Source organism: Furipterus horrens, unplaced genomic scaffold, assembly GCF_987537825.1.
Source record: "Furipterus horrens unplaced genomic scaffold, mFurHor1.1.pri manual_scaffold_17, whole genome shotgun sequence".
Taxonomy (NCBI): Eukaryota; Metazoa; Chordata; class Mammalia; order Chiroptera; family Furipteridae; genus Furipterus; species Furipterus horrens.
In genome coordinates, this window is record NW_028327187.1 from 106,925,468 (window position 1) to 107,069,646 (window position 144,179).

At 39.0% G+C, this 144,179-nt stretch overlaps 2 protein-coding genes and 2 pseudogenes across 2 annotated transcripts; 1 reads left to right on the forward strand and 3 right to left on the reverse strand.

Annotated features, from left to right (window-relative positions):
* The first annotated feature begins 17,404 nt into the window (after positions 1-17,404).
* LOC149991776 (large ribosomal subunit protein eL31 pseudogene) lies at positions 17,405-17,783 on the forward strand (annotated as a pseudogene).
* A 35,433-nt stretch (positions 17,784-53,216) lies between these two features.
* Positions 53,217-106,988, reverse strand: MBTPS2 (membrane bound transcription factor peptidase, site 2). The gene is made up of 11 exons (XM_090263984.1): positions 106,813-106,988; positions 97,999-98,147; positions 95,750-95,978; positions 88,812-88,915; positions 76,218-76,345; positions 68,089-68,207; positions 66,995-67,175; positions 60,601-60,695; positions 60,045-60,240; positions 57,339-57,414; positions 53,217-56,072 (listed from the first exon to the last, which is right to left on the reverse strand). Exons 1-11 carry the CDS (start codon positions 106,885-106,887, stop codon positions 55,850-55,852), a joined length of 1,575 nt encoding a protein of 524 aa, XP_090120110.1. The 5' UTR covers positions 106,888-106,988; the 3' UTR covers positions 53,217-55,849.
* LOC149991778 (thioredoxin domain-containing protein 5-like) lies at positions 65,182-66,464 on the reverse strand (annotated as a pseudogene).
* Positions 72,447-74,262, reverse strand: YY2 (YY2 transcription factor). The gene has a single exon (XM_090265192.1). It carries the CDS (start codon positions 74,260-74,262, stop codon positions 72,472-72,474), a length of 1,791 nt encoding a protein of 596 aa, XP_090121318.1. The 3' UTR covers positions 72,447-72,471.
* Positions 106,989-144,179: the final 37,191 nt, after the last annotated feature.

Sequence of the window (144,179 nt, forward strand, 5' to 3'; positions counted from 1 at the left end):
CCTATGTATCATTGGCAAATATGTTCTCCCATACAGTCGGTTCCCTTGAAGAGAGTATGGAGTTTCCTCAAAAAATTTAAAATGGAACTGCCTTTCAACGCAGTGATTCCACTGCTGGGATTGTATCCTGAGGATCCCGAAACACCAATTCAAAAGAACTTATGCACCCCTATGTTCATAAAACTGTGGTACATTGACACAATGGAATACTATGCAGCAGAAAGGAAGAAGGAACTCCTACCTTTCACAACAGCATGGATGGAACTAGAGAGTATTATGCTCAGTGAAATAAGCCAGGTGGCAAAAGACAAATACCATATGATCTCACCTATAAGAGGAACCTAATGAACAAAACAAACTAATGAACAAAATAGAACCAGAGGCAAGGAAACAAGGAACAGACTGACAGTGACCAGAGGGGAGGGGGAAGGGCAAAAGGATGGGAAGAAGGGGAAGGGACTAGTCAAGGAACATGTATGAATGACCCACGGACAGGGACAATGTGTGAGGATTGACTGTGGGAGCCGGGTGTGGGATGGGCAGAGGAGGGCAAAGGGGGAAAATTGAGACAACTGTAATGGAATAAACAACAACAACAACAACAACAATAAAGCAACCTCCCCTTTCCAAGTCATTGTTTGTCTTTAAGCCCAAGCTCCCTGAGGGAATTTGGCTGAGTTGAGAGATGCCAGCATCATAGACTCCATCAATGGTTTTTTTTTTGTTTGTTTGTTTGTTTTGAACGCATTCATTTCAGATAAAAGATTCCTCACTTTTAAAATAAAGAGATTGAATTAACCCAGGGATTCTCAATATGGGGTTTAGGAGATCAGTGAACTTGAAAATATTTCCTCTTCATTTTCACTGATTCTCTAACAGAAGTGTTTCCTTCAACTGTGAATATAAGTATCAAACCATGGTCATGTTAGCTGGACCTGTGCTTGTCACTGATAGAAATCACAAATATTTTCATATCACATGACAGTTGTAGATATCTTGAAATGTCATTTACACTCATTGCTGCAAGATCTTGTTCCTTAATAGATTAAATAAAAAGTACATATATCATACATTTATAGTGTTTGATACCTTGAGAACCATACATTTAATATCATTCATTTCCTTTGTATTCCTATATCTGATGTTTTATGCATTCAAAAACATTATTTTGAAAAGCCAAACCGGAAGGTCCCCTGGGCCCTTAAAATTTTTTTTCTCGAACCCTTGGACTGAACAGTGTCGGGTTTTCAATGTGTACACATTGGTGTGTACACAGGATTTCTTTCCATCCCTCTGGGAAAATAGCTCACAATTTAGATAATAATCTCTGCCACAAGGTTACACTGACATTTTGATCATTCCCCATCGGCCTCGAAGTGCTGCCATCTAGTCTACAAGCTAAAACGGCCAAACCTTTAAACTCAACCTTTCAAACAAACCTTTCTCTATAAATTATTCTTTAATACTTTCACAGAAAAATATAGGAAAAAGCACCAGAAATTGAACCAGAAAACCCATGTCTTACTCCAGTTTTCCTGTCTAATCCTGGGAAAGTCATTTAACTTCTCTGAACCTCATCTATGAACACATTTAGATGATTATTAAAATCTGTAAGTTCCCTCTCTAGTTGGAAAATTCTATACTTCTTAAATTATCTGCTCTTTTTCTGGGTGTATTCTTTGGGATTCAGTTCTTAGTACTTTAATTCATTCATTCATTCATTCATCAGATATTGAAGTGGGAATAACTAAGCAACTAAGCTAGAAGGTTTTGGGATAAATTTTCCAATGAGTCATATTGGAAAGGTTTTGAAGGCTGAGTAGAAGTTCATTAAGTGAGGGAGGACTAGGACATTCCAGGCAGAGAGGACACTGCCAAGGCCCCATGTGCTCAGAGCTCACAGCACACTGAGGGGCTGGATACAGGTTCAAAGAGGCCAGATTTACTGAGTCCGGGCTCCTGGGCTTATAGGAAATGGGAGGAAGTGTATAAAGAGGTGAAGTGACATAGTCAAGTTTGTGTTTTAGAAAAAACAACCCTGGGAGAAAACTGAAATCAGAGAGATCCCTTAGAAAGTAAGATACTGCAACATTCGAGGTAAGAGATAGCGGAGACAGGAATCAAGGCACTGGCAATGGGAATAGAGAAATGAATGGAAAGAATGGCAGGAGACAATCTTTATGAGAAATGGGGTGTGGTGAAGAAGGAGAAATCAATGGGGACCCTAGTTTCCAGTGAGGACAACTGGGTGAAGAGTGATACTGAAGAGTGTACAGTCATTAATCAGAACAGAAATGCACGGAAAAGAAAAGGCTCTCTGGGGAATAAAACTAAGTTTTTAAATGTTGAATATGACGAGACTGTTTGCCCTCCAGAGAGAAATCCTGGCCAGCCCTTGGAACTATGGGCATGGAATTGTGGAGAAACATAATTCCTGGAGATACAGAACTATAAACATCACACGAGGTAACTGAAGCCATTTCATCAGCTTCCTCATCACCACCAATGGCACCGCCATCCACCCCCTGGTCCCCTGCACTGCTGCACCTTACCAAGCACCTCAAATCCTGACTCCTGACCTTGCTATTAAGGCTTGCAACAACTGCTTTCTCCTCACTCCCACCTTTCCGACGGACCGTTATATTACTCCATAACACATCTATGCATTAGTAAGGGTACAGGCAAAATTGTTGTTGCAAAGGAACCCCAAGGTATGATAGCTTATATATGATAGGATCTCTTTCTTTCTTACAAAATAGTCTAGGGCCTACAACGCAGCTCTGTTCCATGAGGACATACAGGAACCTTGGCTGATGGCATCTCTGCCATCCTCAGCATCCCTATTAGCATCCAAGGAATTGTTTCAATTATTGCCATTTCCCATTTAGTGGGGGTGGGGATCAGGGCAAGCAGCTTCATCTTTAGGGAGATAAATACACATCGATTCTATTTACTGAGGTAGGCGGGCCAGGGGAAAGCAGTGGGGGAAAGATGAGACAACTGTAATAGAATAACAAAAAAAAAAAAAAAAGGAAAAAAAGAAAACCTACTCAAGCCATTCCAGATTCCGGTATTCAAAAAAATTCAGCCTGCCTGCTAAAGTCTCTGCAAATAGCTGGCTAATCTGCATTCCACACTGTCAGGAACATGATTAATTATCTATTTGGATTAGCCAACAGAATCTATGTTCCCATGTTTCTATGACACAGTTACTTAAATTTCTTAGCTTTGGTCATGCTTTTGAGTTACCACACTTTCCCAAATGTTTGTGTTTGCCTTCTTGCAGGAAAAGGAAAAAAAAAAAAAAGTAGCCAAGCAGTCTGTGAGCAACACGTTTAGATTTCTAATTCTGCATCAATGTGCAGTGTCTTAGATTTCCTCAACTTATAAAAGGAAAAGATTTGTGTGAGTTCTGGTGTTTTCCACAGCTGAATAGCCTTAATATGGAAACATGCTCATGTTACACAGCATAGACTTCAATAGAAAGGTTCAGAAAATTGGAGCTTTTTAATCAGATGATCTTACTTTCTACACAGAAAATGAAATTCCATGGGGAAACTACTCATCAGAGCAAGCTTCGTTCCTTTATAATATTAGTTTTCTTTTATTTCTCTTCAACCAAGAGGATACTTCAAAAACCACCTGAATAGGGAGGATGGTATTACAAATGAGCTGTTATGAGATTTTTAAAAAATAGATCTTTTTGGGAAACTACTATCAGTTGGAGAGTGGTTTACATGTAAACTGTGCCAAATACCTTAAACTTAAGCCAACTCTGAATATGCCTTATCGATGAAATAATGTTTGTCACTTCAGTAACCTAACAGGCTAGTATGCGTTTCACGGGCTATGGTAACCTACATAAGCTATGACGATTGAAAAATAATTATTGCATGATTCTATGGTTTCATTTAACGAGATTAATTTGCTTTAGTAATAGAACCATTTAGGCCTAATTAAATCTGCCTAGATTATGATTCTAAGGAACGGATAATTTGTGAGTAATAAAATATGCCTAAAATCTGTAGGTTTGCAACAACATCTCAATTTTAGGTTTTAATGATACCTATTCTAAGGCAGAAACCTGGGCTTGCTTAACCCCACCCCCACTCTTTTATTTCCTTAGGTTCTTGGTTTTATGCTTGTTAAGGTAGGAAGGATACATGCAATGTTTGACTATGTTAAGAAAAATTACCTAACGCTTGAAAACAAGGCAAAAGGATAACTACTTGTCCTTTCAATGTTGGGCTAAGCTTTATTTAAAGGCCTTTATCTAACAGGCCCACCCCAAGGATTATTCAGTTCTTTAGGGGAATGCCCTGTTGTTTAATTAAGGCTCAGACATGTTGACTTGTAGATTTTTGTCCAGTGAAGATGCAAAAGAATTCTGTGCAAGGGACGTGATAACCCCAAGGGTTATGGGTTTGTTTGTGTTTTGTCTTTTTTCCCCTGTTTTGCTTCTAATTTAACAAACTCATTTCAGCATGTTTTCCCTTTTTGAGCATAAATTTCTGACTTGAATTCTCCTTTGTACTATCTTGCTGCTACCCTCACTAATCCATAAAACCTGTGACGTGTTTTCACTCTGTATTTTCATTAGGGTCGTCTTTTAAAAATTACACTGTATCTCTTTGAAGAAAAAAATGGATCTCACACGATACCAAAGGAAATGAATCTCATTACTTTAGTTCATCCAACTTCACCTCTCTGGGGAACACATTTTATAAGAATTAAGCCAATGCATTTTGATTCTACCCTTTAAATCCTATTTCCTGGTAGCCTTTTGACAGAGACATCAAGCTTATTGTCCCAGAAAAGAAAGGGCAAGCAGGTGCTAACCAGAGCAGAAGGGCCATTCATCAGTCAAAGTTGATTTTCTTGACCTCTTTTTAGTAAGCCAATGTACATAAAATTCAGGCTTTTTTGGAGAACGGGATTTCTAAATAAGAAAGCTTTCTTTTTAGTACATAGGCCCTGTGTGCAGAACAGAAGGAGGCCCCCCAGGCTGTAAGGAGAGGGGAAAATGCTCCCCCCCACTTCTGGACTCAGCTGTAGGGAAAATAATAGGGGAATGGAGTCTGCGAGGGAGGTATCAAGACACAATTATCCTGATCTCCTCCTTCCAGGTCAAAGTACTAGGGTAGGAAATATGTGAACTATGTTAGCCATGTTCTGGGAAAGCAGGTCTGGATCCTGCAGTTCTTTGCGGGGGATTAACATCTGCCCTTTGTTGCTATGAGGTCTTTAATCCACGCCCCTCCCTCAAACACCCAGGTGCCATCTTGGAGAGGAGCAGAGGGAGGGGCAGAACTCTTACCCGTTGAGCACTTAACTGAGTCATATAAGTAGAAACTGTTTAACTACAAAGATATTTTAAATTATGGGATTAAATTGAGGTTAATAAATTGGACTTGATCTTGTCCCCTTCCCCCACTTCTACCTAGAAGATAGGAGTTTGCAAGGCAAATCAGAGCAGTTTAAGAGAAATAAGAAAGATACATTTTTAGCCCAGCTGAGAATACTGTGAATAAATTTGAAAGGGTGCCGCCTATGGATGCATTGCATGCTCCTCTATCCTCTTTTTGCCATACACAATCAACAAATGCATTTTTACTTTTTGATTTCACAGAGAGCATTGTCCTATATCCTGTGATTTCTGGTCTCCGAGACCTGACACGTTCCTGTGCTTTCTTCAATGCTTGTATTTTACAAGATCAAGTAGTTGGCTACAGATTCCAGTAGCAGGTACCAGAAGTACAACCACTTGGATGCCTCCTCAGAGTTCTTTCGGTATTTGCTTACTATATTTTAGATGCCATTCACTAAATATAATCTGTTCTACATATTTCCTGGCCCCTTTGCATTAGATCAGGACCATGTGACTATTTGTGGAACATTTTGCTTCTAATGTTCAACTTTCCAGAGCTCTTTTTCCCTCTGATGTGGCAACTGGCAAAGCTTGAAATGGAGGCTTCTGAGTCACTATGAGGAGGGGAACTCCCAGAGGACTTGTGATGGACATGTAGCATGAATGGGAAATATATTGTGTTCTTTGGGATTGTTTGTTACAACAGAACTTTGCCTGTCCTGTATGACAGAGGTGTTTTAGTGAAGGGAAATGACTCACCCAAGATATTTCTTCTAAAGATGACACTGCATGGTGTTTTTTTCTAATGGCTCTTGTCCTTATATGTGGATGTTTTTTCATAGCAAAAAAAAAAAAAAAAAAAAAAAAGTAAAGGCAATTAGGTGTTAACCTAAAAATAAAAATGTCAAGGTGAGAGGCAACAATTGTTTATTTGAGGTTTAAAAAAAAAAACTATCCTGGAAGCACTGATCTAGACAAAAACCCAAATACTGTTCCAATGAGGAAGAAAGGTGAGGGATATTTATGAGAAAGTGAAGGGGAATAGAAGGAAGGGATTTCTATGGGTGTTAACTGAAGGAAGGAATTTCTACTGGTCCAGATAAACTAATGAGGAGGAAAAATAATTTTTATTCCTCCTGCCTTCTAAGTTCTTCTGGCTGGATTAATAATCCATTTATATTTTTAAAAATCCACACACAAATGAAATTCACACACAAATTTCAATATAAATGCAGGAACATAAAGTACATTCTCCACTTATGCGGCATGCTAGCTGGATGTCTTCTAGCATAACTGTTACATGTTGGCATGGATAACACACGGCTGGTGTCTTCAACAGGGCCAACCAGATGGGCCTCACTTGCCCCTGCAAAGGACCAATAGCTGCGCTCTGGAAGCTCAGATCTGTTTTGATGTCCTGAGCAATTTCTTGCACCAGATACTGGGAGGGAAGTTCATGAATCAGAAGTTCAGTGGCCTTCTGATAATGGCTAATTTCACCGGGTGACACAGTACCAGGCCTGTAACAAAGAGGATTCTTCACCCCTCCAGAAGAGGGTGCACACTTGTGAGTGGTAAAACTGCAGAGAAAGCAGCTGGCTACAAAAGCCCCTCACAAGAGTGTAGCATAATTAATTTTACTAATCCCCTATATTTGAGTTGTTGGACATTTGAGTTGTTTCCACTTTTTTACTAAAAATTATTAAGGCTGTTCCTACTTTTCTGCATGGTGATTAATTTCCTTCTAGTCAACTACCTCTCAAGGATTATTTCTTAGAAGTGAAATTTCTGGGTCAACAGCTTTGATTAAACCAATTTATAGGATTTTGCTTGATTTCTTATACTATTATAATCATGCAGTGAACAAAATTTCATAGTCTGTTTTATTTTTTAACAAAAACTGTTTCCATGTTATCATGTGCTCTGTAACAACTATTTTTAATATCTGTAAGTGGACATAAAGCTGAGTCGAGTTAGTCAGATTAATCTATCTACTCCATTATTTTGTTTGTTGGACAGTAAGGTAGTTTACAGTTATTCCATGGGGTAATACACTTTTAGGAACACCTCTTCTTAGAAAGCCTAGTATATATTTAGGACGATTTCTTTAAGATAAATTCCCAGAAATCAAATTACTGCTTCAAAGACCATGGCCATTTTTGAGGTTAATTGGTAAATACTGCTAAACTACCTTTCAAACTAGTTATATCGATCTGCATTGTAATGTGTCATATCTAATCATGACAAATTTTAGGCTATATTAGAACAGCCTCATGGACTGCAGAATAATCTTCCTTAGAGATCTTTAAATTTCCTTCTCTGTGTTCCAAGTCAGATTTTCAAAGACATAAAAAAGGTTTGTCAACTCTCAACAAATAGAAGACATTTAAATTGCAAATAACAGGTTAACATAAACATGGTGTTATTTACCTTCTATCTTAAATTTGGTTGGTGACTTTCTTTCCAAGTGAAATGTTTTGACATTATCTCTATAAGCAAGGTAAGTGCCTGTTCTATAAACAAGAAAATATTGAGGCACAAAAATGTTTTTCAAGTGACTTTCCTAGAGCCATATAATTTATACCAAACTCACATCTATAGTCCACACCTTGGGGAGAACTCTTTGCAATGTTAGTAAAGTTCAGATTCACCACTGGGGTAGGAACAAATTTTCTTCTACCCTTCTAGGTTCTTTCGGCTGGTCTAAAAATCAAATAGACATGAAACAGATTAGCAAGAGAAAATTACCAAATTTAATTACATACGTACATACAGGGAATCCCACATACATGAGAGACTCAAAAACAGAAAGGGAAAATGAGGTATATATGACATTCTGAGCTAAGGATGAGGTGAGGTGCTTGCGTGCTTCAAAGAGGAGAAAGGTTGTTATCAGTACAATAAAACTAGATGTTCAGTAATTAAAAGTTTGCCCTGTTCTATATATAGGTTATAAAAAAGTTATTTCTGATGACAATTCTTATTATGGGTAAAGCCCCAATTTAAAATCCTTTTAAAAAAGATTTTATTTATTTGTTTTTAGAGAAAGCGGAAGGGAAAAAGAGAGGCAGAGAAACATCCATCAGTTCCTCCGCCAGGGACCAAACCTGCAACCCAGTCATGTGCCCTGAGTGACTGGTGACCTTTTGCTTTGCGGGACAACCCTCAACCAACTGAGCTACATGGGTCAGGGCCAAATTTAAATTCTTTAAGGGACAGGTAAAAGTTTCTCTTGAGCCCACAGGGTCTCAAGTTCCTTTAGATCACTCTAATTTACATGTCACAGTGGTACATGTTGGGGATGCATGTTCTGAACCCCTTCCCCTCCAGACAGACCAGATAAACAACCATTTTTTTAAAAAAAAGAGGGAGTTCCAGTAAGGAAGGCTCCATTAAGTTCTATCTTTGCATGAAAGAAAATATTACCATATTAAATGAAGGAATTTCTAATACAAAACAAATACATACAACCTAGACTTCAACCTAATGTTTTGCAGTTTATAAGAATCGATGCTTTCCCTGAGAAACTGTTCAGATGACTTTAAAATGATAATGATTTATTATTTCCTTCCCATGAATTCTAATGAACAAAGAACCAGTTTGTGCTATATTTTAAACATTAAAGTGCTTGGAAGAGACCAGTTTCTCAACTCTGGCACTATCAACACTTTCCATGGGATCATTCTTTGTTTTGGGGTGGGGGACTGTCCTGGGCATTCTAGGATGATTAGTAACATTCTTGGTCTCTACTTATTAGATGCCAGTGGCAACCCACCTTGTCCCCTGTTGTGACAGTCAGAAGTGCCTCCAGACATTGCCAGATGTTCCCTGGGGGACACAGTCATACCAATTGAGAACCACTGGTGGTGTACATACGGTATGCTTAATTCTGTTTAATAAGCTCTGGTTATGCCCAAATGAACAACAGATGGAAAATATGGAGCACTTGGACACTAACATCCTTTAACAGACACTTTCATATTAATGTCATTTTTCAATAAATTTGTAACATTTTGAGAAAAGTGTCCTAGCAAATAAATGGGAAAGTAAAAGGGACAACTGCTAACTGTAGTGTTCCAAATCTCTAAATCAGATGTGTGAGTAAATTACAGTAAATCTAAATTTTTAATGAAGATTTCTTTTTAGCAAAATGGATTTGGTCATTACGGAGTTACCTGTGAATGACTGTATTTTATTGCCGAATGGACTTTCCTGTTTTATTACGTAAAATACAAGGTTAGATATCTAGGTTTTTTAAGGAATTACAGGAAACAATTCAAAGCTGCATTGATTATCAATTTTACTTTCATGTGGCTTTTCAAATAGGACATTAAAAAAACCCTCATTAAAATCAGAATAAATGCCACATTGGAGTAAGAATCCTTAGGGAAAACTTTGACTAATAAAGATCAAGATCGGCATTCTTATCTTTACCCTTAAAATTTAAGCCAATTATTTTTGGATTGTATTCTAATAATTGTGTCAATAAATTTGGCCAATTAATTTTTTTTCCCGATATCCATCTTCACTATTGTAGCGTGTCTTTCTTCATACATGATGACTAACTCTTTCAAACACTGTAATACCGGAGACATTGCTAGGGCAACCCTGGGGGCTCTATCCTGGGAGCCTCCAATTATTCCAATGTTATAAGGATTTTTCCATATGCTTATGCTGAGTAACATGCCCTCCCAATATCTGAGGGAAAATTAGTAAATATTTGGCATAAAATGGTTTTCTTTTGGACTGTATTTAAGATCTTCTTAGGCCAGTTAAAACGCTTCCAGCTGTGAATAACAATATCCAACTAAAAATGGAATTATATGATCTTACCTAACAAAGAAGTTGAGAGGCAGATAGATGGTCATCCCAGTCTAACCATTGTTATCAGTGAGCCGGGCTCTTTCCATCCTTCCATGTTGCCAGCCTCAGCACATTCACTTTTGTCTACTGTTTAATGGCTGCAATAAGGCCTCCACAGAGCCTATGGAATGATAGGAAGGAAGAGATGGGAAACTTCTTGAATAGCTTGCTTTCATCAGGATGGAAAATCTTTCTAGAAGAAACCTCTAGGATTGCTGCTGAAAGGCTCATTGACCAGACCTGGGCACATGGCCAGCCTCACCTGCAAAGGAGGGTGGGAGAGAGAACATCTGGCATTTTTAGCCTCTGTTATGGGGAGCAGATCCTGCCAGAAGGGAAGAGAGAGGAATGGCTTTTGCGTAAGCAGCCAAAGGTGTATGCCAACTCACATTTTAGGATAATGCTTCTCAGTCTAAAAACCTGTGATATTACCAACTCTCTAGGAGCATTCTAAATATTTCCTGGTTTGATTTGAAAATTTAAAATAAGCTTCAAGAAACCCAATTCAGTATAAGAAGTATTTTATACTACATAGAACAACCACAAGCAGGTTAAGGTTATAAGTAGGATGCTAAAATCTGGCTTGATTTCCCTTTAGTAAGGGTAATCTTTTGAAATCCCATGTGTTGCTTAACCTCCACAGAGGTTGCAATGTTCAAAAAGATGTCCGAACGGTATTTTTTTGGCAGACAAACTAAGAGAGATCATTTTGTATGTGCAACATTTCTTTTTAGGCTGCATCCAGTTATTTCATACCATCACTCTGCAAAGTGTGTTAGAGGTCCTGGCTCAAACACTTGGCTGAATCCCTCAATAGTATCTCTTCTGGGGACTGTTGCTTGAAGACAACTTAGGCCAATTGAAGCATATCCTTTCTTCCTGGGAGAGGTGACCTCCACTTTCCATGCATTCATAGAATGTTCTGCTTCAGGAATGGGACGCATGGCATGTGGTGCAGCAGCTCTTGCCACACAAAGAGAAGAAGACCTTTGAGTTTCCTGGGGCTGCTTCTGACTTGGCCACATTCTCTACTGGCCTCCAAAGCCAGGTTTGCACTTGAAGCTCTGCTGCTTCATAGAAGTGGAAGGCCTGGGCATGCTAGTGCGAGTGACTAAGAAGGTCAAAGTGGGCAGTAGAGCTAAAATCTGGTCCCAAAATATTTCTTGTTCAATTTCTCCTCTTTTTATCCTTTAATGTTTACATGAAGTCTGTAATAATCAATTTAGCATGACAAGGCACATGCATTTCCAGCACACTCAGGTGACAACAAAGACTGATGACCAATCAATCATCTGAAAAGTTCATTCTTACCATGATGTGATGTCACTTTTTTTTTTCCAGAGGAGAAAAATCACCAAACCCTCACTAAGACCTTTTGCTCTCTTTAAAAAAAATACAGCATATTCATTTTTTACAGTGAGTGGGGAGCTAATTCTACATGCCTAAAACTCATGTGCCTGCCATGCTGGCAACCTGCGGAAACTTATGTCTGGCTTCCATTACAATAGTACAAAGAACAATTGTGTTCATCCATCTCCTGGTCTCCAATAGCTGAGAACAGGAGTGAAATTGGAATGTACAAATATAAGAAGGGATCATTTTTTTTACTTTAGAATGGCCCATGTCAATCCACAAGAGCTCATTGAGTACTGTTAGGAACCAGACATTTTTGAGGGTGGCCACACCAAGAGTAAGCAAAGGGTTGTGGCCTTCAAAGAGCTTATAAATCAGCAAAGGAAATAGGACACAGTAGGTCATAGGTGAATGTCATAAGCACAATTAAAAAAAAAAAAAAACTTGATCAGGGCACATATTACAACAAGGATAAACCTTGGGAACATTGTGCTAAATAAACAGAACAAAAGGACAAAAACCGTTATGCTTCTACTTACATGAGGGACCTAGAGTAGTCGAACTCAGAGACAGAAAGTAGAATGATGGTTGCCAGAAGCTGGGGATGTAGAAGAAAGGGGAGTTAGTGTTTAATGGGCATAGGATTTCAGTTCTGCAAGATAAAAAATTCTGGAGATGAATGGTAGTGACGGTAGTGCAACACTGTGAATGTGCTTAACACCACTAAACTGCACACTTAAAATAGCTAAAATGGTAAATTTTGGTATGGATAGTTTACTACAATAAAAAAAAAAACTTGAGGAAAAACATCAAATTATGGTGTAACATAAGGAACACAAGACTTGGGCTAAAAGAACCTTAGTTCTCATTCTTGCAATTCTACTGTGATCTGAGCCAAGTCATTTTACTTCATTAAATGTCCTAACCTACAAGGCAGAGAAAATGATTAATATTTAAGGTTATTGAGAGAATTCAGAGGTAATGTAGGAAAAAGCCACTTAGCTAAATGTATGGTGCGATGCAAAATAAGTTATCATGGGAGTGATGAGGGAAGCTTTCATCGTAAAATAAACAGTTAATACTGTTATCGGAGAAACGTTGGTTCTTTTCACTGACACAGTAAAGAATTACAGATCAGCAAGCCTGTTCACGTACATGAAAAATTTATTAATGAATGGGAGAGTTAAAAGTAAGGGTGGCCAAAAGCTGGGGTGGTAAACTTGCCCTAGTGTGGACAACGGCCCAGTGGCCAGAGCCCCCCCACCCCCAATGTGGCAAAAGGGCCAAGGGCACGAAGACCCAAGAGAGTGAGTCCTTTGTTCTGAGGACTATCTAGTTGGAGGGATGGGGGTGAAGTAGTTACATTTTGATTGACAGAGAAAGGTGGTGCTAGCTTTCTTGGCCTGGGGTGTGAATACCCAATGTTAATGGGCTTCTTTCTTTAGGCCCTGTAGGCTTTCCTTCCCAAATAGTGTAAACAATGCACAGAACTCCAAATACTTTTCTCCCCTTGTGCTAACATAGTGCTTCTTGTGATATTGGAACACCTGGCAATATTATTAGACCAGGCCCAGGACTGCTGAGTTAGCGTGTGAGACATGTCTTCCTCTGCTTCTGGCCTCCTCTGTTAAGTTGTCAGATTGCAATGGTGAGTGTCCTGCCTTTATTTCCCTTTTGCTACTCATTCGACTAACAATATCACATTAGGGAGTGACATTTATTGAGTGCCTGTTACCGAGCAAAAGTAAGGCTCATTCATGTGGCACCTTGGTGTACGACCCAAAAACTAAGTGTTGAGGAAAACAGGTCTTTATTTACAATATTGCAACCTGGTGGGGCTGGGAGCACTTCAGCTCAGAGCCCTGCTCTCCCATGAGACCCAGCACTTCCCTTGCTCCCCAAAAGGCTGTAAAGCAAAACCAGGCCCAATAGTTGCCTATCTCTTATCTGTCAGCTCTTTCCTTCAGGACCTGGGGTATGTTGTCCTCAGCCTCTGTGTAACAGTCCAGGAAAGCATGTGCCGTGTTACACTGGATCCTGGTGACGTCCAGGAAAGGCACACGTCCTAAGAGAGTATCCTCTCCACATGTCCTGAGTTCCAAGAGTCCAGGTCTGCAAGACAGAGTCCTTGGTGGCTTCAGAGTCAGCTAGAGCATTCAAAGCAGCAGCGGGCCTGCTTTTTTTACTAGCCCAGGCTGCACGGCCCAATCCTGACTACAAACTGCGTAACTACTTCTTCCCACAGGGCTGCTACAACCTCTGCTCCATCATGCTCCTTCCATCGCGCTTCTTCTCAAGGCGGACGGCGGGGCCCTTCTTCCTTCTTTCAAACAGCATGGTCCCCCTTTCACCTCAGACTTCATGGTGGATGGTGAGGCCCGCTTTCATCCTTCCAAACAGCATGGTCCTCTACATCCTTTCAAAAGGAAATCCCCCTTCTACTTTGTTTCAAACTGCAATCTCCCTTCCTCATGGCTCTCCCTTATTTTATGCTGACCTGGAGCACCACACCTCATAGTTATGAAAAGTATCTTAAGTTGTAACATCTGCCCTTCTACTCAGGTGGCTGCATGCTTCCATTCAGGAAAGGCTCAGCTACCTCCTTGTAATTGATATGCCTTGAGTCTTAAACTGTATCATCTGCCCTTTTATTGGCACTGATGTTTCATTCCCTCTCTTTCTCCTTCCCTTTCCCTCTTTCAAAAAATAAACAAAACTTTTAAGAAAAAGAAAAAAGAAACTCCTCATTAAAAAAATGAAACTGGAGAAATTTATGTTAATAATGTATACATTATTTTACCCAGTATATTCAAAGTATTATCCTTGACTATGTAAAAAAACATTAATGACATATTTTAGATTTTTTTCTTAACCTAAGTCATTGAAATCCAGTATGTGTTTTACCTTTACAGAACATCTTTGGATGCTACATTTTGAAGAAAAGTACTTAATCTGTATTTAGATTTCATAAAATTAACAGTTGAAAAAAGATAAGTTTACATAGCCAAGTTGTTTTAGCATACTTAAATTTTTCCCATAACTGAACTGAGTACCAAAAATCATTTTTATTTAATATTTACATCCACACTGATAAAACTAGTTTAGTTTTTAGAAGAATTGATTTGACTCTGAAGCAAAATGTGCGATTTTCAAAACCACATCTGTACAAGTTAAGTAAATTCACTAATCTGTGTCAACTCAGTATTCTTCATGTTCAAATCAAAGGGGTATTGTGTTACTTAAGAAGCAATTTTAGATTTATCAATATAAACAAAGCATTTTTCAAAGTTTCCTTATAATTTTACAGCCAATTTACCTAATGCTGTCTATTACAATTAACATCTTCTGATACCATTTCATGTTAGAAAAGGGTATAAAATCATTATTATTTATTTAAATCCTGTAACGTTCCTATTTCAGCATAAACTCTTATATCTGCCTAGCTAAATCACAAATAAGTTTTCCTTTCTGTGGAGCATCAAACTTATTTTATTCTGTGTAGTGTGATATCCATGAGAAAACATGCAAATCACATTACCATTTTTCTGATTAATGAGTATTTGGCAAGCATCCCTTTTGCTCCAAGAAAATCTTGAATTGTAGTTTACATCACAGTAAAACTTAGTAAAACTCTTTGTGGCTCAACCAACGAGCATTGGCAACAAACACAAGATCATTAAATTCATCGTCTACTTCTTTCAACGGTTCCATAAACTGGTGATGAGTCATAGAATTTGCACATATATGCTCAACAATTTTAACAACCATTTCCATGACACTTTTCAGAGAATCTGTTTCAGAAAACTGAGCACAAATATTTTCAGCATGTATCATAAGTGACATGAAGTCACCAGAAAACATTAGTGTCTTGTTTTAAAATTCCAACAAATCCAGAATCTTGACCTAACAGCTGGAGCACCATCTGTTATATATATTTTTTATATCTAACTAAAGTTCTTCTTTGACAGATGTAAGAGATTTTAAAGTATCTATACCATAGATTTTTAGGCTGTGACTTGTCATTTCTTTGCAAGTATGGCAGTCCTTTGAAACAAAACATACCCAAAATATTAATTAGACAAGTGTGCTGTATTACATGAATCATCCAAAGCTAAAGCAAAGGACTTGTAATTTTTTCAATTTTGAATCAGTCTTAGATACTGTTAGAAAGGCCTGGTATTCTACAAGTATTTTGTGGTTTAATTGAAGATCTTTCTTTTTCATAAAATATCTTTTCTAGTCTTTTCCTTACAATTAAAAAAGAAAGTCCATAACTAAAATAATAATTTCTTTTACTATTGCCATCTAAAACTAGTTTTCTTTTACGTGCAGGAATTCGAGTCATTTGAAAGCTGGCCAAAGTCACAAGTTCAGAGCTTGCTATCATTTTTCACTTTTCACTGGACATTCAATTTTGAATGCAGGCAACTAATTTTATTGATTTTTTTTTACTCTTATCGTCAGATTCACTCTGTATTCACTGAAAAGTGTTCCTTATTATTGTTCACTTTATTACCTTTAAATGATTTTACAAAATAGCTTTTTTGTTTTGGTCTGCTGTAGGAAGTGATATGAAATTTACAACATATTTCTCCTAATGTATTTGCTTGCTTGTTTTTTTCTCTTCTGGTTTAGTACTAATATCCGCATCTCCATTCAATTCTGCCTCAGTACTATGCCTTCTATTTAAATTTTAAAATTAGTCCATACTTATTTTTTAATTTATTGTTTAAAATTAATTTGTGTTTTAAACCTCACCCAAGGACATTTTTTCATTGTTTTCAGAGAGAGGAAGAGAGAGTGGGAGAGAGAGGGAGAGGGAAGGAGGGAGAGAGAGAGAGGGAGGGAGAGAGAGAGAGAGAGAGAGAGAGAGAGAGAGAGAGAGAGAGAGAGAGAGAAATCCATTGGTTGCCTTTTGTACGTGCCCTAACTGGGGATCAAACCCAAAACCTAGCCATGTGCCCTGACCAGGAATCAAACCTGTGACCCACCCAGTCTAGGGGACAATGCTCCAACCAACTGAGCCTCACTGGTTTAATTATATTATAATTTAAATTATCAGAAGTATTTCAACTTAGTTACCAATTGTGATTTACATAGGTATGACAGTAGACGGTGCTGTCTGTATAAAGTGTACGAATAAACACATTTCAATGTTAAATTAGTGTGTAGTAAACATTTGAATTGACTCAATCCATTGACATTAACTAGAGAGGTAATGGGTTTCTGTATAGTACTAAAGACAGTGCAGTACAGTATAGCAATATCTATGAGATGCAACAGTTAAAGTATAAATGTTCTAGAAAAATAGGAAGGAGATAAAGATGTTTACCATTACTTATGGGCAAACTTATGCATTATTTTAAAATAATTTTCTTTCTTGACTATCTGTATTTTTCAAATTACAGTTTGTACTAAGAAAACTCTCATAAAAAGTATCTTATAATTTTAACTCAGGTTAACTTCATGAGGCTTTTTCTCACTTCCCTTTTCTCTGTTCCTACAAAACCCCGTGCACTACTCTGAAACAGTTTAGCAACACGGGTAGTCCCAGGTTCTTGCCACCTAATTCAAGTAGTACCTTTAAAAAATGATGCGGATGGTGATGATATTGATAAATATGTATACAAGACTGAATCCCTCCTCCTGAAATAGTCATTTCTTTTCGATAACCTGAAATAATCATGTCTTTTCTATAATTATGCTTACCTAGATGCTGTGCGCTTCTTTTTTTGCAGTTTCCTGTAAATAATATTTTGATGTGCCTAAATTGTGAATAAACTGACAGTGCCTTTCTCTTTCCAACTTGGCCTTGGTAGAATGGCTCCCACAAAAAAGGGTGGTGAGAAGAAAAAGGTCCGTTCTGTCATCAACAAGGTAGTGACCAGAGGATACACCATTAACATTCATAAGTGCGTCCATGGAGAGGGGGTTCAAGAAGCGTGTCCCTCGGGCACTCACAGAGATCCAGGGATTTATCATGAAGGAGAAGAGAACTCTAGATGTGTGCATTGACACCAGGCTCCACGAAGCTGTCTGGGCCAAAGGAATAAGGAATGTCGCATACCATGTCCAGGTGCGGTTGTCCAGAAAACGTAATGACGATGAAGATTTACAAAACAAGCTCTGTGTGTTGGCTGCCTATGTACCTGTCATCACTTTAAAAAATCTACAAACAGTTAATGTGGATGAGAACTAACTGCTGATTGTTGAATAAAGTTATAAGACTGCAAAAAAACAAACAAACAAACAAAAAACAGGAAAACCCACAGACAAACAAACCTGACAATGCCTTATAAATACAACGACAAGGGAAAAAACCAACCCAGCATGTATTTCTATCGGTGTCTGCCCTGCATCCTGAGTTACAGAATTAACTGTTTATCCTTCTCTCTTTTCCCCCTAGAATGTGAGCCCTTGAAGCAGGGGCTGTTCTTTTAACCTCTGTGGCTCAATGCGTAGGATAAGTCCCGGCATGTGACAGGAGAGAGGGCATGCTATAAATCTGTGAGCAATGAATGAAAGAATTGGAATCCCATGTATTCATTTTTTTTCATGCATGTACACACTCAGCCCCTACTATGTGGTATCCATCCTAGAACATCTGTAAGTTTGGGATATAAGAGGATGATGATTCATTTATTTGAATATGATGAAATAATATATTTAAAAGCAGAAATTAAAAGACATGGCACAAGGAAGACAACAAAGACCTGACTAGTTTTATACAGTGGGACATTCATCCTAACTACAAAACAATTGCATTACTATGAAAGTGAGAAGCAGTGCCTTATAGGCTTATTTCTCAGTGTGCACCCAATCCTAACTTCCTATGTAAGGCTTCAAATAAAAAGACTGCTCTTTGCTATTTACTTTCCCCAAATCTTGTGATCTGGAGATCAGAATCACAAGTTGGCAAACCTACCCAGAGTTTGTAGCATTCTGAGGTAAGCACAGATGCTGTTAAACTACAAATAGAATCAAGTATTTTCATCACAGCTGGATTTCCGCCTTCTCTGCCATCTGTGGAGCCCACCTGCCAGGCAATCAGTCAATAGGTGCTCACCTTCTCTCTGCATTCCTGTGGCATTAAGGCAGTTACTTCCATGGAGAAAATGTAACTCTGAAGCAGAGTCCCTCCATTGTTGTTGCTATGGTGGGCTTAAGTTCATGCTAGAGTTACTAAAGAAAGAAGATGAGACACCCCACAGGAGCGATCTGGTAGACAAGATCTTAATCAAATGATCCAACTTTTCATCACTGATAACAGGACAAACTGACATCAAGTGCCTTATGATGTAATGTCAGGGTGGCTGAGTTATCCGTTGCTGCATGATAAACCACCACAGGATTTAGTGACTTAAATAACCATTGAGGAGACCTTAAAATTGAATACAAACAACTAAATGAACTGAAAGGTTTTTTTAAATACATGGGGGAGGCGGCATTAATCCACGTATTTCGATACCCAGAATTTGTACCACATGCCTTTAAGCTAAAGAGAAAAAGAACTCCAATAATAAACACATATTGAACTCCAGTAAGAAAGCTTGTTTTGCATAAGCATGAGTTCACAATTTCAAAACTACTTTCTCTGCATTCTAGGATTAAGCAAATAAGTAAATATATTGTGAATAATGGATGGGATCCATGTTTTTCACTGGTGGAGAAAGTAGTTACAGCCATGAAAAGGGGCCAGAATAGATAGAAGACTTCTGTATTGGATTGGAACTGGAGGTATCAGTTTTAATAGAGATAGATAAATAGGTAGATAGGTAGACAGATGGATAGATACAGAAATAGACATACATATGTGTGTATATGTATTTAGTGTTTGTGTGCATGTACGTATATATGCACAGATATGTATGTGTACATTTAGATATCTATTTCCCAGCTCTGTCTCCTGAGAGAGTCTAGAAATAATGACACCCCAGTAATGATGAACATACCCAGCACCCAGATTGTGGTTTCTAGATAATATTCTTCACTAAAAGGAACCAGGATCCTTGGAGAAATGACTGCTTTTAGGAGTGGAACAAGGAAAATACAAGATGAGTTGGACCATCTTGTTCTAGAAAGTAAGGGAGCACTCAAGATTATAGGGACATGTTGAAAGGTCACAGAAGCCAACTTGAAGAACTCCCACTGGCTCACTGTAGAATAATTTGAGCATAAAAGTAAAAATACTAACATGGAGGGTTATAATTGATTGAATAAAGTAAGAATCCATGAATCCACACTTAAATGAATGAACAAACAAGTCAATAAATAAGAAGAAAAAGATCTTCCTTACAGTGAAAGCCAAATAATAAATGCAGAAGAAATCATGAAAATGCAAAAATCACCCTTTGGTCACTGTCATAATAATAATGATGATTCAGACAAGTATCATCAATGTGTGCTAAAACGAGTAGGTGAAAGTTTGGGTAGTAACAATATTTACTAAGTACCAAAGTATCTCTCCAGAAGACATCTATTAATTGCAAAGAGGAAGGCAGTAACTTTACAGTTACTGACAGATAACAGCTTAACCAAATGATCAAAGTTAAGATCAATAATGAAGCTAATTGACAGGATGTGCCTTCTAGTGTGATGCACTGAGAAAAATTCAGCATCATTTCTGTAGTATTCCTTCCCAAAGTGCATGATCAAAGTCTCATCATGAGGAATACTAAAGTTAAGGACACTTTACAAAATAACTGGCCTGCAGTCTTCAAAAAATATCAAGTGTCATGAAATATGAAGAAAGTATTTCAGATTAAAGAAGCCTTCTTAAAGAGACATGATAATTGAAGGCAACACATACCTTGGATTTTCTGTTCTGTTTTTTGCTACAAAAGAAAATCATTGAGACCATTGGTGAAATCTTAATTAGGTATACAGATCTGGCTCTAGTATTGTACTGATGTCAATCGACTGTTCTTATAACTGTATATGGTTACATAAGAGAATTTCTTACAAACATTTAAGGGTAAAGGAGCATCATACTACTATTTACTCAAACAGGCCGGAAAAAAACAAACAAACAAGGGAGATACAGAGAGAGACAGATGATGACAGAGACTGAAAGCAGAATAAAGGACATATAATAAAGTACTGTATTAACATTTGTTGACTCTGGATATCTGCAACTTTTCTATAAGTCTGAAATTATGTCAATCTCTCTATATAAATACCTGTTGTTGTTTTGGGCTCAGATGAGTCTTTCTTGTTTTGAGTCTCACGTGGAAAGTCATTGCATGATCCTTGATTAGATTCCAGGTTGGAGGAAAATATAAAGGACATCTGGGGGCCAACTGGGGAAATGTGAATGCTATCTGTACACTAGATAATATTGTTTCGTTAATGTTAAATTTCTTGGATACGATAAGGTGACTTTGGAGGAGAATATCCCTATTCTCAAGAGATACAAGGTGAAGTATTTTAGTTCAAGAGAGAGTATCATAACATCTGTAATTTGTTTTCAAATGGTTCAGGAAATATACTAAGAATAAACTTAAATACGTGTATGTGTACGTGTGTGTTTATGTTTGGAGAGAGAGAAGCAATTGTGGTAAAGTAATTGTCAATCTCAGTGAATGGCACCGAGCTATTCTTTCAACTTTTCTGTAGTTTTGAAATTTTTCAAAATAAAAGAGTTGGAAATAAAAATAAAAGAAGAGCATTTCTTGAAACGATTTTCGCTTTCAAATACTGTAGTTATTTATATGGTGCCCACATATATCACAGAATCTTAGAATCTGAGAGTCCTCAAGAGTTCGTCCAGCCCAGTGTTTATCAAACTATGGATTGTAACTCAGTGCTTGGTCATATATAGCAGGTATCTGGTCAGCATTTGTTCGAATGGAATGGAATGGCATAGAAGAAAACAGTATCAGTGGGTCCCATCACTTACTAAGAGAAGTTTGTTCGGGAGGACTTTTCAGGCACCAACAGAGACTGCTCTCCCCTTGAGGGCCTGCTCTTCTGCCGCGGGGTCTTCCGCCGCAAGGTCCTCCACTTCCTGTCGGTGGCCACCATCTTGACGGGTTGACAGGACAGCCTCGTCGCTGCTCGGTTGAGGTCCTGCCTGGCGCCATGTCTGACACTGGTGATGAAAACCCTGCCCTGGGGGGTCAGGGGGAACCCTTGGCCGAGGCAGAAGCCAGGGTGAGGGAGGAGGAAGGTCAGGACGTGGTAATGCACGGCTCCGAGCCCCATGGGGATGACGAAGCCGGGCCGGTGGGAGTGGCCGGCGCCGTGGGCGGTCTGGGTGAGGAGGCCATGGAAACCGGAGGCCCGGGGGGAAGTACCAGTGAGGAGGCTTCTGGCACCGGGCCGGGGGAGGAGATGATGGAGCAGGCCCCAGGCCAGCAGCGCGGGGTGCGCAGACCAGTGGCGCGGGGTGCCCGCTTTCTCTCTCGGCCGGCGCTTCACTACCTGTACCGGGATGTGGTGTTCTCATCACTGAACCGCCTGTACCGGAATCACCACAATCTCATCCCTCCCCATGGCCGTGTAATAGCTCGGCCCCATTCTCGGATGCCCCTGCCCTCGGGCTATGTTCGCGTGGTCTTGGTGGCCGGAAGTCCCAGAATGCTGGTTCCAGTCATGGTGCCCCCCGGTCTCCGGAGAGGGGGCGGCAGCCGTTCTGCCCTCGGTCTCCGGAGAGGGGGCGGCAGCCGTTCTGCCCTCGGGCTCCCGAGAGGGGCGGCAGCCATTTTGTCCCCAGGTTCCGGAGAAGGTGCTGCAGCCATGGTGCCCCAGGGTTCCGGAGAGGGGGCCACCGCCATAGCGCCCGAGGACCAGGCCGAGGCCGAGGTCGAGGTCAACGAGGAGCCCAAGCAGACGGCTGAAACTCCGGAGGAAACAACTGAGTACCAGCATGAAAACTCCGAGGAAGAGGCCCAAGATGCTGAGACTAAGGAAGAAAAGAAACCAGAAGGACCGGAAGAGGATGAGGATCCAGCGGAGAGCGAGCCCGGAGAATAGAAAAAAGATGGAGAAAGAAGAAAGACCCTGTTGTTAACTCTTTCTATGCTTTTCCTTGTAAGAAGTCCATGGGGGGTTTATTAAACTGATACCATTCCAAAGTTCATCACCCGAAAAGTGTTACCCAATGCTATATCTAGCTTCTCTTTATAGGTATGTTTGACAGCATTTGTTTTAGTTAAAAATAAGTTTGTTTTCATTAATAAACTGAAATGCAGGCAGATATTATTTAGACAAATAATCCTGACTCAAATCTTTACCTCTTTGTTTTGAAAAATATCATTTTCCACCATTTGGTAAGCCTGTTTTAAGTTATTTTATGGCAGCCCAAAATAAGTTAAAATGTCAATGTCAATACGATTTTTGTAAAGATACAGATGGATGTTAAGCATTTAGAGCTGCACTGTCCCCTGTTAGTCACTAGCCACTTGAAATACAGTCTGATTTGAGATGTGCTGTCATTATAAAAAATGTTACCTGTCTCACTAATAAAGTGTATACTGATTGCCTGCTTAGATGATAATATACTGAGTTAAAATATACTATTAAAATTTAAAAAAGAAGAGAAGTCTGTTCGGGGAAACTTCTGTTTGAATAACATCTATATATGCATGCATGTGGTGAGTTCCAATGAAAAAATCTGTTTCCTGTGGGTCGTGTTCAAAATTGTTGAAAGGATTCAACTTCTCAGGATCTCCAGACAATTTAAGTTCAATTCAAGACTAGACATTCTGTTCTTCAACAGGGCATTTTTGGATACTATATGTATATGCATATATTATAAACATTATTTTATTATTCCAATGGCCCAAATTTCAGAGACATAATTAAATGAGTCTCAGTAGAGTCCATGAGTGGACAGGCACAAGAACTAAAGAATTATATACTCAAGAAGTACACCCTAGTATATTTAATAATCTAATACATGACAAAGGAGGCATCATAAATTAACGGTAGAGACAAGAATTCAGTAAATTGTTTTACCATACTTAGTCAATGATTTGGTTTAATAAATATTTTTGAGTCTGACACCACACCCTACTAAATGTACATTTAAAAAAAAGATTTTATTTATTTTCAGAGAGAGAGGAGGGGAGGGAGAAAGAGAACGACAGAAACATTGATACACTACTGGTTGCCTCTCTCATGACCCCAACCACGGACCTGGCTCTCAATCTAAGCATGTGCCCTGACTGGGAATAGAACCAGCAACCTTTCAGTTTGCAGGACGATGCCCAATGCACTGAGCCACACCAGTCAGGGAAAAATGTACATTTTTTAAAAAGTCAAATTAAAAATAGCCAGAATACAATTCTGGTGAATTTGTATAGCAAACCAATAGTCAACATTATTCTTTTTTAATTGAGATATAATTGACATATAACATTGTATTAGTTGCAGATTTCAACAATGATATTTGTATATATTTCAGGGATACTTCCTATTTTTAGCACTTATCAAAAATTAATCATGTCATCTTTCTTCTTGTTCTCAGTATGGTGCAGGGTAATTTATTGAAAAACTAACTTGCAGTTTATTCTCATACAGAATCTCCACTCCCAGGGGCCTCTTCACCAAGCAGGACTTAAGAGACCAGGGATACTGCTCAGAAATAGAAGTGGTTTAAAAGCAACCCCCAGAACAATATAATCAATAAAAAACATTAAAAAAAAATAAAAAATAAATAAAAAAAGAAATTGAAAAAAATAAAAAAATAAAAATAATAAAAGCAACCCCCAGTCTGCATTCCCACCAACAAACAGTGCACTAGAGTTCCCTTTTCCCCATGCCCTCACCAGCACTTGTTTGTTGATTTGTTAATGATGGCCATTCTGACTGGTGTAAAGTGGTATCTCATTGTGGTTTTAATTTGCATCTCTCTGATGGCTAGGGAGGTTGAGCGTCCTTTCACATGCCTATGGAACCCTCTGTATGTCCTCCTTGGAGAAGTGTTTGTTCAGGTCCTTTGTCCATTTTTAAACTGGATTGTTTATTTTCCTGACATTGAGCATATGTCCTATGTATCATTGGCAAATATGTTCTCCCATACAGTCGGTTCCCTTGAAGAGAGTATGGAGTTTCCTCAAAAAATTTAAAATGGAACTGCCTTTCAACGCAGTGATTCCACTGCTGGGATTGTATCCTGAGGATCCCGAAACACCAATTCAAAAGAACTTATGCACCCCTATGTTCATAAAACTGTGGTACATTGACACAATGGAATACTATGCAGCAGAAAGGAAGAAGGAACTCCTACCTTTCACAACAGCATGGATGGAACTAGAGAGTATTATGCTCAGTGCAATAAGCCAGGTGGCAAAAGACAAATACCATATGATCTCACCTATAAGAGGAACCTAATGAACAAAACAAACTAATGAACAAAATAGAACCAGAGGCAAGGAAACAAGGAACAGACTGACAGTGACCAGAGGGGAGGGGGAAGGGCAAAAGGATGGGAAGAAGGGGAAGGGACTAGTCAAGGAACATGTATGAATGACCCACGGACAGGGACAATGTGTGAGGATTGACTGTGGGAGCCGGGTGTGGGATGGGCAGAGGAGGGCAAAGGGGGAAAATTGAGACAACTGTAATGGAATAAACAACAACAACAACAACAACAATAAAGCAACCTCCCCTTTCCAAGTCATTGTTTGTTTTTAAGCCCAAGCTCCCTGAGGGAATTTGGCTGAGTTGAGAGATGCCAGCATCATAGACTCCATCAATGGTTTTTTTTTTTTGTTTGTTTGTTTGTTTTGAACGCATTCATTTCAGATAAAAGATTCCTCACTTTTAAAATAAAGAGATTGGACTTAAATGTAAGCCGTGACACCATAAAAGTCCTAGAGGAAAACATAGGCAAGAAAATATCAGATATCTCACGTAACAATCTCTTCACGGATACATCTCCTAAAGCAAGAGAAATAAAGGAAAAAATAAATGGGATTACATCAAACTGAAGAGTTTCTGCTCAGCAAAAGAAAACATCAGCAAGATGAAAAGGAAACCAACCATATGGGAAAACATATTTGCCAATGACATCACAGACAGGGGACTGATTTCCAAAATATATAAAGAGCTGATACGACTCAACATCAAGAAAACAAACAACCCAATTAAAAAATGGGCAAAGGACCTGAACAAACACTTCTCCGAAGAGGACATCCAGAAGGTCCATAGACACATGAAAAAATGCTCAACATCATTAGCCATCAGGGAGATGCAAATAAAAACCACAAGGAGATACCATTTTACACCAGTCAGAATGGCCATCATCAACAAATCAACAAGCAACAAGTGCTGGCGAGGATGTGGAGAAACGGGAACCCTACTGCACTGTTGGTGGGAATGCAGACTGGTGCAGCCACTATGGAGAACAGTATGGAATTACCTCAAAAGATTAAAAATGGAACTGCCTTTTGAACCAGCGACTCCACTACTAGGATTATACCCGAAGAATCTTGAAACACCAATTCAAAAGAACTTATGCACTCCTATGTTCACTGCAGCACTGTTTACAATAGCTAAGTGCTGGAAACAACCTAAGTGCCCATCTGTAGATGAGTGGATCAAAAAACTGTGGTACATTTACACAATGGAATACTATGTAGCAGAAAGAAAGAAGGAACTCCTGCCATTTGCAACAACATGGATGGAACTAGAGAGAATTATGCTTAGTGAAATGAGCCAGGCAAAGAAAGAAAAATACCATATGATATCACCTAATACAGGAAACTGAAGAACAACACAAACAAAGGAACTAAATAGAACAAAGAGCAGAATAGCAGTCAATAGGGGGGAGGGGGGAGGGAGAGAAGGGGGATAAGTAAGGGAAGGGTTTAATTAAAGAGCCTGTATAAAAGACTCATGGACATGGACAACGGGGAGGGATATGATTGCGGGAGAGGGGGTGGGTTGGGTGGGGGAGAGAAATTAGGGGAAAAGGGGACAACTGTAATTGAAAAACCAAAATTAAAAAAAAATGAATGAATAAAGGAGTAATATGCAGAAATAAAAAAAATAATAATGAAGCTAATTGACAGGATGTGCCTTCTAGTGTGATGCACTGAGAAAAATTCAGCATCATTTCTGTAGTATTCCTTCCCAAAGTGCATGATCAAAGTCTCATCATGAGGAATACTAAAGTTAAGGACACTTTACAAAATAACTGGCCTGCAGTCTTCAAAAAATATCAAGTGTCATGAAATATGAAGAAAGTATTTCAGATTAAAGAAGCCTTCTTAAAGAGACATGATAATTGAAGGCAACACATATCTTGATTTTCTGTTCTGTTTTTTGCTACAAAAGAAAATCATTGAGACCATTGGTGAAATCTTAATTAGGTATACAGATCTGGCTCTAGTATTGTACTGATGTCAATCGACTGTTCTTATAACTGTATATGGTTACATAAGAGAATTTCTTACAAACATTTAAGGGTAAAGGAGCATCATACTACTATTTACTCAAACAGGCCAGAAAAAAACAAACAAACAAGGGAGATACAGAGAGAGACAGATGATGACAGAGACTGAAAGCAGAATAAAGGACATATAATAAAGTACTGTATTAACATTTGTTGACTCTGGATATCTGCAACTTTTCTATAAGTCTGAAATTATGTCAATCTCTCTATATAAATACCTGTTGTTGTTTTGGGCTCAGATGAGTCTTTCTTGTTTTGAGTCTCACATGGAAAGTCATTGCATGATCCTTGATTAGATTCCAGGTTGGAGGAAAATATAAAGGACATCTGGGGGCCAACTGGGGAAATGTGAATGTTATCTGTACACTAGATAATATTGTTTCGTTAATGTTAAATTTCTTGGATACGATAAGGTGACTTTGGAGGAGAATATCCCTATTCTCAAGAGATACAAGGTGAAGTATTTTAGTTCAAGAGAGAGTATCATAACATCTGTAATTTGTTTTCAAATGCTTCAGGAAATATACTAAGAATAAACTTAAATACGTGTATGTGTACGTGTGTGTTTATGTTTGGAGAGAGAGAAGCAATTGTGGTAAAGTAATTGTCAATCTCAGTGAATGGCACCGAGCTATTCTTTCAACTTTTCTGTAGTTTTGAAATTTTTCAAAATAAAAGAGTTGGAAATAAAAATAAAAGAGGAGCATTTCTTGAAACGATTTTCGCTTTCAAATACTGTAGTTATTTATATGGTGCCCACATATATCACAGAATCTTAGAATCTGAGAGTCCTCAAGAGTTCACCCAGCCCAGTGTTTATCAAACTATGGATTGTAACTCAGTGCTTGGTCATATATAGCAGGTATCTGGTCAGCATTTGTTCGAATGGAATGGAATGGCATAGAAGAAAACAGTATCAGTGGGTCCCATCACTTACTAAGAGAAGTTTGTTCGGGAGGACTTTTCAGGCACCAACAGAGACTGCTCTCCCCTTGAGGGCCTGCTCTTCCGCCACGGGGTTTCCGCCGCAAGGTCCTCCACTTCCTGTCGGTGGCCACCATCTTGACGGGTTGACAGGACAGCCTCGTCGCTGCTCGGTTGAGGTCCTGCCTGGCGCCATGTCTGACACTGGTGATGAAAACCCTGCCCTGGGGGGTCAGGGGGAACCCTTGGCCGAGGCAGAAGCCAGGGTGAGGGAGGAGGAAGGTCAGGACGTGGTAATGCACGGCTCCGAGCCCCATGGGGATGACGAAGCCGGGCCGGTGGGAGTGGCCGGCGCCGTGGGCGGTCTGGGTGAGGAGGCCATGGAAACCGGAGGCCCGGGGGGAAGTACCAGTGAGGAGGCTTCTGGCACCGGGCCGGGGCAGGAGATGATGGAGCAGGCCCCAGGCCAGCAGCGCGGGGTGCGCAGACCAGTGGCGCGGGGTGCCCGCTTTCTCTCTCGGCCGGCGCTTCGCTACCGGTACCGGGATATGGTGCGCTCATCACTGCACACCCTGTACCGGAATCACCACAATCTCATCCCTCCCCATGGCCGTGTAATAGCTCGGCCCCATTCTCGGATGCCCCTGCCCTCGGGCTATGTTCGCGTGGTCTTGGTGGCCGGAAGTCCCAGAATGCTGGTTCCAGTCATGGTGCCCCGCGGTCTCCGGAGAGGGGGCGGCAGCCGTTCTGCCCTCGGGCTCCCGAGAGGGGCGGCAGCCATTTTGTCCCCAGGTTCCGGAGAAGGTGCTGCAGCCATGGTGCCCCACCGTTCCGGAGAGGTGGCCACCGCCATAGCGCCCGAGTACCAGGCCGAGGCCGAGGTCGAGGTCAACGAGGAGCCCAAGCAGACGGCTGATACTCCGGAGGAAACAACTGAGTACCAGCATGAAAACTCCGAGGAAGAGGCCCAAGATGCTGAGACTAAGGAAGAAAAGAAACCAGAAGGACCGGAAGAGGATGAGGATCCAGCGGAGAGCGAGCCTGGAGAATAGAAAAAAGATGGAGAAAGAAGAAAGACCCTGTTGTTAACTCTTTCTATGCTTTTCCTTGTAAGAAGTCCATGGGGGGTTTATTAAACTGATACCATTCCAAAGTTCATCACCCGAAAAGTGTTACCCAATGCTATATCTAGCTTCTCTTTATAGGTATGTTTGACAGCATTTGTTTTAGTTAAAAATAAGTTTGTTTTCATTAATAAACTGAAATGCAGGCAGATATTATTTAGACAAATAATCCTGACTCAAATCTTTACCTCTTTGTTTTGAAAAATATCATTTTCCACCATTTGGTAAGCCTGTTTTAAGTTATTTTATGGCAGCCCAAAATAAGTTAAAATGTCAATGTCAATACGATTTTTGTAAAGATACAGATGGATGTTAAGCATTTAGAGCTGCACTGTCCCCTGTTAGTCACTAGCCACTTGAAATACAGTCTGATTTGAGATGTGCTGTCATTATAAAAAATGTTACCTGTCTCACTAATAAAGTGTATACTGATTGCCTGCTTAGATGATAATATACTGAGTTAAAATATACTATTAAAATTTAAAAAAGAAGAGAAGTCTGTTCGGGGAAACTTCTGTTTGAATAACATCTATATATGCATGCATGTGGTGAGTTCCAATGAAAAAATCTATTTCCTGTGGGTCGTGTTCAAAATTGTTGAAAGGATTCAACTTCTCAGGATCTCCAGACAATTTAAGTTCAATTCAAGACTAGACATTCTGTTCTTCAACAGGGCATTTTTGGATACTATATGTATATGCATATATTATAAACATTATTTTATTATTCCAATGGCCCAAATTTCAGAGACATAATTAAATGAGTCTCAGTAGAGTCCATGAGTGGACCGGCACAAGAACTAAAGAATTATATACTCAAGAAGTACACCCTAGTATATTTAATAATCTAATACATGACAAAGGAGGCATCATAAATTAACGGTAGAGACAAGAATTCAGTAAATTGTTTTACCATACTTAGTCAATGATTTGGTTTAATAAATATTTTTGAGTCTGACACCACACCCTACTAAATGTACATTTAAAAAAAAAGATTTTATTTATTTTCAGAGAGAGAGGAGGGGAGGGAGAAAGAGAACGACAGAAACATTGATACACTACTGGTTGCCTCTCTCATGACCCCAACCACGGACCTGGCTCTCAATCTAAGCATGTGCCCTGACTGGGAATAGAACCAGCAACCTTTCAGTTTGCAGGACGATGCCCAATGCACTGAGCCACACCAGTCAGGGAAAAATGTACATTTTTTAAAAGGTCAAATTAAAAATAGCCAGAATACAATTCTGGTGAATTTGTATAGCAAACCAATAGTCAACATTATTCTTTTTTAATTGAGATATAATTGACATATAACATTGTATTAGTTGCAGATTTCAACAATGATATTTGTATATATTTCAGGGATACTTCCTATTTTTAGCACTTATCAAAAATTAATCATGTCATCTTTCTTCTTGTTCTCAGTATGGTGCAGGGTAATTTATTGAAAAACTAACTTGCAGTTTATTCTCATACAGAATTTCCACTCCCAGGGGCCTCTTCACCAAGCAGGACTTAAGAGACCAGGGATACTGCTCAGAAATAGAAGTGGTTTAAAAGCAACCCCCAGAACAATATAATCAATAAAAAACATTAAAAAAAATAAAAAATAAAAAAAGAAATTGAAAAAAATAAAAAAATAAAAAAAATAAAAGCAACCCCCAGTCTGCATTCCCACCAACAGTGCACTAGAGTTCCCTTTTCTCCATGCCCTCACCAGCACTTGTTTGTTGATTTGTTAATGATGGCCATTCTGACTGGTGTAAAGTGGTATCTCATTGTGGTTTTAATTTGCATCTCTCTGATGGCTAGGGAGGTTGAGCGTCCTTTCACATGCCTATGGAACCCTCTGTATGTCCTCCTTGGAGAAGTGTTTGTTCAGGTCCTTTGTCCATTTTTAAACTGGATTGTTTATTTTCCTGACATTGAGCATATGTCCTATGTATCATTGGCAAATATGTTCTCCCATACAGTCGGTTCCCTTGAAGAGAGTATGGAGTTTCCTCAAAAAATTTAAAATGGAACTGCCTTTCAACGCAGTGATTCCACTGCTGGGATTGTATCCTGAGGATCCCGAAACACCAATTCAAAAGAACTTATGCACCCCTATGTTCATAAAACTGTGGTACATTGACACAATGGAATACTATGCAGCAGAAAGGAAGAAGGAACTCCTACCTTTCACAACAGCATAGATGGAACTAGAGAGTATTATGCTCAGTGAAATAAGCCAGGTGGCAAAAGACAAATACCATATGATCTCACCTATAAGAGGAACCTAATGAACAAAACAAACTAATGAACAAAATAGAACCAGAGGCAAGGAAACAAGGAACAGACTGACAGTGACCAGAGGGGAGGGGGAAGGGCAAAAGGATGGGAAGAAGGGGAAGGGACTAGTCAAGGAACATGTATGAATGACCCACGGACAGGGACAATGTGTGAGGATTGACTGTGGGAGCCGGGTGTGGGATGGGCAGAGGAGGGCAAAGGGGGAAAATTGAGACAACTGTAATGGAATAAACAACAACAACAACAACAATAAAGCAACCTCCCCTTTCCAAGTCATTGTTTGTTTTTAAGCCCAAGCTCCCTGAGGGAATTTGGCTGAGCTGAGAGATGCCAGCATCATAGACTCCGTCAATGGTTTTTTTTTTTTGTTTGTTTGTTTGTTTTGAACGCATTCATTTCAGATAAAAGATTCCTCACTTTTAAAATAAAGAGATTGAATTAACCCAGGGATTCTCAATATGGGGTTTAGGAGATCAGTGAACTTGAAAATATTTCCTCTTCATTTTCACTGATTCTCTAACAGAAGTGTTTCCTTCAACTGTGAATATAAGTATCAAACCATGGTCATGTTAGCTGGACCTGTGCTTGTCACTGATAGAAATCACAAATATTTTCATATCACATGACAGTTGTAGATATCTTGAAATGTCATTTACACTCATTGCTGCAAGATCTTGTTCCTTAATAGATTAAATAAAAAGTACATATATCATACATTTATAGTGTTTGATACCTTGAGAACCATACATTTAATATCATTCATTTCCTTTGTATTCCTATATCTGATGTTTTATGCATTCAAAAACATTATTTTGAAAAGCCAAACCGGAAGGTCCCCTGGGCCCTTAAAATTTTTTTTCTCGAACCCTTGGACTGAACAGTGTCGGGTTTTCAATGTGTACACATTGGTGTGTACACAGGATTTCTTTCCATCCCTCTGGGAAAATAGCTCACAATTTAGATAATAATCTCTGCCACAAGGTTACACTGACATTTTGATCATTCCCCATCGGCCTCGAAGTGCTGCCATCTAGTCTACAAGCTAAAACGGCCAAACCTTTAAACTCAACCTTTCAAACAAACCTTTCTCTATAAATTATTCTTTAATACTTTCACAGAAAAATATAGGAAAAAGCACCAGAAATTGAACCAGAAAACCCATGTCTTACTCCAGTTTTCCTGTCTAATCCTGGGAAAGTCATTTAACTTCTCTGAACCTCATCTATGAACACATTTAGATGATTATTAAAATCTGTAAGTTCCCTCTCTAGTTGGAAAATTCTATACTTCTTAAATTATCTGCTCTTTTTCTGGGTGTATTCTTTGGGATTCAGTTCTTAGTACTTTAATTCATTCATTCATTCATTCATCAGATATTGAAGTGGGAATAACTAAGCAACTAAGCTAGAAGGTTTTGGGATAAATTTTCCAATGAGTCATATTGGAAAGGTTTTGAAGGCTGAGTAGAAGTTCATTAAGTGAGGGAGGACTAGGACATTCCAGGCAGAGAGGACACTGCCAAGGCCCCATGTGCTCAGAGCTCACAGCACACTGAGGGGCTGGATACAGGTTCAAAGAGGCCAGATTTACTGAGTCCGGGCTCCTGGGCTTATAGGAAATGGGAAGAAGTGTATAAAGAGGTGAAGTGACATAGTCAAGTTTGTGTTTTAGAAAAAACAACCCTGGGAGAAAACTGAAATCAGAGAGATCCCTTAGAAAGTAAGATACTGCAACATTCGAGGTAAGAGATAGCGGAGACAGGAATCAAGGCACTGGCAATGGGAATAGAGAAATGAATGGAAAGAATGGCAGGAGACAATCTTTATGAGAAATGGGGTGTGGTGAAGAAGGAGAAATCAATGGGGACCCTAGTTTCCAGTGAGGACAACTGGGTGAAGAGTGATACTGAAGAGTGTACAGTCATTAATCAGAACAGAAATGCACGGAAAAGAAAAGGCTCTCTGGGGAATAAAACTAAGTTTTTAAATGTTGAATATGACGAGACTGTTTGCCCTCCAGAGAGAAATCCTGGCCAGCCCTTGGAACTATGGGCATGGAATTGTGGAGAAACATAATTCCTGGAGATACAGAACTATAAACATCACACGAGGTAACTGAAGCCATTTCATCAGCTTCCTCATCACCACCAATGGCACCGCCATCCACCCCCTGGTCCCCTGCACTGCTGCACCTTACCAAGCACCTCAAATCCTGACTCCTGACCTTGCTATTAAGGCTTGCAACAACTGCTTTCTCCTCACTCCCACCTTTCCGACGGACCGTTATATTACTCCATAACACATCTATGCATTAGTAAGGGTACAGGCAAAATTGTTGTTGCAAAGGAACCCCAAAGTATGATAGCTTATATATGATAGGATCTCTTTCTTTCTTACAAAATAGTCTAGGGCCTACAACGCAGCTCTGTTCCATGAGGACATACAGGAACCTTGGCTGATGGCATCTCTGCCATCCTCAGCATCCCTATTAGCATCCAAGGAATTGTTTCAATTATTGCCATTTCCCATTTAGTGGGGGTGGGGATCAGGGCAAGCAGCTTCATCTTTAGGGAGATAAATACACATCAATTCTATTTACTGAGGTAGGCGGACCAGGGGAAAGCAGTGGGGGAAAGATGAGACAACTGTAATAGAATAACAAAAAAAAAAAAGGAAAAAAAGAAAACCTACTCAAGCCATTCCAGATTCCGGTATTCAAAAAAATTCAGCCTGCCTGCTAAAGTCTCTGCAAATAGCTGGCTAATCTGCATTCCACACTGTCAGGAACATGATTAATTATCTATTTGGATTAGCCAACAGAATCTATGTTCCCATGTTTCTATGACACAGTTACTTAAATTTCTTAGCTTTGGTCATGCTTTTGAGTTACCACACTTTCCCAAATGTTTGTGTTTGCCTTCTTGCAGGAAAAGGAAAAAAAAAAAAAAGTAGCCAAGCAGTCTGTGAGCAACACGTTTAGATTTCTAATTCTGCATCAATGTGCAGTGTCTTAGATTTCCTCAACTTATAAAAGGAAAAGATTTGTGTGAGTTCTGGTGTTTTCCACAGCTGAATAGCCTTAATATGGAAACATGCTCATGTTACAAAGCATAGACTTCAATAGAAAGGTTCAGAAAATTGGAGCTTTTTAATCAGATGATCTTACTTTCTACACAGAAAATGAAATTCCATGGGGAAACTACTCATCAGAGCAAGCTTTGTTCCTTTATAATATTAGTTTTCTTTTATTTCTCTTCAACCAAGAGGATACTTCAAAAACCACCTGAATAGGGAGGATGGTATTACAAATGAGCTGTTACGAGATTTTTAAAAAATAGATCTTTTTGGGAAACTACTATCAGTTGGAGAGTGGTTTACATGTAAACTGTGCCAAATACCTTAAACTTAAGCCAACTCTGAATATGCCTTATCGATGAAATAATGTTTGTCACTTCAGTAACCTAACAGGCTAGTATGCGTTTCACGGGCTATGGTAACCTACATAAGCTATGACGATTGAAAAATAATTATTGCATGATTCTATGGTTTCATTTAACGAGATTAATTTGCTTTAGTAATAGAACCATTTAGGCCTAATTAAATCTGCCTAGATTATGATTCTAAGGAACGGATAATTTGTGAGTAATAAAATATGCCTAAAATCTGTAGGTTTGCAACAACATCTCAATTTTAGGTTTTAATGATACCTATTCTAAGGCAGAAACCTGGGCTTGCTTAACCCCACCCCCACTCTTTTATTTCCTTAGGTTCTTGGTTTTATGCTTGTTAAGGTAGGAAGGATACATGCAATGTTTGACTATGTTAAGAAAAATTACCTAACGCTTGAAAACAAGGCAAAAGGATAACTACTTGTCCTTTCAATGTTGGGCTAAGCTTTACTTAAAGGCCTTTATCTAACAGGCCCACCCCAAGGATTATTCAGTTCTTTAGGGGAATGCCCTGTTGTTTAATTAAGGCTCAGACATGTTGACTTGTAGATTTTTGTCCAGTGAAGATGCAAAAGAATTCTGTGCAAGGGACGTGATAACCCCAAGGGTTATGGGTTTGTTTGTGTTTTGTCTTTTTTCCCCTGTTTTGCTTCTAATTTAACAAACTCATTTCAGCATGTTTTCCCTTTTTGAGCATAAATTTCTGACTTGAATTCTCCTTTGTACTATCTTGCTGCTACCCTCACTAATCCATAAAACCTGTGACGTGTTTTCACTCTGTATTTTCATTAGGGTCGTCTTTTAAAAATTACACTGTATCTCTTTGAAGAAAAAAATGGATCTCACACGATACCAAAGGAAATGAATCTCATTACTTTAGTTCATCCAACTTCACCTCTCTGGGGAACACATTTTATAAGAATTAAGCCAATGCATTTTGATTCTACCCTTTAAATCCTATTTCCTGGTAGCCTTTTGACAGAGACATCAAGCTTATTGTCCCAGAAAAGAAAGGGCAAGCAGGTGCTAACCAGAGCAGAAGGGCCATTCATCAGTCAAAGTTGATTTTCTTGACCTCTTTTTAGTAAGCCAATGTACATAAAATTCAGGCTTTTTTGGAGAACGGGATTTCTAAATAAGAAAGCTTTCTTTTTAGTACATAGGCCCTGTGTGCAGAACAGAAGGAGGTCCCCCAGGCTGTAAGGAGAGGGGAAAATGCTCCCCCCCACTTCTGGACTCAGCTGTAGGGAAAATAATAGGGGAATGGAGTCTGCGAGGGAGGTATCAAGACACAATTATCCTGATCTCCTCCTTCCAGGTCAAAGTACTAGGGTAGGAAATATGTGAACTATGTTAGCCATGTTCTGGGAAAGCAGGTCTGGATCCTGCAGTTCTTTGCGGGGGATTAACATCTGCCCTTTGTTGCTATGAGGTCTTTAATCCACGCCCCTCCCTCAAACACCCAGGTGCCATCTTGGAGAGGAGCAGAGGGAGGGGCAGAACTCTTACCCGTTGAGCACTTAACTGAGTCATATAAGTAGAAACTGTTTAACTACAAAGATATTTTAAATTATGGGATTAAATTGAGGTTAATAAATTGGACTTGATCTTGTCCCCTTCCCCCACTTCTACCTAGAAGATAGGAGTTTGCAAGGCAAATCAGAGCAGTTTAAGAGAAATAAGAAAGATACATTTTTAGCCCAGCTGAGAATACTGTGAATAAATTTGAAAGGGTGCCGCCTATGGATGCATTGCATGCTCCTCTATCCTCTTTTTGCCATACACAATCAACAAATGCATTTTTACTTTTTGATTTCACAGAGAGCATTGTCCTATATCCTGTGATTTCTGGTCTCCGAGACCTGACACGTTCCTGTGCTTTCTTCAATGCTTGTATTTTACAAGATCAAGTAGTTGGCTACAGATTCCAGTAGCAGGTACCAGAAGTACAACCACTTGGATGCCTCCTCAGAGTTCTTTCGGTATTTGCTTACTATATTTTAGATGCCATTCACTAAATATAATCTGTTCTACATATTTCCTGGCCCCTTTGCATTAGATCAGGACCATGTGACTATTTGTGGAACATTTTGCTTCTAATGTTCAACTTTCCAGAGCTCTTTTTCCCTCTGATGTGGCAACTGGCAAAGCTTGAAATGGAGGCTTCTGAGTCACTATGAGGAGGGGAACTCCCAGAGGACTTGTGATGGACATGTAGCATGAATGGGAAATATATTGTGTTCTTTGGGATTGTTTGTTACAACAGAACTTTGCCTGTCCTGTATGACAGAGGTGTTTTAGTGAAGGGAAATGACTCACCCAAGATATTTCTTCTAAAGATGACACTGCATGGTGTTTTTTTCTAATGGCTCTTGTCCTTATATGTGGATGTTTTTTCATAGCAAAAAAAAAAAAAAAAAAAAAAAAGTAAAGGCAATTAGGTGTTAACCTAAAAATAAAAATGTCAAGGTGAGAGGCAACAATTGTTTATTTGAGGTTTAAAAAAAAAAACTATCCTGGAAGCACTGATCTAGACAAAAACCCAAATACTGTTCCAATGAGGAAGAAAGGTGAGGGATATTTATGAGAAAGTGAAGGGGAATAGAAGGAAGGGATTTCTATGGGTGTTAACTGAAGGAAGGAATTTCTACTGGTCCAGATAAACTAATGAGGAGGAAAAATAATTTTTATTCCTCCTGCCTTCTAAGTTCTTCTGGCTGGATTAATAATCCATTTATATTTTTAAAAATCCACACACAAATGAAATTCACACACAAATTTCAATATAAATGCAGGAACATAAAGTACATTCTCCACTTATGCGGCATGCTAGCTGGATGTCTTCTAGCATAACTGTTACATGTTGGCATGGATAACACACGGCTGGTGTCTTCAACAGGGCCAACCAGATGGGCCTCACTTGCCCCTGCAAAGGACCAATAGCTGCGCTCTGGAAGCTCAGATCTGTTTTGATGTCCTGAGCAATTTCTTGCACCAGATACTGGGAGGGAAGTTCATGAATCAGAAGTTCAGTGGCCTTCTGATAATGGCTAATTTCACCGGGTGACACAGTACCAGGCCTGTAACAAAGAGGATTCTTCACCCCTCCAGAAGAGGGTGCACACTTGTGAGTGGTAAAACTGCAGAGAAAGCAGCTGGCTACAAAAGCCCCTCACAAGAGTGTAGCATAATTAATTTTACTAATCCCCTATATTTGAGTTGTTGGACATTTGAGTTGTTTCCACTTTTTTACTAAAAATTATTAAGGCTGTTCCTACTTTTCTGCATGGTGATTAATTTCCTTCTAGTCAACTACCTCTCAAGGATTATTTCTTAGAAGTGAAATTTCTGGGTCAACAGCTTTGATTAAACCAATTTATAGGATTTTGCTTGATTTCTTATACTATTATAATCATGCAGTGAACAAAATTTCATAGTCTGTTTTATTTTTTAACAAAAACTGTTTCCATGTTATCATGTGCTCTGTAACAACTATTTTTAATATCTGTAAGTGGACATAAAGCTGAGTCGAGTTAGTCAGATTAATCTATCTACTCCATTATTTTGTTTGTTGGACAGTAAGGTAGTTTACAGTTATTCCATGGGGTAATACACTTTTAGGAACACCTCTTCTTAGAAAGCCTAGTATATATTTAGGACGATTTCTTTAAGATAAATTCCCAGAAATCAAATTACTGCTTCAAAGACCATGGCCATTTTTGAGGTTAATTGGTAAATACTGCTAAACTACCTTTCAAACTAGTTATATCGATCTGCATTGTAATGTGTCATATCTAATCATGACAAATTTTAGGCTATATTAGAACAGCCTCATGGACTGCAGAATAATCTTCCTTAGAGATCTTTAAATTTCCTTCTCTGTGTTCCAAGTCAGATTTTCAAAGACATAAAAAAGGTTTGTCAACTCTCAACAAATAGAAGACATTTAAATTGCAAATAACAGGTTAACATAAACATGGTGTTATTTACCTTCTATCTTAAATTTGGTTGGTGACTTTCTTTCCAAGTGAAATGTTTTGACATTATCTCTATAAGCAAGGTAAGTGCCTGTTCTATAAACAAGAAAATATTGAGGCACAAAAATGTTTTTCAAGTGACTTTCCTAGAGCCATATAATTTATACCAAACTCACATCTATAGTCCACACCTTGGGGAGAACTCTTTGCAATGTTAGTAAAGTTCAGATTCACCACTGGGGTAGGAACAAATTTTCTTCTACCCTTCTAGGTTCTTTCGGCTGGTCTAAAAATCAAATAGACATGAAACAGATTAGCAAGAGAAAATTACCAAATTTAATTACATACGTACATACAGGGAATCCCACATACATGAGAGACTCAAAAACAGAAAGGGAAAATGAGGTATATATGACATTCTGAGCTAAGGATGAGGTGAGGTGCTTGCGTGCTTCAAAGAGGAGAAAGGTTGTTATCAGTACAATAAAACTAGATGTTCAGTAATTAAAAGTTTGCCCTGTTCTATATATAGGTTATAAAAAAGTTATTTCTGATGACAATTCTTATTATGGGTAAAGCCCCAATTTAAAATCCTTTTAAAAAAGATTTTATTTATTTGTTTTTAGAGAAAGCGGAAGGGAAAAAGAGAGGCAGAGAAACATCCATCAGTTCCTCCGCCAGGGACCAAACCTGCAACCCAGTCATGTGCCCTGAGTGACTGGTGACCTTTTGCTTTGCGGGACAACCCTCAACCAACTGAGCTACATGGGTCAGGGCCAAATTTAAATTCTTTAAGGGACAGGTAAAAGTTTCTCTTGAGCCCACAGGGTCTCAAGTTCCTTTAGATCACTCTAATTTACATGTCACAGTGGTACATGTTGGGGATGCATGTTCTGAACCCCTTCCCCTCCAGACAGACCAGATAAACAACCATTTTTTTAAAAAAAAGAGGGAGTTCCAGTAAGGAAGGCTCCATTAAGTTCTATCTTTGCATGAAAGAAAATATTACCATATTAAATGAAGGAATTTCTAATACAAAACAAATACATACAACCTAGACTTCAACCTAATGTTTTGCAGTTTATAAGAATCGATGCTTTCCCTGAGAAACTGTTCAGATGACTTTAAAATGATAATGATTTATTATTTCCTTCCCATGAATTCTAATGAACAAAGAACCAGTTTGTGCTATATTTTAAACATTAAAGTGCTTGGAAGAGACCAGTTTCTCAACTCTGGCACTATCAACACTTTCCATGGGATCATTCTTTGTTTTGGGGTGGGGGACTGTCCTGGGCATTCTAGGATGATTAGTAACATTCTTGGTCTCTACTTATTAGATGCCAGTGGCAACCCACCTTGTCCCCTGTTGTGACAGTCAGAAGTGCCTCCAGACATTGCCAGATGTTCCCTGGGGGACACAGTCATACCAATTGAGAACCACTGGTGGTGTACATACGGTATGCTTAATTCTGTTTAATAAGCTCTGGTTATGCCCAAATGAACAACAGATGGAAAATATGGAGCACTTGGACACTAACATCCTTTAACAGACACTTTCATATTAATGTCATTTTTCAATAAATTTGTAACATTTTGAGAAAAGTGTCCTAGCAAATAAATGGGAAAGTAAAAGGGACAACTGCTAACTGTAGTGTTCCAAATCTCTAAATCAGATGTGTGAGTAAATTACAGTAAATCTAAATTTTTAATGAAGATTTCTTTTTAGCAAAATGGATTTGGTCATTACGGAGTTACCTGTGAATGACTGTATTTTATTGCCGAATGGACTTTCCTGTTTTATTACGTAAAATACAAGGTTAGATATCTAGGTTTTTTAAGGAATTACAGGAAACAATTCAAAGCTGCATTGATTATCAATTTTACTTTCATGTGGCTTTTCAAATAGGACATTAAAAAAACCCTCATTAAAATCAGAATAAATGCCACATTGGAGTAAGAATCCTTAGGGAAAACTTTGACTAATAAAGATCAAGATCGGCATTCTTATCTTTACCCTTAAAATTTAAGCCAATTATTTTTGGATTGTATTCTAATAATTGTGTCAATAAATTTGGCCAATTAATTTTTTTTCCCGATATCCATCTTCACTATTGTAGCGTGTCTTTCTTCATACATGATGACTAACTCTTTCAAACACTGTAATACCGGAGACATTGCTAGGGCAACCCTGGGGGCTCTATCCTGGGAGCCTCCAATTATTCCAATGTTATAAGGATTTTTCCATATGCTTATGCTGAGTAACATGCCCTCCCAATATCTGAGGGAAAATTAGTAAATATTTGGCATAAAATGGTTTTCTTTTGGACTGTATTTAAGATCTTCTTAGGCCAGTTAAAACGCTTCCAGCTGTGAATAACAATATCCAACTAAAAATGGAATTATATGATCTTACCTAACAAAGAAGTTGAGAGGCAGATAGATGGTCATCCCAGTCTAACCATTGTTATCAGTGAGCCGGGCTCTTTCCATCCTTCCATGTTGCCAGCCTCAGCACATTCACTTTTGTCTACTGTTTAATGGCTGCAATAAGGCCTCCACAGAGCCTATGGAATGATAGGAAGGAAGAGATGGGAAACTTCTTGAATAGCTTGCTTTCATCAGGATGGAAAATCTTTCTAGAAGAAACCTCTAGGATTGCTGCTGAAAGGCTCATTGACCAGACCTGGGCACATGGCCAGCCTCACCTGCAAAGGAGGGTGGGAGAGAGAACATCTGGCATTTTTAGCCTCTGTTATGGGGAGCAGATCCTGCCAGAAGGGAAGAGAGAGGAATGGCTTTTGCGTAAGCAGCCAAAGGTGTATGCCAACTCACATTTTAGGATAATGCTTCTCAGTCTAAAAACCTGTGATATTACCAACTCTCTAGGAGCATTCTAAATATTTCCTGGTTTGATTTGAAAATTTAAAATAAGCTTCAAGAAACCCAATTCAGTATAAGAAGTATTTTATACTACATAGAACAACCACAAGCAGGTTAAGGTTATAAGTAGGATGCTAAAATCTGGCTTGATTTCCCTTTAGTAAGGGTAATCTTTTGAAATCCCATGTGTTGCTTAACCTCCACAGAGGTTGCAATGTTCAAAAAGATGTCCGAACGGTATTTTTTTGGCAGACAAACTAAGAGAGATCATTTTGTATGTGCAACATTTCTTTTTAGGCTGCATCCAGTTATTTCATACCATCACTCTGCAAAGTGTGTTAGAGGTCCTGGCTCAAACACTTGGCTGAATCCCTCAATAGTATCTCTTCTGGGGACTGTTGCTTGAAGACAACTTAGGCCAATTGAAGCATATCCTTTCTTCCTGGGAGAGGTGACCTCCACTTTCCATGCATTCATAGAATGTTCTGCTTCAGGAATGGGACGCATGGCATGTGGTGCAGCAGCTCTTGCCACACAAAGAGAAGAAGACCTTTGAGTTTCCTGGGGCTGCTTCTGACTTGGCCACATTCTCTACTGGCCTCCAAAGCCAGGTTTGCACTTGAAGCTCTGCTGCTTCATAGAAGTGGAAGGCCTGGGCATGCTAGTGCGAGTGACTAAGAAGGTCAAAGTGGGCAGTAGAGCTAAAATCTGGTCCCAAAATATTTCTTGTTCAATTTCTCCTCTTTTTATCCTTTAATGTTTACATGAAGTCTGTAATAATCAATTTAGCATGACAAGGCACATGCATTTCCAGCACACTCAGGTGACAACAAAGACTGATGACCAATCAATCATCTGAAAAGTTCATTCTTACCATGATGTGATGTCACTTTTTTTTTTCCAGAGGAGAAAAATCACCAAACCCTCACTAAGACCTTTTGCTCTCTTTAAAAAAAATACAGCATATTCATTTTTTACAGTGAGTGGGGAGCTAATTCTACATGCCTAAAACTCATGTGCCTGCCATGCTGGCAACCTGCGGAAACTTATGTCTGGCTTCCATTACAATAGTACAAAGAACAATTGTGTTCATCCATCTCCTGGTCTCCAATAGCTGAGAACAGGAGTGAAATTGGAATGTACAAATATAAGAAGGGATCATTTTTTTTACTTTAGAATGGCCCATGTCAATCCACAAGAGCTCATTGAGTACTGTTAGGAACCAGACATTTTTGAGGGTGGCCACACCAAGAGTAAGCAAAGGGTTGTGGCCTTCAAAGAGCTTATAAATCAGCAAAGGAAATAGGACACAGTAGGTCATAGGTGAATGTCATAAGCACAATTAAAAAAAAAAAAAAACTTGATCAGGGCACATATTACAACAAGGATAAACCTTGGGAACATTGTGCTAAATAAACAGAACAAAAGGACAAAAACCGTTATGCTTCTACTTACATGAGGGACCTAGAGTAGTCGAACTCAGAGACAGAAAGTAGAATGATGGTTGCCAGAAGCTGGGGATGTAGAAGAAAGGGGAGTTAGTGTTTAATGGGCATAGGATTTCAGTTCTGCAAGATAAAAAATTCTGGAGATGAATGGTAGTGACGGTAGTGCAACACTGTGAATGTGCTTAACACCACTAAACTGCACACTTAAAATAGCTAAAATGGTAAATTTTGGTATGGATAGTTTACTACAATAAAAAAAAAAACTTGAGGAAAAACATCAAATTATGGTGTAACATAAGGAACACAAGACTTGGGCTAAAAGAACCTTAGTTCTCATTCTTGCAATTCTACTGTGATCTGAGCCAAGTCATTTTACTTCATTAAATGTCCTAACCTACAAGGCAGAGAAAATGATTAATATTTAAGGTTATTGAGAGAATTCAGAGGTAATGTAGGAAAAAGCCACTTAGCTAAATGTATGGTGCGATGCAAAATAAGTTATCATGGGAGTGATGAGGGAAGCTTTCATCGTAAAATAAACAGTTAATACTGTTATCGGAGAAACGTTGGTTCTTTTCACTGACACAGTAAAGAATTACAGATCAGCAAGCCTGTTCACGTACATGAAAAATTTATTAATGAATGGGAGAGTTAAAAGTAAGGGTGGCCAAAAGCTGGGGTGGTAAACTTGCCCTAGTGTGGACAACGGCCCAGTGGCCAGAGCCCCCCCACCCCCAATGTGGCAAAAGGGCCAAGGGCACGAAGACCCAAGAGAGTGAGTCCTTTGTTCTGAGGACTATCTAGTTGGAGGGATGGGGGTGAAGTAGTTACATTTTGATTGACAGAGAAAGGTGGTGCTAGCTTTCTTGGCCTGGGGTGTGAATACCCAATGTTAATGGGCTTCTTTCTTTAGGCCCTGTAGGCTTTCCTTCCCAAATAGTGTAAACAATGCACAGAACTCCAAATACTTTTCTCCCCTTGTGCTAACATAGTGCTTCTTGTGATATTGGAACACCTGGCAATATTATTAGACCAGGCCCAGGACTGCTGAGTTAGCGTGTGAGACATGTCTTCCTCTGCTTCTGGCCTCCTCTGTTGTCAGATTGCAATGGTGAGTGTCCTGCCTTTATTTCCCTTTTGCTACTCATTCGACTAACAATACCACATTAGGGAGTGACATTTATTGAGTGCCTGTTACCGAGCAAAAGTAAGGCTCATTCATGTGGCACCTTGGTGTACGACCCAAAAACTAAGTGTTGAGGAAAACAGGTCTTTATTTACAATATTGCAACCTGGTGGGGCTGGGAGCACTTCAGCTCAGAGCCCTGCTCTCCCATGAGACCCAGCACTTCCCTTGCTCCCCAAAAGGCTGTAAAGCAAAACCAGGCCCAATAGTTGCCTATCTCTTATCTGTCAGCTCTTTCCTTCAGGACCTGGGGTATGTTGTCCTCAGCCTCTGTGTAACAGTCCAGGAAAGCATGTGCCGTGTTACACTGGATCCTGGTGACGTCCAGGAAAGGCACACGTCCTAAGAGAGTATCCTCTCCACATGTCCTGAGTTCCAAGAGTCCAGGTCTGCAAGACAGAGTCCTTGGTGGCTTCAGAGTCAGCTAGAGCATTCAAAGCAGCAGCGGGCCTGCTTTTTTTACTAGCCCAGGCTGCACGGCCCAATCCTGACTACAAACTGCGTAACTACTTCTTCCCACACGGCTGCTACAACCTCTGCTCCATCATGCTCCTTCCATCGCGCTTCTTCTCAAGGCGGATGGCGGGGCCCTTCTTCCTTCTTTCAAACAGCATGGTCCCCCTTTCACCTCAGACTTCATGGTGGATGGTGAGGCCCGCTTTCATCCTTCCAAACAGCATGGTCCTCTACATCCTTTCAAAAGGAAATCCCCCTTCTACTTTGTTTCAAACTGCAATCTCCCTTCCTCATGGCTCTCCCTTATTTTATGCTGACCTGGAGCACCACACCTCATAGTTATGAAAAGTATCTTAAGTTGTAACATCTGCCCTTCTACTCAGGTGGCTGCACTGCTTCCATTCAGGAAAGGCTCAGCTACCTCCTTGTAATTGATATGCCTTGAGCCTTAAACTGTATCATCTGCCCTTTTACTGGCCTTTTCCCCAGGCAATAGTACAGCTATTATGTAGCTGCCAGTCTGCCATAAATATGCAAAGTACCTTTAAAAACGCTATCATCTTCCTCCATCCCCAAAACCATTAGTCGTGGGGACTTTAGGGATCACCTTACAAGCCTACTGTGTGCTTCTGTTAATGTAGCAAAGGTTTCAAGGTATTCTCTTTGCAAAGATGAAATTAAGACTCAGAGATGTAGTTTGCCTAAACCCAAAAAGCAGCTCTTTCAAATCCCTCATAGGAAACTGTGAAATAGTGTTGAAATTGAAAATAGGATAAAATAGAAAATAAAAAAGAGATGATCAATAAATGCAGAAGCTGGTACTTTTTTTTAAAAAAAGATTTTATTTAATTTTTTGAGAGAGGGGAAGGGAAGGAGAAAAAGGGAGAGAAACATCAGTGCATGGTTGCTTCTCGCATGCCCCCAACTGGGGACCTGGTTCACAACCCAGGCATGTGCCCTGACTGGGAATTGAACTGGTGACCCTTTGGTTCCCAGGCCTGCACTCAAATCCACTGAGCCACACCAGCCAGGGGTGGTTCTTTAAAAAAAAAAAAAATCATTTTATTTTTCTATAATTTTAAACAAGTTTCAAGAAGAGCACAAAGAACTCCACTCCTTCATATCTTTCATCCAGATTCCACAATTGTTCACGTTTTGCCATATTTGCTTTATTTATTCTCTCTCTGAACCATCTCAGTTTCAAACATCATGTATCTTTACTCTGTCAGAGACAAAAAACCTTTTCCTCTACCTTCTTGGGTTAATGATTTGGGACCTGCAAATGAAACTAACAAAAGACAGATTAGCAAGAGAAAAAGCAGATTTAATCACAGACAGAGTGTAGAAGTTCAAAAAGAAATGTGACTCAAGAAGGCCTTTAGAATTTGGGGCTTATTTACCATCTGAATAGAGGGTGAGGAGAGATATGGGAGGGACCCTTCCAGGAGAACAAATGACCTCTTAGAAGGTTGGAAAGAAAGAACATTTATGGAAAACAAGTAACTTTTTGGAAAGTGGGCCCTTCGAATAGGTGGGTGGGAGATAGGTTTTCTTAATTTTCTGAAGCTTCCCGTTTCTTATTTCTTGTATCCTTTTACCTAAATGCTTGTGTTCCTGAGAACGCTATTCCAGGACACTTTCTCTATCCTTTTCATTCTCCTACATTGTCCCTGGACTATCTATCCACTTCCATGGGTTCAATTACATTTTGGGGATACATCAGCTCATACAATATATGATATTGCCAACTAATTTCTACTAAGTTCCATACCTATACATCCAATGGCCCACTTGAAGTCCTCCTAGGCATTCAAAGTCAAGAGTTCCAAATGGAACTGCTCCTTTTCTGATATCCTGTTAATGGCACTGCCATTATCTAATTGTTCAAGCCAGAGACCTGAAGTCTTCTTGACTCCTTCATGAACTTAAACTACATGTCACCATCAAGAACAGTGGATTCTACTTTTCAGCTTTTCCTCTACTCTCCTTTGGTATCACCAATATCTCGACAAGATAACTGAAATAGTGCCGTAACCAATTTCATTGCCTCCAGACTTGCTTCTCTCTAATCCATGCTCTACCATCAGTCAAGGTGATCCATCCAAAATGCAAATATGATGGTGGCCCTCTTTTGCTTGAAAGTTTCAATGACTTCATATTTGTGATTAGGCTTAAGTCCACACTGACTTTAACATATTTCTAAGACTTGGCCTCTGCTAACCTTAGCTTAAACTTAGCCATCCTGTGCCTGTAACAACTTAGTAGTATTCAGTGTATATTTATTGTTTTAAAAATAAATTTTTTTTTTTACAAAATACAAAAGGAAAAATAGTCTTATTTACTGCTGTGTTCTCAGAGCCTAGAACAGTACCCAGAATATAGTAGGTGTGCAACCAATATTTCTTAAATCAAAGAATATAGTAGAGGAGTGGATAAAAAAAAGCTGTGGTATAACATTTATACAATGGAATACTATATAACAGTAAAAAAGAACTCTTACCTTTTGTGACAGCATGGATAGTCATAGATTATTAGGCTAAGTGAAATAAGCCAGTCAGTGAAACACAAATACCATATGATCTCACTTATACATGGAATTTAATGAAGAAAATAAACTAAGAAGCAAAATAGAATCAGAGGCATAGAAACATGGAACAGTTAGTTATAAGAGGGGAGGGGGAGAGGGAAGGGGAGGGGGGACTGGATGGAACAAGGTGAAGGGATTAGTCAAAGAACATATTTGCATGACTTATGGTCATAAACTGTGAGTGTGGGAGTGGGTGGTGGGCTGGGTAGAGAGGAGCAAAGGGGGAAAATTGGGATGACTGTAATAGCATAAACAATAAAATATTAAAAAAAGAAAGAATGTATTATCAGTTCCAGTGACTGAAGAATGGGGATGAGCAAGAAAACAGAACCTTTTAAATCCAATCAGCATCTCTTTAAGAGTAGCATATTTACAAGTCATACTCTAGAATTTGGGAAGTTTTAAAACCAACTACAATGATCTCAGAAGAAAAGCATTTTAAATAGGGGAAAAAAGCACACTCAACCCACTTCTTTGAAACTGATCATTTATTATGAATAGCAAAAGTTGTTAAAATTTTACAAGAAATAAAATACAAATTCATAGTATCCTCATTACCTCTTACTTTTCATGATTTTAAATTATGAGTAAAAAATGTACATATTTAAACAAGCAATCAAGAAATGTAGTGTTCCATACTTAATCATTATATAACTAAAACAGATGAAGATACTTACTTTAAAACCATGATATCTATTCCAAAGATACTTTTTTTAACCTTTAAAGACTAATATTAAACAATCCATAGAGAGAAGAATTACAGCTTGAAAATCTAAGCAGCAAAAAAAACTTTATAAGAAGTTGTTGAAAACAGTGCCTATAGATAATATATATTAAGGATAATATCTAGATTGCTAATCTATATTATTTAGGAATGAGAAACACTATTTCAATAAAAACAACACTTAAAAGAAAAAAAATAATTTAAGCACTCTATTCAACACATGAGACATTCTCAATTCACTGTATTTACTGAATTGAAAAAGTAAAATAATAGTTGCCTTATATAAATGAGGATGATTTATCAAATGAAAGTTCATATATCTATTCTCTTCAAAGGATATAAAGTTATGCATTTTTCTGGCTGGTATGAAATATCATAACTGGGTTAATCTTTTGGGGATAACAAAACACAAGGTTATAGCTTTACTGTGTACCTACATCCAAATATATTGCATGTAGATTAAAGATTTGAATATTTGAAAAAATGAAATCATAAAATTGTTTGTGAATATTTATAAAATCTTGAGACTTTCAAAACATATCACTAGCCCTGAGTGGTGTGACTCAGTATGTTGGGCATTGTCCTGAAAACTGGAAGGTCACCAGTTTGACCCCTGGTCAGAGCACATGGCTGGGCTGCGGGCCAGGTCCCTGCTTGGGGGGCATGCAAGAGGCAAACGATATTTTTCTCCCTCTTTCTCTCTCTTCCCCTCTCTAAAAAAATAAATAGCCCTGGTTGGTGGGGCTCTGTGGATTGAGCACCAGCCTGCAAACTGAAAGGCTGCTGGTTTGATTACCAGTCAGGGCACATGCCTAGGTTGTGGGCCAGGTCCCCGGTTGGGGGCATGCTAGAGGCAACCAATTGGATGAATCTCTCACACACTGATGTTTCTGTCCTCAAAAAACATCTTTAAAAAATAAATACAATCTTTAAAAAACAACCATATCACCAAAGGCGAACATAAGACAGTTTGGCAGACCATGACTATGATATATAAAAACAAAGATAAGGATTATATTTAAATAGTTTTAGTACATTCACATATAACAAATCAAATGGTAGCACTGAGCATATAATAAAAAGCAGTAAGAAGACAATAATCACTCCCATGGGCAAAGCATGGGGATAAACAAAAAGAAAACAAAGGCCAATACATTTAAAAATGTTCAAGAATTTTGCTAATCAAAAAAATGCAAATTAAAATGAGATGCAATTTTTGCATATTCAATTAATTACCAGAAAAAAAATGGGTGCAATGAGGTAATATGTATGTAATAAAACTTGGTTCATATTTCAGTATAGAAATTTTTCTTTTAGGATTATCAAATATTTCTAGAATTATCCAACAAAGTCATAGATATGCACAAAGGTTTAGTTATACAGATATTCCTTACAGCTTTGTTTATAATATAGCAAAATTTGAAATAAGGGTTGATTAAATTTGGCCAATTTAACACTGTGATATTATATAGCCATTAAAATAACACTAGAATATTAATAACAATGAAAATGCTTGAAATACATTGTCCAGTTTAAATAGCAGCTTACCAGTTTACACTATTTGCTTTGATTTACCGTGTTTTCTATAATAAAAGTGTATTTATTTTCTAGTAAGAATTTTGTTTTTCTATAAAGACCCAAAAAAGCACATTATCTATCTCCTTCTGTTCCAATTCTATACTTCCCAAGCAAAGTCCTGATTATCAACCGTTTCCCTAGCTATTTTCGTAACAAAAAAGGCATGCCCTGAACTGGAGAAGTTAACATTCCATAAATTGCAAAGTGCTACCTCCCACTGTTGATTTCTGGTGATACATAAAGCCTAGAAAGAAAATTAGAAGCCATTAAAGCTGAAAGGGAAGAAAGTAATGCTAGGAATAAAGTATTAAAGTCAGGGATCTCAAAAGTTATGGTATAGTCAAATATGTTTGCAAACCCTTTGCAAAATTTTGAGTCCTAGATGATGAAAAGTAGTAAGAAGGTGATTATTACTGCAGTGAAGTATGGGCGAAGGATGCTGATAAAAGAAATCTACAAAAGAACACATTAAAAAAGTTTAGCTTCTTTTGTAACTAAAAAAATGCAAACCAAAATAAACACGTTAAAAACCTTATTTTGAAGTACAATATCCTATTCTGTACACAGAGTAGATAGCTTTCTATTGTCTGATGAATTCTCAAAGTCCACCCTACCCTGAATTCTCTCCTATACTGGTTTGTCATAGTGCCTCCTTTTAAGATACTGTTTGGGTCAGACCCGATTTAAATGCCTATGTTACTCCCAATGAACACAAGTTTTTTGAACGAAATCCCTACCCAACAGCTTAAATATTATGATTAATGTACATTTTGATTGGAGGAAGAAATGTTTAAAAGAGTCAAGGCCTGGGAGATACTCTGGACAACCAGAGCCAGCCAGAAGGTACTGGAAGCGAAGAAAGCATACCAAAAAGGAGGCAAGATCCAACACCAGTATAGACAGACTGACATGTCGAGGCAAATTTATGTCAGAATTCTGCATTCTGAAAATAAGTAACTCAAGTACATAACCGGAGATTCTAGGTACCATAGGAACTTGTTTACTCTACACAGGAAAATAAATAGAAGATAAGTAACAAGTACATAAGAACTAGAGCATTCCAGGAACCACATGAACTTGCTCACTCCACACACACAAATAAACCTGAATTTCCTGTTTCCCACCAAATACAGGGTGGGCAAAAGTAAGTTTACAGTTGCGAGTATGCAAAAGTTTATTCTTGTATTATTTATCCGTACGAACAACTGTAAACCTGCTTTTGTCCCGCCTGTAGTCTACAAATGAAAGATCTCATTGTGAAACTACAATTCTAAAGCAAATAGAAAAAAAGTGTAGACTATTTTTGATGATTTGGGGACAGGGTAGGACTTTTTTAGTAAGACCCACAAAACACAATGAATCAAGAAATTAATGGACTTGACTACATTAGATATCTTTGTTCAACAAAGGACCTCATAAGTAAAATTTATAGATGGGTGATGGACTGGGAAAAATTAACTGCTGCATTTAAAATGGACAAGAGATAGATATTTACAACATGGGTTGTTCTGTAAACAGTTAATAAATATTTAAGGTTTTTTTCATGCTGTTGTAGCATGAAAGCAGCTATAGACAACACATAGATGAATGAATGCGACTGTGTTCCAATAAAACCTTATTTACAAAAATAGGTGGGCAGCAGGATTTGGCCTGCAGGCTGTTGCCTGTCAACCTCTAATGTAGAATATACGAGAAATTCGTATGAATCAATAAAAACAATTTAGTACACTCAATGTTAAAAACCAGGGCAAGGATATCAATAAGCAATTGGCAGGATAAGAAATCCAAATGACTAAATTAAGTGTATATGGATGTGCAACTTTATTAATAAGATGAAAAATGCAAATTAAAAAAAAATTCCATTTTTGACCCAACAGATTTATCAGACCATGGAAGTCAGATAACTTAAGTGGAGGTAGGAGTGTGGGAAAACATGGCATCCTCGTGCCTTGCTGATGAGTGTCACTTACAGTGAGCCATTCTGGAGAGCAACCTAGGAGGGGTTGAATGACATGAAGCCTATCTTTCCATACTCCAAATAAAGGAGAGCTGTTTGACAAAGGGAAGCAGGCAATCTTATAACAACACACAATATTTTTTTAAAATTTTGTAATCAGAGACAACCTACATTAGCTTTATTTTTCTCATTTCAATAATAAACAAAAACACCATCATAGTCTACAGACCAAATGTTATAAACTACTTTCTACCAATGTGTTTTAGACATGAAGAAAATCTTAATACTCGTAGGGTCAAATTATTTATGATTTAGTTTGATACCTTTAAGAGGAGAACTAGCTTTATGAAGCCAACTAACGGAATGCAAAATTCACATGAAATAAAGTGAAACTTCGATTTTATAGGATGGAGAGCCAATTAATTACAGGGTTCTTCTCTTAGATCTGTAGGTTTTCCCTCCTCTACAGTGTCAGAGACACTTCAGTAGGAAAACTTGAGAAACAGTTAATAAGCAGGGACAATTATTGAATGTCCATCAATCTTTAGCTAAATATAACTAAGATATAAGGGTGTTTTTCTCTTTTTAATGAGAAATTAAATTACACAAACAATATAACCTGCTTGGTAAATAGAATTGCAACTTCCTGTAGCCATTTTTTTCTACCTCCACCCTGAGTATAATCTATTGTAGCATTAGGTTCTGAAACAGAGGCCTTCCTTTCATTGAATTCATTTTCCGTGGTCTGATAAAATATACAATGGATTATTCAATTTAGTGTGGCCTAAACAGTAAAGAGTAGTTTGCAAATGTACTGACTGAAAAGGCTTACTGTCTCCAAGAAAGTATAGCACATGCTTTACCTTAACGATAAATATGTTATTCCACTCTGTTCCAGTGCTTAAAACCACTTCAGAGTTGAAATAGCTGTGACATGACGGAAACATTTTTTCCCGTCTGTTATCACGTGTTCATTTAAAGGTTAGATTATACGAAAGCATATGTATACTACTGTTTGATCAGTCATTAAAGGAAAAAATGGTTTACATTGAATTGCACACTTTAAACAGGTAAACATTATGGCATTTAATTATAACTATAGTACAATGGAATCAGAGGCAAGAGGGAGGAGTGTAATGAGGCTAGCGAATCAGGAATCGTGCTAAATTTGCAGTCTATTTTATCTGGCTGTTAGAGAGAGAGAGAGAGAGAGAGAGAGAGAGAGAGAGAGAGTGAGCGAGCATCACAATGGAGAGAGAGAGAGAGTGAGCAAAAGTAAAGAAGAACCAAATGTTACAGTGGAAAGACTTCTTTTACCAATTCCCATAAACATAGGCTAACTTAAGGAAGACTTCCATCAGACACTAATAAAAGGAAATGACAGTCCTCTCTCTTTATCCATAAACACGCCATTTTGAAAGCAGTTGCGAGAACGCAGCATTCCTATTTACAAGACTTCTCTCCGTGGCCTGTAACAACTGTGACATACAGACTGCTTGAGTCGAAACTGAAGGCTGCTTTTAGAATCAAGAATTTAAAAACATCTAAGATCACCCTGTATGTAAAAGGAACAATCTTGATAGAAAAGAATACAAATATTTTTTTAAAAAGACAACACAGAGATGATGATAAAACATAGAATGCTGGTACACATTTATTTTTTTATTGCTATACATCAAATGCCAGCAACTCTGGTATCTTCAAGTTAAATCCTAAGAATGAATTATAGCACAGTCAAAAGATTTAGAGAAAAAAATCTCTGTGCACCATTAGTGTATGGACATTGAATAAATACCATAGGACAAACTGATGACTGAGAGCCACATATCCATGACGCACATGTTTACAATTTACTGTCAGAACAGACAATGACCTACAAGAGTGATTATCAAAAGGTCGAGTTTAACTGTATGTCTTTTCAAACTGAGATGCTGAAAATATATACATTCTTTACTGACTGTAGGTGATTTTTAAAAAATCTTCAAAAATGTAAACAATGCAGAGCAGGAACACTGAAAATAAAACTCTGTTGAACAAAGTGTCAACACAGAAAGAACACTTTCTTCAAATTCTCAAGGTAATTGCTCAACAGAAACCAATGGATTATTTTCAAAGATTATAATATACCAGGGACACACAGACCTTCCCAGTTATTTTTTGTTAACATATATTTACAGTAAATATTCAATAGTTTTTATAGCTTACTTAAATAGATACATGCTTTCCTAATCCATAAATAACACTAATCATCATCCATTCAACCACATTTAGTAAGTATTTCTGATGTCTCATGCACTGTGTCAGGAATGCAAAGATGAGTATGACATGGTCCTTGCTCTAGAAGTGCCCACAATCAAGCTGAAGAGATAACATGTAACATTTCTTTCCTTTTTTACATGACGAGGCCATTTCTATACAAATGGGACTGATCTGCTCAATACCCTAAAAGAATGGTTCCCAAATCCTGACCCTATGGAGCTACAAAAAAAATGTTTGGGTTTATTTATCACCCACAAAAAAATTAATGGGAAGGATATCCTCTATTAAATTTTTCTCAGTTTTTAAAAAACTGACCTGCATATATACAGCATTTTCATTACTAAACTGCTTAGTTCACGTAATTGAATTCATTACACAAGTATTTCATGGTATTCCCCAAATGCTACTTGAATAGGTCTGAACATTTTCCTGCTAATACACTTTGATCCTGAACGACTGCGTGCCTACAAATAGAACAAATGCCTTTTTCCTGGGATAAACCAATAATTTGTATGGTTTTAGTAGTGGTAATAACGGATCACTTCAAGTCATTAATTAAATGTTAAAATCATACTCAATATATAATTTGTTTAAGAAGGCCTGCAAATGTGTAATACAATCTAAAGACTGTTAAAAATGATGAAGAAGTTTTAGTGCCTAAACAGTAACTCAATGATCTGAAAAGGTGAACCCCATGGAAGACCTCACTAAGTGAGGAAGTTGGATACATGACTGTTAGTGTTCCTGAGTGTATGAGAGAAGTACATATTTGTCATCAAAGAAAAGCATGCCCATACACTTCCAAGACCACAGTGGCCTGCTGACTTTCCAAATCTCCTAAGGCCACATCTCCCTGGGAATTAGGTGGGACTTTTTTAGGCACGAGAGTTAGTTCCCAGGCTCTCTTGAATTCATGTTTGCACTCATGTATAGCCATTCTCACTGTACTACCAGTCTTCTGTGGACCCACTGAGGTAGCTTAGGAGAAAGCTGGAGAGGCAGGACTAGATGTTTTATTACCCAACCCAGAGGAACATGGGAGCTGCTGGTGAGGATAGAGAATAAACTGAGCTTAAGGTAGTTGCTTCTTAAAAGACAGGAACCCAGGAGCTAGGATCCAGATAGCCCCAGCAGCACAAGAGAAAATGTCTACCCTGGAAGGGTTCCAAGCTTCAAAGCTCTGTAGAGAATGGTAAACAGGACTGCAGAGGTCCTGTGATGTGTCTTGCGATCTGTTGGAAGACCCAGCTCAGTTCTCAGGTTAAACTCTAAGTGCCTCAGCTCACATGCCGCAAGCGGGAGATACTTCCGAAAGCTCCTTCTAAATGTCAAGGCTAAGTGCTACTTAGAGGGAATGGGAGAACACATTATCAAAGAGGTAACTCTTGTGGGGCAAAAAATGTCTCAAGGTATTTATTGTGAGCCCTACTTCCTACTTTGTTCACTTATTTGGTATCATTTGACAAAGATTTTCCCCTTCCTGTCAGAAATTTTTTTGATAAATTTTGTTAATTTCACTTAATCAGACTTCAGTTATCAGAAAACAATACACCATTAAATTTTAAAATACTTTTCAAACAAGACAAAGGGCAAGAGATATAGGCCAAGAATATGCTCACTCTTCCACTTGGCCAAAGTCTGGTCTCCTTCAAATCTGGATTAATGATGCTTTTTCAAGAAGTTTCCCAGTTAATTTCACCCAATTCTGTTCTCTTGTAAATTACTGCGACATGATACATAGTCCCATCAAATGGTTTAACAAGAATTTGCACTTGTTTAGAAATTGTTCCATAAGCATCTGCAGTTTGTAAGTTCAGTCTTTAAAACTAAAACGTAGTCAAGAACTATACCTTGCATTTCTTCTGCTTAACCCCATCAGAGCTGGGATACTCTGGATATAGGAGGAGCTTACAAGTTGTTGGCTAAAATGTAATTTTAAGGGAACACTTTATATTTCATACCAAGTAATGGTTTTCAATATTGCATATTGTAACTCAGAGATTCTGTCAGATGAATGCAAATATTACCGTGCTGTAACCATCCAGAGTCCCAGGGTCACGTTGGCAGCCAAAAGTACACTGCCACCAAGCAAGATGAAAAATCCTATCAGATCTTTCACATCATTGTCTCCAATCACTGAGGTAAGGGTAGCGTCCAGGAAAGAGTTTAAAATCCACTGTCCATCCAAAGCAAAGCAGGGCACTGCATTAACAATAGCTAGAGCTCCTGAGAGAGAAATTAGGTACCTGGTTAAAATCAGTTAAGGAGCCAACTGTGAGATCTGAGTGGGAACCACATTTCCAGGAGTCAGAAGATCTCTCTGCCCACCAGTACAGGCCATTCCTTCGTACATATCTGCTCTTTAAAACAAATGACATATTATTTCAAAGTTCAAAAACCTTGACTAGAAAAATAAAGACCAACCATTTGTAAACTATAGTAATCTATAATGAACTCTTAGAAAAACTAAGTCTTTTTAATTCTTTAATTATACAAGGATAGGAATGTAGAAGGAATAAAAAATAAAAGAGCCCTGACCAGTGTGGCTCAATTAGTTAAGTGTTGTCCCACAAAGTGCCAGGTCACTGGTTCAATTCCCGGTCAGGGCACATGCCTGGCTTGTGGGTTCATTCAGTGCCAGGTTGAGGTATGTATGAGAGGCAACCAATCCAGAATTCTCTCCCTCTCTTCCTCCCTCCCTTCCTCTCTATCTAAAAATAAGTTCATAACATCTTTAAAAACAAATAAAAGATCATTATTTTTTGATCCTTATAAAGTATTTTGGCCCCTTGACCTCTATTTTAGCATCATTTATAAGGTTATAGTGCAAATATAACGATAATGTAAATATAACTATTTTACTATTATCTGTGAGGTTATAGTGCAAATCTCTGTGACAAAGCTGCAATCTACAAGATACAGTCTTGATTGTACCTATGTTTTGGAAACTGCTCATTTGTTTTCCATTTCTTTTTTCTTTTCTTTTTTTGCAAATCATTGAGGAAAGAAATTAAAAGATTTGAATGTGGCAAAAAGAAACCCTCCAAAACTGTTGAGGTTATTCAAATGCTATAAGATAATTAGTTAAAAAAAATTCTTCTTGTATATGCAAGCATATAATAAAATGCTAAAGAAAACAAGAGATTCTGTCCTCTAAATTGTTATTTTAGTAGTGGAAACCAGTTTGCTCTCCCTTATGCATCTCATTTGCTCGGAAGAGGCAAAATTCATCACTTCACTAGTAACTGGAGTTTTTATCCTTTATAAAAATTCAATTCTCAATTTGTATTCTGTGTTCCTTCCCTTCCATATCCTTAACCTTTCTTCCTCCTTGATCAATCCCTTTTCTCTGGCTTCCTCCTTCGTAGGTACAATCTGATCTTTTTCAACTTTAGAGTCGTTTTTTCAGTTGGTAGTAATACTTGTAAGATATATGCATGCTCCATTCAAGGTAAGACTGATCAAATTCCAAATAACACACTTTTAAAACAGTTTCACACCAGAAAGGATACTTGACAAATGTCTCCACAACCACAGGCAGATCTATGCTTAGAAAGTTAAAACGTGGGATAAAACTGGTGATGCTCACTAAAAGAGAAAAATAAAGAATAACGTACATTATTCATAGAGATAAACAATAGCATTATGAATTTTACCATATAGTCAAAAACTGGGCTAGCCTATTAAATTGGTTGAGAAAGCCCCTCCCAAACATACGTGGCAGGTTGTGCCCCTCATATAAAAAGTCAATTATTCTAACAACATTTAACAAAAATAATGGAATACAGAAATTCATGTCTCAGTGTGTAGTTATATCTTGAGGTGAGAATAAGATAAAACTGACCATACAAGTAGTCCCTTGCTATATCGCAGTTCACTTATTGCGGCCTCACTGTATCATGAGATTAAAAAAAAAATATTATATTTAATTATTTATCACAGATTTTTAGCTATATCGCGGGATTTCGCAGTACTGTATAGGTATGTTGTTAAAGTTACGTAGGTTTAAGAGTTTAGAATAAATTTAAGGTTCCTACTTCGCAGGGGGGTCTGGAACGCAATTCCCGCGATACGTGAGGGAATACTGTATACCAAATACAGAGATTGACTTAATAAATATAGAATTTACATAGAGTCCTTACCCTTTCCAGGTGTGACATGCCTGGCACACTTTCCTCCAAAGAAGCCCCTTTTTTCCCCCTAATACGGGACATTGAAAACTTAATCCTTGCCTTTTGTCATCTAGTGGTTATGGATTGAATGATGTCTTTTAACCCCGTTGCCAAATCTGTTGCCCCAAGAACACAACAAAGACGCCAGCCTGTTAAACCAAGCACGCTGTGGTCCGGGGACAGCCAACTGACCTGGAGTCTGCACGATCCTTCCCTGTGCTGGAAGGCCACCCTCCCCTCCACACCCGCACACTTATTAGGGATTTCTGGACCCAAGGGTAGGTAGGACAACGACCATGTCCAGCTTGAAGCAGCTAGAGGAGCTTGAGACCTTTGCCCATTGTCCTTTTTAAGACTATAAAGGGTCTTAAGTCTGAGAAGGGAGGATTGTTATTTTTTATTGTTATAAAAATTAATTAATTTTTTTTAAAAAAAGAATAATGTAGGCAAGGGTGAAGCCAAAGAACTTACATGCCTGACCCATGGACATTAACTAAGGGGGGTGGGATTGCTGGAGGAAGGTGGGTACTGGGCAGGGGGGAGCAAAGGGGAAAAAATTGGAACTATTGTAACAATATAATCAATAAAATATACTTTAAAAATTAAAAAATTAATTAAAAAAAAGTCCTTACCCTTTCAAAGGGGTATAAACCTTACAATCACATTCACTACAACTATTATGCCACTTAACCTTTCTGGTTTCAGTTTTTTTCTTCATAGCTAAAACAAGGATTAAGATTAGAGAATTATAGAGAATTTTTAAGGTCTCTTCCACTCTGTGGATTCCATAATCCTGTTTTTTCCAAAATACTTAAAAAAATTCCTGTAATTAAGTAGAACTCACAGTACACTCTTCTGAATTACCCTAAAAGAGGACCCCTTTTTTTCATATGTCGAGGATGTATTTAATATTTATACTCTAGAGTCACTTAATGTAAAACTCAAAAAAATAAGCATGACCCAGGTTGTACTTCAGTATATGACTATGAAGCAATTAGTCTTTTAAAGAATAATGTAAAACCAACTGATTAATAAAGAAAATTTGCTATGTCCATACAATGGAATACTATTCATCTATAAAAATGACATACTAGAACAGGCTACAACACAAATAAACCTTGAAAACATTATGCTGAGTGGAACAGGCTGGTCATAAAATATTCCATTTATGTGAAATGTGATGAACAGGTGAATTTATAGAAACAGAAAGTAGATTAGGGTTGCCAAAGCCTGGGAGTTGTTGAGGAGAAATGAGGAGTGATTGTTTAATGGGAATGGGGTTTCTTTTTGAGGTGAAAATATTCTGGAACTAGATTTGGGTGATGGTTACACACTTCTGAATATATTAAAACCCACTGAACTGTATACTTTAAAAGCATGAAATATGTGATATGTGAATTATATTTCAGTAAGTTATTTAAAAAGGAACATTAAAATCTTATACAACAAAATGAGTTAAGACTGTATGGTCTTCAGCCATATGGAGAAGCTGTATATTTAGTCCAATCATGTTGCTATTGTTCAAATACTTATGCTGGCCCAGTTTTGAAATTATGTTTACAAAAATTTTATGTGTCATGCACAAATTACTTTATCATTATGTCCTTATGATTCCTAGCATTCTCTGGGGCATGCTGCTCTTGCCACTGTTCTGGGAGCTTGGGTAAATTTAATAAATTTTCACAGACTAGCTGAGAGATCAGCTCTGTGACTTGTGCACAAATGGTGAAGGAAAAATGCATTACTCTTCAAAGGCAGACATGGGATTCAGCTCCATCTTCCTTTACAAATTCAGATTATTTTCCTACTACCTAAATTTTATTTAATGCTTAAGAATAAATTAGCAACACCTGAAATTAATATATTATTGTGCATCAATTATTACTGAACAATTAAAAAAAATTTTAAAAAAGTACAAGTTCACAAGGCTTTGAAGTGATCAAATTTATAATAAATTAACTAATGCAAGGACTGTACTGAATTTCTACTACTGAGAATATATGCCATCTTAATGATTATCTTAGGGCCCACCACCATAATACTCACCTGTGTAGTGCAGGTGCAGTGGATGTCCTACGTACAACATATCAATTTGAGGTGGGTGTTTCACTTTTATTAAGCGAGTGTGAGTTTCTAAAGAAGGTATTATGCAGAAACTTGAACTTGAGCCTTTTTTGCAATCTTTATTGGTTCTACAAACTTGGGTAGCTTCAACTGCTTTTCTGGCAGGTAGGCATGTATGCTATGAATAAAATATTAATTAGTTAATACTAAAAATGATTTATTAAGAGAAAAACACCAAGTTACAGTCCTTCAATATCTTTCATGTCACCTGGCAAATTAGGAAAGAAGTTCATGTAAAAGAAATGCCATTGATATGCTCCTACTATAAATCAGATTCAAGTATTCTACTTTGTCCAAATAAGATATTATCACTATAAATTTTTAAAGATTCTCAGATGAATAGTGACATGTGAAATGTAGAGATTTTAATAAAATGATACAAAGCAAAAGGGAGAAGTTTTCATGGATTACATTTTAGCTCCACCGGCTTATTTTATAATTATATCAGACAAGCAAGATAGCTTCAGAGACAACTTACCAAACGCTTATTAAAATTATTTCTGTAGGAAAAGCACACATCTGTGAGGCTTTGATTGTTACAGCATTCAGTCGAACCATCTAGACGTTTGTATGCTAAAGAAAAATAGTTTATTAGAATGTGTTATATAGAAGTGTATTGTAAAAAAAATTTTGCTTTCAAGACAAAAACAATAAGTAAAATGTATATGAATTCAGAAACAACTGGATAATTCAGAGCTCAGCTTGGTGGCTACTTACTGTAGTTTTATTTTACATTACAAAAAGATATATATTCAATTTGAAATCAAGAAGCAGCACTTACCCTAGGTTAGCTGTCTTCACATAAACTTACCCACTCATGAAGCTGGAGCTCCAGCATCTCAGTGGGTTTTGCGGTAATGCTGGCTGGTCAAGCACAAGTAGCCAATGGCCCCCTATTAGCTGCCCTAATGCTGCTGATCCAATATCACTAGAGAGCTCCTGTGCTGTGGTGCTAGCAAACAGAGTGGGCCAAAGGATGCCCAAGACTCTCATTCCCAAGGAAATACCTATTATATAAAACACCTATTTCACCTCCAGGCTTACCTTGGGGCTTTCCTCCTCAAACCAGGGCAGCCCAATTCGACCCCACAGATACGTTCACATTTGCCTGCATACCAATAATCCAGTTACCATCTTTGGAAGATAACAGAAACAACTGTTTATTCCCAGTATTAATTTATTTTTTAAAGTTCTTTGGCAGACTGCTTCACTGTTATCTGGGGCAGAATAAGGAAGCTAAATCACTGATGCAGATGGTACAAAAAGTGATTTCCATGTATTTATTTTGGAAAGTTTCCTGCATTCAGCACATCAAGCTTGTAAAGCATAAATTAATCTGTGCCAAGGACCAGCTAAATTTAGAATCTTATATTCGTACCACCATACTCAGATGTGCTGAAGAAGAGAGACTCAAGAACATTTAACCTTGTGCTATAATAATGTAGGCATGGTCTGCTTCTTTGACTAGGAGCAAGATCTTCAGAGAAAAGGTTTCTCAGTATTTTATATAAGGTAGATAACTCAATATGCATTGAACACTTAAATGATGTTTTATATCACTTGCCTTGTATTAGTAATTATTTTTTAAAAAGTACATCATGCCCTGGCTGGTGTGGCTGAGTTGGCTGAGCATTGTCCCACACACCAAAAGGTCACCAGTTCCATCCCTGTCAGGGGTGTGTATATAAGACAACCAGTCAATGTTTCTCTCCCTTTCTCTCTCCCTTCTCATAAATAAATAAATAAATAGAAATACATACATATATATATATATATACATAAAATTACATATGATGCTTGGTCATTAACTTTTCTTGGAGGATTGTATACAATATAGAATGAAAGTCAGGAATTTGATATTACTGTTGATACAGCATGTGGTAATACAAATGCTTAAAGGAGCCAAGCAAATACCAAAATAAATGAAGGGATAGTGTGTGGAAAAATAGAAAGTGGTGGAGACTATACTGAATTAGAAAATATATATCTTATTCCAAGGGGTTAGCCGCCAGGCCATTCAACTTGGGGCCCAGATTCAATAGTTCATTCATTTTATTTCAAGAAAAATCATAAATCTGGACCTTATTTGAACCCTCTTGAATTTTAATATTAGCAGCTGCTTAAAAATTTAAAAAAATAACAGTGCAAGCCAAACCAAATAATCTACCAAGGCTGAATTTGGCCTCCAGGCTACCACCAATTTTCAACCTCTGGGCAATGGCTTCTTCCTATGGTGATTTTTCCAACCAAAACATAAAGCCATGGCTGTGGCCCTCCTGATAAGATTAAGTATCTAACGACACATAGAATTTTCCAATAAAAAGTTAAATATCTTATTACCATGTGAGAAGTAAACTCGATTTTTCTGTTTACCAATTTAAGAAAAGTTGAAAGTCTAAAAAATATTTTATTTTAGAATTCTACTGGGTCATGTTAAATACGAAATAGTAAATTATTTATCTTAGAGAAGAACACATTGTGGGTTACATGCCAACCTTCCATTAACTGAAAAATTTTGGAAGATGGTAAGTGGCTCTAGAGAATAGGAAAAATTTACAAGTATTTCAACCTTACAAAAATCAGGTTAGCCCACTTAATCAACATCAGAAAGACAACAACCAGACACTGGCTCCTGACAGGATGCGATAGGAAGCACTGAGTGCTACACAGAGGAGTATTTTTGCCACCTCCCCAAAATGGATCCTGAATATAATCAAGCCTCTAGACCTAATCACTGTTTATAAGAAATTTGAGGGAATATGAACATATTAATGACTCACAAGGATAAGATATAATTAGACAAATCCAGAATATGGGAAATTCAACAAATGACTCAGTTTTCTTCAATAAACAAATGTTATTTAAAAAAAAAAAAAAAAAAAAAAAAGGCCAGGAAGAATTGTTGCAAGTTAAAAGAGACTTATAAAAGCCATACCATCCAACTGAAATAAGCCATGGGAAAAAACATAACAGGGAAAAGCAACTGGGTATTAGAAATTATTGTTAATTTTGTTAGGTTTGATAACAGTACTGTGGTCATGTTTAAGAAGTTGCCATCTCTTAAAGACATGCTGAAGTTTATGGATGAAATGACAGGATGCCTGGCATGTACTTTAAATATTACCCCCCAAAGTGAGGTGATTGGTTGAAAAAATTAGCAAAATGTTCATAATTGTTGAAACTGGAAGACGGATGCATGAGTTCATTTAAACTCTCTTGACTTTTATGTATGTTTGAAAGAATTTTAATAATAAAATGTTCTTTAAAAAGGGTTATATGTGCAAAATTATATTTGGAAAAAAACTTTAAAAATCAGTTCTCATTACTTTATCATTGTTGCATACAGCACTTCAGTAAGATTATTCTTAATTATTAATCATATTTCCTAAACCCAGTAAACATGGACAAGTACCCAGGGCATTTCTTGACTTAAAGATATAGTCTATGAGCACAATTTGTATTTTCCAGCACTTTCAACAATTTGGGACCCCGTAATTTTATATACAGAGAGGGGAGACTGATTTTTCAGAGCTGAAAGAACTCAAAATAAATTTAGCAGCTTCTGAGAATAAACTTGCTTCATCCTGCTACCTGCTACATGGAACAATAGATCTAACTTGGGGAGATATTTTTGGAAGCCAAGATTACTTCCTCTGAATGTGTGCCACATAAACTAACTACCCCAAATAGCTTTGGACATGCCATCATCCATATAGCACAGGGATATTTAATTAATGAAATTCAGTTAACTGATTATGATTGAACTTGAAATGTGACTTAACCCAATTTTAAAAAAGTTTATTTAGAAAGTATCATAGTATAAACAAACTGATAGCAAAAAACATGCATGTACCTATCTTAGGGGAGCCTAGTCTTATGGTTGCTTATTTCCAAGGGTGATAGTAAAAATGTTTAATAACCAGGATAGTACTGATGGTAGCATGACCTATTTCAGCTCTGACTCAGCCCTGTCTACCTCATTCTTTGGTTTGTAGGTCAGGTTAATCCCACTCTTCATACAGCAGAGGGTCAATCTCCGCAAAGGCAGAGGATGTACAATTAGCCTCTAAAAGGACTAACTAGAAGCAGAACCGAAACTGCTTCCAGTTAGGGTCCTACAGAGAGCCTGCAAAGTTCCCTGGTTCCTGATACCCAGACCCAGAAAAGCTCATCTAGTTCTCTTGCCTGAGGTGACAGATATGACCAGAATCTTTTCTATGAGTTAATAGAACAGCCAGGACAAGCCTTGTGGACCTTTCCATGACCACATTTTCCATGGGAGATATCAAATCTTAACTATGGACTCAAACATGAATTTTGAATATTAAAAATCTTCACATGGGCCCTGACTTAATGTTAGTATAACTAATGAAATCTTTCACCCATGAGAAACAAACAGAAGTACCCCTTGAACAATAATAATCTGACAAATATCGACAAACACGTAAGACTATGGCATGAGTGTTATCTTTCACAGGTACATGTTGAAGTACCACTCCTTTCATTATGGCAAAGCTCTCACAATGAAAGAAGTGTTTACAGAAACAAAATTTAGGAGTGGCCATGAAGGTATCCTCCAGAGGTGTGGGGTTTTTGTTTTTAAATCTGCTCCAAGCTACAGACCAATCACATTATTAATAAGTCAATTGTGACCTTCAGATCAGAGGAACGTCAATACTGCCACATGGCCACCTTCCCATAACTTGTGGACAGTTCAAAATCAATGCTTTGGATGATGCTCTCACTAGTATCACTGAGGAGCCAAAAACAGACCAGCAATTTGATTTATCTCAACTCTATTTCAATCTCAAAGGAAACAATTTAGATTTCATCAAGAAAAGGTTAAAGGGGATAATAGACTGCCACTGAAAATAGTCTGTAAACAGATCATGAGTTACATGTGTACTTAGAGACACTTAATAAAGAATTTGGACAGTGTGTTGGCTTAAAACGCACGCACATACACAATACCACAAGTTCAGTACATTCACCTTTCTGAATAACCACCACTGAAACTCAGGAACATCCACATGATTTAGCTCCTTCACACTGGATCCAGAAGGCCAGGCAGGAGAGGCAACTTGCACCTGCATTTTCATAGTTCTTCTTTCACCTGGCACGTAACAAAGTGGTACAACGATTCAAGGTCTCTGCTTCCACTGTGCTCACTGGCTGTTTTTCCTCCGCAGAAAAGCAACAATGGGAGATAGATAGCCTCCTACCAAGTACTTGCTGCCAATACAGGGAAGGGCAAAAGTGAGTTTACGGCTGTTCGTATGGAAAATTATATAATAATAAATAATAAACGAATGAAGTGCTGCGCATACTTATAACTGCAAACCTACGTTTGCCCACCTCTGTATTCTGTTCAGCAGTATAGTCCACTTCAGCAGTCTTCACCTCTGCCAAACCAAAGAATTCCTTTTTAGAGTTCTTCCCAAGTAGGAGCCAGATTCTTACAATGACCATACCATGGAGTATAAAACTTGGTGAAGGTTATTCCTTCGGCAATAATGTCATTTAAGTTATTTTCTGTGAGTTCCGAGACAGTGTCCTTGTCAGCCTGGGGCTTGGCAGCCAGCACCAGGGCCTCTGAGGGCTGGATGGTCTCTGGGGTACCCTCGACCAAATTCTGGAGTTGTGATTCCATATACTCTCTGAGTCCAGATACCACCTTTCCTTGTACTGGGAAATCTTTTTACCAGCCCAGAACCAGAGAAGAGTAGGAAAGCCATGAACCTGTTTTCCTGAACAGTCCATAGTGCTGTGTAAAGTCAACCTTACCAATCGTGACAGTTTCAGAATGTTCACAGCCCAGAGCCAGCTGCTCTGCAGCTGGAGCCAGAGCTTTGCAGTGACTATACCATGGAGCAAAGAACTTAATAAAGTGATCACCTTGTGTGATTTGCAGCTCAAAGTTGCTTGCAGAAAGCTCATACAGCTCCTGCGTGAGCTCAGAGGCTCTGGGTGGTTCTCCTTTTGACTCTGGTGTGACAGCTTCTTCATTCAGTGTCTGCAGCATTGAGTTTTCCAGTTTCTGGAAGTCCTGGAGATCTTGGTACTTCACAGTGTCTTGGCTGAGCTTGAAAAACTTCAAGGTGGAGTATCCTCACACCCACTGGGAGGAGCACACGTCTCAGTTGGCTGTGTAGTCCATTTTAGCCACGTAGACTTTGGCATTTTCTATGCTGTTGTGATTGTCTCCCAGGTTGTTCCAAGCAGGCTGCAGCCATTGGCGGTGCCCACACCAGGGCACACAGAACATGGTAAGTGAGTGGTGCTCTGGAACCTGTGTATGAACATGTCAGCTGTGTATAGGTGCTTGGCGTGCAGGTCCCACCTGACTCCACCTCGGGCCTATTGGCTGCCACTGCTATCGCACCCAGCTCCTAAGTTGTGGCACTCTGGCATGTGCTGCTGCCATGGCCAAACAAACAACAGCCACTGCAGCCACATGCCCGGGGTCAGAGGTGGGGCAACATTGGGAGGAAGCATCTGGAGCGCAAGGGCTTGGAGATGTGGCTGGCACATTTTCATCGTGGCAGCAGGTCCTCTCTGTGGTGCCTGCCAGCTGCCCCTCAGGGCACACAAGTTTTTTATTTATTTTTTAAATGCAAAAATAAGTATTAGAGTCCTGAAACTCAAATATGATGTTATAAAACGAGAAGTTCCACAATAGTATATAATAAAGGCAACATACCAATTAGTACCCAATTTGCCAAGAATGTTTACTAGTTTGGGCCTATTATTGCTTTTCTGATTTGTTTTAAAGAAATTAGAACAAAATGAATCTACAGACATAATCTAAGATGAGTGAATGGAAAAGTACTGCTGCTTGAAGCATTATATTATACTGAGAGAAATATACACACCTCTAACTGGGAAGCTTAACTGCTGTAAAGTTGATGCACTTATGCAGTAACCAATTTGGGGTTCATAGGCGATCGTATCTAGACATTCATTCCAATCTTGTACATTAGTAACAGGACAATCCTGTAGATGGGTAACAAGGTCTCCCACAAAAAGGCCTCTGGGTCCGATTGCAGGTGAGTCCTTGGGAAGAAGGCAAAAATAAGTCAGATAATGTGTGTAAACAAGCTACGGTTAATTTGAGCAAATAATTAAAGAAACTGAGATGATTAAGTAGACTATTTTGAATAATACAGAAAATAATCCATATTTGAATTCAAGATGTATAATCTTAGAAAATTAAAACAAAACCCAACAATTAAAGTTACTTTTCCTACTTCTCCAAGATTTTGAATTTTTTGCAAGTGAAAAAACAAAAACCCACTTGCCAACTGTTAAAGATTAAAATGATAAATTAAAAAAAAATAAACTGCTATTAAATTTTTTGTGTGAAAGTAGTGTCATCCAAAGGCCTTCATTTTCCTATATCCTCAGTGGATAAAACTGTAAGGCAAGTCCTTATCTAGACACAGTCCCAAATATGCAGATGACACTGTTAGAACAATGAATACATGAACCACCTGCTCACAAAGGTAATTTTTCTCTTCCCCAAGTCTGAATAGAAGACTTAATGACATCTCAGTAGTTACTGACTAAGGGAGTGGAATACAGAGTTGAAGACATAAGCTCCCATGAAATGTTCTGACTGGTTAGCCTAAATTTCATTTTCCTTACTTCTTATGAGTAGAGATATTTGACTCAAAAGCAGAGCTATAAAACTAAATAGCAAAAGTAAATAATGCATTTTTATCAACAAACTATAGGCAGAAAATCTTGATACTATTTTTATAACTAAGAACAGAAACAATTTTTAGTATTTTTAAAAAGAGTGTATTTCACAAAACTACTTGTTCGATTTGAAAGGACTGCCAATAATTTCTGTAGGAGAAACTGAGTATTCTGTCTATAAGAACTTGAATAGAAGTTCCAGACATAAAATGCTAAGTGTTACATCACAAAATCTGGTAAAAGAATGTCCAAGTAATCCATCATTTACCTCAGCAACTTCAGTGATAAGAACCCCAACTCCAGTGTAGTAAAAGGGTAGGAGAATCACAGGGAGGAGAACAAGAGCTAAAATACCTAGGAGTGCAAGGACGAAATTATGCCAAATACCTGAAAAGAGGTAAAAAAAAGAAATAAGCTCAACCAGGGACAGGAATTACATAGGTATTTGGACCTCATAACACCTAGGCATTCTGATAAATTAGTAAAGTAACCAGAAGAAGCCGTGAGGCACATAGATCTACTCAGTAGTATAGCAGACAGATACTCAGTTAGAGGCCTCTTCCATTTCAGATATTAAAATGTAAAATAAGCATGTTAATACCACATTAGGAAGACCACATGCTAAAATGATTTAACACCAATAAAATCTATATTCTATTATATATACTTGATATATATATTGCAAACAGAATAAATACCTTCTATTTACTATACCTTCTTTTCAGAAAATGTATGCATAATTAATATAAACATAGTTATGACCTTTGAAAGGAATATCAGAGCTATTCAAATAAAAGCTAAGATGAAATATTCTTGCTAAACTGGGATATGTATATCCAAATGGTATCTGAAAAAAGAGATTAAGAATTAAATTATTATGGAGAATATTACTGGTGGGCCAAACAGAGTATGTATCTAACATCAAGTCACAGACTATAACCACCTCCATCATATATACAGAGTAGTGAGCTGGAACCTGCTCCTACCAGCTTGCCACAGCCAACTGTGTGCATCCCTTCCCAATTCCTCCTTCAGGGACTCGAAGTTTGCACCTTGAAATCGGCTATGGTGGGACCACATATTTACAAGAGAGAAACCAGCAAATGCTATGTATCAGAGCTCCCCACCCTCCCCTTCAGAGTCAGGCGTTAAAACATACACTAGCACACTACTATATACCCCCTCCCTTCACACCTACCCTTCCCTTCTACTAGTTTTTGTCACAGGGAAGGGTGGAGGCACTACTAGTGCAAGTCTGACCCTACCTTACAGGGTATTTAGCATTCCTGGCTCCATCCGTTAAGTACCATTAGTGCTCCCCTGTCAGACAACCAAAAAATGGCTCTCACCCCACACATTCCAAACATTCCCAGGAAGGTGATAGCATCAGTGGCTGAGGACCAATGTTCTATAGTGATAGAAATGTAACCCAAAGACATTTCCCAGACTCTTAGAAAGCTGCGTATGGTCATATGACTGTTCTGAACCAGAGGATGTCAGTGGAAATGATGGGAATATTCCTGTACTACTGGCTAGAATGAGGGAGCTAAGCCTGAGTCCACAACACAGAAGCTGCATGTTAGGAATAGTAGAGCTAACAAGACATAAAAGGCCTTGAGTCCCCCAAATTATAGAATTATCATATCAGCACTGAGCTACTTATATTTATGAGAGTTTAAGCCTGTTATTTTTAGCTATTATAGCAGCTACTTAGCTAATAAACATTCCACATACCATATTCACATTGAAAGGTGTCTCCCTTCCCCTTTTGAGTGTTTTAAGTTGTTAAATTCCAAAAAATATCCAGAGCAAGTCTAGTCCAGGACATATGGGTAAACAATCTTTTCTGTTCTAGAAAAGTTCTTTTAAAAACACCAAATGTATCAAACTATCAGAAACTATATTTTGCTTTCTCATTTATCTATTTTGGACTTTTCCCTTTTCTGCACATTCATCTCATTTCTAATACCCACTACAGAGTAACTTATTTTTTAAGAACACACTGACTTAAAAGGTTCCCTACTAATGATCATTTAGGCTGTTTTAACTTTTTCATACAATGCTGCAACAAACAGCTTTGCTCGTACTGTTATGCATCTAGTTAAATATGCATCTGTGAGGGTATGGAAAACTACATAAAAATGGAATTCTGTCAAAAAATGTGCATTAAGCTCTGACTGGTGTGGCTCAGTGGATTGAGTGCCTGCCTGCAAACCAAAGGGTCACCGGTTCGATTTCCAGTCAGGGCACATGCCTGGGCTGGGTTGTGGGCCGGGTCCCCGGTTGGGGGCACGCAAGAGGCAACCAACCACACGTTGCTGTTTCTCTCCCTCTCTTCCCCTCTCTCTAAAAATAAATAAACAAGATTTTTTAAAAAATGTACATTAAAATTGACCTCCAATGTAAACAACACTGGATACTACCATAATTTTGGACTTAGCCATCTGTTAAGTGAAAAGTAAAATCTCTTTGTCTTAATTTCCATTTCTTTAATTATGAGTGAGCCTGTACAATTTTCATGTTTATTAAAAGGCTATTTCTAGTCCTGGCTGATGTGGCTCAGTGGATTGAGTGTGGGCCTGCGAACCGAAATGTGTGCCCTGACTGGGCATCAAACTGGCAACCCTTTGGTTCCCAGGCCGGCACTCAATCCACTGAGCCATACCCGCCATGGTGAGAACTATTTCTATTCCTTTCCTGTTTATATTTTTGACTGGGTTGCTTTTGTTTTGACTAATTTGCATATTGTGATTTGCAATATATATATATTGAGGAATTTGGTCTTTTGTAAGAGGTATTTAATTATTTCCTCCAGTGTGTTGTCTGGCTTAGTTTATAGCCTTGTCTATTCAGACATTTAAAATTTTGGTGTGTTCAAATTGCTCCTTTATATTAAGTCTTTCCCAGTTCAAGATTACAGAAGATAACCTGTGTTTTCTTGTACTGCTTTCACAATTTCATTAAAAAAAAAAATTAAAGCAAAACAAAATTCTTTGACCCACTGAAATTTACTCTAATGACACTAATTTTGGAATACAGGTAGAACCCTGCCACCCCCTACCCCCCAAAGTTGCTGGTCCCAACACAATTCCACAAAAAAAATCAATCCTCACTGATTAATTTGTCACCATGCCCATGTACTAATTTCAGCTCCCCCCCACACCCGTCAGGAGAAAACAGTCCACCAGGACTGCCCAGATGCTTGCACCCTCACTAACTCTTCCATCCAAACAATAGTCAGGGGGGCACACAGCAGTACTGATTCCTTGACTCTCTGGGCAACCTCCTATGTCTTGACAGGGATGCAACTGGTACCAGATCACCGGATCACCCCCTAGATTCACAATTTGCCCATGATGGCTAAGAAGCAACCAGGGTGGTTGAAAACATATATTCCCTTTCTTTAAACAACCTCTTGTCCATCAATGTTTAAAGTACATAAAAAAAAAAAAAAAAGATCCATTACAACTTTTACTTTACCCACAGCAGGGTTTTTCACTAATAGCATTTTGGGGCAGATAATTCCTTGTTGTGGAGGACTGATTCATATATTGCAGGATGCTTAGCAGCATCCTTGGCTTCTACTCCCCAGATACCAGTAGCAACCTCCCTTTTTTTCTCTATTTTCTAGCTATAGCATTGATACAGGCAAACTTATTTACTTTTTCTAGAATAGGCACTTTATTTTTGTCTTTTCCATTATATAAAGGTGTACATATCACGTGTTAAAAAAAGTCACAACATAAACAATACAACTACAATTGAGCATCACTTTAACTAAAGGGGAAAGGAAATGACATTAAATAACACTACTTGGCAGTACTTGGGGGAAATAAAATGGCTAAGGTAGGTTTAAATTGACTAATATTATTAAATCACACCTAATATTCAGTGCTACATGCATAATTCAACCCCTCTAAAATGTGTTAATATTAAAGAATACAACCAAAATTAAGATAGCAAACAAAACCTATGTAACTTTTTAAAATGGAAAAGTATGCATGTAACTTTACTTTCTTAAAATCTACAATAAGCAAAATTATCAACTTCAAAAAACCCCCACATATATAATTAATTATTAAACACATTCCTAAAAGTATAAACATGAACATTTGAAAAATACAGAACTTCAAACATTTGTAAACAGGTGAACCTGAATCTGAAAAGTCCCATTTTTAGCACAGTCACATAAAAAAGTCCATGAATTATCGTCCTGTTGGGATGAAACTTTACAAAAAAAAAAACAACCCATGTTGTATTTTATTTTTAGAGAGAGAGGAAAGGAGAAAGAGAGGGAGAGAAACATCACTGTGTGGTTGCCTCTCACTCGTGCCCCCCAACTGGAGACCTGACAGGCAACCTAGTCATGTTCCCTGACTGGGAATCGAACCAGCGACACTTGGCTCACAGGCCGATGCTCAATCCACTGAGCCACAGCAGCCAGGGAAAATAAAGCATCTTAACAATGTAATCTTATCTATTCATATATGTTAACCTTTTTTAACTTTTTACTATTCTATCAAAACATAACATTTTAACACTAATCATATATTTTTAACTTTTTCAAAACCTTTTAATTTTTTTTTTTACTAATTTATGAAAACATGACCCTTTAGATATGTAGAAATTAAGAAAGGGTCTTCTGTTCTTTTCACTGGCTACCTTTATTCTTAGCATGCATTAAGATATGAGATTTCAGGTTAGTTGACTGAGCAAACCTCCTATTGCAACCTTCGAAGGGGCACACGTAGGGTCTGTCGCCAATATGGATTCGTACATGCGTACGCAAATTGAAATCCAGGGAAAAGCGTTTTCCGCAGCCTTCAAACATGCATTGAAAGGGCTTCTCTCCAGAATGCACCAGATGATGCCGTTTTAGTTTTGAATACTCAATAAAACATTTGCCACATTCTTCACATTTGTGGGGTTTTGGACCGTGAATAGTCATATGTTTTCTCAAAGCAGCAGTATCCCTCACCATCTTTCCACAGCCTGGATGAAGGCAAGGTACTGTTCTTGGAGTATCATCTTTGGGGTTTTTTGGCTTTGCTTTAGTAAATTCTGCCACCTGTTTGGGATCTGACAGATCCATGCCAGGTATTCCTTCAGGAGGAAGTTTCTTCCCTGTCAGGTACTCTGAATAATCAGGAGGTGAGGTCACCTCAACCTGTCCTTCAGTGTCCTGGTGTCCTCCAGTCTCCTGGTCTCCTTCATTCCCTGGGGTCCACATGGTGACGGGGAATTCACCCTCCAGGGTTTTGACCACCACCTGCGTCTGCTCCCACCTTCTCCTGCCTCCCGCCGTCAGCGTTGCGGTGGCGCTCCTGGCGGAGCCGTGATCGGCGCTCCTGGCGGAGCCGAGATCCGCGCTCCTGGCGGAGCCGTGATCGGCGCTCCTGGCGGAGCCGAGATCGGCGCTCCTGGCGGAGCCGAGATCCGCGCTCCTGGCGGAGCCGTGATCGGCGCTCCTGGCGGAGCCGTGATCGGCGCTCCTGGCGGAGCCAAGATCCGCGCTCCTGGCGGAGCCGTGATCGGCGCTCCTGGCGGAGTTTTGCTTGCCGCTCCTGGCGGAGACGAGATCGGCAGTCCTGGCGCAGCCGTGATCGGCGCTCCTTGCGGAGTTTTGCTTGCCGCTCCTGGCGGAGCGGTGATTGCCGCTCCTAGGCTTTTTGCTGTGGCCGCTGTGCTTCTTGTGGTGGCTCAGGGTTGATGATGATGCAGAGGCTGACAGGGAAGCTAGGGTCTGCTGGAAGCAGACATCTTCCTCGAGCGGGAAGACCATTTGCTGTTCCTGTAAGTTGTTAGCCGACAGGTTGCCTGGCTCGCAATAGGCCGCCACCTCCTCCTGGGTTTGTATCATAGCCATTTCGTTTTCGTAGTCCTCTTCGTTTTGGCTAAAGAGCGGCTGCAGCGCAGCCAGAAACGGGTTGTGGTCCCAATCGTCATCAATGTCCTCATATGTACTGGTTTCCATCGTCAGTGGCTCCATGGGTATGGTCTCCACAGGGATATCCTCCACAGAAAAAGTCCCCATAGGGACAGTCTCCTCAAAATAAGTCTCCAGAGGTATATCCTCCACAGAAGTAGTCCCCAAAGGGATATTCTCCACAGGAAAAGTCCCCATAGGGACAGTCTCCTCAAAATAAGTCTCCAGAGGTATATCCTCCACAGAAGTCCCCAGAAGGAGAGGCTCCACAGGGACAGTCTCCGCAAAAGAAGTCCCCACAGGTATATCCTCCACAGAAGAAGTCCCCACAGGGAGAGGCTCCACAGGAACAGGCTCCTCAGGAACGGTCCCCACAGGGAGAGGCTCCACAGAGATCGATCCCATGTCGATAGATTCCAGAGGACTGTTCCCCGGGCCGATCTGGTGCAGATCCACAAACCCGATAGGCACCTCCGAGTTTTCTGTGGTGATGTAGACAATGTTGTTTGAGGCCATTGCTGAAGGCTCAGAAGAAGCTTTCACGACTGGACAGCGTGTGGTACCAAAAGGTCACGGAAAGGAAAGGCTGAGAAAAGAGCGCTAGCTCCGGAACAAAGCTGAGCTCTGGAGAAAGGCGCGAACGCCGGAAGACCGCGCTCGCAAAGGCGGATGCAGACGCAGGGAATTCTGGGCAGGCTGGCACCCAGCGCATGCGCGCGCATCTAACCTCACGCCCAAGTTCACGCTGGCGCACAGACCCACGCACTCTTTTGAGCGATATCCCTCCCACCTCTTCCGTCCGGCCACCGGCCAAGGTGTTGCTTTTTGAATATTGATTCAGTAACCAGGCTCTTAATTTTTCTATATATTATTTCTGTTGATTTTATCCACCACTACCACCCACTCCCCTCCGCAAGGTGTGTAACAGTCTTGCGGGGGGTGCGGGGAGGGGGCGGCTTTCTAATATTTATACTTCTTTTATTTTCCCTCATTTAATTGCACTGACACACGTTTACAGACCATTTAATAGTCTCAGTGATCGTTGATAGTAGAATTGCTTGCCTTGTCCTTTAATAGGAATGCTTCTAAGTGTTATATCATTAGGAAGTATCCAGCTATTTTTACTTTTACTAAGGATTTTTGTTTCTTAGCCATTAATGGATTTTGAATTTTGTTAAATATGTTTTGGTATCTGCTGAGACAAGGATTTCCCCTCTAATAGTTAATAATGTTTACCATATTCAAATAGACTACCTAATGCTGAACCAACCTTGCTTTGTGTAGAAGGTTTTATTGTGCTTTAAAAAATTTATCTCTGTTATATTGGCTTAAAAAAAAAACTTAGTTTCCTTCTCTATGTGATCTGGAAAGTTTATACTAAATTAGAATTAAAAAGAAAAACCTTTTCCTTCAAGATTTTAAAGAATTCCACCTATGAAACTTTCAGGGGCATTCTTCATCAACTTCCTTAATTTCTTCTATTGTAATTAGCCCATGTATATATATTTTTTCTATCTCCTCTGGGATTTATTTAGGCTTTTTTTTTTTTTTTTGATAATCCAGGGTTTTGAAAATTTTTTGCTGAGATGAATGAAGAACACCTTTATAATTGTTTTAATTTCCTCTGTATCAGTTTTCATTCCCCAATTTGACTGCTAATTCTGTCTATAGAAACTTTCTCCCATTAACATTTTTTCTTCAGAAACTAACTCTTGGATTTAACAATTTTATTTTTCTTTTCCCAATTTATTATTTTCTGCCTATTACTTACTAATTATATCATTTGTCAATTATTTTATAGTTTTTTCCTCACTTCTTCAGTTGCATGCTTAACTGATACTTTAATTTCTTATTTCATAAAAGCCGCCTAAGGCAGTCAATTTTCCTTTTAGCCAAACTTTACACATTATTTCATTATCATCTTTAAATATACTACAATTATGGCTTTGAATGAAATTGGACAATTTCTATGTTTCATGATCACTTGAAATGAAATTGTAGTATAGAGTTTGACATATCTGTTTTTACCTTAAGAGCTTTGATGATCTGTTTCATACCTATGTGCCATATGTTGAGAAATAGGAGTCTCTTATTATACCTGTTGTTTTCTTTGTGCTTTTTCCACTTTTGTTTTGATGGTTACTTGATACAGTAGTAAGATTCACAGTGATTACATTTTCATTGTGGGTTATATTCCATATGAGTATTAAGTGCCCCTTTGTCTCACTTAATGCTTTAGTCATATTTTCTATTAACATGGTATGTTCTGCTCATTTTACTTTAATCTTTTAAAAATTATGTTGGTTTTAGTTGTTTTTAATGAAAAAATTGGAAGTAAATTATTTTGCTCTGCTATTTTTGACTGAGATTCTTATAAACTGAATTTATCAACCATAATATGAAATGCTTTCATTTGTGATATAAGTACCACTAACAAAACATAGATGAATAAAAAAAATTAAATCTGTTACCTGCACAAAATATCCTTAGCTGCTGGACTGGTGATATAAGTTGCAAATGAGTGGTGAACAGATCAACAAATGCTCCAGGATAAATAATGAAGAGAAAAATCCCAAAGCCATTAAATCGAACTTGTTCCCTAAGAAATCACATAAGGAAAAGGAATTTACTACTAGTATTGCATTTGTCAAATTAATGATGTATGTAATCTTAAACTTCCTAATGTACTTCAAATTTTTGCTTAAAAAACAAGTCTCTCTGGACAGTCAAAAAGTTTATATATATATTTCTCTCATAATTTTACTATAATGTACAGATTTGGTCATCTATGTAATTGCATTTTATAAACGGAATTCTGAGACAACTTCAACATTTTTAGAAACCAATTTGCTGAACAAATAACTTGAAATTAGTCACACATGTAAAGAAAAGTTTACTATTTCTATGAGAAACTAAATGAAAAACATTTATGTTTTACTCTGAATTATTGTCTGAGGACACAGTAAAATATAATTCAAGTAAATTAAATATTTATATTTGTCCTAGTTATTATAAATAAGGGTGGAGGATTATCAAAGTATATTCCTGTTGAATTAATGTTAAACTAAGTACAATAAAAAATGCATAATGCTTGCACTATCCTTAAGAGAACTCTATTAATTCATTGTCTAAATATGGAATTACACTTAATAGCCTCCTAAGACCAAATAGTTACTCTAAAATAAATCATCGTCTTAATATATTGTGCTATCACTTAGTACTAAATACAGTATTCCCTCAGTTGTCATGGGTATTACGTTCTAGACACCCCCCCCACGATAGGTGAAAATCCTTGAAGTAGGCACCTTACATTTATTTTAGTATTTATATATATTTTAAGGCTTATAAACCCTTCCCACACAGTTATAAACCATTCCCAGTCCCTTATTAACCTTTTCCACACTTTTAAAAGCACTACTTATGTTCTTAAACATGTTCTACAATCTTAAACCTATGTAACTTTAACAACATACGTATACAGTACCGCAAAATCCCGCGATATAGCAAAAATTTTGCGGTAAATAATTAAATATATTTTAAAAGATCCCACGATACAGTGAGGCTGCGATAAGTGAACCGCGATATAGAGGGGCTACTGCATATAAAATGACTGTAAAATTCACTTTTTCTTGGCTGTTGAGATTTTATTTAAAAATTACCCACATTATATTATGAATCATTAAACTGGTAATAACAATGCTTTTATATGTAAAACCCTGAGGGCTGCAATGCTAAAAATGTGGAAGCAGTGGTGAAAGAGGTTTAAAAAAAAGTAGCCACCCACTTAAACCACTACCATGGCACACATGTGTGATAGCATATGCTGTGTCAAGATAAGGGTTTATTGCCAGTTTATATAAACTCTTATTCATAAGTGACTAGAAAGTAGTAAGTGATTAAATCATCTTATCTAAAACCTTTTAGACATGAGAGAGAGGGAAGATGGCGGCGGAGTAGGGGAAGTGTTCTCTGCTCACTCCTGTTACGGAGAGACTTCAGGAGTGAATGCGGAGAGCAGTGACTGAGTGAGTGTGGATCCCCGATAGCGTGGACAGAGAGGGGAGCGTAGGAATAGCGTGGAGGGGGGTGGAGGGGTTAACCACACACTACAGGATGAGACATTCCAGGACCCTGTGAGTCTGCGGTACCAAGCCCGAGGGCTCATTAGCCGAGAGCTGCTTGGAGGCTCCCTTTGCTAGGGGCACACCACCGACAAGTGAAGTCTTGTAGGGAGTTAGGGAGAGGATCCGGCTGAAAAAGCCAGAGGCATGGGAGAACAGTGAACAACCAGGACTGGGAGAAACTGGGTGATCTGAGTCTAGAGGGAAACCTCCTCAGCTGCAACCTCTGAGCGAAAACTTGGCATTCGGGGCGCATGCAGCACTCGCGCTAGGGCCCTAGAACAAAGGGACAGTTTTGGGACAAGGAGACGGGCCGGCGCGGAAAAGCCGCTGAAGAACTCTGGACCGGGGAAGAGCTCCTGAGCAAAAGAGCACTGCATGCCCCCGGTGCTTTGAGCGATCGGACTAGAATCCCACAGAACAAAGGGTCAGGTTTAGGGCAAGGAGAGAGGTAGGGCGCGCAGGGCGTGTAAGCAGGGAAGCGAGCAGAGGCTGTGGCTCAGGAGTGGAGACAGTTTTGGGGCGGGGAGAAGGCCCTGTGGGGAAAGGCCACTGTGGAGCTCCAGGTGGGTGGAGAGCTCCTGGGTAGGAAAGCGCTGCACTGACCGACCACACTAGAATCCTGCAGAACAAAGGGACGGTGCTGGGGCGGGGAGTGAGATAGAGCGCGCAGGCCTATAGACAGGGAAGCGAGCGGAAGCCATAGCTCGGGAATAGAGACAGCTTTGGGGCAAAGAGAAGAGCCCAAGTGGGAAAGCTGCAGCAGAGCTCCAGACCAGGGAGAGGTCCTAGGCAGGAGAGCGCCACTGGGCCCGGCGCTTTGACCGACTGTGCCAGAGTCCTGCAGAACAAAGGGAAGGTCTTGAGACAGGGAGAGAGGTAGGGTGCGCAGGCATATAGACAGGGAAGTGAGCGGAAGCTGTAGCCTGGGAACACAGACAAAACTGGGGGCAGGGCGGGGATTGCTGGCAGGCACAGGCTGGACCAACAGGGGGAAGGAGTAGCTGGACAAGCTTGAGGAGGGCTGAGGCTGCCTCAGGAGGGGACAACTAAACGCAGCTCACAGCAGAGCGGCAGTAAGCCCATGAATAAAAGACTAGCAACCCCAGAATCAAGCAGGACCTTCTCACAGCCAGCCAACCAACCAGAAAAGATTTGAAACCCATGGAATTTTGAATAGGGGCGGACCCAGGAAGGAAGGAAAAACAAAAAACAAACAAAAAACCCAGAGATGGTGCCTAAAAGTTGAATTGATTTAAAATACTCTCATTCTTTTATTTCTTACTCTCTCTCTCTCTCTAACTGCCCCTCCCGTCCTTTCTTATTCTCTTCTTTTCTCCCCTCCTCCTGCCTCCTTTCTCTTTAGCATGTCTCTCCTTCATCCTATTCTTTGTTAATTTTTTAATTTTAAGTTCTTTCCCTTTCCTTCATATTCCCTTATTTCCTTCCCTCCCCCTTATCCTCGTCCTCCCTCCGTTTCCTTTCTCTCTCTTTCCTGCTTCAGTGCTAAGTACTTTCAATTTTATTAAATTTCTTTATTTTGTCTCCCTTCCCTCTCCACTTTTTTTCTTCCCTTACCCTTATTTTCCTTCTCTCCCTATATATATTCTCTCTCTCTTTCTCCCTATTCCACTTTATTTTCTAATCTCTTAATTTTTAAATTCTAATTTTAATCTATTCCCCTCCCTTTTCTCCCTCCCCTTCTTACCCCTTTTCTCTTTCCTCCCCATCCCTTCTCTCCTTTCTCTCTCTCTTGTACTTCTCTCCTTCATCCTATCCTTTGTCAACTCTTCAATTTCAATTTTTCCCTCCCTAATCTCTCCTCCTCCTTTCTATTTCCTTCCCTCCCCCTTATTCTTTCCCGCCCTCATCTTCTTTCTTCTCTTCTTTCTAAGTACTTTTAATTTTATTAATACTTTTCTTTATTTTGCCCCCCTCTCCCTCTCCATTCAATTATTTTTCTTCCCTTTCCCATCTCTTATTCCTCTCTCTATATATTCTCTCTTTCTTTCTATCTCACTATTTTATATCATGTTTTAATCTTTTTATTTTTAAAAAAATTTTAATTCATTCTACCCCCTTCTTTCTCTTTCCTACCTCCCTCCTCTCTACTTTCTCTCTCTCTTTCCTCTCTCCCTTCCTGTCTTGCTATTTTCTACTCTGTATTTTTATTCCTGAAAAATTCTTTCCCTAATCTGTTTCCTACCTTCTAACCCCCTCAGCCCTCTGCTTCAATTTTTGGCTGTCTGTCTGCTTGGATGTCTGTTGAGTCTAACCTCCCTTACACAATAAACATATAGCATATACCTATTATATAATTCTAATACTATACACTTCCACTTTCTCACTTCATACTGCAACCCTCCCCTCCTTTTCAAACATACAGTGTAAATGTTAATTGCTGCCTTGCATGGCCTTGATCCCAATTGCTAATATTATTACTCTTATCACCTTCCCTCTCAAAAATCACCCTTCCTTCATTTAAAATAACTCCTGTCTGTTTCTCCCATGAAATAAGAGTCTCAATATCTCCACAAGTATATTAATACGGGCTCATTTTCAACATATAGTGAGATTGTAGTTGGGGGAGATATTGGAGGGTGTGGGTTTCTTGCCTGGGTTGTGTGATTACCTTTTAACAGCACCTCCACAGAAGATCTCAAGACAAGGTGGGCAGAGTGACTCTCAATCAACTAACCAGAGGAAAAGACCCACCAAATAGTAACTGAAATACAACCAGACAGATTAAACAAACAACATAAAGGGCAACACAGACGGAGATCCAAGACGGCGGAGGAGTAAGTGGAAGCTACACTAACCTCCTCCCAGGACCAGTCTGGATCTACAACTTAATTTTGGAGAAATCATCTGCAATAACCAAACAAACACTAGCTGGAAAGAAGTCTTATAGCCACGGAGAGACAGAAAAGGCCGCTACATCACAACATGACCGGTAGGGAGTGCGGAGACGCGGAAGGGCTGGCTGGATTCCCATGGGTGGCAGCTGAAGGGACTGAGAAACAGCTCAGCAACCAGGGGTTCCCCCTGAGAAGGGCAGGGTCTAAACCCCCAGCTGGGCTTCCCAGCCTACAGCAACAGAGTGGAAAGTAAAATAGTATCCAGCTGTGAAAAGTGAAAAGCCACAGGGTTTCTTGCTAGCGGGAGAGAAACAGCGGGAGAAAAAGAGCTCTTAAGTGGATCACATACGAAAATATTTTGGCCCTCACTTACCCTGGGCTCAATCAGAGGGAAGGAAGAGAGAACTGAAGACACTTGGGGAGAGTTTGGCGCGGTGGCTTTGAAGGGAGAACTGAGGGAGCAGCCGACTGGGTCCTAGTGCTAACTCATCCCCAGTACGGCAGGCAGACCATTTCCCTCCAAGTGGCATCAGCCTGAGGGGAAACAAAAGCCCTGACTACAGGAATTAAGGTGCCACATCCATGGTACTACTCACAGATTGAATAGATTAACAACTAAAGAAGACAGACAAAGGCAGTAGATCCCTGGAAGTCTCCAACAGGCTGCCTAGGGCCAGACTGATACATGATCTGACACTACCAGAGGCAGATCCAGGAAGTGCAGATCACTCTAAGAAGCACCAACAAACAATAGGAGTCACAAAAATGGGGAGACAGAGAAATAACCCCCCATCGAAAGGAAAGATAGAATCCCCAGAAAGAGTGCTAAATGAAATAGAGGGGAGCAAACTATCAGATATGGAATTCAAAACATGGATTATGGAGAAGCTCAATGAGCTCAGCGAAAACTATAAGGAACTCCAGAAAAACAACAAGGAACTTACTGAGAATTACACCAGCACGAAAAAGGACATAGAAGCTATCAATAAGAGCCAGGAGGAAATGAAGAATACGATCTCTGAATTGAAGAACACAGTAGAAGGAATTAAAAGCAGGCTAGAAGAAGCGGAAGATCGGATCACAGAGCTGGAGGACAATGTAGACAAAAACTCCCAGACAGTGCAACAGAATGAAAAAAGACTGAACAAGACTGAAGAGGTTCTAAGACAGCTGCAGGACAACATGAAACGTAATAATATCCGTATCATAGGAATTCCAGAAGGAGAAGAAGAAGAGAAAGGGATAGAAAACCTCTTCGAAAAACTAATGACAGAAAACTTCCCTAACATGAGGAAAGAGTCACGTGTGTCCAGGAAGCACAGAGGGTCCCAATGAAGATGAACCCCAACAGGCCCACTTCAAGACAAATCATAATTAAAATAGCAACAATCAAAGACAAAGAGAGAATCCTAAAAGCAGCAACAGAGCAACAACTAATAACATACAAGGGGAGCTCCAATAAGGCTATCATCAGATTTCTCAGCAGAAACACTACAAGCCAGAAGGGAATGGCAAAAAATATTCCAAGCAATGAAAAACAAAGGTCTACAACCAAGAATACTCTACCCAGCAAAGCTCTCATTCAGAATAGAAGGTGAAATAAGGGGTTTCCAAGACAAAAGAAGGCTAAAAGAATACATCTCCACCAAACCAGCACTGCAAGAGATGCTAAAGGGTCTCCTTTAAGAAGACAAAGAAACAGAGAGAGACAGAGAGGAACACGAGTACAAAGGGGGGAAATGACAATGAATAAGTACTTATTGGTAATAACCTTAAATGTAAATGGACTAAATGTTCCAATCAAAAGACATAGGGTAGCTGAATGGATTAGAAAGAATGACCCACATATATGCTGTCTACAAGAGACCCACCTTAGAACAAAAGATCTACACAGACTGAAAGTGAAGGGATGGAAAAAATATTTCAAGAAAATGGACATGAAAAAAAAGCTGGGGTAGCAATACTTATATCAGAGAAAACAGATTTCACAGCAAAGGCCATAAAAAGAGACAACGAAGGACATTTCATAATACTTAAGGGAAAAGTCCATCAAGAAGATATAACCCTCATAAATATATACGCACCCAACTAAGGAGCACCCAAATATGTACGGAAAATTTTGAAAGACTCCAAGAAAGATATAGACAGAAACACACTCATAGTAGGGGACTTTAACACCCCACTGTCAACAATGGACAAATCTTGGAAGCAAAGAAACACCAAAGATATTGAGGCACTGAACAACACTCTAGATCAAATAGACTTAGTCGATATATATAGAACTTTTCACCCCAAAGAAGCAAAATATACATTCTTTTCAAGTGCACATGGAACATTTTCAAAGATAGACCACATGGTAGGACACAAAACTAGCCTCAACAAAGTCAAGAAAATAGAAATTATATCAAGCATCTTCTCAGATCACAATGGCTTAAAATTGGAAATCAACCTCAAGGAAAAATCTCAAAAACATTCAAACTCATGGAGAATGAATAACATGCTATTAAATAATTAATGGGTTAACAATGACATCAAGGAAGAAATCAAGAAGTTTCTGGAAAATAATGATAATGAACACACAACAACCCAAAACCTATGGGATACAGCGAAAGCAGTCCTGAGAGGAAAGTTCATAGCACTACAGACCTACCTAAAAAAGCTAGAAGAATCTCTAATAAAAAATTTAACCCTACAGCTACAAGAACTAGAGGAAGAACAACAAGCAAAGCCCAGATTAAGTAGAAGGAAGGAAATCATCAAGATCAGAGCACAGTTAAATGACATAGAGACTAAACTAACAATTCAAAAAATCAACATAAGTAGGAGCTGGTTCTTTGAAAAGATAAACAAAATTGACAAGCCTTTAACCAGGCTCATCAAGAAAAAGAGAGGACCCAAATAAATAAAATCAGAAACGAAAAAGGAGAAATCACAACTGATACCACAGAAATACAAAGAATTGTAAGAAATTATTACAAACAACTGTATGGCAAGAAATTTGACAACCTAGAGGAAATGGACAAATTCCTGAAAGCTTCTAGTCTTCCCAAACTGAATCAAGAAAAGCAGAAAGCCTGAATAGACCAATAACAACTAGTGAAATTGAAGCAGTAATCAAAAAACTCCCAGCACACAAAAGCCCTGGACCGGAGGGCTTCACAGGTGAATTCTACAGAACATCTAGGAAAGTACTAACTCCTATCCTCCTCAGACTATTCCAAAAGATACAAGAAGAGGGAAGACTCCCAAACTCGTTCTATGAAGCCAGTATTACCCTAATCCCAAAACCAGGTCAAGACTCAACAAAGAAAGAAAACCACCGGCCAATATCACTGATGAACATAGATGCTAAAATCCTCAACAAAATATGGGCAAACCGGATCCAGCAACACATTAAAAAGATCATACATCATGATCAAGTGGGATTCATCCCAGGGATGCAAGGATGGTTTAATATTCGCAAATCAATAAACGTAATACACCATATAAACAAAATGAAAGACAAACACCACATAATCATATCAATAGATGCAGAAAAAGCATTTGATAAAGTACAACACCCATTTATGATGAAAACTCTCAACAAAATGGGAATAGAGGGAGCATACCTCAACATAATAAAGGCCATATACGAGAAACCTGAAGCCGACATCATACTCAATGGGCAAAAACTGAGAGGATTCCCCCTGAGGTCAAGAACGAGACAAGGATGTCCACTCTCTCCACTCCTATTCAACATAGTCTTGGAAGTCCTAGCCATAGCAATCAGACAAGAAAGAGAAATAAAAGGCATCCAAATTGGAAAAGAGGAAGTAAAACTGTCATTATTTGCAGATGACATGATAGTGTACATAGAAAACCCTATAGACTCCACAAAAATACTACTCAACCTAATAAGTGAATTTGGCAAAATAGCAGGGTACAATGTCAATATTCAGAAATTGAAGGCATTTCTGTACACCAACAATAAAATCTCAGAGATAGAAACTGAAAGAAAAATCCCATTTACCATAGCAACAAGAAAAATAAAGTACCTAGGAATAAACTTAACCAAGGAGGTAAAAGACCTGTACTCAGAAAACTACATAACACTGAAGAAAGAAATTAAGGAAGATACAAATAAATGGAAGCATATACCGTGCTCATGGATGGGAAGAATCAACATCATTAAAATGTCCATACTACCCAAAGCAATTTATAGATTCAATGCAATCCCTATTAAAATACCAATGACATTTTTCACAGACCTAGAACAAATACTTCAAAAATTTATATAGAACCAAAAAAGAGCCCGAATAGCCACAGCAATTTTGAGGAAGAAGAACAATGTAGGAGGAATCACAATACCTGATATCATACTATACTACAAGGCCACGGTAATCAAAACAGTCTGGTACTGGCATAAGAACAGACATATAGATCAATGGAACAGAATAGAGAGCCCAGAAATAAACCCAGGTCTATATGGTCAACTAATATTTGACAAAGGGGGAAGGAACATCAAATGGAGTGAAAAGAGCCTCTTCAACAAATGGTGTTGGGAGAACTGGACAGGGACATGCAGAAAAATGAAACTAGACCATCAACTTACACCATACACCAGAATAAACTCAAAATGGATCAAAGACTTAAATGTAAGCTGTGACACCATAAATGTCCTAGAGGAAAACATACACAGGAAAATTTCAGATAGCCCACGTAGCACCATTTTCACTGATATATCTCCTAAGGCAAGGGAAATAAAGAAAATAATAAACAAATGGGACTACATCAAACTAAAAAAGTTTCTGCTCAGCTAGAGAAAACATCAGCAGATTGAAAAGGGAACCAATCACATGGGAAAATATATTTTCCAATGAAATTTCAGACAAGGGATTGATCTCCAAAATATATAAAGAACTTATAAGACTCAACACCAAGAAGACAGACAACCCAATTAAAAAATGGTCAGAGGAGCTGAACAAACACTTCTCCAAATAGGACATACAGAGGGTCCATAGACATATGAAAGAATGCTTAACATCACTAGCCATCAGAGAGATGCAAATAAAAACCACAATGAGATACCACTTTACACCAGTCAGAATGGCCATCATCAACAAATCAACAAACAACTTGTGCTGGCGAGGATGCAGAGAAACGGGAACCCTGGTACATTGCTGGTGGGAATGCAGACTGGTGTAGCCACTATGGAAAACAGTTTGGAATTTCCTCAAAAAACTAAAAATGGAACTTCCTTTTGAACCAGCAATTCCATTGCTAGGATTATATCTGAAAAATCCTGAATCACCAATTCAAAAGAACCTATGCACCCCTATGTTCATAGCAGCACTATTTACAATAGCTAAGTGCTGGAAACAGCCTAAGTGCCCATCTGTAGATGAGTGGATCAAAAAACTGTGGTACATTTACACAATGGAGTTCTATGTAGCAGAAAGAAAGAAGGAACTTCTACTATTTGCGACAACATGGATGGAACTAGATAAAATTATGCTTAGTGAAATAAGCCAGGCAAAGAAAGAAAAATACTTTATGCTGTCACCTATTACAGGAAACTAATGAACAACACAAATAAATGAGCAAAATTGAACCAGAGATATGTAAACAAGGAGTAGACTAACAGTAAGAAGGGAGGAGGCGGGAGGGAGAGAAGGGGGTAAGAAGGGGAAGGGTCTAGTCAAAGAATATGTATAAATGACCCAAGGACATAAGACAACTGAGTGGGGACTAAATGTTGGAGAAGGAGGGGACAGGGTGCAGGGAAGCAAGAGCGGGGGAGAAGTGAGACAACTGTAATGGAAAAACAACAAAAAATTCTTAGTGGGGGAAAAAATGAAAATATGAAGAATGGAAATGCCAGTTCAGTGAATATTAGAAGGACAAGGATTTTCCTTCACACTGTATATTTTTCTCCCTATCTGATCCCTCCGGAGTTTGGCATTCTAAAGAAGTAAGTAATGACATAAGTTTATTTGCATAAAACTAATAAAACCAGTCGTTAATAGAGGATTTTTTTTTTTTGACCAAGACGTTGACCGGAATATCATGCCTAAAGGAGACATGCTTGGGCTCTGGTTGTTACCAAAAATCCCTGAGGAACTGGGAATGACTTTCGAAGGTAATAAAAGCCCACGAAATAAAAGGCCTGGTACCATGGTTGGTTGTGCGGTCCACAGCAATCTTTCCAGGGAAGGAACGAAGGTTGTTTTCCTGAAAGATAGCTAGAAGGGACCTTAAGGCACAATGGAAAACCAGAAGGGCTTGGAAAAGACAGGTGTGCACAGACAAGGCTGAATGCCAGGTATGTGGCTCAGCTTCTGTGCTCTGAAGGGCAAACTGAAGGTCACCCTAAATGTTCCTTGGGTAAGTTCCAGCAAAGCAGAACTAAAGATCATAAGTGATCATTTGCTGCTCTTGTTGTGTTTATGCAAATGAACAGGATAAATTAAAAATGGACTTAATGCAGTCCCTTTAATGACAAGGAGGGTAATCTTAGGGAGAAAAATCATTATTCAAGGAAAATCACAATGATCAGTGATAGACTATATAGTAGTGCAGCTAACCGTCTTTAAAGTCTCTTTTCATTTAAAATATGTTTTCACTTGAAAGTTAAACTATGTCTGTGGTATCATCAAAGATATTTAAGTTACAGGCAAGAAGAATGTCAAATGCCTTGCAACTGGATGTCTTTCCAATAAGAGTCTTACAGATTTAGAGACTCGTTTGTGGGTTATGTTACATAAATTAACAAGTGTTTTCTGTTTTCAAAGGGCATAAGCCTATGATCTCATTACCTGAGTGATTGTACCTATAGGCCTCACTTAATCCTGTCTGCAGCCCTGCCTCCTGAGACTCAACGGTTTGGCTGAACTAAGTGGCTGGAATACAACAAGGTGCTGTTAAACCAAGCACGCCACTGCCCGGGGACAGACAACTGACCTGGAGTCTTCACAATCCTTCCCCATGTGGGAAGGCAACCCTCCCCTCCACACCACCACTCTTATTAGGGATGTTTGGACCCAAGGGTAGGTAGGACGATGACCATGTCCAGCTTGAAGCAGCTAGAGGAGCTTAAAACCTTCGCCCATTGTCCTTTATAAGATTATAAAGGGTCTTAATATCTGAGGAGGGATTGTTATTTTTTATTGTTAAAATAATTAATTAATCATTTATTTATTTAAAAAAAAGAAGAATATATGAAAGGGTGAAGCGGGAGAGCTTATATGTACGAACCATGAGCACGGACTTGGTGGGGCGATTGCTGGGGGAGGGGGATGCTGGGTGGAAGGGAGTAAAGGGGAAAAATTGGAACTATTGTAACAATATAATCAATAAAATATATTTAAAAATAAAAAAAATAAAAAAAATCCTTTTATCTAGTCCACACCGAAAGTATAAAGCACACTCTTATCAGTAATGTGTGTTCCTTATGGTAGTAATAACCAGTGAGAATGAAGGGGAGTTGTGACTCACCTTCTCCCCCATCATAATTTTATAGGTTCAGGAGCCTTTAAAATGGTCAGGAATAATTACGATACCTTTGGGTAGTTACAAGAAGAAGAGAGCATGATACCTGAAGAGAGTCCAAGGCCTCATCCTCCCTTATCTTCTTCCATTTGGATGTCTAAATAGTATTAATTTGTTAACAAACCCAGAGCTTTCAGTGTTCTTACTCCAGCTAACAGAGGCCATGAGTAGAAGCAGGAAAGTATTTCAGCTGATAAACCAAAGAAAGTACTAAGAAGGCAGTGAAGAGGTTATCATTCTGACCCAATGATGAACAGAAAGGTTAAATTTTGGGATTGGATGAAAATCTTGATGCACCATGAGGATATAACCATGCTGGCAGAGGGCAAAAGACAGAAAGACCTGGATTATAAATATAGTATGCATATGGTCAATTGAGCATATTCATCAATATTTAAATCTCCTCTGTAAAAGAGAAAGTATCCCAAAATAATAATGAAGGATATGCACTGGGTAATATTCACAGAGAGAAACATATCAAACGTTAAAGATTTTAGTTATAAAACCTCATAAATGAAAGCTGTGCATGTAGTAAAAAGAAAATGGTAAGTATCATTACCTAATAGCTGCTATTCCATGTCCAATTTCATGTACAACACCACTAATGAGGACTGCAGCGAAGAAATAGGTCAGTTGGTTGACGGGTAAATTTATACCAGGAACCTGTTCATAGACACAATGATAAATACACACTTGAGCACCAAGAGACCATGATGTTCACTCTGTATTAAAGGTTAAACTCCCAAGCTGAAAGTTCTATAAAACTAATGTAAATATCAATGGTTCACTTTTTCATTTCTATCATAATAAAAGTAAAAACACCGGTCAGTTTTTTTAAAACTAGGTAGCTTTTGAACTAATCACAACACCAATCTAAAGAGAACTGGAAACACCAGGTTAAAAAGGTGAAATCTGAGCTTCCTGAAATCTCCACAATGGAAAAGAATAAGCCTAGCAAAGCACTGAAGACCAGACGATGTGAAGTGACACTGAAGGAGTCAGCTGGAAGCCCGATTTGGGAATTCCTGTTACAATTCCTAGTCCTTCCTCTATGTTGTTACTGCAAGGTTCCAAGTACTTGTCTGAGTAATATAGAATATCCTCAACCCCATCAATGAATTTCCTTTTAGTATTCTCCAGTTATATGAAAGCTAATTAAAAGTAGTGCAACAAAGCACCTTGTTAGTGTGGGAGCACCATACCCTCCATTTCTTTGATTCCATCAGCTTGTCCAGTACATTGGTAGTAGCAAAGTGATACATAATTATTATATTAAAATTGAAATGTAATGCAGGAGGTGCATTTGGAACATATACATACATATTAAGAACCTGTGAAGAATCAAGAGTTGTCTTGTATTCACATGTTCCTAGGATGTTGTGTATGGAGACATCATTGCATGTACACAAGGGAAGTTTGCTATTTAAGGGCTGTGTGGTAAATTGTTGTTACATACCTAATATGTTTGTAAGGTAAACAATCACTACAAGTTGTGTCATCTGTTAAAGAGAGAGTCTATAAATTAGGCTAAGTGGGGTACACCAGGCATCAGTATTATTTCAATACTGAGCATCTATTTCTCACAGTCTAGGAGTTGGAACCCTAAAGGTATCCTTCTGGAGAAAATCCCTTCTTCCTGTTATTAATTATTGTTTTAAATTAATTCTAAACGTTTAAAGCAGGAAAACTTAAAACTCTAAGAAAAATAGAAGCCTATAATCTTGCTCTGAAAACACAAAACAAAGACATTCTCAATGTTTTAATGTGTGTCCTTCTAGTTTTCTCATGTAGACATATTTTTAAAAAGTGTGCTTTTATTATGAATATGGTTTTGAAATCTGACACTTTCACTTAGTACTTTCACAAACGTTTTCCCATGAATGTTTTCTCATTCAACATGTTTTTAACAGCTGCATTGTATTCTATGGAATAGATTGATGGGCATTTATTGTTTTAAAAGTTTCTGCTCTTATAAATACTATAATAAACATATTTGGACTCATATACTCAAGTATTTTGGGGAAATAAATTCTTAAGATAAGCATGGTTGGTTCAGGCTTCAAAGAAATATCACTTCAGTTTGACATTCTGTCCCTATCACTAACTAGCTAAGTGACCTGGAAGAAATTTGATTATTCCCCCAATACTTCAATTTCCTTATCATTAAAATGGAAACAACCACATTTATACAAAAGGGTAATTTTGAGGATTACATGTGATAATCCTTGTCCAATGTTTAATATTATGCCTCACAGAGAGGGTAAGAAATGCTATTACACAAAATTTAAAGGACTTTGATACACACCAAACTGCTCTCTAACAGCAGACACTTCCATAACCTTGGGAAAGCTCATTTAATTCAAATCTGCAATTTGAGAGAAATAAAAAGCATCCCATTATTTGAATTATATTTCTTTGATCATTATTAAAGCTGAACTTTCCCCCTACTTTTGACCACTGACAGGTCCTTTGAAAGTAGCCTACTCATGACTTGTCTTTTTTTTTCTCTTAGAGTGTTCATATTTTTATTGATCTGTAAGATCACTTCAAATATCAATCCTCTGTAATACATGTCACAGATCTACTTCCGATTTGTTTTTTTTGCCTTTTATTTTATTGTTAGTTTTTTTGATACATAAAAATTTTATGTAGTCAAATCTAACAATACTCATGGTTTCTGCCATTAGTTTTATGCTTATGTCTTCCTCATTCTGTGTTCATATAAACAGAAACCTGTTTTTTTTTCTTTCAAGGTCTTTTATGATTTCATTGTTTTAATTTAAATTCAACTGGAATTTATTTTTGTGCACAACACAGGAATTTCACTTTTAAGCCCTCTTTAGTAACTGAAGAGGAGATTCAAACTATGCTGCTTGGACAGCTAAATTCATTAGTAATTCCAAGTGTCCTTTTCGTAGTTTTCATAATCATCATTTTTAATCTAGACGTAATATTTCATTGAATGACAATCCCATAATTTAACCATTTATAAATGACATATTGTGGTTGTTTCCGATTCTTTATAACAATAATATTAAGGAAAAGAGCTTGATTAACACTATTTTTTTTCTATATTTGGGACACTTGCTCCTTAAGTAAAGCTCTCTTTACCCAGATTCAACTAAGTAACTGTTTTCAAGAACATCAGAGTATCTTTTTCAATATACATGTTTCATTCCCATCTTGCTAGGCATCTTTCCGTTCAGATTAGGAGTTTCCTTTTCTCTGACCCCACTCTAAATTTATGTACTTAAGATTAATTCTCACGCATTCCTTCTATATCACAAAGTGCCCTGGTAACTTTACCTTTATTTCAAATAAGTCAATAGGCTTGATCCAACAGGACAGCAATTTTCAACTCGTGTGCCACAAGAAATTTTAAAACAGGCAATACTGGATTATAGTCAGGGGAACTGACCTCTTTTTCCCTCAGACTGTCAAATAAAAAAAGTGACAACAGCCAACACAATAATAGCCATCTGGTGTGACTGCCCTGCCTTGAATCATAAATATATAGGTCACAAAATAGAGTTACACCTTATCGGTCACGTTGCATAATAAGGTTGTGTTTGATTGGTTAATTCTTGGTACCAGAAATCCTTACATATAAGTATAGGCACCTGATTTTTTTAAAAGTCACTTTGGAGCAAAAAGGATAGGTAATTACTATTATAATTTTTTAAATAAATCAATCAACATTATACATTTTGTTAGTTTAGCAAAAAATATATTTTTTGGTGTACCGCAGACTTATAATAATTAGTTTATGTGTGCCATGGGATGAATAAGGTTGAAAATCACTGTAAGAGGACATTGGTTTTTTTCTCTTTATTATTTTATAGATGTAATAATGAGATAAGGTAAGGATTTGAACATGTGACTATATCAACAGATGGTAGGTCTTATTTGCTGGCAACAGTATGCGACTGCCCATCACACAGGGTATTAGATGTACCAAAATATTAACCTCTCAACAACAGAGTGCCATGTTTTGGGGAATTAATACTGAATAGGTTAGGGAATCATAGGGTAAATAGAAAGTACATTCTCCAAGCTAGCAGAGCTCATATCAAGGGCAGGAGATAAAAACATTCTTTTTTTTTCTTCCCATCCTCACCTGAGGACTTTTTTTCATTGCTTGGGGAGGGGAGGAGAGGGGAGGGGAGGGAAGGGAAGGGAAGGGAAGGGAAGGGAAGGGAAGGGAAGGGAAGGGAAGGGAAGGGAAGGGAAGGGAAGGGAAGGGAAGGGAAGGGAAGGGAAGGGAGAAGAGAAGAGAAGGGAAGAGATGGGAAGAGAAGAGAAGAGATGGGAAGAAAAGAGAGAAACATCAATTGGTTGCCTTCTTGTACATACGCTAAATGGGATTGCACCTGCAACCTGGGTATGTGCCCTGATGGGAATTGAACCCATGACCTTGCTGTCTACAGGACAATGTTCCAAGTAACTGAGCCACACTGGCCAGAGCAATAATGACATTCTTAAATGCATACATAAATAAGTACAGTGGGCTACAGAGGGCCGCTGACTAATGAATGGTTCCAAAGCAGGACTCTCCTAACAGAGTTAGTATTTATGTGAGCACTACACATAAAGTTAGAAGCAAAAAGAAGAAATAATTTCTTCTGCACAACATTTTGCCATTATTTTTCAAAAAATAATTTCTTTATTTATTTCTTTCTTTATTTATTTTTAGAGAGAGGAGAAAGGAGAAAGAGAGGGGGAGAAACATCACTGTATGGTTGCCTCTCACTTGCGCCCCCAACTGGGGACCTGATGTGCAACTTAGTCATGTGCCCTGACTGGGAATCGAACCAGTGACAGTTGGCTCATAGGCCTACACTCAATCCATTGAGCCACAGTAGCCAGGCCTTCATTTTGCCATTATAATCCCAACAGGCAAATAGGACACTGATCATATTTCTTCCAAATCTGCTTCGGTCTCTACTATTCTATTTCTTAGCAAACAATAACTAATTTAATAGCCTGAGAATTACCCTAAACTCTTCCTTCTTCCTCCAGCCTCACATTTAATTAATTGCCACGGCCTGAGAAATCCACTCCACAGATCCCTTGAATTTACCCCCTTCATTCTTCTTACAACTAATTTAGTTTAGATCTTTATCACTTCCAAAAAGAATTATTACAGCTGCCCTCTTAAATGGTCTCCCCATCTTACATGTAACCCTACTTTGGTTCATTTTGCATACAAAGACCTGTCATCTACACGTAAAATCAGAACTTCTTAGAATGGCCCTTCATAACCCAGACCCTACTTATGTCTACCATCTTATCTCCTATACCATAATACATCCCACTATATACCTCCTAGACATGGGTCAAAGTTATACTACTTTATAGTTGCTTGAAGAATTATTGGTCTTTCTTAAGAGTAGAGCATCATGGCTCTGCGGTCAGTGATAGATGAGTGATGGATTAGCCCCCCACCTCCCATTTATTAGCTGTGACCAGACAAGTGACTTAACATCTTTGTGCCTTGGTTTTCTCATTTGTCAGTCTTACCTCTGGATTGTTGTAGGAATAAAATAAAATGGGCAAAAAAACCTCACCGAGGAAGCACTAGGTTTTATTAGTACTATTATCATTTCTTTTGCCTTTCCATTTTATATGGTTCTCTCTGCAACAGGGATGCTCAATTGCCATTGTCCTTTCCCAGGCTATGTGGACTCTCCCAACCCTTCCCTTTAAGGGCTCCTCTAACTTTCTCCCCTGTGCCAGGCTCATCTTACACTTCCTCTCTCTCTCTTTTCCCACAGCACCTTTTACTCTGTCCAACTGTAGCACTATCATAGCAGCTCTCCCTCTAGACTAAAACCTCCATGATTGCTAGAACTGGACTTCATTGTATGAGAAGGACTCAACAACACTGGGCCAATACACAGAATACACTCATTAAATGTTTGCTGAATAAACAAATCATCTCTTCTGGAGAATCCTTTTAATCTCTAAGAAAGAGCTATTACTATAGGAGAGATTCATTATCATTCTCTATAAATCTAAATTTATAGAGACTTCTAAATTTTCCCTTAAGTGACCCAGCCTATAGTAGAAGCCACAAAGAGAGGAGTTAAAAGAAAAATCTGTTACTTACTTTTTTTAAGTTTATTTTTTATTTTTTTAAACCTTACCCGACGACATGCTTATTGATTTTAGAGAGAGGAGTGAAGGGAGGGGGAGAAACATCGATAAGCTGCCTTTCGCACGCACCCTGGACCAGGGAATGAAATCTCCAACCTAGGCATGTACACCCACTAGGAATTGAACGCATGACCTTTTGGTTCACAGGACAACGCTCCAAACCAACTGAGCCACACTGGCCAGGGATGTCACTAACTCCCAAATAACCTATTCCATTAATAAGAATATGATTAAAAACATGACATCCATGACTCATGGAAATGAAAACTATAAGTTGTAAAAAATTTGAAATATAAGTTAGCCAATGGTAAAGCACCCTTCCAAACTCTGGAGACATGAATCGATAAGCTATGGGTTTACACATGTGAGAATTATTATAAATAGCTCACAGTCAAAGGAGTACAACTAGGCACATTATTCTCCACATCAAAAAATCACAGTGATCATTCAAAAAGGTCTTACACCTTTAATTAAAAGATATTATTGGTTAGAGCAGCAGTTCTCAACCTGTGGGTCACGACCCCTTCGGGGGTCCAACGACCCTTTCACGGGGGTCACCTAAGACCATCAGAAAATACATATATAATTACATATTGTTTTTGTGATTAATCACTATGCTTTAATTATGTTCAATTTGTAACAATGAAAATATATCCTGCCTATCAGATATTTACATTATGATTCATAACAGTAGCAAAATTACAGTTATGAAGTAGCAACGAAAATAATTTTATGGTTGCGGGGGTCACCACAACATGAGGAACTGTATTAAAGGGTCGCGGCATTAGGAAGGTTGAGAACCACTGGGTTAGAGTATGAAAGCCATGAAAAGGAAAGGGGAAGGGAACACTTTGCATAGGATAAAAACAAAATTTATTTATACATTATAGAGATCTTAAATCATGCTTATTATTTTTTAAAATGTTTTATTGATTTTGCTATTACAGTTGTCCCAATTTCCCTTCCCTCTGCTCACCTCCACCCCGTGGCCCCCCTCCCTCCAGTTGTCCCCCCCTTTTAGTCCTTACTATTTTATAGTAACAACCATTTAACATCTCAAGAAGACAAAACGTATTAAATCAAAACCCATGTAATTATCAACAGTCTTAATGATGGTCCATTTCTTCTATTACCACAATTATTGCTACTGCTACTACTATATATTGCAACAACTTCTTGCTATATTCTTAATAATATTTTTGTTTAAGCAGGTAATTTGAGAAATCATGTGACTTTTCATATATTTTCATATTTATATTATGGATAGGAGTTATGCTACCCAAAAGGAATATCTTATATTTATGTTTCAACAGTTACTGAAAGCAAAAAGAAGGCACTTACCACAACTTGTAGCACCTGTTCGTTGTGAAGTGAGGAGGAGGAGGAAGAGGAGGAGGACGAAGAGGAAGAAGAGGAAGAGGAGGAGGAGGAAGAAGAGGAGGACAAAGAGGAGGAAGAATAAGAAGAAGAGTCAGCCATCATTTGTGTTAAAGTCTGCATCAGCGTTTTCCCCAGGAGAAAAAAAGAGCTAAACATGGCAATTACACCGAACACCATTCCAAAATTGAACCTGTTAAGAGAAAAAAAATTGCACAAATGTATGATTCTTCACAATTCATGGACTAAAAAATTCATCAACCAGTCACACTTCATAGCTTTAAAATGTGTAAAGATTTCAATAACCCTTTGTTTTCTTTCCTACCTGTACTTCAGATCTGTAACTGAAGCACAGGCACTAGTCTCCTCAAGTCTTCTAATAACCTACAATTCTCTCATAACTGGAGGCTGAATATTCTTCCCAATAAAAAGTTTGCTTCCTCTGCTTTTTTCTCATTTACATAGCATTGTTTTGATCTCATTCTGATATAGTTATGAAGGTTCTTTTGACATTACAAACATCCATTCTTTTTCATCTACCAGTTCTAGTTGCATCTTATTTTAGCTATATTTTATGATGAGTTTAACTACTGACATGGTAAAAAAATTTTTTTAAGATTTATTTATTTTTAGAGAGAGAGGAATGGAGGGAGACAGAAAGGGAGAGAAACATCAGTTGGTTGCCTCTCACACACCCCCAACCGGGGACCTGGCCCAAAACCCAGGCATGTGCCCTGACCAGGAATTGAACCAGCAACCTTTTGCTTTGTGGAATGATGCCCAACCCACTGAACCATGCTGGTCAGGACTAACATTTTGAAATTTAACCCTCTGAGCGCCAACATCGCTATGAGCGATGCTGACAAATTTTCCCAGAAGTGCCAGCATTGCTCCCAGCAACTCTTTTTTTGATGGCTAGAAATGTAAATAACAATGGAATAATTCGTATTTTATGTTTTGTTCTCTTTTTTTGTACCTCAGGTTATATATTGATATAATTTTTTCTCATGTTGATCCAAATTTTGAATTACGCATGGCACTCAAATGGTTAATGAGATTTTCTTTTACTGTTTTAATAATTTGAAGTTACCCTTCTATCATTTACATTTTCTAACATTTTGATAAGTTGTGTTTTCCAAGGAACTTGTCCATTTCATATAAAGTACAAATTATAGGCAGAGAATTGTTCAAAATAGTTTAATTTTTTTAAATGCCTATAGAATTTGTATTAATGTTCTCTTTTTCAATTCTGATCTTTAGTTACGTGTATTCTCTTTTTTTCTTGACCAGTCAAGGTAGGGGTTTATCAATTTTATTAATATTTTCAAAGAACCAACTTTTGGCTTTGCTGATTTCCTCTACTATATACTTTCTATTTTACTGATTTCTGCTTTTTATTATTTCCTGCTTTTTATTTTGCTTGCTTTGATTTGCAGGTGTGTTTACTGTTTTTTGATGATCTGACTACATTTAGCTCTACTTCATTTGGAGCTAAATTTTTGACCAAAAGGAATTTAGAGTGAGGCCCCCTACTCCCATATTAGAAATTCTCTCAACTACAGAACCTGTTAGTCTCTATGGTATCCCAGAGATCATCATAAGCCACCTAATCATAAACACCATACACTCCTTGATTTATTTTTATTTTTTAAACTAAAGGGGTATGTCTCACATTGCAAGGAGGTTCCAGGGCCCCAATACTGCAATCTGGCTGGCCATTTTCCCACTTGGTTTGTACATATGCCTTACTGGTTGTTAAATATTTTAAAAATCCTTCCCCTGGAGGAGTATCCCAGAAGAAGTATAGGGAAAAACCTGCAGACTTTTGGGGATCCTACGACTCCCAGAATCCTTGTTCCTATGTGTGATGATGAGAGAGAATTCTCCAGGGTTATTTTCCTGATGAAAACGTTCCATATTTGTTTCACTTTTCTATTAGTGTATAATAATATACAGAATAAAGAGCACATGTTTAAAGTATACAGCTCACTGAATTTTTACAAACGTGCACCCAGATCAAGATATAGAACCCTGATTTTTAATGTATTCAAAAGCACAATGACACAATCCCGTAAGTTTATATAAAAGCAGAAAGTTTTTACACTGTCAACATTTTACAACTCAGTAGATTCAAAATGATAGAGACAGTTCAGTTAACAAGCATTTCTCATGATCACGACTAATTTAAACCAAAAAGAGAAAATGGAGCATACCATTGGTAAAGCATCCTTGCTTTCCGCCGTCCCCAACTGTAAAAGGCACGATTGAAAACAGCAGTTTGCCATCTTATGTGAAAAGGGGAGATGCTCAATCCATTGTTTTCCAGCCAATCTTCATAAGAGTGCTTAAAATACACAGATGACTAAGAGAGAAAAGAAAGTTTCACACCATACAATTTTGATGAACAATTTATAAGGTTTAAAAAAATTAAAAAATAGTATTTTCTATAGGAAAGCAAGATACTGACTGCCCAAATGCTCATAATTTTAAAGCTTCATGTTCATTCCTCAGTATATTAAAATAAAGGCCTCAAGACTAGCTGGTCTCCTGAAGTTAGGGTCTGGCAAACTATAGCCCATGGGCCAAATCTGGCCTACAGCTTGTTTTTGTACTGTTTATGAATTAAGGATGGTTTTTATTTATAAGAGATTGTAAAAAGACAACAGAAAAACAAGAGTATGTGACAGACACCGTGTGGCCCACAAAGCCTACCTGACCCTTTATTGCAAAAAAAGTCTGTTGACCTCTGCTTAGGATGGCATTGTCCAATAGAGATATGAGCCAGAAATGCCAGCCACATATATAATTTAAAATTTTTAGGTAGCCAAATTTTAAAAAGTAAACAGAAACAGAATGATTTAAATATGTTTTCAACGCAAATCAATATAAAAAATGTAGTAATGAGTGACATCAGAGGAATGTCAGTATGAGAGATCCCCTCATCTCTTCCCTTGAAGTTTCAACCATTTGACAGCTATTAATTCAAGAAAGGACTCCCTGCTCAACGCATCAACGAGTCTGAGAGATCTGCACATTGCAGCACCTAAAGGTGGGCAAGTGGGAGCGAACCAGGAAGGCAAGAATAGAGAAAAGCTGAGATGAGCCACAGCTGCAGTTTTCAGCTGTGGCTGGCACCCCCCCCCCTTCAGCCAGGAGGAGCAAAGAGATTTAACGAGCATTCCTGCAGGAGTGGGCAGTTAAGAGCTGCCGCAGAGCTCAGTAACCTGGACAGGGACAAAGCACAAAGGTGTGGCCTTGGGTGTCGGGCAATCAGCATATCACAGAGAAACAAAGCCACCGAGCCTGGCTGCCCCTTAACCTCCCAGGGCTCACCTCTTCTCACCTTTCATGTGGGGTTGCAGAGCACATTATTTGCAAACCCAAGAACTGGTACTAAGAATAACATTCTCCCTGAGTGACAGGTGCACTTTGTGACTAATCTCATGTTCAGGTGAAGGGGGATGCCATGAAAGTCCACGGGCTGCCAATGCCAGGAGGACAGAGCAACAGAAGAGGAGGCTGGATTCCTCCAGCTCACCCCACCACTATGCATCACAGCTACACAGGCAACTGCATCTGGCTGTGGGGACAGCAGTGGGATTTCATGCATCTGGAGTCACATTGCCCACTGAGTTCCCTTGCAGAGTTGGTTCCCTGGGACCGGGGTGACCAATCACAGGAGAGGCACCCACCTTCCCAGGGAGCACAGGCCATTTTCCACATCCCTGCAGAGATCTGAAAAGCCAGAGAAGTGCAAAAAGCAGGTGTAGCCGTACTTCTATATCTGACAAAATAGATTTCAAGATAACAAAGGTAACAAGAGACAAAGGTGGACATGTTGTAATGATAAAAGGAACACTACATCAAGAAGATATAACATTCTCTCTCTATATATATACACACCCAATCAGGGAGCACCGAAATACATAAAACAACTACTAACAGAAGTAAAGGGAGAAACTGACAAAAACACAATCATAATAGGGGACTTAAATAACCCATTGACAGCTCCAGATAGATCATCCAAACAGAAAGTCAATAAAGAAACATCAGCCTTAAATGATACATTAGATGAAATGGACATAATTGACATTTACAGAGCCTTTCATCCCAATCAAATTATACATTTCTTCTCTAGTGCACATGACACATTCTCAACAGACCGTATGTCAGGACACAAAACAAGCCTCAACAAATTTAAGAAAATTGAAATCATACCAAGCATATTCTCTGACCACAGTGCTTTGAAATTAGAGATAAACTGCAAACAGGGAGTAAGGAAACCTACAAACATATGGAGTTGAAACAATATGCTACTAAAAACTGACTGGGTCAAAGAAATAAAAGGTGAGATCAAATAACATATAGAGACAAATGAGAATGACATATCAAAACTTCTGGGATGCAGCAAAAGCATTATAATACGAGGGAAGTTTATATCATTATAGGCCTATCTCAAGAAATAATAGAAATTTCAAGTAAACAACCTAACATTACAGCTTAAAGAACTAGAAAAAGAACAAAAGCAACTCCAAGTTAGGAGAAAGGAAATAATAAAAATTAAAGCAGAATTAAATGAAATGGAGAACAAAAAAACTATACAAAAAATTAATACAACAAAGAGTTGGTTCCTTAAAAAGATTAATAAAATTGACAAAGGTCCTGGCCAGGTAGCTCAGTTGGTTAAGAGCACTGTCCCAATACACCAAGGTTGCAGGTTCAATCTCCAGTTAGGGCACATACAAGAAGCAAGCAATGAATGCATAAATAAGTGGAACAACAAATTGATGTTTTTCTCTCTCTCATAATAGATGTTTTTAAAAAATTGACAAACCCCTGGCTAGAATTCCTAAGAAAAAATAACCCATAAAGACAAAACCAGAAATGAAAGAAAAGTTACCATAGACATCACAATTATACAAAGAATTATATAAGAATACTATGAAAGACTATATGCCATCAAATTCAATAACTTAGAAGAAATGGTAAATTCCTAGAAATATATAACCTTCCTAAATCCAATCATGAAGAACTGGAAGATCTAAATAGACCAATCAACAGTGAGGGAATTGAAATGACTACTGAAAACCTCCCCCAAAATAAAAAGTCCAAGAGCAGATGACTTCACTAGTGGAGTCTACCAACATTCACAGATTTGGTACCTAATCATCTTAAACTTGTCCAAAAAATTGAAGGGGCAATACTTCCTAATGCATTTTATGAGGCCAACATAATCCTGATACCAAAACCTGGCAAAGATAACACAAAAAAAGAAAACTACAAACTAGTATCTCTGATGAATACATATACAAAAATCCTAAACAGAATACCAGAAAATCGAATACAACAATACATTAAAAAATAAATACATCATGATCAAGCGGGGTTCATTCCAGGGGCACAAGGATGGTTCAACACATGCATACTGATCAATGCAACACACCACATTAACAAAACAAAGGATAAAAAAAATCATATGACCTTATCAATAGATGCAGAAAAAGCATTTGATAAAATAAGCCCATTTATGATTACACTCAATAAAATGGCTATAGACATAAAGTACCTCAACATAATAAAGGCCATATATGACAAAACCTCAGCTAATACTATACTCAATGGTGAAAACCTGAAAGCTTTTCCTTTAAAATCAGGAACAATACAAGGATGTCCACACTCACCACTGTTGTTCTGGAAGTCCTAGCCAGAGCAATCAGGCAAGAGAAAGAAATCAAAGCCATCCAAATTGGGAATGAAGAAAGTGTCTCTTTTTGCAGATGACATGATTCTATATATAGAAAACCCTAAAGACTCCACCAAAAAAAACATTAGAAACAATATACAAATACACTGAGGTTGCAAGATACAAAATCAATGTACAAAAATCCACTGAATTCCTATATACTAACAAAGAATTTCAGAAAATGAAATTAAAAAAAAAATCCTTATGCAATTACAAAAAAAAGAATAAAATACCGAGTAATAAACTTAACAAAGGATGTGAAGAACCTATATACTGAAAACTACAAAGCATTATTTAAAAACACTGAAAAAGACACAATGAAATTAAAAGATATTCCATCCATGTTCATGGATTGGAAGAAATAACCTAGTTAAAATGTCCATATTATCCAAAGCAATATACAGATTTAATGCAAACCCCCCACAAAATCCCAATGTCACTTTTTAAAGAAATAGAAAAAATCATCAGATGTTTATGGAATGACAGAAGACTCTAAATAGCCAAAGCAATCCTGAGAAAAAAGAACAAAGCTGGAGTTATCACACTTCCTGACTTCAAATTATACTACAAAGCAATCATCAAAACAGCAAGGTATTGGCAGAAAAACAGAACTGAGGGTCCAGAAATAAAACCACGCGTACATGGGCAAATAATTTTTGACAAAGAAGCCAAAAACACACAATGGAGAAAAGAAAGCCTCTTCAATAAATGGTGCTGGAAAGCCACATGCGAAAGAATGAAACTAGGCTACAGATTGTCTCCATGTGCTGAAATTAATTCAAGTGGATCAAAGACTTAAATATAAGATCTGAAACAATAAATTACACAGAAGAAAACAGGTACTAACCTCATGGACCTTGGTCTTAAGAGAAGATTTTATGAATTTGACCCCAAAGGCAAGGGAAGTAAAAGCAAAAACGAATGGGGAATGAGATTATATCAACCTAAAAAGCTTCTGCACAGCAAAAGAAACCAACAAAACAAAAAGGCAACCAACTAAATGAAAGATGGTATTTGCAAACAACAGCTCCGACAAAGGGTCAATATCCCAAATACATAAAGAACTCATGCAATTCAACACCAAACAAAAAATCCAATTAAAAAATGGGCAGAGGACCTAAGCAGACCCTTCTCCCAAAACAAAATACAGATGGCCAGCAAATATATGAAAAGATGGTCAACTTCACTAGCTGTTAGGGAAATGCAAATCAAAACTACAATGAGATACCAACTCACACCTATTAGAATAGCTATTATCAACAAGACAAGTAGTAAGTGTTGGAGAGGTTGTAGAGAAAAGGGACCCCCTCATTTACTGCTGGTGGGAATGTAAACTGGTATGGCCACTACAGAAAACAGTATGGAAGTTCCTCCAAATATTAAGGATAGCAAAAATTAAGGACCCAGCAATCCCTCTTCTGGGCACGTACCTGAAAAACTTGAAAACACTTATCACATTTATTTGCAAAGATATTTGCATCCTTGTGTTCACTGTAGCACTATTCACAGTGGCCAAGATATTGAAACAACCAAAGTGTTCTTCACTAGATAATTGGATAAAGATGTGGTGCATATAGAAGGTCTGTCCAGAAGTTGTCTAGCCATGTAATATGAAAAAGAGACATTTACTGAAGAAGATACAAGAAACGTTGTACACAGGACAATGATACCTCAGTCCCCCTCAAAGTAGGGACCTCACACAGTTCTTCCAATGGCCATCAGCTGCCCCACAGTATTTTCCTTAATCTCACTGATAGTCTGATATCTCTTCCCTTTCAAAGGTGATTTTAGTTTTGGGAAAAGCCAGAAGCCACAGAGCACCAAATCTGGGCTGTAGTGGGGCTGAGTCACGCAGGTGATTTCATGTTTCACCAAAAAGCTCTGAAAGAGACACGAGCAGGCACACTATTGAGATGAAGCTGCCAATCACCAGTTATCCATAGCTGCGGCCTTCTGAATTGTCCAAACAGTTTCCGCAGAGAAATGTTCAAGCTTAACACAAAATCTGATGCAGATTTGTTGCTCTACTTGCTCAGTCATTTTGAATATGACAACCACACAGTACACATGCTCACTCAACGGCATCTCCCGCCCCCACTGACTAGTGCAGTGAAGTTGTCATTGTTCACACATGTACACTCCAGTCCACTCTCCTTGGCTGCCAGGTTACACTGATGTCACACAAATCATTTTCATGTATTAACAATGGCTGGACTTTTTCCAGATAGACCTCATATACTATGGAATACTACTCAGTCAATAAGAGAAGACAAAATACTGCCATTTGCAACCACATGGCTGAACCTTGAGAATTTTATGCTAAGCGAAGTCAGTCAGACAGAGAAAGCTAAGAACCATATAATTTCACTCACAAGTGGGATATAAAACTGAAACTCAGACAGACAACAGTATGGTAGTTACTGGAAGGCAGGGGGTGGAGGGGTAGTAAAGTGTAAAGGGGGTCAAATACATGGTGACGGAAGATGGTTTGACTTTGGGTGGTGGGCACACAATGCAATATATAGATCATGTATTAGAAATCTACACTTGAAACCTACATAATCTTATTAACCAATGTCACCCCAATAAATTAAATAAAGATAGAAAATATAATTTACAACTCTTTATTTATGCATTAAGTCTTTGAAATCCAGTTTCAACTTTATACTTACAGCCCATCTCAATTCAGACTAGCCCCATTTCAAATATTTGATGGCCACATGTAGGTAGTAGATACCACACTGGACAGAGGTCTAGAAGCCTTGTTACCACAGAAAGAGATTTTGTGATATAATTTAAAAAGACCCCAACGAATCCAACAGAGGGGACAGGTTAGTTGGAATCAGTACTTTCTATTCTTTTCCGAGCAACAACCCTAAGAAATTAGGCTGACTTTGATCATGTAAAAGTACAAAACTTATCTAAAGCCATCTTGGTCTCAGTAACTTCTCTTACATCCTTCAGGGTTGGAGGATAGCTGCTTATATACAGTTTTATCTTTAGGGAAGTTTCAAGTCCTTGAGTAAGGATTTTGAATAATGTAAGGTTGTTTAATATATACTGACATTGAGCCCTGTTACCTCAGCTACAGAAAGTATAAGTGTTTTCTCATATCAATGTCCATCCATTTGAAAAACTTATCTGTCTCTAGAATATTTCACCCCTATCAGTCATAAAAAATGACTTGACTTTGAATATAGGTATCAGTTTGCCTTTGGACCTGTGATGTTCTCTGGTCTCAAACTTCAGGTGAAGTATTTGAAACCTGCTTGTTTTCTAAGACTTGGGAAATGAGAGTGACAAATCCCTTCAGCAGATGTCTACTGAGGATATCCTAGAAGAACCAAGGGTAGAACAGCAAACCATGTAGGAAACAGAGGAGGTGAAGGTGCAGTCTCTGAAAACTCTTGAGGTTTCTGCATTCCCCAAGCAGATACTCTCAATGAGAGTCAGGTTTTTTGCTCAAGTAATAGTGCTATATTAGGGAGCCAGAGGCTGTTACTGAAATTAAAGTGCCGTCCTGATCACTTCACACACTTGATCAGAGACTACGGAGGTTTAAAAAACTCTTTTTATTCTGGACGTTTGTCACACATGCCACATGAAGAAATCATGTGGCTTTGTGTTTTCTAAACAACAAAATCACTGTTTAAAGCAATGGCCTGTATTGCTTATGACATGCTAAGCACTATGCCAAGTGTAGAGGAAGGACCTGGGAAATCTTGTGAAGAGACAGATTCTGATTCTGTCGTCCAGGGATAAGGGCTGAGATTCTACATTTCTGGGAAGCTTCCAGATTATGCAAGTGCTGCTGGTCCTTGAATCTCAGACTGAATAGCAAGGCTTTATGTAAACTAAAGTAATCTTCTCTACAATATCAGGAAATCCTTGCTATTATTACCCCTATTTTAAAGATAAAGAAACTGAGGCACAAAAGAGTAATTTGCCCAAGTTCACAACCAGCAGGAAGTGTGGGAGAGGCCAGCCCTTGCTCTAGGGCCTCCACTGTTTAACCTTACTTTCCAAGTTCAAATGCAACAAGGAAACACAAGTATCATTTAATTTTAGTATTAAATCTAAAACACACAAGTTAAACTATTTAAAATGGTATTCATAACATGGTTTTACCATTCATAATTGAAATTTTTACTAAACATTTGAGAATTTATATGATTTTATTCCACAAAGTTCCCCCCCACCCAATATCCAATTCCAAAAGGTTGCATGAAGCATGTGGTCAAATGCTCAGTTTTTGCTACCCTTCTCAAATAACTGGAGAATGGATCATGCACCGAGAGCAGCGGTTCTCAACCTGTGGGTCGCGACCCCTTTGGGGGTCAAACAACCCTTTCACAGGGGTCGCCTAAGACCATCGGAAAACACATATATAACTACATAGTTTTTGTGATTAATCACTATGCTTTATTATGTTCAATTTGTAACAATGAAAATACATCCTGCCTATCAGATATTTACATTACGATTCATAACAGTAGCAAAATTACAGTTATGAAGTAGCAACGAAAATAATTTTATGGTTGGGGGTCACCACAACATGAGGAACTGTATTAAAGGATCCCAGCATTAGAAAGATTGAGAACCACTGACCTAGAGTGTGTGAGGTGGGGGAAGTTAATGTGCAGAAAGGGGTACAGGGTACAAATCAGAATTCGAGAAGTCAGAAACGAATTATCCCAAAGTCTTTGCTACTAAGTATTTACTTCTTCAAAGTATGGGTTGTACGCTAGCAAACAGCCTGGGAACTGATTAGGAACAAAGTATCTTAGGCTCCGCCCCAGACCGCAGAAATCAGAGTGTATATTTCAGCCAGAACCTTAGGTGCTCATGTGTACCAAAAGTTTAAGACCACTGATCTAAATCACAACTTGATTTAGATTCATTTCAATGCCAGAGTCTCTACAGCGTCGTGGCCTTAAACACAATGAAGGGGAAACAATGCCCTTCCTAAAAGGACATTTTATTTTCCTCCCTGGTGCCCTGCCGCGGATTATGGCAGGGCCCCGTCCCTCCCAAGACCACTACCGTGGCCTCCCGGGCCAGACCCAAAGGCTGCGGAGCATTCACCGTCCCGCAATGCCACTGCGGCTGCTGCACAGGCCGCCACACCCCTCCCGCGGCCCGCCAAAATTTACGGAGGGCCGCACGTGGGCACCGGCCGCAAGGCTTCCAGCTCAGGAGGCACGAGATAGAAGAGGAACGGTCTCGGGCCTTGAGCCCCGGCACTGGGTACCGCAGGCTTGGGCCTTCGACCCGAGGTTCTCACCTTCAGCACCAAGTCGGTCAGGTAGACGGCAGTCCAGCCGCCCACCACCACCACCACCAGTGACACCGGAATCATGGCAGCGGTGTAGGCAGTGGAGGAAAGGCGACTCACGGCGTCCTCCTCCCTGCGGTCCGTGTAACTAGTCAATTGCCTGATGCCTACAATCAAACCATCTGCGCAGGAACAAACCTGCTAACGGCCCCTTTCTCGTGGTGGTGCCGTTTCCCACCGGAGTTTTCCGGTTAAATATAGACGGACGCGTGCGCGCCGGAAAGGAACGCGGGGGCTTATTTTCGTGAGGCACTGAGGCGCTGTAGTCCCAGGCTCAGTTCCGTTGCAGCTGCCAGCGCTCTAGCGATTTCCTAGGCTTTGTCCTTCCCTGCTATCTGCTCTCCGCGCTCTACGGTTCTGGTCGGGGGTTTGCTGTTCCTTTTAATCTAGTGAGGATTTGGGGTCATCTGAAGTAATAATCGTCTGCACCTCCCACACCTTGTTATAGGTATCCAGGTTTAAGCTAATTTTTTAATTCTTTTTATTGAAGTGTCATTTACATATAGCGAAATCATGATACAGATCGCACTGTTCATTTCGATGAATTTTAATAACTCTGTGTACCCTAATCAAAAAAAGAAAAATTCCATCTCAGTAATTTCCTTCCTGGTTAATCCCCCCTTCTTTATGTAAATAGGATCATACAATATGTACTCTTTTGTGTCTGACTTATTTTGCTCAATATAATACAGGGTGAGGCAAAAGTAGGTTTACAGTTGTGAGTACGTGAAAGTTTTTTATTTATTAATTATTGTTTTATTTTCCATATAAACAACTGTAAATCTAGTTTTGCCCAACCCTGTATTTTAGAGCTGTAGGGGAGCAGAATTTCCGACCCCAAAATACGATTTTTTGGCATATTTTAAATTTATTAAAAAATAAACAAATAAGAGGAGCTCTGAAAACCAAGTAGAAGTTATTCTGTTGTCAGAGACATTTACATTTAAAAAGGGAATCTTCATTTGCAAAGGAAGAGTAGGATGAATAAATCTCTAGAAGCTTGTTTTTTTCTTTTTCTTTTTTAAAGATTTTATTTCTTTAGTTTTAGAGGGGAAGGAATGGAAGAAGTGACGGAAAGAAGAAAGACATCGATCAGTTACATCAAAGTGAGGTTGCTTCTCACGCGCCCCCTACTGGGAACGTTGGTCCGCAAGCCAGGCATATGCCCTGACCGGGGATCAAACCAGAGTGACCTTTCAGTTCATAGGCTAGCACTCAATCCACTGAGCCACACCAGCCAGGGTAACCTTACCTTTGTTTAACTGAGTCTTACCTGAGGGGCTTCCTCCTCACGCCCAATATCTTTTGTCTTTCGCTGGAGGTGGTATTTCCTGGCTGGTTTGGCTCAGTGGATTGAGCGTCAGCCTGCGAGCTAAGTGTCGCTGGTTCGATCTTCCAGTCAGGGCACATCAGAGAAGGAAAACTCTGACTCCAAAAAACCTCCGCTGCCTTGCGGCATACCTCTTCAGGGGAAAGGCTAGGGGAGTAAACCCCGACAGAAAATCCGGAGCCGGAGTCCCTAAGGCGGTTTGACGTTGTAGTCAACACCGGCAACTCCTGCAGCGCACCTGAAGCCAAGCTGTATTGACTCCGTCTTTCCCTTGGACCCTTCAGCTGCGAAGAGAGGGGGGGTCTGCTGCATGGGCAACAGCAGACCCTCCATATCACCCTGCCCAGGCTCTGTAGCTTCAGCTTCACTGGAGAGGACACTCCAGCGTCATCACAAGATGTCGATTCAACACGGGAGGAGACAGATACCGTGTCACTCCCGAGTCGGACTGCACAGCCATTCTCGGCGGTGCAGATAGACTCTTAAGAAGCTACACCATCGTCTCTCGAGACGGACGGCTGCCGACGACGACGGAGGTGGTATTTAAGGTGGTGGCTTCAGCTATTTTGGGGACTTACTCAGTTTTTTTAGGTCTGCAGGTTATTAAACTTGTTTTGTTTTACTCCTGTTGCTCTGTCTCAGGTCAATTTAATTCTTTACCAGCCAGAGGAATCTAGAAGAGAAGAGGAAAAAATTTGCCTCTGACGCGCTTTATCCATGTTGTCGATTTGTTATGTAAAAAAAAAGGATCCCCGAACATCTTAATGTATTTTTATGTTGACATATACCTGATTATATATTGACTTGCGGTAGTGGGTCTCAACCTTGGTGTACATCAGGATCACTAAGGAGATTTTAAAATTTCTTTAAAAATTTTTGTACCCTAGAGCAATTGAATTAAATTAGCAGTGTGGAACCCATGCATTAGTATCTCCGGCCCCCCCACCCCGCATTACTATTTTTTTAAAAGATCTTATTTATTTTTAGAGAGAGGGGAAGGGAGGGAGAAAGAGGGGGGAAAGTATCAATGTGTGGTCAGCTCTCGCGAGCCCCCTACTTGGGACTTGACCCGCAACCCACGCATGTGTTCTGGCTGGGATCGAACTGACAACCCCTTGATTCTCAGGCTGGGGCTCAGTCCACTGAGCCACACCAACCAGAGTGCATTAGTATTTTTTAAAACTCCTTATGTCATTCTGCTGTGCAGCCAAAATGGAGAAACTCTGAACTAGATTGTCTCCAATGGGAAGGAAAACTAGCATTCATGGAATGTTTTTCTGTGTTCTTTTAATGTTCAAATCTTTAAAAGTTATTTGTTTTAACTTTTCTGGAAAAGCATCATAAATAAAAATACTAATACTCAAATACTGAGAACTATCTTAAGAACAAGTATCCCAAATAAAAATACACCTCAAAACACCCTCTAGAGTAAAAATAAAGTGTATTACTAGAGATCTGTATTACAGATATTGCTACTAGTTTGCCTCACTTTCCATACTTTTCCTAAAGTTTTAATAATTTAGCATTATAAGTTTCTAGCTTTAAGAACCCTTATGACATATCTTGTTGTATACATGTGTGTATAAAATGTCCTAATTTATTTTGGACATAGCTCGGTATAAATTATAAGAGCTTATATTTAAGCATCCTGTGACTCCACAGTTTTCCATGTGCAGGTACTGTATCCCAGAAGTCTTTATGCAGTTTTAGGCTTTGATAATTTCAGAGGTATAAATGCTACATACTTACAAAAAGCATCATCTGAATATTTACTTAAATTTCTTTTACACTTAGTCATTTTGTGAATTTTGAATAATTTTATTTTTTAATATTTTATTTATTTATTTTTAGAGAAAGGGTATGAAAGGGAGAGAGGGATGGAAACATTGATGTGTGAAAGAAACATCCATGTGTTGTCTCTTGCACGCCCCCAACTGAGGACCCAGGCATGTGCCCTGACTGGAAATCAAACCTGCGACCTTTGGTTTGTGGGACAACGTTCAACCCACTAAGCCACACCAGTTAGGGAGAATTTTAAATAATTTTAAATTTCAAATATTTAGTCCCCCTAATTGAGGATGTTAAATATTGACTGAAAAAAATTGAAATGCGTTTACTGTTCAAAAATGTATAAGATCAAATAAGCATGAAAGAAATTTAAATAATTTTAATTTCAAATGATCTTTTGTATAAGTTTGTAGAATTTGTACTTCTGAAGTTATTAAAGACTAAAATTACATTAAGGCTATTGGTACACTATTGTATTTGAACTGACCTTTGCTCTTATATAATTCCTGTTGTTTTTACTAATGTTTTTCCCTGGGAGGAGAATATTAACTTAACAACAGAAATGTCTTCTCTTTTGTTAGCCTGAAGTCTTATCTGGACCACTTGCTGGGACAAGTACCAGCTACTGTGTGGCTATCTGATTACCCAAAATATGTAGGAAATAAGTTGATTGGGTTTTTCTGTTTCAAACATAAAAATATATGTATTCAACTGAGTTGGTGTTCTCATCAGGGACCCAGCAGTCAAAACAGAACACTGAATTGAATCCTGCTGGTTTCTGGAATTTATCAGTAGTGGAAGCCATCTTGTGGCAGCAGAAGAGACAAGATAAGAGGGTGCAAGATGGCAGCAAAAAACCTGCCTGAATTCCATAAGGTCAAGGTAGTCTTCCTCAAGTAACTATTTTAAGTAAAGGGCACATAGCCAAGCTTTTATTCATATTACTTTTATTTAGGATTTTTTAGATGGGTAACAAATACACATTTTAGCTAAATGCAAAATAGCTACATGTTAAAAATCAATATTTGGCTGAAGCAGAATATCACCATCATATAATAAACTTCTAAGATACCAGAATCAAAATGAAATATTAAAATTAGATATTAATTTTAAAACTATTATTATAATTTTACTATTAAAAGGTTAATATTCAGATTTTTAAAGTTTGACATTCCATTCAGGAATATTTATTTCTCGTTAATGTAAGCTGGTAGTTTGCTTCTGGGGTCATTATATTCTACATTATGACATTATGAGTAAATTACACCAGTTTGGATCAACTAGGTTATATTTGTGCAACAAACCCTCAAATCCCGTAGCTTTAAAAAAACAAAGACTTATTTTCTGTTTGTGCTATGTATCCATCAGGGGCTGGCAGACTGATGGAGACTCCACCATTTTATCATGCCCACATCTTAAAATGAGGCTCAAGGTCCAGTCACTGCAGCAGAGAAAGGGAGGACTACAGTGTTTATCACTGGAAGCAAAATGCTATGGCCCAGATATTCACAGATTACTTTCACTCATGTTTCATGAGCCCAACGTAGTCAAATAGCTGTGCCTAACTTGAAGGTCAGAAGGAGTGCAATCCTTTATATACCTATGCATAGAGAAGAATATACCTGGAAGTAAACAGTAGTGTTATTTATCTACCTCATAAATAGATGTTCTCTTTTGAAGGGGTTCAGAATAGGCCTCCCCAAGATGTGCTACTTTGGCATGTGGATTATTTTGAGCTGAAGGTAATCGAGTGAGACCCTGTGGGCTTAGAGAAACTTCTACCTTTCCCTTAAAGAATTTAAATTAGGAGCCTTGCCCATAATAAGAATTATTATCAGAAACAACTTTTTATGACCAGGGCAAATTTCTAATTATGGAACATCTGCTCTTCTTATCTATCTTCAAGTGACTCTCCTCCCCTCGGAAGCCTCAGGGCATCTTACCTCATCCTTAACTCAGGATGCCATATACACCTCATTTTACTTTTCATCCCTGAAATTCTCATGTATGTGGGGTCTCTGATTTGTTCATTTATGTGGGGTTCCCATATACATATATGTGTAATTACATTTGGTTATTTTCTCTTGTTAATCTGCCTTATGTCGATTTTTAGACCAGCTGAAAGAACCTAGAAGGATAGAGGAAAATTTCTTCCTCTCCCCCACTTTTACCTACAGAGGGTACAGCAGCTGATAACGTTTGGTTAGTGCTGCCATAATGGGATACTGCTATTGTTGATGCTGCCACAAAATTATTAAGCTTTCCCTTCTCTTTAATAGGAACCAATTAAAGTAAAATTGATCTCCATTTTGGTTGCTGTTGATGGTGCAGTTTGGTTGAAGCAGTTCCTCAAATGGAAACTTCTAGTACCAGTTGAAGAAAATATTGTCTGAATCTTTTCTGAAAATATCGTCCTCACTTATATTTTTATTTCTAATATATCTATGTTTTGCCTGCAATTGCTGTTTACACAGTCACATGAATAAAACTTGTCCTTAAACTGTGCTTCTAAAAATGTGCTTTTCAAGAAACCAATCATCTTAGTTTTTCCATCTGCATTTCAGTTTCATTTCACGTATACCACATCAGCATCTTCCCGAAGTAGAATGATAAGTGAATCTTTTCAGTAGCTATCATGTAAGAAATGCTTGTACTCCGAGAGCATTGGTTTGGTTATTTCTTCCTCAGGTTCCAGCAAGCAAAGTACTTCCTTTGCAAGCGGTTTTAATAAGTTCAGATATATCATTTTCATCTAAAAATCTTATTATTGTAGTTTTATTCAAGATGGCTTTTAAACATGTAGTGGCTGCTATTTTATCTTGTTTAAACATTTTGTTAAATATATGACAAGGCAATCCCAAAATCTTTGGACATAATGCATTTTTGTTTTTGCCTGAAGTATGGTGAAGTGGCCCACTATCTTCCTGCTTATAGGCAGTTATAATTGCTTTCTGACTACAGTAATGAAGAGCGTATGAACAAAACATTGTGATCTTATGATTTCGAAACCACTCTTAGCCATATTTACCACGTTTGTTCTGTTATCAATAACAACTGACACGTTTAAAAAACTGTTTTTCAGCCCTGGCTGGTATGACTCAGTGGATTGAGTACCGGCCTGTGAACCAACGCATCACCAGTTTGATTCCCAGTCAGGGCACATGCCTAGGTTGCAGGCCAGGTCCCCAGTTGGGGGCACACAAGAGGCAACCCTTTGATGTTATTCTCCCTCTCTTTCTAAAAATAAATAAAATTAAAAAAAAATTTTTAAAAACTGATTTTCCATCCTATAAGTAGTTCTTCATTTGGAATGTATTATATTGATAGTTGTGTGAGACCTCAACAATTTCTCAACAATTAAACAGAAGCAGAATCTAGTTCATTATTAATTTACCATACCATCAGATGTAAATGACTTGAAGTTGTTTTTGCATATCCAAATGCCTGACGTCCAACATAAAGTATCACATTTAGTAATATCAGAGCTTTTCTGTACACAGCATAATACAATCGAAGGAGTGTTTTTATAACACATTTGCTAGAATGAACTTAACAACTAGGATTTATAGCTTCAGCAAATAAGGAAACTCATCTTCAACTACTGAAAATAGCTCAGTCTATAGTAGGAGTTTTAAAATATGGTCTGAGGATCAAATCCAACCCTCTGCCTGTTTTTTAAAGAAGGTTTATTAGAACACATCCATGCTCTTTGGTTTACACTATCTATGGCAGCTTTGCAACACAACAACAAAGTTGAGTAGCTGTGAGAGAGACCTAATGGCCCACAGAGCCAAAAATTTTAACTATCTGGTCCTTAAATGAAAAAGCATGCTGACTTGTGGTCTATAGTAATATCATCAATAATATATATATTTTTAATTTTAGCTTCCCTAGACATAGAACTATAATGAATTAGCTTGTACAAATCTTCTCATAGTCTATTATTTTGAAGTTTAATAAATGGGAATAAAATGTTGATACCTTGTTTTGCTCTAACACTTCAATCTTATACTTTACATTCTTTATTATATCTAAATTGAAGGTGATTTTTCAAGAATGCTGTTGAACAGGATTTTGGAACTTTTCCTGCTTATGAAATTTTTAGGTGGCAAACTGACATTCTGCCATTAATTTACCCTTAGAAGATGTAAAGAATTCCCTAGAGGGACTTTTTCTTGTAAGGCTTATGGCCTAAGGGAAGTAAATAACAAAATTTAAATACAGGTCTTTATTTTAGAGTTTGCCACCATAGCATAATCTAAGAAAAGCCAAACAATGCAGATTCTTAATAATTGGTTTTCTACATAAACTTAATTGTTTTAAAATCATAATTATTGCAGCATTTTACTCTTCAGTAATGGATAAGATTTGTTATTCAAGTGATGTATTTATACTCAGATATCAAGTAAAAGTTTTTAGCCCAAGTTACTTTAGAATGCTATGTATATTTGAAAGAGTATATGAAAATACTTTCAAAGCCCTGGCTGCTGTGCCTCAGTGGATTGAGCGTTGGCCTGCAAGCCAAGTGTCACTGGTTCGATTTCGAGTCCCAGTCAGGGCACATGACTAGGTTGCACGTCAGGTCCCTAGTTGAGGGCGCGAGTGAGAGGCAACCACACAGTGATGTTTCCCTCCCTTTCTTTCTCTTTTCCCTTCTCTCTAAAAGTAAGTAAATAAACAAAAGAAAACAAACAAATAAATAATTTTTTTAAAAGAAAATATTTCCAATACGTTGAAGTGACACACTTTATTCATATTATGAACATTGTTTCTTTAATTTATATATGATGATACCTACTACATCCATCATATATTCACTGGTTGTGCAAATTTTCAGAGATGCTAGAAATGATGTTGGAATAAGCATTTGGCAGTGTCAGGGAGGAAAAATAAATTTCCCTCTGTCCTCTAGGTTCTTGGCTGAGACACTATTGTAATAAAAAGAAAGATTAATAGGAGGAAAACAAACAAAAGTTTAATAGCATTTATACTTCCTGTGTACATATGAGACACCCAGAAAGACTGAGTAAATCCTCTGATGGCCCAGGCCACCACCTGAAATGCAATCTCCAGCTATAGACAAAAGATGCTGGGATTGGGAAGGGGTGAGGGAATCCAGTTATGGGAGGTGACCAGGAAAAGCACAGCAGACAAGGGTAAGATTGTTATGCAAATTGAAGTCATTGCCTTGTGCATTGTAAGAGCTTCTAGAGATTTAGAGTCATCCTCTTCTTCCTGGTACAGAGAGGAAAACACCCTTACAAATGGACATTTCCCTTGTAAATATGAATGTTTCTCATGAAAGGATAACTTCCACTCAGTTTTCAGAGCTTCACCTGCATCTGCTGTTTCTTAAAAGTAACCAACTTAAAACAACCCATATGCCAAAAGTATATACTCTGGGTTTGTATATCTCACTTCCCTTCTGCCACTTTGACTCCAGAGGCAAGGCTCAGGGACAAACTAAATCCCAAATCCCAAGTCCCAAAGTCTAAACTAAACTTCAGTTCATCTCTGTTATTTAACTCAGCAGGCTTTAAAATTAATCTCTTATTACTTGTCTGAAAATATCTTGATTTCTCTCTTATTTGTAGATGATAGTTTCATAGAGTGTATAATTCCAGGTGGAAAGTTGTTTTCACTCAACATTTTGAGCATGTTACTTATTTTCTGGCTTCCATTGTTGCTGCTGAGAAGTTCAACTGTTGTTTCTTTTAGGAAATCTGTCTTCTTCCCAGCTCCTTTCTAGTATTCCGAGTTTGACTTTGGTATGTCTAGGATTTCTTTTTATTTAATTTGCTTGGAATTTGGTATATGAGTCAGGGTCTGGGCAGGGAAACAGAAACCATGCTAGGTACTTTAAAACAGATAGGATTTTGTAGGGGAATTGGCTACACATATATTAGAAGATTGAAAGAGGAACAAAGGTGAGGAAGCCAGGAGATTAGAAAGCAGAAAGTAGCTAGCACAGCCCTAGAGCTCAAGGCACCAAAGAGAGGAGGTTATGCTACCACAATCCAGCAGGGTTGGGGCAGGGGCCACCATTCCAGGAATGGTTGGGCTATTCTGACTGGATGGTTAGAGGAAGTGCTGTTGCTAAGGGTTTGGAACCAGAAGAAGAAAAAGGAAGAGAACAAAAAATGAGAGAAGAACTCCTGCTATCATCCTTCCCCTGCCTATTCTATACTTGACAGACATTTATTTGGGTGTTTCCAGTGTTTGGCTATTATGAATAATAACTCTATGAACATTCTTGTATATTGTATGCTATTACATACTAGTGCTTCTTATTGGTGGAATCCAAGGGGTAGCTAGCTGCTATAGGAGCCTGGGAAAGTATTGCAGATACCCAAATCCTCATGTTGCCTTGTAGGAAATTGAAGGATGGGTGTGGAGCTGAAAGCTGGGTAAGTAACCAACAGAGTTTAGGTTCTTGAATTTTTGGATTTGTCATCTTCATCAAACATGACAAATTCTCACTCATTCTCTCTTTGAATGCTCTCTTTCCCTTGCTCTTTTATTTCATTTTTAAAGTCCACTTAGATGGAACAGCTTCTCTATCCTCCATGTTTATTTCCCTTTCTTTAATATTTTCCATGGTTTAATTTGCTGAATTCTGGGTAATTTTTTGAAATCTATCATTCTTTTCATTATTTCTTACTTCAGCAGTGTCCAGTCTGCTGTTTTGAACAATCTATTAATTTTCTAATTTCAATTACCAGTACTTTATTTTCCATTTCTAGAAATTAATTTGTTTTTGTTTCAAATCTGATTTACTATCTTTAATGCTGTTGTTTTTAGTCATATTTTAATTGTACAGATTATCATATATATATGATAATGTATCTGATAATTCCAATATCTGTAGTATCAGCTGGTCTGATCAGTTGGTTTTGATAATTGTCTTTCATGGTGACTTGCATTTTTGTCTTTTTTCGTTACATACTCATGTTTGTTGGAACTCTATCTGGTAGAATTACTTAATGCCTGAGCTTAAGATAAGTTTCTCCAGAGAGGATTGGCATTTACTTTTTTTTCCCAATCATTTATTATTATTATTCTATTACAATTGTCCCAATTTTCTCCCTTTGCCCTCCTCTGCCCATGCCACACCCGGCTCCTACAGTCAATTCCCACTCTGTTGTCCATGTCCATGGGGCATTCATACGTGTTCTTTGTCTAGTCCCTTCCCCTTCCAGTACCTAAGGGCCTCACCAACCTGTGGTCGCCTAAACCTAAATCATTAATGTCGGGTATTTTAGGTCACAATTTTAGGTTATGGATTAGAAGTGTGGTGTCCTTTTGTGGTAGGTTGCTTCTGAAATGGTTCCCAATAATCTCTGCCTCTTGGTAATCATGCCTTGTGTGGGCTGGACCTAGTGACATGCTTCTAACAAATTGAATATGGCAAAAAAGATGGGATGTTTCTTCCATGACTAAGTTAGAAAAGATAGTCTCTCTCTCTCTCTCTCTCTCTCTCTCTCTCTCTCTCTGACTTTCTTCACTTGCTTGCTCTGATGTTGCAGGCTAATACATTGTGAGCTGCCCTGTCTAGAGGTCAATGGGGCAAGGAAACAGCAGCAGCCTTCGACCAATAGTCAGTGAAGAACTGAGTTGTTTAGACCAATAGCCTGAAGAAACTGAATCCTACCTATAACAGCATGAGTCCATTAAATAATAACTTCTTATTCTCCTTTGGTCCCAGACCCTGGTAACCTCCTATGGGCCTCTTCTAAAGGGATAGGATCTTTGAGACTATATCTGCTGAACCCCAGATAATCCCAGACCCCAGGTTGAGAAAAAATGGTCAACGACTATAAATTTAATACTGGAGACTTACTCCAGCGAAGTGCTATTGATTACCTCTGTGCTCTGTGCCCATGACCAGTCCCTTTTAAAGTTGACATGTGCTGCCAATATTCATATTTTAGGAAACTGCAATTTGGCTCTTCTGCCATTCTCTAGGAGCCATGCTGCTTTTCAATTTTATTTTTACCATCTTCAGCAAAAAACATGCTGCATGGAATTCCTGGTATAGGCTAGTAAATATTGCTAAGAAGAGAAAGACAAAAGCTTGTTGCATTCTAGGTGAGGAGTCACTTATTTGTACTGGTGCCCACTATCATTAAAAAGAAATAACTACTCAGTGGTATCTTCTCCCTAGGAAAGCACAATTAATTTCACAACTGAGGGTGTGTGAGAGGGCAAGATGCATTACTGGCCGTGCATTCTCTACTTCTCTCCCTGAAACTATAGTAAAGAGAAATTTGTCTTTGCTATCATATTCGAGATCTTTCAGGATGCATAGTTGGGAGAACGAGATAGATTGAGAGAGAGGTGCACCTGAGAGGTGGTGGGCAAGAGGAAAGGATTTAGTAAAAAGCGAAGTCAAACCTGGGGTTAGGGTTGAAATAAGGGAGAGATAAAGGAAAAACTCCTTTCTGGGTGTGAGAGAGAGCTTGAAGGTTTGGTCAATGAGAGGTACTGTAGCAGCTATGTGTGCAAGGGAATTGGGGAAGAGGAAAGCTGACTTCAGGGCTGTTGCTGTCACTTATGATCTGGATCCACTTTAATATTCTTTGCTGATTTCACTTTCTAAACATTTTGAGATGTTACTCATATACAGTGAAGTGTATAAATCTTAAGGACAGGCTTGATGAAATTTTTTGCATACGTTTACACTTGTCTAACTGTTACCCAGATCAAGATACAGAATATACCAGCTCTCCACATGTCTTCCTCATCCCCTCCCCTGGTCCACACCTCCAGAAGTAATTACGCTTCTGGTTTCTGCTATCATAGCTTTATTTTCATCTGTTTACTTAACTTCATAAAAATGGAATCATGTGATATGTACTCTTTGTCCTTTTTCACTCAACATTACATCTGTAATATTGATCGATATTGTTGTAGGGAGCAAAAGCAGAATGTTTTTTTACCACTGTGTAGTACTTCACAAATTATTTATCTGTTCTATACTTGACAGACATTTATTTGGGTGTTTCCAGTGTTTGGCTATTATGAATAATAATGCTATGAACATTCTTGTACATATGTCCTGGTGGACATAATCACTCTTTTATGGTGGGCATATGTCCAGGTGTGGAATTATTGGGACATACAGTGACTGCTGCCAAACAGTCAAATAGTTTTCCAAAGTGCATGTATCAATATATATTCCCACCAGCAATGTAAGAAAGTTTGTCTTGCTCTATACCCTTGCCTGGACTTGATATTTTAAATTTTATCAATATTTTACTGCTTTGTTAATATATTATTGACATACAAGGATTTTCATTCCTTTAATTTTAGTCACCTTTAATGCTATTTGAATGGCAGAAGCAGAGATTAGAACTTCTTTTAAATTGTTTTGTTGTTAAACCCTGCTTCAGTATAAAGGATTCTGTACATAGATTGAGTGCATGAAACCTTAGAAATTATCAGGGTCACAGGAGACCTGAGGTTCTGGGTTTGTGCAGATCCAGTCCAGCTGTTGAAGGAAGCACATATTTCAGAAAAATTAAAGATCATTGTGCTCTTGAAGGGAAACTTGATTCCGTAAATATAGAAGAGTGGCTCTTAAAAGATGAATGGTACAATGGAGACTGTATAAAGTTGGCAAAGCTGTTAAAAGACTGGATGAATGCACCTTTCTGTGTGTATACACAGTCATTAAACTCAAGTGTGTATCAGAATCCCTCAGATAGCTTGTTAAAACATAGCTCTCTAGTCCCACCCCAAGCCTTTCTGAGTTAGCGGGTCTGGAATTTGTGGGGCAGAGAGTATTCATTTCTAACCAGTTCCCAGGTGATGCCCATACTGCTGATCCTGAGTCCACCCTGTGCCACTGGAGTCACTGAGGTCCCTTATTGCAATGTCCCAGGGAGAGGCAGTGGTGAAGGCGGGAAAGATATTTGAATTTGGAATATGTTTGGAGGGGTCTAGCCAATAAAACTTGATATTAAACATTGCAATCCTAGAATGTTCCTCAAGTAGGGTTTTTGCTTGTGTGCTTTTGCGTTTTAGTTTTTTTTAATGTAAGAGTCATGCAGTTTTGTAGTTAAAAATAGACTCTAGAGTAAGATGGCCTGCATTTAAATTGCAACTCTACTACCTGTCTTTCAAATTCATTTCTCATTTGTAAAATGTGGATAATATGAGCAGGGGATTCTTGCAAGGAATAAATGAGATACTTCACATATAATACCATGGTACATGAAATATGGATTTCTGATTGGTTCAATTTGGACACATGCACACTGTTTTGAAATGATAATGAGGACTGTCAAAATGAAATAACTGAGAAGATAATTCTGCATTTATTTTATAATATTTTTGACAACCAAGAAAATAGGTAGAAAATTAATTTTAAATTTCAATTTGTATTACTTTTATACAAAACATAATTATGTCAGCAATGATTTTGATACGTGACTTGAAAACTTTAGTATGTACCTTCTATACAAACTCTGTACAATATGTTTATAATATTCACAATGGACATTTTATCCATTTGGATTTAATAGGTTTTGGTGAGAACTACAAACTAGATAGCAGCTATACTTGGTACTTGAAAGTTTCATCTACTTAGTTAGTATCTTATCTGTGACATAATTAAAAATTGCTTTATTATTATCCAGTCAGCTAAAAAACTTCCAAAGGTCAAAATCTCTGATACTGGTTTTCAGTATATTGCCAGGCCAAGGCAAATGATGCAAAAGTTTTAAAATGTTTTCATAGCCCAGCAAAATTGTGGCCAATGAAAGCTTTCATGCAGGAAACATGATGCAAACATTTATTTTTTCTTATCCTTTCAGAAAATGGAATTGTCCACTATATAATAATACATAATTCCAATAAACTTTTCTGCATTTGATTGGCTATAAAAAGAACTAACCATCAAAAGGCAATCATCTGTAGCAAAGGCATTTTGTCTTTGTAGATGTCAATAAAGGTCTTATTTCTTTTTAAAAATAGGCAAAGATTAAAATATAGTCTCCTTGCATGATATAATGATCCAAGCTTGTTATCTTCTGTTTCATCAGCTCTTAAGTGGATACATAAATCAGAATCACTTGGTTGGGGGAAGGTCCTCAGAATAGTCCTGGTCCCTGTCCCTGGCTGGATTCGAGGCTGGGATGCTCTGAGGCTGGGGTGTGGACATGCCCACGCTCCCTAGGCTTTGCTAGGACTTAAGTTCAGGCCATGTAGCAGTTTGGATAGCCTGAATGCCTTTCGGTTATGAAACACCTAGAAGTGCTAGATAAAATGAGGTGAGCATTCTTTAAAACCCCTAGTTAGGATAGTAAAGGAAATACTTCAAGGCCAAAGTCAGAGCAGGACCTACTGTTCTACATGGTAAGCAGCCATTAACATGTTGTTTTCCCTGGAAGGGAGAGTACTCCAATTTTTGTACTCCCATCTTTGAGCTTGGTTTTTAAGTGCTTTGGGGGTCTAGAGAAAAGGCTATGGGTGCAGACAAGATGGGAAATCAGAACTAAGAACCTTATATAGAGTTGGGACCCTGACTGGGCTACTGTGGAGTAGAAAGCAAAGTCATTCAACCAACTGAAGCTAAAAAACAAAACAAAACAATATATATCTATATCTCCATCATGATTAATAATCATCACCTTTCCCCAAGTAGTTTCAAGTCTGAATTTACATTACCTGGGCAGTCTGGCAGCCCCGAGCTGATAAATTAGTGTAAGAATTGGTGCCAGGATGGGACACTTGTTGGGCTTCTGGCAACAGCAAATGCAGGATTCTCTTGAAGGGGGGCAGACTCTCAAATCAGACTAAACTGTGGTTGCAGGGGGTCGTGGGGGTAAGTTAAGTAGAACCCAGGTGCTCTTGGAGTGCAGAGTGGCTAAAGACAGGGTGGACTGCCTGACTTTGGGCAATCATCCTACTCCCTGCAGACCCTCATAGCTGATGGAGACTGCCTTCTCCAGGTGCTGCTTCTCTCTGCAGCTCAAAGTACCTTACCTGACAAGTTGCTCACTAGGACAAAGTCAACAGGAACTATTTCACCATCTTGTCCCCAGCACATGATATAGTTGGCGCCTTGCTTAAGGACTTGTATATTGGGAGTATTTTTCATTGCTTCCCTTGAACTTTGGAATTGACCCAGATTATGGGCTGGCCTTTAGCCACTGCCCGTAGGTATCATGAGTCCAAGTAGCCAGTACCTCCATGGGAATATGAGTTCATAGGCCAAAAGAACCAGGCATCTGAAGAGGACAGATACCTCAAAAGAAAAATGACAGACTGGAATCCATGTACCAATTGCATTAGAAATACTGACAAACCATTCAACCAAGGATTTTAAATAAATATGGAAGAATTACCTCTTCTAGTTAGGAAATAAAAAAGTTGTAAGACTGTCCTTTTCACCCTCCCAGGTGATTCTAAAGTAACTGCCCACTGAGAACTGTTTCAATAACTGATATAGCCCACAGGCTAAGTGTGACAAGAATGGTGATCTGCGGTGATATTGTTTACGTGCTTGTGCTTACATTTTATTCAGTGCCATGTAATTTCATTTTGAAAACTGCTTAGTTGAGTAAGGGTTAGTTGGGGAAGATATAAGGTGAATACACCACTGACAGAATGATTTATTACTTTGTGGTTCATTGGAAGACAGAGATTGTTCAAATAAACAGTTGTAAAATTTTCCCCAATTAGAATCAGTGTGCCAGCATTGTGGTTCTACAACCAGCTTTATAAGAAGAGCTAGCCAAATTTTAATTTCTTTAGCACTACTTCACTTGTTGATTTTTTTCTTACAAATTGCATTTGTCTCTTCAACCCTTTTGTATTGAAACATTTCACATGGGGAGAGCCTCATGGCCCTGATGCAAAGAATTGCCTTCAGAGGCTTTGTGGAAACCCAAGTGTCAATCAGAATCAAGGATAGGCGAGAATTGGAGCCCTAGATAAAAGCAAGGTGAGCAAGGTAAACATGGACAGTACCTATCTTGCTGCTATCCGGGGGAAAGGGTCCGCTCTGAGTCTCAGTAAATACCCCAAATGCCTGACACTTCAAACCCTGAAACTATGTCAGGCTAAGAAAACCTGGCTCCATTTAAACATGTACACCCTCTTTCTTTGCTCTAATTGGATATACAGTACCTCAAACCACCTTCAAGTCACCTTCTGATAATTAGACATTCCATGTAGCTTGTTTAAAGGAAAAAATGTACTGATCAACAAAGTTCACATAATAATTGTATTTTTCAGTTTCAGTTAATCATGAAGCATATTGGTGTGTAATATTTATTCTCTTATAGGTTAGTAGGAATCACAATCTCTGAGATAAAGGTCATTGATGGTAATAACTGAGGGGCAGTAAAGGTCATTAAGGTAGTGGCCATCCTGCTATCCCTTCTTGGCTGTGTATCTTCCTTCCTATACCTCTCGTGCTTGTGGCGAATATTCTAATCCCCGCTGATGTAGAACTTAAAACCAAAAGAAGCAGGATGAGGCAGCTTTAGTTGACATGGTGGTTTGTTACCCAGCAATTCATTGAATATTGGCCCTCAAAAGTTAATAGCAACCTACTTGGAGCCCAGTGCAATGTTTTCTCAGTCTTCATCCTACACTCTCTTTGTGACTCGAAACTACTGGCCATCATCATGGCCCATGGGAATCTTATCTGAGGCAGTCCAGACCAGAAAGAGAAAGAAGGGTGAATCTGAGCCAAAGTTTGAAAATTTAAGCACAAAAGCCAAATATTTACTGGGCACCTACTAATTATGGGTGCTAGGCATTTTCTTTTGGGTACCTGAGATATATCAGTCTATAAAACAAAGGCTCCTGGCCACAGGAATGAATATAAATGTTTCTATGAACACTAATAAAGGATCATTTCCTCCTTTATGTTCCTGTAGGTTTTATTTTCACTTTTATTACAGTATTTCCAACATATTCTTGCAATTATTTGTTTACATGTCTGTCTTTCCTTCCTGGCCTTTGGACTTTGGGGTAGCAGGGATGTCATATCTTATTATTCTGACACATGGTAAGCATTTAATAAATGGTAGTAGAATGAACAAATGAAGCTGGACTGCTAAACAGGCTGTTGAGTTCAGAGATTGTGCTTATCTCGGTCTTAGAGGAAAATAGGTTTTATATTAAAATGAAAAAAAAAACCTATAAAATAAGAACACTGTACTAAAGGACTAAACAGGATCAGTGCTTCTTTCTGTCTCCTGCCACTGGCATCCTAGGCAAGACCACCATTATTTCTCTCTAGATTAACAAAACCATCTCTCAACTGGTCTCTGCAGCTCTTCCCACTGGCCTCTCCCTCCATCTGTTTTCCATAATGGAGCCAGGGAACGTTCTAAAATACAACTATGACCATGTCACCCCCCCTTGGGAAAATTTTGCCATGGGTTTGTATTTTAGTCAGTTGTCACTGTAAAACAGTCCCCAAATCTCTGTGGCTTCCGAAAATAATTTTTTTTTCTCATTCTCTCAAGTATGTGAGTTGGTAGCAGCTTGGCTTACTGAGCCTAGGGTAGAACCCCAGCCTTTTGGTTGGTTAAGGTCTAGTTCATGGACTAGATCTATGGCCTAGACTGAAGGGGAGGCTAGTACTTGCAGCATATCCTTTTCATAGATGATTGCAGGGGTGCAAAAGGGCAAGAAGGCATAGCTTCTGCTGACCTTTTCTGGAACATTCCATTGGCCGAAGCAAATCACATTGCTAAACCCAAAGTCAAGGGACAGGGACATACACTCTGCCCACCATGAAGCCAGGGTCAGTTCAATAACATGAAGGGAGTGAAGAATTGGGAACAATTCAGTCAACCCGTCTTTTCCTTGACTTTAGGGTCAAGTCCAAAACCCTTCACAATATGTTTTTTTCTTACTTTCCCCAACTTCTTGCAACTTCTTTGCCTCACTCACTGCATTCTACTTATTCTCCTGCTCACCTTTCAGGTCTAATGATGAGGCATGCTATCTCTCATTTTCAAGCCTTCATCCATACTGTTGTCTTCTCCTGACACAGTCTTCCCTCTCCCTTTTTCACCTCACCTCTATCTTCCTGCTGCTACTCACCCCAAGGTTATGATATTTACCTCCCCCAGCCATCAGTGTAAATGTCATCTTCTATAAGAATGAATTAGTTGTTCCTTCTCTGCATTACCAAAGTGCCAGTACTTGATTTTATCAGAGCCTTTAGCACTAGGTATTGTTTTTTCTTATTTAATTGGTTATGTCCCTTCATGAGGTTGGAAACTATGACTCTTATTTTGCCATCCTGTCCCCAGCACCTAATATCATCAGTGCCTTGTGTATAGGAACTACTCATCTTGTTTTTATTTACTGAATGTATACACGAGTGAGAACAAACATGTAAGAATGCAATTTGGTTTGACAATCTTCTCAAAATAGTTTATTTTGAAATGTCTACTATATAGACATGTCCCAAAGACATATGACAATGAAATGCATATGTGTGTAGCCTTTGCATTTCTCGAAGTCCTCTCTGCTCTCTGCTGTGATTTTCATTATACAAACCTCCCTTTGTTTGACTTTTATCATGCACATAATGCATTACACGACAGCCTACAGGTGGCCCTAGTAGTTTGAAGATAGACTTTACCCTGTAGCTATAATAAAAAAGAACTGGGCTGATAATGTTCGCAGCTATTCAAAGGATGCAGCCAGAATAATGATCAGCTCTTATGGCTGATTGGATGCCAAGGAATAAAGTCATGCACCGCCCCCCCAACCAAGGAATAGTAGGATCTGCGGTTGTAAGATACATTGCTCCAAGTTATTTGTTTATAGCCAGAAGACTAATTCTTAATGGATGCATTTCTGAGTGAAGAGCCCCAAATGTTATATGCTAATTTTCTTTTTTAGAGTTTCTCAATTTATGCAATTCTGGCTTGAGGGCTGGGAGAGTCAGTCACACCTGACTATCAGCTCTGCATGAAAATATGAGGAATGATGTTTTGCCTCTGGAATTTGATGAAGAAAATGTCATTAAAGACAGGAGCCATTCCTAGTCCCCAGTAAAGGGTAGACAAGAAGGCTGATTAAGGATTTGAAAGTGGTATGCTGGTGGGTGGTCTGGGGTGGGGGGTGAGCATAGGTGGGATGGAAAGTAACTCAAGAGACCCAAATCTTTCAGGGTCACAGCATACAGATTTGTTGATTTTGAGAGGTAATTGCCAGCTAAGGCCTGTGTTCCTGTAGCTCATTTTGAATTCTGCTGATAGAGAAATTATTTCTTTTTCTTTTCTTTTTTTTTAAATTTATTTATTTGTTTGTTTATTTTATTTTTAGAGAGAGGGGAAAGGAGAAAGAGAGGGAGCGAAACAGCGCTGTGTGGTTGCGTCTCACTTGCGCCCCCAACTGGGGACCCGATGCGCAACCTAGTCATGTGCCCTGACTGGGAATCGAACCAGCGACACTTGGCTCACAGGCCGATGCTCAATCCACTGAGCCACAGCAGCCAGGGCCTTATTCCTTTTTCTGATGATAAGAAATCTGATCCAAGTTGCATAGGCTTAGAAATGTCTATGCTAGTAATCCGCTATATTTAAGCATATAGGGTTTCAAAATTAGATTCTCATTTAAGAAAAGCCATCTTGCTTATTGAGAGAATTAGTCTTTTATTAGTCAAAATGAATTTGATTCTGAGGCCTAAACTACTTGGACTCTTTTCAGGCAGTGTTTTCTAAGAGCTCAGTTCTTAAATTGAAAGAGTTACGTAAGCCAACATAACATATTTAATGAACTGCACGAATGCCTTGGAGAATACCATCCTGGCCAAAGAGAACAGAAATCACTACCAAAGGTGCCAAATAGCTTCCATTTCCCCCAAAGGCCCAAATCATCTTGGTCACAGTATAGACACATGCGTTTATTGATTTTTTTATTTCTTGATTTTCTTATATGAAGCCTGATTCTTTTAAAGTGTTGCTTGATTTTTCTGGCTAATTTAAGGGCATGCTTGGCATCATCGAATTAATTGTTTCTCAGGTGAGATCTTGTGTGTGTGTTCATATGTGTGTGTCAGAGAGCAGTGGGGGACAGTTACGAAGAGACTTCGGAAACAACTACTAGACACGCCCATGCAGGACTGTGCATTATTCAAGATTGTATGATTAGTCTCTTCCTAAATGTGTAAGACCTCCCATCATTTATCTTGTAACCTTTCATCTCCTAATTATTTCAAAAGGTGCTATAAAATTCTCAGCATAGTTGCTTGATCTTAACAACGGCCTCGGGGACTTCCTTCTGCCCAGTGTGTCACCCACAGGACAGTGAACCTCTCAAAGTACAGATGGGACTGTCCCAGTGGCTACAGAGAAAAGCCCAGCAGGCAGGCCCTGGGTGAGGGGTGGTAGTGAGCAAAGCAGGACTGAGGGCTGGAGGGAGGGTGCTGCTGGGATACTAGAGGATCATCAACTGGTGGGCGAGGGCATGGCTGCTCAATGCACATGTTTCTAAAGTTCCAGAAGGAGAATTTTCATGGATGGATGACCTGCTGACCATGATCTTCCAACCAACTATGACCTTTGGCCTTGGGGTTCTCTCACAGGTGATGTTGCCACCACCACCAGCACTCTTAGAGCTCTTATAAATGAATCTAAACCAGTGTGGCTGCTTAGTCATCACCAGGTCCTTTGGTTAATATAGGGAAATACTTAACGGTCAGAGATGGATGAGAGTTATGGACTTCATCCTCATAACCAGGTGGAAGAGCACTGTAAAAGCAGGTTGCAGAGCAAATTCTGCCAAACGCACAAGTACTTAGAGTGAATGTCACCAAACAGGCGATCTGTTCCTGTGAGTTCACTGACATTACTGTCAGTTTCTTAAGCATTCTGACAAGCACCTGGCCCCAAAGGTTTAAGCCAAGGTGGAGTCTGCACTCTCCTGAAGACAGGTGAGCAGACCTTTTAGTGGGAGCAGGCCCCTTTCTCCTTAATGAGGGCAGCCGGTCACAGTATCAAATGGGGTGCTGTGCCGCCTTGTTAGGCCACTGGGTGTGCTGGGCTCTTATTTTCTGTTTTATGCAAGAGCTGTGAGACTTGTGCGCTCTTTCTGGCCCATCACATATCTTGAACACTACTCATTTCACCAGTGAGAAATCATTTCCAACACCCTTTAAGTTAATATAAAAGCCCCAGAGCAGATTCAAATGGCTGTTTGCATAGCTATCCTGGAACGTGGATGACTGATTTGAGCCCTTCAGTATTTACTAACTGCCCCTGGGGTGTACATTTTCACTCCCAGACTTAGCAATTCCTGTGCTCCTCTCCCTCCACCTAATCCCAATAAATGATATTGTAAACATCATTCATGGAAATAAAATAATTCAGTAAAATCTCTGCCACTCAGAGTAAAACAGTATGCAGGTTATTAGGCCATTGTTTCTCAATTCCAAACTCTGTGATGCTGGACCAGGGATTCTGCAAACATTTGTGCTTTGCCAGCTGTCCCTGTTAGGCTCTGTCTGGAGGGGCATGGAAGAGAGCCTGCAAGGCTGAAGAAGAAGGGATTGTTCTTTCCTGTGTCCAGTATTTGCTGGACACATCACTTTATCAGCAGTAGAGGGTTCTGGCAGCAATTGGGTTCACTTTTTCAGGTTGTTTTTAGCACTCCTGGAAACTGCTTCATCATGTTCTCCTCAAAGGTGTGGGTCCCAGTTCCACAAGGCCATATCCTCATTCTTCCAAGGTACCAGCACCAGCCAAGCAACTCCCTACTCAGAAGTCTGTGTCCCAGCTCTATGGGACCCCTCCTCTGAGCTTCTAGGTTCTGGCAACTGTTCCTTCTTTCCTTTGTTTTCTGAGGCCCAGGGCTGGTAGCTGCTTCTTGCAGTACTGTCTTTGCATTATATCTGTGTCTCCCTTTGTTTTTCTGACCCTTTAACACCTGATTAATTTAATCCCTATATTAAATTTTATCTATTAAAATAATTGGCCTGGGTTCTATTTTCCAGACTGGATGCTGAAAGATACAGTCAGGATCTAAAAATAAGAATGGAAGTCGAAAAAATATTTTAGGGTCAAGATGAGGAGACAGAGAAGTATGGCCCAAAAGGGGGAATAGATCAAGGTTCCAGTGGGAGAACTAAATGACAAGGAGATAGCCAACCTAACAGATGAGGAGATAGACAACCTAACAAATGCAGAATTCAAAACGCTGGTGATAAAGATGCTCACAGGCTTGACAGATATGCTCGAGTATGGCAAACACATAAGAGAAGAAGTGAAGGCTATGCTAAGTGAAACGAAGGAAAGTCCACACAAAACCAATGGTAAAGGGAAGAAAACCAGGGTTCAAATAAATGATTTGGAACATAAGGAAGAAAAAAAATAGTCAACCAGTACAGAATGAGGAAACAAGAATTGATAAAAATGAGGAGAGGCTTGGGAACCTCTGGGACAACTTTAAACGTGCCAACATCCAAATCACAGGGGTGCCAGAAGGAGAAGAGGAAGAGCAACACATTGAAAACTTATGTGAAAAACCAATGGAGGAAAACTTCCCAAATTTTGTGAAGGAAATAGACAAACAAAGTCCAGGAAGCACAGAGAGTGCTGGGTGAGTTGGACCCAGAGGGGACCACACCAAGACACATCATGATGAAAAAGCCAAAGGTGAAAGATAAAGAGAGAATCCTAAAGGCAGCAAGAGAGAAGGGGAGAGTTGCTCACAAAGGGGTCTCTATAAGACTACCAGCTGATCTCTCAAAAGACACTTTGCAGGCAAGAGGGGACTGGCAAGAAGTATTCAATGTGATAAAAAGCAAGGACCTACAACCAAGATTACTCTATACAGCAAAGCTATCATTCAGAATGGAAGGGCAGATGAAGTGCTTCCCAGACAAGGTAAAGCTAAAAGAGTTCATCATCACCATGCCATTATTATATGAAATGTCAAAGGGACTTACTTAAGAAAAAGAAAATAAAAACATGAACACTAAAATGAAAACAAACTCACAACTATCAACAACTGAATCTAAAAAATAAAAACAAAATCCAGCTAAGCAAACCAGAATAGGAACAGAATCAGGTAAGGGGATCATTTGGAGGGTCATCAGCTGAGAGAGGGAAGTGGAAGAAATGGGAAATGGTGCAGGGATTAAGAAGCATAATCAATTGGAAAGGGTGAAGCCAAAGAACTTATATGCATGACCCACGGACATGAACTAAGGGGGTGGGGATTGCTGGAGGGAAGTGGGGTGGTGGGCAGAGGGGAGCAAAGGGGAAAAATTTATAGGAATTTTACAAAAAAAATTTAAAACCAAAATGTTCATTTATAAGGAACGGACTAGCCCAAGATCTGAAATGTCAGTATGGCAGGGCTGTGTAGATAATTGGAAGATCTGACAGCAGGCATGGCAGAAGCAGGCACTAAGTGCCTAGGAGTTATACACAGTGTGCTAGCTAGTCTTCAGAGATGGCCTTAGTGATGTTTTTCCTCTCTCTATGCACATGCCACTCTTTATACCAAGGGTAGAACTTATTTCCCCTCCCTGTGAATCTAGGCTGGCCTTATGACTGGCTTTATGATGGCATTCTGGGAATTCTGAGCTTGGCCATTAAGAGGATGGGCAGCTTATGCTTCTTGCTCTTGGGTTGCTCATTTTTGAGACATTCTGTCTAATAACTCAGTCACCATGCTGTGAGAAGCCTGAGCCACATGGAGAAGTCACATAAAGGAGAACTGAGGTATGCTGGTCAACAGCTTCAGTTGAGATCCCAGAGGACAGGCAGCATTTACTACCAGCCACATGAATGAGTCATCTTGAATGTTCCAGACTAGTTGGGCCCCTAATTGACTGTAGTCCCAGCTGATATCATATGGAACAGAAGAACCACCAAGCCGAGCTCAGTCAACCATGAGACTGGTGAAAGAGAGTGAAATGGTTGTTTAAGCCCCTCAGTTTTGGAGTGTGATGTATGTAGCAAAAGAGAGCCAAAACAGACAGGAAGCCCAGTTCCCAGATACTGGAAGGCTAAGATCACTGATAGGAAACTTGGTGACATGGTTACTAAGGTTGGTCATACTCATCCTAGAAGTAATATTTGTACCTCTACCAAATGATTCCTTTTTAATGTAATATAGCAGGGTGAAATTCTGATGACACCAGTTGCTACCAGAGTTTAGGGGAGGGCTTAAAATCCTTTGATAGGCTGTTTGGGAGATGAAAGATGAAGCACTTGGACATTAACAGAAGGAGACAATAAAGATAGAGGCAGAATCACCTACATAGTAAATGGATAGGAATTGCTGGAGTGATTGAAGATGGAAGAATGAGGAGAAGGGGGACTGGAGACTTAGAAAATTAGCAAGTAAGCAGGCCTAGGGTGTCAGTGAGGCTGAGAATGAGAGTGGGCAGGTGAACAGACCATAGGGCCAGAAGCCAAATTTTTGAAAAATTTCTGATGGTGGGAGGATGGAGGATGGTTAGAACAAGATTGTCCAGTATTTGGCATTTATTATAACCTATGCCTTTTTGGAAGGATTTCTATTGAAGTTGACATGGAAATGAGGCTACAGACTCAAAATTATTTGAAACTGAAACATTTTGCATTTACTAAAAAATATTCATGTGAGAAGAAAGGAGGAGAGCAGCTATAAGATCAAACCAAATGCCAATTGGCCTCAGTTCTTAACATCAATTTTAGCATTTCTCTTATGCATGAGTACAATCCAAAATGCTCCACCCTGCTCATCCCATCCTTTTCCAGGAATTGTGTTGGGATTCACAAGGAATGGAGATACTTGTATTCATCAACAAATTTATAAAACTTTGAAAAGCAATTCACATATATGTTTTGAAAACAGAGGAAGTCAAGGTAAATAGAATGTCTTCACTAGAAAAAAGATTCAGGTGACTAATTAAAAAGAAAGAGAATTATAGTGTTCGCTCAGAATAGGGATTAAACATTGAGTGAATAAAGCAGTCTGGATCTATTTTGTTAGTTGGGTTTTTAACTTTTGGGACACATGACATAGACTTCGTTTGCTTTTGGGATAGCTGATCTCCCTCAGTAGATGGAGGATGAGGGGCTGCATTTCCTACCTGAATAGGGATGAGATAACAGAATAGGAAGAAATATGTGAGTGAGAATCAGCAAGAGCTGGAAATCTTCTCAAGAAGTGGTGAGGAAATCATGAGCTTCTAGGAATTTTCAGACATTTGGGGACAGTACTGAATTTCTCACAAGTTCTGGGGGGACTTGAGCTGAGCTCCTCCAAATCCAAACAACAGACAGATGCAGGTGACAATTACAGGAGAGTTCCAAGAGAGAATTAGATCCCCGTGTGCTATGGGCATCCATTATATGTACTAAATTAACTTATTTCCTGTGCATCTAGAATGGTATTTGTTATCAACTCTTGTTGAGAAAACTGAGAACAGAGTCCCTTGAATCACCTTCTGTGTTCTGGGGTTCACACATAGAACCCCAGTTGAGACATCAGTCTTTTTAGTCCAAATAAGATACTTTCTGATAAAGTCAGAAGAGCTTTAAAGTTTTTAGAGAAAAAACTTTGGTGGTGTACTCCAGGGCCTGGCTTATAAGAGGGTCCCTAGTCTATCTATCAGGAACCTCTGGTGTCTGAGGAGGAAGGTACCTTGAGACTCATGGAATTCAGTCCCCTTATTTTCCTGATTGTTAAAGTGAAGCTCAGGGAGGTGAAGTGACTTGTTTAGCAGAGTGGGAAGGAGAACACTGTTTTTTGACTTTAAGCCTGGAGCTCTCCTGGAAAATAATTCTTTGAGTGAATATGACATGGAGCAGAGCTGTGCTAGACATGTAGTGTGAGTGACAAATAACCTTTGCTCTTTGCAAACCACTGAAGTTTTGGAGTTGTTTTGTTATCACAGCTAACTTAGCCTATCCTGCCTATTACAGTTTTCCTCTACCTTGTAAGCAGGCCATCTTTCAAGTGGGGGAATTTATTATCCATTGGTTTACATGGAAACTACATTTCTATTGTAAGCTATTAACTTGAAATGCTGCTACAGTTAATTTCCTATGAGTCTTGGTTGCCTGAGCAGTGTCTGAATGGGTCTAATTAACCTGGGTAACTGGAACATCAGAGGCAGGAATTTAGAAAAGAGACAGTGACCTCGAGGCCTTCCCTGACCACCCCTCCCTCCACACTAGAGAGTAACTAAGGGAAAGACATAGAAGAGTGAGGAGAAGGGGGCCAGGCCAAGAAAGGGACAGCGGGGATTGCAGGTAGGCAAAATTCCTGACTGTATATTTTTGTGTAGGGCCAATCTTGAGAATTAGCTCTGTACCTGAGCCTTAGAAGGTTCTTCCTTACATGGTACCATTCTATGTGGCCCACTCGCTCACAGGGGGCCATTCCTTATTCTTAATCAGGGGCAGAAAAAGCTTTTAACATAGTGGCTCTTGGACTGTATCCTAAGTATTAAATTTTAGTTTCCATCTCAGCAATACAAAACAAAGTCTTCATCCTCCATTGCTCATTCTTTTTCATAATCAAGTTTTCAGTGCTCTCAGAGGCTGAATTAGGGTAATCACTGGTGATTATTTATCACATTGTATCATTAATGTCATCCATTGTGTGTCATTTAAGTGAATCAGCTTAAAGTGAGGTAATGGTGGCCCTAGAATTGGATTATGTCATGAGAGTGTCACCCTTTGGATGAAAACATTGTATACCTGCCCTGTGATTCATATGTCATCTAGAAGCATATCCCGAATACACAACCTAGGTGAAATATTATTTTTGAGCTTTTAGAATTTTGGCATTCTCCTTGACAGAGGCTGAGTTACCTCAAGGTGCTGCCAAAGTCAGAGGGTAATTCGTTACAACTTCAAAACACCAGGTCATTAAACATTCTTTATATTTTAACCCCAATTTTATACATTTTGTAAAGTAGTGAATAACCTTTAAGAGGAGCCCCGAAGGAAATCTATGTGTATAAAAGCCTTCTTAAAATAAATTTTATATTTATTATTTCACAGACGAAAAAGGTGCAAAGCAATTAAAACAGGAGCAAGCTTTGTGTTTCGAATATTGGTATGTCATGACTCTGGCAGTTAAGACAAAAGCTTTTTCCTGTCAGCATTAGGCAGGTGGCCATAAAATCTCTCTGAAGTAAATAAGATGTTTTGTTTATTTATTGTAAAAAGTTCACAAAGGCTCCATTATCTGGGAATGTTAAGTATAACCCAAGTGACAACTCCATCCTAACATACGACTGTCTGATCTTGTTTGGCCCAGAGCAGTCCAGCTATGGGGACTGATCTTTGCACAAATATTTGGATTACACACTCTTCATTTAGGCTTCACATTAATACAGTGTACCGCTGTCCAGATGGTCTGATCCTCACTGTCTAATGGGTACCATCACAACCTAACCACCACGGCACTGGGTGAAGGCACTGAACCCTGGGCATGCTTCCTACTGCCTCTATGAACTGCATTTTTGCAATGTTTGGTTCAAAGCACTGCAAGGTTTATTTGGATGGGAGACAATGTAGTGTTTAAGAGCATAGATTCTGGGGCACATTACCCATCTTCAAATCCTGGGTCTGCCATTTACTATCTGTGATCCTGACCAAATACCTTAACCTCTCTGTGCCTCAGTTTCCTCATCTATAAAATGGGTGTAATGATAAGGGGGTTGTGAGTGTTAAATGAGTTTGGGCACATAAAGGGCACAGAACATATTCCTGGAGCATAGTAAATGCTACATAAGTATTAGCTGTCACTACTGCCTCTGGTTACAGTTGCTGTGATTTGGAATTGCATCTTTCAGAAGGTCCATCTGGTTTATTGGGACACTCAGTTGCTAAGACACCTTAGAAAGCCTATCACAGGGACTCATTTGAGGCCCTGGACTCCTGAGGGGGCAACTGAGGAGGCCAGGGTTTTAGGGGGCAGTTTCACTAAATTTTGTCACTGGGTGGGCTTGGGAAGCCCCAGCATGGTAATGCCTCCTCTCATCTGAGTGGGGCCAGGGCAGGCCTGGCAGTTCCTGACATCTATGCAAATATGGACAGTAAGCTGGTGGCAACAGCCAAGCTCCTGGAAGGGCATAATGATGGACTTCACCATTATTGCTCATGTGAAGAAAGGATTTCACACTAAGAAGATTGTTTCAAAAACATGTCTGTGCTAAAGACCTTCAACAGAAGGTTTAGTCTCATACAGGTCCTGAGCCACCTGAATAAGTGTATTAGAAGCCCATCTCCACTAGGAAATGAGGGTCTGGAATTGGTCTGGCTGCCCAAGCCTGGTGTCTGGGATGCTTGGTGGGCGGACCTTGGGCTCCAGAATCAGAATATCCCATGAAGTTGTTGTGCCAGATGCTGTTGGCTGGTTATCCTATAACCACTCCTCTTTTTCCTTTCCCAGCCTCTACCAGTAGAAGTGCAAAGTCAAATACTGCATGTTCTTATGGGTACTCATGTGACACAGCTCTGTCCAATGAGACATAGGAAAATGTATCTGAGACATATCTTCCTTTCTGCCTTTGGGGGAAGTTATGTGAACAAATGATGCTTAACGCTGTGGCAATCATTTTGTGACCATTAGATAGCAAGTCCCAAGGGCAAAGAAGCCAATATGCTGAGGAATGGAAGAGGGGAAGGGTGGAAAAAATATGAAATCTTGATGTCCTTGTTGAGCTGCTGAATAAATCCTGGGACTGCACATCTCTGAACTCTTAAGTAAACAACAAATGCTTGGAAGGTTTAGGGCACTGTTAGCTGTTTTTCTGCTACTTACAGCCAGAAGTACTCCCAAATTATTCCTTAGTTCTCAGTGTGTCTAGTTAGTGTGCCTGAACTGCTGTCTTTTCTCCACATTTGCAAACCCTTTGACCAGGAATCAGGCTCTTGTTTGATCAGGCTTTGAGAGCCTTCCCAGCTCTTGCATTTCTGTCTCTCCAAGGTGCTGAAGTTGACTGCATTCAGGGACTGGCTGGGACCCAAGGATGCCCCACTCACCTGCACGCAGATGCAGAATCTGGCCAGCAAGTCTTGCCATGGTGTCCCATTCACTGGAATTGCACTCCTGTGTTGAAGTCTTTCCAGACCCAACGCTTCCCTATTATTTGGAACGCTGTGATTTGAACTACAGGACACCCAAAGCAAGGTCAGCTCCCTTAGTCCCAGGCCTGCCTAGTTCTACCTTCCTCATGACTCCATGATAGGTCTCCTGCTGAGGCTATATCCCAGCATGGCTGCCAGCTGGGTCCATACTGGCTGAGATCCACACAGCTCAGAAGTTTAAGGCCCAGAAACAGCTCCTCTCATTCCTGAATATTTTGTGTTCTCGGTGCTTTATCCCTCACTCCTCAGATGATCTCATGCTGCTGACTTGTCTTTTTGACCTTGGGCAAGAAACCTGATCTCAATTCCTGCACTGCATCTGTTCAGGATGGTATTTCGGAAAAGAGGCCTGGATTTTAAGTTAGGAGGTTTTGGCTCCAGCCCTGTCTCTCCCACAAACAAACCAAAGTAGGCTGCTACTGTTCCCTCCTGGGCTTCTATTTTCTGTGTACAAAATGGAGTATTGAGCCTTTGCCTGATACTGCTATTTACATATTTTACAAAGTAAATTTTAAACTTAGAGACTCAATAAAAATTATAGAGTACATCTTAAAGAAATTATATAGAACATTGAGAGATATTTCTCATGATGTCTTTTTAATTTTGAGGTTTGGGGAGTATAGTGGAAATTTCACTGGATCCAGTCTTAATAATTAAAAAAAAAAAAAAATCACATTAGTTTCCCGCACAGTGTTGTGTAACACACCAGAAATAAATTACAGAAAGGAGAAAATAAAGCACTAAACAGTAGTTCTGCCCAGCTGTAAACCTTGCTTTTCATGTGAATTAAGCCTTTGCTCCCTAAAAATCCATTTTGCCCTTGGACAAATTCCAGAGACCACTGTTCTCTTAGGGAAACAGCAGTGCCAAGGACAGAATGGCTTATTGGAGATGAGATTTCTCTTACGACTGTGATGATCCAAGAAAGAATCTTGAGGAGTGAGAGTAGGCTGGGGGGCTGAGCTCAGGGTTCTTACTTCCTAGGATATTCAAGATGACTTCCCCCTTTTCAATTTACTTTTCCGTTTCTCTCTTCCATCTTGACAAATACAGTCCCTGACTCTTTCCATTAGGAGTATATTTGTTTTTGTAACCTTTCAAGGCTGTGCCAGTCCTGCTGATTAAACTCTGCTGGAAATAGTGAAGCCTTTAGTGTTATAGTCTGTTCTATCCTTATGTAAGCTCATCTGTTTTTCACATCTGAGCACTTCTATGTGCCAACTACTGTCCACAGATGTACTGAGAGTCAAAGTGGGTACAGAGCACCAGAAGAAAAAAGGCCCATTTGGGGTAACTTGTACTGTGCTGGTAATAGACACTTTTTTTAAGTTTTAAAAATTGTGGTAAAATATACATAACACTGTTTGTCATGTTAAACATTTGTTAGTGTGCAATTCAGTGGCATTAATTACATTCACAATGCTGTGCACCCATTATCACTATCTATACCCAAAACTTTAACATCATTCCCAACATAAAACTCTGTACCAATTAAACAACAGCTTCTCATTCTTCTCTTTCCCTGCCCTAGCCCCTGGTAACCTCTGTTCTGCTATCTCTATGAATTTGCCTATTCTAGACATTTCATATAGGTGGAACCATATATTTTTCCTTTTGTGTCTGTCTTTTCATTTAGCTTAATATTCTCAAGGTTCATCCATGCTGTAGCATGTGCCATTATTTCATTCATTTTTATGGCTGAATAATATTTTATCATATGGATGTACCACTTTTGTTTATCCATTCATCTGTTGATGAGCACCTGGGTTTTTCCCACCTTTTAGCTGTTGTGAACAGTGCTGCTGTGAACATTTGTGTACAGATATCAGTTCATGTCCTTGTTTTCAGCTTTTCTGTATATATGATGAGGTCTGTCTGGAAAAAGTCCAGACATTGTTAATATAATGAGAATGGTTTTTGTGACATTGATGTAACATGTCAGCCAAGGAGAGTGGACTGGAATGCACATGTGTGAATAATTACGACTTCACTGTACTGGTCAGTGGGGGTGGTAGATGCCATTGAGTGAGCATGTGTACTGTGTGGTTGTCACATTCAAAATTACTGAGCAAGTAGAGCAATGAATCTGCATCACATTTTGCATTAAGCTTGGACATTCCTCAGTGGAAACTATCTGGATGGTTAAGAAGGCCACAGCTGTGGACAACTGGTGATTGGCAGCTTCATCCTGATAACATACCCACTCGTGCATCACCTCTCATGCCGAGTTATTTTGTGAAATATGAAATCACCCAGGTGACTCAGCCCCGCTACAGCCCAGATTTGGTGCCATGTGACTTCCGGCTCTTCCCAAAAGTTAAATCACCTTTGAAAGGGAAGAGATTTCAGACCATCAATGAGATTCAGAAAAATATGACAAGGCAGCTGATGGGAACTGGGAGAACTGTGGGAGGTCTCAAGGTGCCTAGTTTGAAGGGGACTGAGGTGTCATCGTCCTATGTACAATGCTTCTTGTATTTTGTATCTTCTTCAGTAAATGTCTATTTTTCATATTACATGGCTGGATACCTTCTGGATAGACCTCGTATACCTAGGGATGAAACTGCTGAGTCATATGGCTTTCATATGTGGACATGATATCAGTAGTACCAACACAGGCAGTAGGGATTTGCAAACACAGGACATGTCCAGAGGGCTGAGGTAGAGATGAAAGCCAAGTGCAAGGAGAATTATGGGTTGGAAGAGATGGACCAAGCAGTTCTATAAGACGCTGCAATTGGGCAAAACCAGAGGCCACAAGCCAGGAAACTGTCTCTTTGTCAAAGGGCTGCAACAGCTCTAGGAAGGGTGGAGCTGAGCAGAGAGACAGGGAGACTGAGCAGCCAGGAAGGTGAGATTCAGAGGGTCAAATGGTAGCCAAGCAGTAAAGAAGTTGAGTCCACAGAAAGCGAATAGCAATGTAGACTAAAGGAAAGGGGCCAAACTAGCTGTCCTGGAAGCAATAGGACCCTGGCAGCTAACAAGCCTTGATCCTTTGCACATTCCTCCCAAGTAAAAAGCCTCTTATACCCTTCCTGCTGATACAGGGAGAAAACTCTGATGACTCTTGGTTTGTGAAGGACAGTATATAGATAAAGGCTGATCCTGATCAAACCTTACCTAGGGATCTCTGAAGCAATTCCCTTTTGGAGACCAAAATTAGCAGCTAAGGAACCAAGATGATCCATCATCCTGGATGCGATACGAGCAACTATTACAAAACAGCAGAGTTAAAAAAAATATTTTATTTATTTATTTTTAGAGAGGGAGAGAAACATCAATGTGTGGTTGCCTCTCGTGCGCCCCCAACCAGGGATCTGGGCGGCAACCTAGACATGTGCCCTGACTGGGAATTGAACTGGCGACCCTTCGGTTGGCAGGCTAGTGCTCCATCCACTGAGCCAACCAGCCAGGGAAAAACAGCAGAGTTTTCTTGTATGTGACACACAAGGGTAAGTATAGTACATGTATACTGAGCAAAGTTTTCTATTAGGAGGCCAAGAAACACACGTAGTAAATTTGAGGTGATGACTAATTCCCAACTACTTGGCTTAAAAATAACAACAGAGAAAAAAAAAATAACAGCAGAGGCCTTTCCAGGCCACTGCAGTCAGTAATTCCATGAGGGCACAAACCAGGTGGCATCCTAATTCCCCTGTTCTACAGCCTGCTGGGAAGGTAGTTTGCAGCTCATCTTCAGGTTTATCCCTGGAGCAGGGACAGCAATAGAAAAGGTCACCCAGTGAAGACAGCCAGGAACGTAGCTGCCCGGCACAAAGCCAGGGCAGGTAAGCTCTCAGCCCAGAACTGTACAGCTATCCACATTCAGGCTCACCAAATGAAGCTGCACAAATGTTGGATGGTGCAAAACCTGCCTGGCTGGGAGGTTCTCTTCTTCTGCCACATGCCAGCCACAAAGAACTGCACCAGTGCTACCAGAAAGCAAGCAAACCATGGTGTGAATGTATACAATGCATAGCCCAAGTGGGGGAGAGTCCACATGATGAGATGATCAAGTTCATGTTCCTTTCCTCAAGCATTCTAAAACAGGCCTCGATGACAACAGGCCCAGTTGTAGTCATTCTGACATTCTACAAAGGCAGGGTGCTTTCTGGATTCTGACATGTTTATGTACGCCGACTCTTTCTCTGGTGTGGCCCCACACCCTCTCTGTTTGTGGCAATGGGGACTCCTCCAGGCTCAGAGGTGCCTTTCATGAAACATTTCCTGGGGTCAGTTGCTGCTCCCATGAGCCTCTTTCTCCTCTGGAAACCTAGAGTCACTTTCATATTCTGTTTTGTGTATATTAAAATCCCCTCTCCAATATGGTAAACCTCCTGAGATCACATTTTCCCATTGCTCCAGTGTGTCTTGCACGGAAGAGGCATGTAATAGATATTTACAGAGATAATTAATGGGTAACCTCATGAATATAGAAGTGAATTATGTTTAGCACAACTCTGGAATCTCTAATCCATAAAGTGGTACCAGCCAGTATATTTGGAAGACGTGTTCCAAAGTATCTCTCTTAAGTTCCCAGTGCTTCAATGTATTTATTTTTTCCTGTATTTTTTTTTTTTTTTTTTTTTTTGTAGAAAAAGCACTATCTGCTACGGAGCATTACTTACCTCATTACATGATTAAGTAGGTCCTAAGTGTCTTTGCAGCTCCTCGTTTTTTAGACTGGCTAACTCCCATCCCATTTGTCCTCCATTTGCTACTGCCCATGCCTTAGTTTTCTCAGCAGCAAAACAGGTGGATATGCTAGTCACCAGATTGTTGTGAGGACAAAATCATACAGTGGTGTGGAAGTTTGGAAAAGTGGTGCCAGGCGAAGTGATACTGGAGTAAGGAACCTTTCAAATCACTGTGTAGAATGACACATGTGACTGTACAGAAGAACACAGCACCATCAAACAAGTTATTAGTCATAATGAGCTCTGGGGAGATTGTGTGCCATGAGACTTTAGCGAGGAACATGCAGAGAACAGGACTAAAGACATTTCCTCCATTAACCTTGGTACCCAGAACAGAGCTTTCCTGTGTACTCACTTAATCAAAACAGTGCACCTTCCCTCCAAAGCAGCCAACACCTAAAACACACAGCACATTATTTCAAAGTCACAGGAGTTACCTTCCAGAACAAGACAGTCTATTAAAAAACAAATAATGTGCATTTCTTCCTGGAAAGAACAAATCAATACACCTCAGTGGGCCCAGCGCCACACACCAGCTTCCCCACAGTGGCTTGCCTTTTCCAGAAGGAGGGGACCCATTTTGTGAGGAGCGATTTTCAGTTGAAACCTGGATGTGCTTGGTATTATGTTATGAGATGCTGATCTGATTTAAAGCTTCTGTTTTAGCTGGTCTCTTTTGACATCACTCTGGCAGGAAGGATGGAGGGCTGCTGCCTTGTCACTAGATGGACATAGAAATCCAGGTTTTCCTTTGGCTTCCATTGACACCTGTGTGGGGCGGGCTCCTTATTACTGCTGGGTTGAGGTGGGAGTTCAGGTTGCTTCTCTACTGGGCCAATACCACTCTGACAGAGAGGAACAAGGCTGTTTCTTTACTGTTCCCCACATGGCTTCCACTGGTACTATGGGTGGGAGGCTTCATTGCTACTAGGTGGTGAAAGTCTTGATTCTCCATTAGGTCCCTTCCCACACCATTCCAGTGGGGAGGGGTTCCTCGTTACTGCCAAGTGGGAGTGGAAGTCCAGGTTCCCCCATGGTCTCCACTGACACTGAGAGGTGGGTGAAAGTCCTAGCTCCTCACTTGGCTGTCTCTGATAAACACTGTTGGGGGACTTTGGTGCTTTGTTATAGTCTGGTGAGTGTGGAAGTATGGGTTTCCCACTTGGCCTTTGCTGGTGAAGACAGGGCAGCAGTATTCTGTATGATGTTTAGCTGGAATAGAATGGTTATTGCCTAAAAGTTTTCTCTTTTGCTGGGCTGTCCCTTTTGTGGTTCTGTGGCTAGAGAGGGAAGACTTTTCTTGGAGCTTTTTCTTATTTACACCCATTGGAGTTTCCAGTTTGACAGTTTCTCCAGTACCCAGACCCCCATATTTGAGGCAACAACAAAAAGAAAGGAAAGAACGAAAGAAAGAATGAAAGGAAGGAAGGAAGGAAGGAATCAAAAACCAGGAACCCACCGCCATGTTGTTTTTCAGCCCCCAAAGTCTTAGCTTGTCTACCTTCTTCTTTCTACCTATGTGAGTCTTCTTATATTTGTTTTATATATTATGTCCAAGGTTTTAGCTGTATTAGTGGGTGAGATAGGGAAAAGGACATCTACTCCATCTTTCTGAGAGCAGAATTCCTTTCTGAACAGTGGTCTTTAAATGCTGTTTCATGGGGTTGTGGGTTTCTGGGTGTTACTCCAGAGCCCTTACTGTGATATCATAGAGCAGTTTCACTCTTGCTGATTTCATATATTGGGGGTTCTTTCTAAGATCTCAGGAACAAAAGGTCTCTACCACTTTCAAAAAGTTGGAAACCACTGCCATAAACTATTGAAATTTTCTCAAACCCCAACATTTTGGCTTCCAAATGATGTCGCTCTCACTGTCTTTCACACCCGAAAGAAGTGCAAAAATCTTTTGTCAAAACCATGTGTCTATGTTTTTAATTTGGGCAACATGGTAGCTATAACCATATGCCATAAAAGCAAAGTATCTGGGAAAGTCCCAGATATTTGCACACCTAACGTAGATGTTTCATTTTGCTGTTTTTTTCAGGTAGTGGGACAGGGAAAGGATTCAGTTTCTAGGGTCTAAATGCCTAAACTGAGCCTTAATTAATGCCCTGCTGTGAAATCTTATATAAGTGATAACTTCTCAGAGCCTCCATGTCCTTATCTGAAAACAGGGATCATAAGGCCTAATGTTCAATGCAAATGAACCATACAAAACATAATCATTTAAAGGGCTGGCTTTTGCAATGCTGTCCAATACAGCAGCCACTAGCCACATGTGCCTACTAAGCATTTGAAGTATGACTAGTGACACCGAGGAACCGAATTTTATTTCATTTGAATTAAAATTTAAAAAGTGATACTTGACTCAGTGACTGGAAAACTGTAGTACATTTGGAACAACTTGAGTATGAGTATTTAGAACACTTTGAGTATGGAACAGTTCTAAATGTTGTGAAATCTAAACACAGGTCGAGAATTTCTAATGAAAATTTAATGTCTGAGTTGCAATGTGCTCTAAGTGTAAAATGCACTGGATTTTGAAGACAGTGTGAAAAAAAGAATGTAATATATTAATATGTTTTTATATTTACTACATGTTAAAGTGGTAATATTATAGATATATTGGATTAAATAAAATATATTATTAAAATTAATTTCACTCAGTTCTTTTTATTTTTTAATGCAGCTACTAGACAATTTAAAGTTATATAAGTGGCTTACATCACATTTTTATTGGACAGTGCTGCTCTGGAGTGACACATGTAAAGTAGTTAAATTAATATCACATGCTTTTAACTTTGGTGAGACTGAGTGCCTCCTTTCGTTTTATCTGCTTAAGCTATAAAAATATATCTCTTTAAACAATTGTGCATCGAAGGAATACGAGGTCTGTCCAGAAAGTATCCAGCCAAATACTATGAAAAATAGAGGCATTTATTGAAGAAGACACAAGATACAAGAAACATTGTATACAGGGCAATGACACCTCCGTCCCCTTCAAAAAAGGCACTTTGGGACCTCCCACAGTTCACGGATCTTTGTTGATTGTAGCCTGTGCACATTCAACATTCTCAGGCGTTCTGCTTGTTGCAGGCCTTCCAGAACATGGATCACTTTCAACAGATTCTCGACCACCTTTGAAGTGTTTGTTCTTCACTTTTATTTGCACTGCACTTATTGCATGTCCCTGAAAGCCTTCTGAGTCATTCGAACAGTTTCCGGACAGACCTTGTATGTAGAATTGTTTGCCTAAAAGCTGACTGAGGTTATAAGATATAAGCTCCTCTCATTGGTGGGAATAAAAACTGATGTAATCCTTACCAGATAACCATCCATCCATCCATCCATCCATTCATTCATCGAAGAAGTAGTTTTTGAGCTCCTGCTATGTGGCAGATGCTTTGCTGTGTTTGTAGA

What these genes read in the sequence shown, in the direction of transcription:
- YY2 (XM_090265192.1), bottom strand. Translation starts at nt 74,262, where the DNA reads ATGGCCTCAAACAACATTGTCTACATCACCACAGAAAACTCGGAGGTG.
- MBTPS2 (XM_090263984.1), bottom strand. Translation starts at nt 106,887, where the DNA reads ATGATTCCGGTGTCACTGGTGGTGGTGGTGGTGGGCGGCTGGACTGCC. An exon ending in GCTAAGGATATTTTGTGCAG is followed by an intron (nt 68,208 to 76,217) that starts GTAACAGATTTA and finishes ACCTCTTTTCAG; the next exon opens with GTATTTGGCATAATTTCGTC. An exon ending in GTTAAGCTTCCCAGTTAGAG is followed by an intron (nt 60,696 to 66,994) that starts GTGTGTATATTT and finishes ATTTTTCTTTAG; the next exon opens with CATACAAACGTCTAGATGGT.